Source organism: Sus scrofa, chromosome 2, assembly GCF_054392235.1.
Source record: "Sus scrofa isolate SSC_HxYL_T2T_F1_AM1 chromosome 2, Sscrofa_HxYL_maternal_Yorkshire_Landrace_v2.0, whole genome shotgun sequence".
NCBI lineage: Eukaryota > Metazoa > Chordata > Mammalia > Artiodactyla > Suidae > Sus > Sus scrofa.
This window is the reverse complement of record NC_139384.1, coordinates 153,796,284-153,912,716: the sequence shown is the minus strand read 5'-3', so window position 1 is coordinate 153,912,716 and position 116,433 is coordinate 153,796,284. Positions and strand designations below refer to the sequence as shown.

Below are 116,433 nucleotides of genomic sequence, written 5' to 3'. Positions count from 1 at the left end.
ACCCCGCGTCCCCTGCGCCACTGTTGGAGACGAGCGGTTGGATCTGTTGTGCAGAAGAAGGAGGGCGGGGGGGGCGGGCAGGATGAAGACACCGCCAAGATCAGGCCTGGATCCGTCGCGGGAGAGCTAGCCTGGCATCGGGGTGGGGGTGGGCAGCCCGAAAGGAAGGGCAGAGGGGCCCTGGCAGCCTCTGAATCCATAAGGTGTAGGTTCAGCTGCCCGGCTCAGTGTACAAGCCCGGCGCCCACCACCAACCCTCCAGCTGCAGAATCCCGAACCCTCCCTCTGCCAGTGGCCAGGGTGACCTATCCCTAACCTTGAAGCCTCACCTCCTCAATCAACAGGAGGGCCCCATGTCCTGTCCGCCCCTGACTTGGCCAGCGAGGGATGAGGAGCTCCTCCTGCTGAGGCCCAAGCCCTGGAAACGATGTCAGGGTTCAAGGGACTTGGGTACTAGAATCCCATCTCTGGTTGGTTCATTCACTCTGCAGACATTTCCCGAGCCTCTCCCTCCTGCCAGCCCAGCACAGAGGGACACCCTCAGAATGACACACGGTCTCCATGGGAGAGGCAGACAGATAAACAATGACCACGTCATGCGTTCACCTCTGCCCTGAGCTGTAAATTCAGGATAGGGAGCCAAAGGAGGTGTCTCCCCAGCACTATCCAGCAGGCTTCCTGGAAGAGGTGGTCCAGAGCTGTGTTTTAAAGGCCAGATGAGGAAGAGCCCACTGAGGAAGGGGTGAGCGCCCAGGCTGCTGGATTAGCGTGTGCAAGGGCCTGGGGTACAGGAGGAGAAGATGAGGGGGTTCCGGAGGACAGGAAATTGGTGAGGAAGGCAGGGGCCAGAGCCAGCAGGGCCTGCTGGTCAACCTAAGGAGGGAACACGGGAGCCACAGAGGGATTCTAAGCTTCTGAAAGAAAAGGTCAGGTTTATGTCCTTTACAGATTCTAACTGTCCTCCTCCCTTCTCTGCCCAGGTTTCTCTGGCGATGCCTGGGTAGGGGGTAGAGGCACACAGCCACAGATAGACAGGAAGAGGAACCAGGGCAGAGTAAGTTAGGCTTTGGTCCCCATGTGCATCCTTCCATCACACCTGGCGTCAGAGAGACCTACGGTAGAAGTCTGTCTACAGCACTTGCTGGTGGTATGAGCTGGGGCAGGTGATCGAGTCTTGGTCTCTTCATCTGCAAAATGGGGATAAGATGCTTTACCATCACCGAGGATTGTTGCGGGGCTTCAGGGAAATCATGCGTCCGCTCTTTTATTTAACACATACTTAGCACCTACTGTGGAGCAGGCGCCGTGTCAGCTGCTGGCATTAGGGCACCGAATTAGACAGGCATGGTCCCTTACTGTCTCTTAGAACTTCCCTTCCAGTGGAGAAGACAGACAATAAACAAACAAACAAATGAGATAATTATAGATTGTGTTCAAGTACCGTGAAGAAACCAAACAGTGGGACAGGGAGGAGGAGAACTGGGGGTGTGGGAGAGGCGGGGGCTCCCTTGCTCAGTGGAGCCCAGGAACCTTCTCTAAGGGAGCCTGAAGCTTTCAAACCCACAACAGAGTATTCCAGGTACGGAAAATTGCAGCTGCAGCTGCCAACGCCCCCAAGATGGGCGACAATATTGAAGAAGTTAGCCCGATTCCTCTAAGATGCTAAGCTTCCTGAGGGCAGGAACCTAAGTCTTTCACTTCTCCCAACCTCCTGGAGAAAGAGTGGGTGAAGCAAATAGAAGTGGAGGGGAATTCCAGCTTACTGGGCTGCTGTTCCCCCCCCCCCCATTCCCTGGAGTGTGGTGGTGGTGGTGGTGGGTCCTGGCCTCTTATCGGCCCGCCCATCTGCACAGCTTAATCTTCCCTCCAGCTGTTCTATACAGGAAAGATCTCTGCCCACTCCTGTTCCATTCCTGGGGTTCCCAATCCTCTCCTCAGGCAGGAGGGGCACGTTGAGGCCCCTCCAGAATCTGCCAATCAAGAGCCAGGATTGGGCATAATTGACTCTCTGACCTGCGGGGCTTGAGGGTCTCCAGGCCCCTCTGGGGTCTCCCCCTTGGCTGGGGTCTCACACCGGGGAGACCTTGAGGAAAGCGCCTCGCACACGGGTATGTTTCCCGCACAGCCACCCGTGCTGCAGAGCACACAGCTCCTCTCACTCGCTCACCATCCAGCTGCACATCGTGTCTCCATGGCAACCAGTAGGCCTGGTCCATGGATGTTAGAAATAAGTGCCAGAGGAAGAGGGAAGAGAAGAGCAACGTCAGACATAAAGAGACTCAGAAAGATAGTCTCCCAAGGAGGCCCCTCTCCCCTTGCACCCCTGCCCGGAAGACCTGAATGGGCCTAAGCAGTGGGCTGAGGGCTGTCTGGAGGCAATGGGGGCCCCCTGGCCGTGAGGGAGGAGCAGGAGTACGAGAACCTGAGTTTGGGGCTAAGAATGCTTGGTCTGGGTAAAAGGCCGATGGGAGAGTTGGGGGGGGCGCCTTTCCTTTCTCCCAGGCCTAATTGGCCGTTCAGGCTGAAACCACCTCTTAGGCACTTAGTCTAATTAGAATTGTTCTGGAGAAGCCAGTGGGGGAGGGGAGGCAGGTGGAGCGGGGTGTGAAGTGGGAAGGGGGTGGGGTGGGGAGCAGGAGCTCCTCTACCACCTTGCATCTCTTCTGTCAGCGTCCAGGGGCTGGGCTGGCCTCTCACAGTCGAGGCTGTGGGTCCGGAACCCCCTGCTGAGCCGTGACTGGCGCTCCCTCACACACACCTGCTTTCTGCCCAGCGTCTGTCTGTCTGTGCCTTCCTCTGACCCGCTCTCTCCTGCTCTCCTTCATCTCCTCCTCTTCCTTCTCCCTCTTCCTCAGTCTCGGGCCGTAATGTTTGCCTCACGCACAGGCGAAGGGTTAGGAGCGCTGGCTGGGGCTGATCCACTTTGGAGTGGAGGCGGGTGGGGTGGGGTGGGGTGGGGGGACAGGATGATATTGAGAGCAGCCTCCTCTTTGGGGAGTAAGAGGGAATGGGGTGACTCCACGCTGGCATGACTCCCCCTACAGAGACACACGGGGGAGCGCCCCCTCTGTCCCCGCCTCCCACCCCTAACCAAGTCTTTTCACAGCTCAGGAGTATGTGGAGTTTGGCCTCTGCAGCTGGACTGTCTGGGCTGTTCGGGACAGTAGCTTGAGCTCTCTGAGCATCAGTTTCTCTAGCTTTGAGATGGGATGATAGATCCTAACTTCGTGGACGTAAAGGGATAATGCATGCGAAGTGCTTTGGATGGAAAGATATAAAGCGCTCAATAAACGCGGATTTTATTGTGTCTCTGGCTCCTTTCCTTTCCCCAGGGCCCTTCAGGAACCAGGATATGCGCGTCTTCCTCTTGTCCTTGCTCTGCTTCCCGTTCTGATGGCCCCCAAATCGCCTCTCAGTTCCTCCACTCAGCCCCGCGGCCTCGCTCTCAAAGCCTCTCTAAGGCAGGGGTCCCCTTGGGGGCGGTGGTGGAGGGGGAGATTAGCCCTTGCCCACAATTGGTGGCTGGGGAGGTTGGGACATACCCTGCTCTGGTCTGGGGACTAGTTTTCCTTCTGCAGACGCCTGAAGAGGAGGAAAGGGGACAGCCATAAATGATGCAGGGAAGTGCTCTTGCTGAGGGGACAAGTAGGGACGAGCTGCGTCCGGAAGCCTGAATATTTCATGGGGCTGCAGCACTGGGAAGGGCACAGTCCCCGAGCCGTGTGTGTGTGTGTGTGTGTGTGTGTGTGTGTGTGTGTGTGTGTGTGTGTGTGTGTGTTCCACCTGCTCAGTGCCTCTGCACCCACGGAACGCTGCCCGCAGTGAGCCTTTTCCTGGCCCTGAGCCCTCCAAATCCTCTCAGCACGTGCATACTTTATCTCTTACAGCTGTGGCATTCAGCTCTGAGGCTGAATTGTGACATGGTCACGTTTTTCTTGCCCGTGTGCTCGGTCCCCCCGCCCCCATACCCCAGGACCGCCACCCTTGTCCCTCATCTCAGTGTTATCAGGAGAGCCCTGTAGTGGGCAGGAGCTGGTGGGCTGCGGTGGGGTGAGGGTGGCCGGGAGGAGGTCGCCCTGATTTTAGGTCTCATTCCGGGCAGGTGGGGAAGGGGCGGACAGCAGCAGGTACGGTGCCTTCCTTGTCTGTGCTTCCAGATGAGCCGGGGCAGCCTCTGCCCAATCCCGGCCTCGGGGTGGCCGGTGGCAGCTGCTCTCCATGGTCCTTTTCCTGACTCCATATCTAGGTGGGGGATTAGATAGTGCCCTTGTGATCCCTGTCATGGGTCCCCTGTATCCTTTTCCTTGACCCTGGCCAATCTATCATTATTTCATTTGTTGGTTTACTTGCTCAATTTCTGTCTCCTCCCACTAGAATAAAAGCCCGCAGGAGGCAAGAATCTGGTTTAACTTATTCACTAGCCCTCAAGAATATTTGCTGAATGCATCAATGAACGAATGGGAGGAAATCTGCTTGGGGAGTCTGCAGCCAGAACCAGACAAGGGAGGCAGAGGAGAGAGGGGCTGCGGGAGCAGTGGGGAGGGCTGTGGTGGAGAGCGGGGGTTGGGGGGGAGAAGGTGTGGGGGGGGGGGTCAGGAGGCGAGGGGGGGGCCGGGACCAGGGGGATGGGAGGAGGTAGGTAGATGGAGCTGGCGCGGTGAGGGCAGGGCTCTGGGGGAAGGCATCCAGACCCCCAGATGGGCAAGAGGTAGTGCTTTGGGCAGGAGATCCAGGCTGGAAGAGAAAGCCAAGGACAGCCGCTACCCTCTGCAAGGGCATACTGGGATCTGGGGTTGGGGCCATAATGGATGGAACACAGAAACCCATCAGGAAGAGCCGAGCCCTGGGAGTTTCCCAGGGCCTTCGGATGCCATCAATGTCCCTCCAAACACCCTCACCCCCAAATCTGGGCCAGATGCCCAGCCTGAGGTCCCCTCCCCTTGCCCTTCTAAGCCCATAAACAGGAAATGCCCGAGGCTGGGCTGACCAGTGCCACTCTCAGAGAAAGAGCCAGAGATGTCCCCAGGGCAGGAGGAGGTACACAAAGCCAGCAGGGTCTTCTGACTCTGTGATTACCCGTTTCAGAAGCTTCCATCTGCCCAAATCAAAGGTGACAGCAATATTAACTCATTAGCACGAAGCCCCCAGAGGAAGCTGGGATGGAAGGCAGAATTCTTTCCCAAGGCTCTTCCTTGTCCCTGGGCCCTCTCCTGAGCCCTGGGGCTTCCTGAGAAGGCAGGCAGGGACAGCAGTGGTAGCCTGCGGTGGGGATGGGGCAACTCCTGTCGGAGAGATGGCGACTCCCCCAGAATTGGCCAGAGGGGCTATGGAGGGAAAAGCAGAGGTGTGCACCTGCAGTGGTTGTCATGGCAACCTGACTTCCATCCCAAGAGAGTGGCCTTTCCCCCAAAGCCCTGCGAAGCCTGCAACACAAGCGCGCGCACACCCACACACACACACACACCCTGGCTTTGCAAAACTCTACCCCTGAGACAGCCCTACAGCTTATTCTCTCCTCTCCCCCCCAACTCCTTTGGTGAGGGTGAGACCAGGGATGAAGCCATGAGGAGCGGATGTAGAGGGTGGGGGTTTGGGAGGTGAAGGCCCTCGGCAAGGTGGGCTGTGCTTCCCAAGCGTGTGTGTGGGGGGGTGCACTGTGCCTGGGGTGGTGTCCCCAGCATGTGCAGAGGGTAAGTGTCTACTCAGCTCTCCCACCCTGAGTCCTGCAGTCAGACCACACAGGAGAGGGATTTGGGAGGGAGGGATTATTAACAAAGACAACAGCAATCACAGTTAACCTTAATCGAGGGCTTATTAAATCCCAGCTCTGTGATTGTGGCGAGCAATTTACAGGCAGTGTCTTATTTGATCCTCACAACAACTGTACAAGGCAGGACTTATTAGCCCCATTTACAGATATGAAAACTGAGATTTTAGGAGGTGAGGTAACTTGCTCCAGGCCCAGGAGCTGGAAAGAAGCAGAGCAAGACTGTGCAGAAGGGGAGGAGACAGAGGACAGGGGTACCAGCCCCTGAGGCCACTTGTCCCGTCCCCAGGCCCCCCCAGGCCCCTCCTGCCCAGGTGCCCCCAGCCCCTCACAGGGCTGGCCTGGCACCACGCCAAGGGGGGCGGGCTGGGGACCTCTGAGCGAGGTGCCTGCCTGGGCTGGGCCGGGCTGGACCAGCTGAGGGCACCTGTGAGGGTGTGAGGACACTGAGCAGCGGGCATCATGATTGGCACGAGCCAGGGGAGCGGCTGGCAGCCTTGCTCCTGGTAAACATGAGGAGAGGTTACTTCACAAGGAAACAGTAATTAACTTTAATTAGCACCTTGCATCTCGGAATATTATTAACATCTCAATTTCTCTAATCAAGGCAGCGGGAGAGAGGCGGCGTCTACTCCTTCCTGGCCTTCCTGGCCATGCCCCTGGCTCCTGGCGTGGTTCCTGCCTGGTCCCCACCCCAGGACGGCACCCAGGGACCCCTCCTCAGAGGCGGGTTGCCAAGGGGAGTCAGGGAGTGAGGGGACCTGGACCCACAAGGCACACAGAGAGCGGGTCCAGCGCTCGGACGCAGGAGCCAGCAACAGGGCATGAGGCCGGGGCCACCTTATCTTTTCAAGTTGACCAGAAGCACCGAAGGAGGGCCAGGCTGGGTTCCCCCACAGAGACCCACGGGGAGGCCTGGCCGTCCCCTCCCCGCTCTGCTGGCGCCTCTCTCTCTCCCTTCTCTCCAACTTCCTTCTCTGCTGGCGCCTCTCTCTCTCCCTTCTCTCCAACTTCCTTCTCCTCCTCGCCCTAATGTTCCCTTTCGACATGGGTTTATTAAGCATCGGTTACAGGCTAGAGGCTGGCTTTCACCACTGGGGATGCTGCAGTGGACACAGAATAAATCCTGCCCTGGGGAGTTTAGAATCCCTGGGAGGAGATAAGGCCTGAGTATAAAGAACTCTAATTGGGCTCCACCCTGCTAGGCATCATCAGTGCTGTGGTTCCAGGAGGGAGGCAGGAATGGGAGAAGCAGGGGCCCCAGGGGCAGGGCGCCCGGGGAAGCACCACCAAGGCAGGGGACCCGGAGGCAGTGAGGGCGCCTTCTTCAGAAGGCCATCTGGGGGGAGGCCCTGAGGGCACAGAGGGGCCTCTCCATTACAGCCGCTCTCAGGGGCTGTGAACCCTGCCGCTGGTCGCCAGTCTGGCCTTAACAGCCGAGCATCCTCCTTGGCCTGGCCTCGGCGGCCTGCCGAGGCGCCACGTGTGGTTTCTGCGGCAGTGTCCTGCTGACTGTCTCTCAGTCCAGCCACGGGATTTCCTGAGCACCCACTACGTCTTGAAGGCCGAGTCTGCCCCGGAGAAGGCTCCAGATGCCGGCCAGAGGGGTCACGGCCGTGGTTGGCCAAGCTGCCTAAGGCCTGACCTCTCAGCCAGACAAAAGCAGGGAGCACAGGGACACCCAGCAGAGGCGGTTCCACCTTGAGGCCACCGGCGCCGCAGCTGTCCTTGTGCTTGTACCGCCTCTGTGCCAACGGAGGACAGTGTCAAAGGCTAAGGTCCAGCTTCGATCTTGTCCAACATTAACCCCGAAGGCAGGTAACAGCTCCGTGCAGACCCCGGATCTCCACGGGCGGCCGGCCGGGTGCATGCGGGACGGGTTTGGTCTGCACGCCTCCTATGGGCCACAAGGCGGGGATGGGCCTTTGCTCTCCCTTTGCTGTCACTCACGCTCCCCGCCAGTTGTGATCACCGTTGGGCGAGGCCTCCAGCATCGCACTCAGTTCTCATGGGAACTCAGAGAAGCAGAGGCCCAGGTAATAGCTGAGCGGAAGTCACAGGGCTGGTCAGAAAGGGGCAGCGGAGCCGGACAAGCGCGGCTGGCGCAGGCGTGGGCCGGCTTTCTGAATCTGTCTCCCCGCCCGACCCGGAGCCGGCGGGGCCTGTGCCCGCAGGGAGAGGCGGGGAGAGGCCTGAGCAAGGTCCCTGCCCGTCAAGGACAGCGAGCTGCAAACCCAGGCCTCCCGGTGCCCCGCCTCGGCTGCTGCCCGTGCCCACGCGGCTCCCCGGCCGGGCTGAGCCTGTCTAATTGCAGAGGAGCCGCGCGGGGCGGGCCCGTCTGAAGTTTCCAAAGGCCTTTTTGATGCCGGCGATTAGGGCGCTGAGGAGGCTGTCCAGCTCCCCCCGAGACGGGGCCTTTCTTTGTTTCTCTCTCAACCGGGTCTCTGCTCTCTCGGCCCCGAGGACGGGGTTGTCAGAGGAGCCACCCCGGCTCCTCTCCAGGCGGGAGGGACGGGAGGGACGGGAGGGACGGGGCCGAAGTGAAACCTAGGGAATCAGCCCAGCCTTCACCTTCCCCACCGCTCTGGGCTGTGCTGACGTGATCATTAGCATAACATTTGCATAAGGAACAATTGAGGAGATTGGAGCCTTGCCTCAGAGGAAACACCTGCAAGGAACTGTGAATGAAAGCCTCTCCCGCCCCCACCCTGCGATCCCTCCCCCGGTCCCCCAGGATGGGGGAGTGACGGAAGGGCCTGCCTCAGGGTGGTGACAAGGCCAGTTAGCATCCCAGAGTCCCTGCGTGGCGCCGCCTTCTGTGTCCTGTCTTCACAACCAGCCGAGGTGGCCCATCGCGTGCCTCGCTAATACAGTTTAGGGAGAAGTTGAGGCTCAAGCGCCCCGAGGTCACCTAGATGATGTCAGCGGCAGAGCTGAGTTCTGGAGTAGGCGCTTGTGCCCTTGGGCCCTCAGGCACTCCCGGCGGTTGGCAGGCTCTAGGCTCACCTCAGGCACCAAGATGCAGTCGCCCAGGGGGCCAGGGGATCCCTAGCGGATTGGAACAAGGGGTCCAGGACAGGCTCCCGCTCGCTTGCTCGCTCACGCGCGCACGCCCCCCCCCCACCATGCACACGCTCACACTCACGCATGCACAGACACTCTGCCCTGCCCCCACCCATGCTTCTGGAGGCTGAGGAGCTGGGCTGACTTGGCCCATAACCAGGTTAGCCAAGATCCAATTAGCTAGTTAGCGCAGGCAGAGCTGGGGGCAGGCAGGGCGCGCAGGAGAGCGGGACGGATGGGCTGGGTAATGTGCAGAGACAGCCAGAGACAGCGGCTCCACGCTAACCTGATAAGCAGCTCCCAACATCGATGAGGCCCAGCCTGGCAGGCAGAGTGGCCTCGATCCCGGGCGGCTGGTGTGGGTGCAGGGCCAGCCTCTGGCCTCCCTCCCCCAGCCCTGCCTGCCTGCCTGCCACACAGCCCTTCACGCTGCCCTCAGCAACACTCACTCCTGCCCACCCCCGACCCCCACCCCGGTGAGGGCTGTGGGAAGGCAGCCTCTGGGCTGGGATACATTTTCTCCAAGTAAGGCTGCGAATGCCTGCCTCAGGCAAGGAGGATATTGGGTGAGACGGCCTGACCGTCTCCTCCAGGTGCGGGGCCAGGGGAGGGGGGTGGGGGGGAAAGAGCCGTCGGGAGAATTAATGGGGGGGTTAAAATAATAACAGCCACTATTGGCGAGTCTGCTGCGCACCAGGCACGGCGCAGGCTACTAATGTGTAGGTCCTCTTATCCCGGCAACCCTCGCTGCAGGCGCTGTTAGAATTTCCATTGCACAGATGAGAAAATATAGTTAAGAAACTTGCTCAAAGTCACAGGTGTCCCCAGGCTCAAAACCACCGCACTGTGCACTATCCCCGAACTGGGCCTAGGATTAGCAATGACATAACTGATAGTCAGGCTTCTTGCTTTCTTGCATATAATACTTTTTTGCTATAGAACTAACAAAGCCTCTTTGCATTGATCCTGCTTAATCCATAAGAGATACCTTATTTCTAACCCTACTGCGCAGCGCAAAGAAACCAAGGCTTGGAAGGGCTATGAGACTCGCCCAAAGCCTCACAGCTGGTGAGTAACCCTTGGAACCTGAACCCAGGCCAAGTCCTTCCGAGTCCTAGTCCAGCGCTCTTGAGGGACAGTAAGAGAAAAAGACATCCCTCTCTGTGTCCGAGCAGGTGGTTCATCTTTATGCAGGGCCACGGGCTCGTGGGAAGGGTCGTGTAGCACCTTGCTGGGCCGCTTGTGCAGCAGCGGAGGAAGCACGTGTTTTCCCGTCGCCGCCGAGGACCCGGTGGGGGTTTGTGTTGGGACGTGGGGCTGTGTTGACCAGAGGACTCCAGGAAAGGAAGGGCCAAGAGAAGGGTCTGCCCACCGTGGCCTCAGATCATCTCTGGTCTGACTTCCTCCTGTTTTTCAGAGGCTACAAGGAATTAAGTAACTCCCCGAGGTCCATCGGGCCGGCATGCACACCAGGGCTCCCGACTCTAAACCAGGGCTCCCCTCAGCCGGGCCTCCCGTTCACCGCAGGCTGGGGCCTTCCTAAGCTTCTGAGCTCTGTTCCGTCTGACATCCCCGCACACCTGCCTGTGAAGGGGCAGAGGGATGTGCTCCCCCCGCCCCCGCGGGAAGGCGCCCCATTGCCCTCTCTCTGGGCTCTGGGAGAGGAGAACCAGCTGAATTCTTGCCACTTCAGGCAATCCGGGGCTTTGGGGTTGGGACTCGGGGCTGTGTATCAGGCAGGACAGCATGAGGAAGGCACACACCGGTGTGGGACAGAGCATTTGGGCCACGCCCAGGCCACGAGAACATGTGTGCACTACTGTGTTACACTCTGCTTGCCCTGACTCTGGCACCAGAAGGGTTAAGTCGTCCCCAGCCCAGGCACGGGCGCTGTCTGTGCAGGAAGCCGCTCTCCCAGTCCCAAAGGCCTCAGGGAAGGGGGGGCGATGCTCAGTCTCTTTCCCAGGCTCCTCAGCCTCCCTGGGGATGCAGCTACATGCCAGAGAGGTGACCCTTGACCCCTCCCCCTCCACCCACCCGCCCTCACAGCCCAGCCAGGGAGAGCCCTGACCCTGCTCAGGGTGCTGGGAGCCTGGGATCACCCCTCTTCCTCACCTCATTTTTCCCACCATCTCACTTATTCTCCTAGTGCCTCGCTGTGCTCCGCTCCTGGTGCAGAGTCGCTGCACTCAGGGCCCTGAATTTCCTCCCCCATCCCAGCTCCAGGCCCCCAGGCCTCTCCTCCCAGCCCCTGCATTTGTAATTTTCTAAAAATAGGAGCCTGTGTTTCTTGTAGGCAACGCCGGAAATATACAATCCAGCCCAGGCATCCGCCGGGTGGGGACAAGGAAGGGCTCCTGCTCAGAGACCCCAACGATGCAGCAGCCCCCACCCGCCAGGTAAACATAGGAACGCAGCCTGGCAGGGGGCCAGGGGGGTGGAGGCAGGAGTGGAGGTTGGCTGGGGCTCCTGAGCTAAGGTCCCTACACAGAGGGTCTCCTGGTGGCCCCCCACCTGTCGTCATGAACAACGCCCCCCTCCTACTTTCTCAGCAACTGCCTGGCCGAAGTGGGGGGCTGGCTGCCCTACGGTCAGCCGGGTACATCTGGAGGCAGGACTGAAGTCCAGGGACATGCCAGCAGATTTGGGCCCTGTCCCCTGCTCTGTTTCCCAGGAATGGGTAACGCTGTTCAGAGACACCTGTTTCCCACCCTTCTGCCTCCTCCTGGACCCCGGCCACGACGCAGAGGCCAAAGGGGTCCAGGAGTGGCATCAGCTAAGATCCCCTTGTCTTTCCCAGCTGGGAGAGCAGATGGCCAGGCTGCTTCCACAGGGTGGCAGAAGAACTGGGACCACATCGTGCTGACCTTTGATAAGATTTGCTCCTACACTGGGCCTTCCCATTGTCCGGGCTGGCATTTGTGTAACTGCCAATCGTAGTACCTCTGGGAACTTCACAAACAGTAGGAATAATTAACTGGAAGACGAAGACCTGACATTTTTTAAGCGCTTGCCGTAGTCAGACCCGGGCTACATACCACGCAGGCTTCGTTCTCGCTGAATCCTGGCAGGAGCCCGTTTTTACCACCCTTAACCTGACGGTGAGGAACAAGCGCGGCAGACTGCCCACAGAGCTGGCCCTAGGTGACACTAGCAGATGACATCCCTGACGGCAGGCACAGAGGCCCCAGCCGGGCAGGATCCCGCAGCAGCCCCACGGGCTGGCCTTCCCGGTTCCTTGCAGGAGGCTGGGCGGGGCCGCAGCCGCAGCAGGGCCTGCCCACAGCAGCACAGGGAGGAATGAAGACTGGCCTGAGAAGCCCTCTGGGGTCAGCACTGGGGGGCCCCTTCACCCGCTGCAGCCTGCTGCCTGGTCCTGGTACTCTCCCCACACCTGGCTTTGGCACCCTAAAAAGCATCAGACCCTCCTCTCAGGCCCAAAGGGGGAGCTGTCCTGCTCTTCCCCACCGAGAGCAGGTCTTTGGACGTGCAGCCTCTGGGGTTACAACAAATGTATTAGTCCGACAGGAATTCCCTGGGGTGCCTGCGCCTGGGAGAATCCCCCCGTTAAAGCTGGTGACGCAGGTAAGCGCTTGGGCCGGCATCCAGCATAACTACAGTGAGTAGATTAGGGGGTCATTCAAGGGACCCCGAGACACATCACCCATGATAATAAAAATGCTGGTGTTCCCAGCTTACCAGCTACCCGTCCTTATCAGTTACAAGCCCGGCACTGTTCTGAGCGCCTCGTGGACATTTCGTATTTGCAGTGACCTGTACGGTAGGTGCTGCTCATCCTTGTCCACAGATGAGAAAACTGAGGTCAGAGTCTCAGAGTTAGTAAATGAACAAGCTGGGATTTGAACCCAGGCCTGTACATAAGGGGCTTTCTTTTTTCTTTTTATTTATTTTTTCTTTTTATGTCTTTTCTAGGGCCGCACCCGCGGCATATGGAGGTTCCCAGGCTAGGGGTCGAATCAGAGCTGTAGCCACTAGTACACCACAGCCCCAGCAACGCGGGATCTGAGTGGTGTCTTCGACCTACGCCACAGCTCATGGCAACACTGGATCCTTAACCCCCTGAGTGAGACCAGAGATGGGACCTGTGTCCTCCTGGATCCTAGTCAGATTCGTTAACCCCTGAGCCACTATGGGAACTCCAAGGGGCTTTCTTAAAGTTGCTCTCTCTGGGCTGATTGGTACTTGTGCGTGTCCCACAAATACACAGACCTCTTGGGTAAAATCGGCAGTTTCTCGAAATTCCAAGACTGCTCCAAGCAGTTCTGATGGGATATAATGCCCTACAACTTGGGTCAGGCTTTGCTCTGGTCCTTTCGTTGGCTGCTGGTCAGCACGCACCTTCCTGTAGCAAAATCTCCTGAGCAATAACTAGTAGCTGCTTTTATGTTCAGAAAACACCCATTAAAAGCCCATCTCATTATTGCAATTCTTTTTTTTTTTTTTTTTGGCTGTGCTTATGGCATACAAAATTTCCTGGGCCAGGGATCGAACATGCACCACAGCAATGACGTGAGTCACTGCAGTAAGAGCACTGCACCCTTAACCCACTTGAGCCACTAGGGAACTCCCTCATTGCAATTCTTTTTTTTTTTTTTTTTTTTTTTGCTTTTTAGGGCCGCACTTGAGGCACATGGAAGTTCCCAGACAAGGGGTCGAATCTGAGCTACAGCTGCTGGCCTACACCACAGCCACAGCCATGCGGGATCCAAGCCACATCTGCAACCTACCCCACAGCTCACAGCACCGCTGGATCCCTGACCCACTGGGTGAGGCCAGGGATCGAACCCACATCCTCATGGATACTAATCGGGTTCCTTTCTGCTGCACCACCACGGGAACTCCGTTATGGTAACTGATGGTGGTCCCTCCCCACCAAAGAACCCCCTTTCCCTTTCCTGTTTGTCAGCTGAGCTACTAATTTGTATGATCCTTTTCTCCTTTGCTTTTACCTGGTCCTTCCACCGTGACCCTGGGGGTCCAGGATAAATTCCATTCAAACCTCCCCACCCCATCCCTGCGGGCATAGCCTGGAGACTGGATCTGAACTCTGGTCCTCTGTCTGCCTATCCTGTTATCTCTCCCTTAATATTCCTCTGGTCACGTCACTCCTCCCCTTCTGTCGCTGGTGTCTCTATTACCGCCTCCCTCCCCTGAGCCCACACCACGGAACCGCCCAACATGTGTACGTGTGACTGCCTGGAACATGTATCTTTCAAGGAGCCCGAAGTTGAGTGACAGTAAACAGAACCTTGGAGACCCAGACATCATCGAGGGTATATGTGGACTTAGCTGCGGGAACTTAGACATGAGGCAAGATGGGAGGGCGCGAGGGATGGGATGATCAAAGAATGAGCTGGAGGGAGAAATGGGAAGTGGGGGGAGTGATATTGATTCAACCAGGCAAAGAATCCTTGACTGTCAGTGCTGGAAAGGCCCTTAGAGATCAAGCAGTCCAGGAGTAGCAAAGGAGTTTCAAGTCACGAGCTACAGCTGAATAATGAATAGCAGCTGCCTAGACTGTGTCCCAAGAAGAGAGTGCCGATATTGATTAGCAATGTCTGCCATGGGCATTGGATTAGACATGGTGGCATGTGTGCCAGAATTGACATCCCTGATCTAGTTCTAACTTCTTCATTCTGCAGCAACCCAGAAGCCCAGAGGGGAAGAGACTTGCCCAGAGTTTGTGCAGTGAATTGGAGACAAATCTCAGGGTGCTTGCTATCTCCCTAAAACCCGAGTAAAAATTACACAGCATCTCCTAGGCAAAGACAAGGGACCCAGGGAAAGTGGGTCCTTGGCATGGGATAACCAGTAAAGGAGCAGCCACCTTGGAGCCGTGGAGGAATCTGTGTCGCAGGCCTCAGACACTAGACACTGGGTTACTGCTCGGTTCTCACTGGGTGATCAGTGACCGGGTACCCAGCACCCTGGTGGCACCTCCTCTAACCTCTGCCCTCTTCCACTTGTGTTGGCCCAGGGAGGACAAGGAGGTTCCCTGGAGCCAAGGCTGTGGCTCTCTCTGAACAAAGAGTAGAGAACACAGGCAGAGGGAGGCCGGAGGAGGGGGTGTGGTCTTCGGGCAGGGATGGCACCCTCAGGATGCCCAGTGGAGAGGGCCTTGGACACGACGGCCATTAGGAGGCAAGCCCAGAGATACCTGCGCAGGTGTGGTGTGTGAGCCAGAGGAGAAGAAAGAACCTCCAGGTGACAAGAGCTGCAGGATGGGGATGATGATACCCTGACAAAGCCGTGGGGGCTTGGAGCCCAGCCCAGCCAGGCTGCTGGCACAGCCAAGCTGTGACGCACCACTGTCAGGCAGGGGCGGGGGAGGGGAGGTGGGTCAAGGTGCCCACCAGCAGCACGGCCTTGGAGGTTGGCTATTGAACTGCTGCCTCCCTCCCTGTCTCTGTCATTTTCCCTTCTCTTCCTTTCCCAACCCTCTTAGGGGTTAAGCTCTAACGATGCAAGGATCCCTCCCTTCCTCTTTTTTCCCTCCTTATCTTGCTCTGTGACAGAGACTCCACCAGGAGCAGACAGGGAGAAGGGAGTGATGCAAATAGTGGTGACACCAAAAGATCTGGGAGCTGCTTTCACGCTTTCACCTACCCAGGGCTATGAAGAGAACCCAGGCTGTGCGAGTCCAAGGGCAGAGGATCAGATCTCACCGGGCTTTTCACAAAAGGAAACTAGGAACCAGAGGAGGGATGACCTCCCCCAAGTCCGCGTCACACCGATCTGCATCCGGCTCTCCGTCCCGCTTCTGCTGTGGAGCTCTCCCAGATGCTCCTTAGGGAACCACCGCCTCCCTTCCTCTGTCCATGTGGCTTACCTTTTTTAATTGCTTTTTTTTTTTTTTTTTTTTTTTGGTCTTTTGTCTTTTTTAGGGCCGCACCCCTGGCATATGGAGGTTCCCAGGCTAAGGGTCCAATTGGATCTGGAGCCACCGGCCTACACCACAACCACAGCAACGTGGGATCTGAGCCACGTCTGCGACCCGCACCACAGCTCATGGTGACCCCAGATCCTTAACCCACTGAGCGAGGCCAGGGATCGAAAAGGCAACCTCATGGTTCCTAGTGGGATTCGTTAACCACTGAGCCACAATGGGAACTACCCGCCCCCTTACTTTTTAATTGGCCATGCCTGCAGCATGCAGGAGTGCCTGGGCCAGGGATTGAACCCACGCCACAGCAGTCACCCGAGCCACAGCAGTCACAATGGCAGATCCTTAACCAATAGGTCACCAGGGCACTCCTGTCCATGTGGTTTAGAAAGGGCTGACTTAACCTGATTTATCCAAGATCTCAGGGTAGGCCCATGACTGGCGCTGGCCTGTCTGTGCCTTCCATCCCTGGGCCACAGGTTCTAGCAATAATTTACCCAGTAAGTCCGCACTGGGTCTTTTGTGGAACTATGAGAAAAGGAGTGCTTTCTTTCCATTAGGCTTGTTGGTGGGTTTAACCCTGGAGCTGCTTAAAACACTTGGGGAGTGGCTACTGGAAAGTGAAGCCAACACAAAGGAGAGGAGAGCCAAGAATTAGAGAGAGACAGATGCCAGATGACATCGTTGGAGTACCTGGATACAGCAATTCCTGAAGTCTAACCTTAGAATTTTCAGGTATATGAGCAAAAAAACTTGAGCCAATTTGCATTGGATTTGCACCCAAGAGACTCTAAGGCAGCTGAGAGAGAGAGAAGGCCAGACTGCCCAGAGATGGGGACAACTGCAGGGATAAGGACCAGGTCTGACGAGAAAGCAGGGGTGTGCGGAGAGGCGGAAGGCTAGTCCGTTGGGATCACTGAACTGACACTCAAGAGTGAAACGGGAATGCTAGAGTTTATCAGAGGGAACACACGGATGATTCTCCAGGTGGCTTAATCTGAAAGAGGGTGAAAGCTTCTTGACTGCTACACAGGCTGTCGATCTGTATAATGACAGAAGTGCACCTGAGCCCCCAGCCTGTGCAGGATGTGGGTGGACAGAGGGTGGAGAGGAAGCCACGGCCAGTTGGAGTTTATCCTGACAGTTAGCAGCCAGTTGCAACGGATGTCCCTACTAATAGCTCTTATGATGCAAGCCGCATTCCAAGACAGATCTTAAAAGACAAATGAAAACATTCGCCCAATCCCTGCTTATCACGTACGCTCAGCGTTGCCCTCCCAACCCCTTCCTTATCAGATGGCCCCAGACTGCATCTGATTTACAGGATACTAAACTTAGTGATAAACAAGAGAGACAGAAGGAGGAACTAAATCATAAGCTTGACTCATCCACAGTCCAGGTTGCATGGTTCCGACGCATCCCCAGATGCAGCCCAGGAAGGGTGACCACAACTTTCCTTGCTGTGGCAGCAAAAGACATACTGAAGCCCCATGGCTTATAACCTAAGGTGATGAGCTCCTGAGGGCCACCAATCTTGAGCCTCGTCTGTGCTGCTTGCAGGAGGTGCCAAGGGGGGACGGGCACGGTGGGAGGAAGTCATGCCCTGGGCTGATAAGACGCTCCCGTCCCTTGTCCCAGGCTCCCTGTGACTACCCTCCGTCTCTGGGGTGAGAGGCAGGACATGGCCCTAAAGAAAGCCAGAGAGGGCCTGGGGCCTGGGAGTTATTTCACTTTACGTTTCCCGCCTCGCCCACTTGGCCTCACTGGGAAACCATCGATTCTTTTCTTCTTCCTCATCGTTGTCTTTTTAGGGCCGCACCTGCGGCATATGGAGGTTCCCAGGCTAGGGATCAAATTGGAGCCACAGCCACCAGCCTACATCAGAGCCACCACAACGCAGGATCCGAGCCACATCTGCGACCTACCCTGAAGCTGGGGACTACACCAGATCCTTAACCCAATGAGTGGGGCCAGGGATCGAACCTGTGTCCTCATGGATACTAGTCAGGTTCTTAACCTGCTGAGTCACAACAGAAACTTCACAAGTGATGCTTTAAAAAAAAACAACAGAGGGAGTTCCCATCGTGGCTCAGTGGTTAATGAATCTGACTAGGGACCGTGGGGTTGTGGGTTCAATCCCTGGCCTCACTCAGTGGGTTAAGGATCCGGCATTGCCATGAGCTGTGTGTAGGTTGAAGATGTGGCTCAGATCTGGCATTGCTGTGGCTGTGGCGTAGGCCAGCGGCTACAGCTCTGATTGGACCCCTGGCCTGGGAACCTCCATATGCCGTGAATGCGGCCCTAAAAAGGCAGAAAGACAAAAGACAAAATAACAAAAAAAAACAAACCCGACATAGGAGTTCCTGTCGTGGCTCAGGGGAAACGAATCTGACTAGTATCCACAAGGACGCAGGTTCAATCCCTGGCCTCCCTCAGTGGGTTAAGGATTCGGTATTGTGGTATAGGTTGCAGACACGGCTCGGATCCCATGTTGCTGTGGCTGTGGTGTAGGCCGGCAGCTACAGTGCGGATTTGACCCCTAACCTGGGAACTGCCAAAGGCTGTGGGTGTGGCCCTAAAAAGACAAAAAAAATAAATAAATTTAAAACATTAAAAAAAAAAATACCTGCTGTATAGCACTGGGAACTCTATCTAGTCGCCTGTGACAGAGCATGATGGAAGATAATGTGAGAAAAAGAATGCATATGTGTACATGTGACTGGGTCATTTTGCTATGCAGTAGAAAATTGGCAGAACACTGTAAACCAACTATAATGGAAAAAATAAAAGTCATTTAAAAATACCTAGGCATGGACAAACTACAAAAAAATAAAAATAAAAATAAAAAAGACATAAAATATATATAGGTAGTATATATGCACCTATAATATTCAATATACACACATATGCACAATATTCAAGGGGCTGCCCTGCCCGGGCGCTCTGCTTTAGAGGGAGCCTGCGGGGCCAGCCAGCGTCTGCCCTGCCCATCCGTGCAGCCGCTCGTGCCAGTCCTGTTTATCCATTCCCCCCTCATGGATGGACATTCAGGGTGCGTCTGGCTTTTCACGGTTGCAAAACAACAACGCCAAATACATTTTGTGCAGCGAACACCTAATACACCTTTTGCACACGCGGGAGGGTTTCTGGAGGATTCAGTCCTAGAAGAGAGATTGCTGGCTCAAAGCACGTAGGAATTTTTCATTTTGAAAGACACTGCCAAGCTGGAGTGGAGATCTTTTTCCCGTAAGGAGCCCTCCCTGGGGCTGGACCAGAGATAAAAGACACCTGGGGTGGAAAGAGCAAGAGCTTTCAAGTCAGACGTGTTCAGGTTCAAATCCTGGCTCTGCCACCTCCTTCCTATGTGACCCTGGGTGAGGCATTTAATCTATCCGAGCTTCTGTTTCCTTCACTGCAAAGTGGGGGATCAAAAGCGCTGCCTCACAAGCTGTGGCAAGGATCAAATGGCATCCTGTAGGTCAAGCCTCGCGTACAGGCCTGGCACACAGCAGGCTCTTGGCCAAGGTCAACACCCTGTGGCCGCCCCGAGCCCCTTGTGCATTCATCATGGGAAGCCAGCTCTGGGGAGAAGCTGCGGAAGGGGACTGATCAGGGAATGTCAGGACAGGGTCAGGATCCACCGTGCCTCCTTCTAATGGTCACCCCAGCGATTCTTGGAGCGAGGGAGCATTTCGCGTAAAGTGTGAGGATCTGCTTTGGAGAGCACAGCCCGGGGCCGTCTGCCGGAGCAGCTTTCGCCGAGGGGTCCCTTCACCCAGGCGCTGCCATCCGTGTTCTCGTGGAAGAAAGAGAGCGGGCTGGATTTCATCGCCGGCAGCGGCAGGATTGCTCCGGCACCCACAGAGCACAGAACAAGGACACGCACAGCTGATGGGCCTGAGGCTGGGCAGCAGGGCGGCACCTCTTGGGGAGCCGACAGGTGGGTGAGGGAAAGCTGCCAGGCTGCCCTGGCGGAGACCCTGGCCCAGGAGCTGGCCTGTCAACCTCGGTTCAGTGCCAGGGTGGGTCCAGGGAGGGGTCTAGAGAGCTGGTTGGCCATGGCCGTCCTTTGAGGCTGATGGCCTGATGGCGGCCACCTTCCCAGTCGGATCCCTGGCGAGGCTCAGACCAGAGCCCCTCAGCCACAGGCTCCTGTGCTCCCTCCCTCGAGCTGCGGGGCTATGGTTTCTTCTTCCTGGAGACCACATGGGACGTGAGAAGCTAAGGTGGGCTGCCCTTCCTGGAAGAGGAAGAGCGTGGCAGCCCAGAGGCTGTCACAGCAGGGACCAGGGTGGTGACCGTCCCAAAAGAGGCAGAGCTGAGCAGCGTGGCAACCCTAACAGCGGGGGTGACGAGGCCTCCACAGACACAGTCGGGATGAGACGGCTTGGTCGGGGAGGCCGTGGGGGCCAGGTGAGACAGTTCTGTAACTGGAGTCTGAACACTTGGTTTGCAGTCCCACATTCGCCTATGGCAAGCTGTGTGGTCTGGAGGAAATATCTGGCCTTTTCTGACCTCAATTTCTGCGTCAGTAAAATGGAGGGAGCTCCCTTCATGGCTCAGCAGTTAACAAACCCAACTAGTATCCATGAGAATGGGGCTTCAATCCCTGGCCTCCCTCTGTGGGTTGGGGATGTGGTGTTGCCATGAGCTGCGGTGTAGGTCGCAGATGCGGCTTGAATCCCACGTTGCTGTGGCTGTGGTGTTGGGTGGTGGCTACAGCTTTAGTTTGACCCTTGGCCTGGGAACCTCCATATGCCGTAGGTGCATCCCTAAACACACACACACACACACACACACACACACACACACACACACACACACACATATCAGTAAAATGGAGACGCTAATACCCCATCTCCCTTCAATGTCTTCACCAGCACGGGTTTTTGTGTCAAAGGGTGAGAGAGAATTCAGGCAGAGCTACTTTGCTGAAAACAGCCTGGGAGGAGATGACTATGCGGGACCAGTCACATTATCCCCAGAAGGACGGCTTGGGTCCCCTGGAGACTCCTGCTACGGTGACTCTACTTCCTGGTTCCCAATTCCTGGACTCCGCAGTAGCTGAGATCCCTGGCTCTTGCCTCACTTAGCATCTGGCTTCCTGCCCAGACCCCACTCGCCAGTGCTGATGCTGCCCCTGAAGCCTCTGGCTCCCGCCGCCCGGCCCAGAGACCCAACCCCAGCTTGTTGGAAGAGCTAACAGGAGGCTTGCATGAGGACCCAGGGCTCTGCATGATAGGAGCTGCCTCTGGTGGCTGGGAGCTGGGCTGGCACAGCCTCTCCCAAGGGCCCCCTCGAAGGGGCGGGGGTTTGGGCTCTACACCCCAGCAGAAGGGGCGAGAGGAAAGGCGGGGGGGGTGTGTGTTGGTGGGGAAGCAGGTCTGTCGGATGGCTGTGCAGGTGTCTGGGTGGCTTCCACACGGGGCCTGCGCCTTACTCATGCTCTAGGGAGGTGGGCAAGGGACAGAGTGGTCCCTACACCCAGGAAAACCAACTCTCCTCACTGAAATGGGAGAGGAAGGCCAGTCCCCACCTCTGCAAAGAGAGTCAGCGAGGAGAAAGACTGACCAGGGCTTGTACATAAATGGGGCGGGGCCCCTCAGCCGGCGGGTGGGGCGGGGGGAACACGGGACCAGGAGGGAATCCTCCCTCACCGGGCACCTAGGAGAGGCCGGGTACTGTGCCTGCATGATTTCGTTTATCCTCACGACACCCTGAGGGGTAGGGGCTATCTCTGTGGCCCCATTTAGCAGATGAGGAAACGGAGGCTCTGCAGGGTAAATCGCCACACTGCAAGGAAGAGGCTGACCTGGGATCTCCACCCAGTGGGCCCGCCTGCTGTGGCGTGGCTGCTCCGTGCCCCCCCCGCCGAGCTTCCCGGGTCCGGGCCGCCCTCCCGCCCGCACATCCGCCTCTCCCAGGCCTTGCCTCCCAGCCCCAGCCTCCTTCAACCGCTCTGCCTCCCGAGAGCCCCTTGAATCTCCTCGCACACCCCTCACTCGGCTTCGTCTTTGGAAACCAGCCCTGGGCTTTTTTCTTTCATCCGAGGGAGAGAAAATGGTCTCATCCCCACCCCCGGGTCCTTGGCTCCTCTCATCCATCCAACCCGAAGCATCTCTCTCTCCTCCCCATCCCCCGCACTTTTGTTTCTTCCTTCTGTTTATCCATCACTAGAAGCCACCCGCCCCCCTCCTCTCGCCTGTAGGTTCTGTGGCTATAATCAAATCATAACTTTTATTAAATTTAAGATTACTTTTTAATGGAATCAATTTCTTGTGTGGTGCTTCTCTGCCTGCCCGCGGGCTCTGCCGGCTCTGCGCTCAGCATCCCCACCCGCACAATTGTCTCTGCCGCTGGCATTTCTGGCTTAGCTGCCTGAGAAGGAGGGGCGGGTCTGCCATCCTAAACACACACAGAAACACACGTGCAGGAACACACACACACACACACACACACACACACACACACACACACACCAAGATGCACCTTCCTGCAAAGCCCCAGACATACAGCCCCCACACCCCAGGCACCCAGGCTGCGTGGTGGGGGTGGGGGAGCCGGATCAAGGTGGCAGGGGCAGGAGGAGGGAGCTTCGGAGAGAAAGACAGAGGGTGCAAAACAAACACGAACCCAGCAGACATTTCTCAGCCTGTTAATTTCCTACAGTTCTGTTTTCCAGCCTCAGCAACAAGCTGGTTTCTGCCAGTCCACCCCTTCCTCAGCCTGCTTTGTGCGGCTGGTTAGCCGGGAGAAGTGGCGGGGGGAGGGGTCCAGAGGGGGAGCAGGGGCCTCGGGTCCTCATGTCATCTACAGAAGGACAGGCAAGAAACAGAGGTGCCTCAGCAGCTGCGCCCCTAAGAGAAGCCCAACTGGGAGATTAGCAGGCTGGACCCATCGAACCAGACAGGTCTGGGGCTGCAGGGAATATTCTGGAGGTAGGGGGTGAAACAAGGCAAGGGGACGGAGGGTCAGGCTGCTGGGCAGAGGCTGGGGAGAGGTATCGGGGGAGGTCTCGAGGCGAGGGCCCGTAGAGGGGGGTTTGCTGATTCAGCAGAGACGTGCTGGCCTCCTTAAGCCCTCTGGGCATCCTGGGGCCCTGCTCCAGCGTTCCCGGGAGGCTCCCTGGACAGTCTCAGATGGAAAAGATCACGGGTAGGCAGGTGGGACTGAGACATAAGAGTGCCCCCCCCCCCCGCCTCTTCGCACTGTCCTCAGTACACACCGGCGACTGGGCGTGGGGGCTGAGGGGGACCTCACGTCTCCCCATGCGGGTGGTGCACAGCTTAGTGAGGAAGATCGCAGCTTGAGCTTCGGGGGTCTGTGAATCCAGATGCTGATGCTTTCTGTGTGACCTTGCACAAGTGACCTAACCTCTCCGAATCTGTTTCCTCATCTGTCACCGAGGATTCAGTGAGACGACGCACGTGGAACACCCAGCATAAAGTCTGGCACTTCGAGCTCAATAGGTGGATTGTTAATATTGGTATTTTATCTTCCAGGCGCCTCCCAAATGCACACACACACGCAGCCCAGAGGCCACGGAGCAGAGGCAGGTTGGGATCTGCGCCAAGGGGTGGGAGAGAGAGAGTCTCCACCACGCAGGCCTGGCTCCTGGATGCAAATCACGGCAGGACCACAGACCACAGCCCAGGATGTGCGTGATGGCGTAGGGACCGACCGGTGGCAGGAAGCTGGGGGCTGATGGGGGAGCTCACAGCCCCTTGTCAGGAGGAGAGGGAGGGCCTGACAAAGGCTCCTGGACACTGAAGGCCAAGCCCACTCCCCCAGCCCTGACTGTCCGGGACCAACGACCCCCCCATGGGGGCTCCCTCTGGGGCAGGAAGGAGAGAGAACTTCCTGCTGCCGATTCTCCCCTGCAGCCTTTGAGAGGCACCTGTGGGTTCGGGGACTCCGACCTCCTGAGGGAAGACCCAACAAGAGGAGTCTGTAAAGATTTAATTAGGTGCTGTGCATGAGTGACCTTTGCTTCCCATTTCTGTCCTCCGGCCCCAGGGGGAAGGAAGAGAGGGTGGGAAACGCGAACAGGGGCAGAGCCGGGAAGGGCTGCTCCTGCTCGGGAAACCTCGTGTGCATCCAGACGAGGAGCAGAGGCCGACCTGGCGCCGCCGATCACGGGATAAGCGAGACCAGCAGCGGGGCCCCAGCAGGGCCGGGCTTGGGGCCTGGCAGCTGCCGTGGAGCAGAGGGGGGAGGCTGGCGCTCCCTCCCCCACCCCAGGCAGGAGCTGACCCCTCACCTCTCCTTCCCCCTAAAAGGAGGCTCGTCCAACCTGCCCGCCCTCTGTCTCTGTTTGACCTCAGGGCCAAGCACGCCTGCTGAGTCTACACCTGGACCTACAGGCCTGCAGGGTCTTGTCTGGGCCTGGGAGTTCCCATGTGTGGGTCACACAAGAAAAGCTTCACTGCTCCAGGGGACTTCTGAGGTCTGAATACTAATCACTCAATTCTTTCACTCACAAGGCCACCACAGGGAGAGTCACTTAAAGGAAGTAAGTGGTAGAGCCCAACCGAGATCTCCCGAACCTTCCAAGGCTTCCCACGGCTCCCGCGGCACCCTGCCCCTGACCATGGACATGGCTGTAACCCCGTCTAAGCCTCATGGGCACAGCCCTGCACAGTGTTTACCGGGAGCTGACACTTTATATGGAGTTCCAGCCCCTCCAGGACGGGTCTGCTAGGAGCCCCGTTTGACAGATGAGGAAGCTGAGGCTGAGCAAGGCTGATAACTAATTTACACGAGAAGGGCTGGAGCTGGAATTCGAAGCCAGAACATCGGGCCTGGAGTCTGGGCTTTTCCCCTCGCCCTGCGGCGGTGCCCCCGCCTGGAGCTTCAGCTGCTCTCGCCCTGCGCCCCCTGTCTCTGCTCCCCGCTTTGGCCAGCGTGGCTGCCATCGCTGCCCCGTCCCAGTTCCCACTGTCTCCTTTCAGTCCAAGCCAGATCATGGCCCGAGACCCAGGGCGGGCTCCGCAGCGCTGTCGCCCTCCGCTTTCTCTCGATGGTCCCCATCATGCTGCCGACACCACCCTCAGCGACGTGATCCCATTCAGCGCCAGCATCGCCCTTCGCCAAGTAGAAACCCCAACCACCGCCGACTGTGCCCTCAGAGACCAGCGCAGCTCGAACTCCGGCCCTGAGATGATTCGGGATGGGAGGAGGGGGCTTACTGTCCCTTCCAGCCATGCCTACTCCCCCAAGGAAAGACACGGAGCCAGAAGGTGGAAAGGCAGTCTCCTTCTTAGAGACTTTTCTGGAAATAAGAGGTAGGGGAGAGAAGTTGCAAAGAGCCAGAGTGTCTGTTGAGGGAGATGAATCAATGGCCAAGGAGATTGCTTGTCATCTTTCAATATCTATAGAAATAACAAGCCTCCAGGGAGGGGGGTCGGTGCTCCAAGGGAACAGAAGATCAGAGAATGTTCTGCTCAGCCCGTGCCGCTAATGAGCTACAAGGGAAAGATGGAAACAGAGGCAGCCTCCACCCACGTTGGCCAATAGCCCATCTTCCCGGGCACACAGCTCTCACAGGCCCTGGACGGCAGCAGCGAGCAACACTGCCCAGGAGTTTTAAAAATTGATTATTCCTTTGGGTCCAAATTCCACCCACTTGCCGGCCCAAAGAGCTTGCTGCTTAGCTCCCCACCAGCGCTAGCTGCCAGGGGTGCCATCGTCCTACCCAGGATCAAGGAAGGAAGGCGATGGCTTCCTGGACCAGAACCTCCACCCGCAGTTCCAGCCAAAGCCCCGGAGCTCCCAGGACCTAGAGGAGTTTTCCCCCTGGTTGTGTGTGGAACTGGCTGGTTTTCTGGGCACCAGGCCCAGCTCAGTTTAATTTTTGTTTATTTTTATGTACAGATTCTCTTCTGTTTGGGGAAGAGCTTTGTGTAAATTATTATTATTTATATGATAAAGAATAAATCACACCAAATAAAAAACCCCACAATCTCTTTTTCTCAAAAGAATTACTAAATTAGGGGCTGAAAGGAACAGCCGATATGCTGGGGTTTGGTTTCAGGAAGCTTTGGACATGGATTCTCACAAAATCTCTTCGTAAATGGGCTCTGTTATCCTGAATTTGATGCCACTCACAGGCAGCAGAGGCTTATGGGGCCTCCCAGGAGGACCTCGGTAGTTTGGGCCTAAGGGTGCTGGCTTGCCGGTCCTCCACATGTGCCATCCCTTGGGGGATGAGGGGGGCATTTTAAAGTGATTTGCGAATTCAGAATGGGAAAAGGGGGAGCAGAGGAGTTGGTGATTCTTGCCAGAGACATGGTCAAAAGCCCTGAATTGAGGTGGGGGTAGGGTACATAGGAGTTACTTGAATAGTGGCATTATTACATCAGGGGAAAATGAGCCAATCATTTCTTTGCCTATTCATTAAATTTGCATGCTAAGAATCTATTGGTTGGAATGAAATGAGTCAGGAGGCAGGGATGCAGATGGGCAGAGGACCAGCTTGGCCTCGAGAGTGTCCCCAAGTGGCCCCCATCACCAGCCAGGGTAGGGAGATCAGTTCACCAGCAGCACCATCCACCAACGGCCATGTCCACACTTGCATCGAATTCTGTTTGGGAACTAGAGTAAAGACACACCCGAGGACAGGAGTCCATATTGAAGGCCAGGGAGAGGAAAAGAGTGACCAACAGCTAGCTTTTATTTATTTATTATTTTCTTAATCTCCTAAGATCTTAGGCTACCTGAGATTTAAAAACAAACAACAACAACAGAAAGCCCAGACAAATCGAGCAGCACTGCCTCCCAGCTTTTGCTCAAGCTGGGTCCCTTTCCTAGAACGGACTTCTCGCTGCCCATCTGTGTCCTACCTCGGCTTTCAGACAAAGCTAAGATCCTCCTCCTGAGCTTGAAGAAATCTACTCTGCTACTTAATGGCTGTTAAAAAGTGGGACAAGTTGCCGACACCTCCGAACCTTAGTCTCCCCTTCTGTAAATGGGATAGTAATAGCAATTGTATACACTCGCACAGGCTTATAGTGAGAAAACCCATATAAAAGAGGACCTGACATATTCAGCGCGCAATCAATGTAGTCATTCTTTTAAATAATACTTCCCTGAGCTTTTCCGGAACTCCCTACCCAAGACTTAACTGCGCCTGCCCCTCTACCCTCAGCCCCCCTCGCCCTGGCCCAGCCTACGTGCACTCTGGGAGCACAAGGCTTCTACTTCTAAGGTTTCCACCTGAGTCATTCTCCACCATGTGCCCTGAATCAGCTTTACGTATGCATGTGGCAGTCCCTAGCCATGCTTTGCGCTTGGTGGATACTCACTAAGTTGATAAATGCTTTTTTAAAAAGTTGCCCAATGAATCAAATTCCCAAGCCCTGTAAATCCCACTCAATTCCAACTCCTCTCTCCCAGCATCCGCACAAGGCCTGGTTCAGCCACTGCCAGCAGAACAGCACCAGGGGAACCACAGGAGGTGGCGGGGCAGCCGGGGAGGAGGGGGTGGGAAGGGATGGAGCCGCGAGGAGCTCCGCCGCTTCCAGGCCTCGCAGACCATGCTCTTTCCAGCCCCTTCCGCAGGGCACTTAAAATTCCACCTCATCTTCGATTAAGGAACAGCTGGCCCGATTCAGGCGAGTCTGTACAGGCCTTTAGCCAGCCAGAGCGGGTGGGTGCTGATCAGCTGGCCTCGGGCAATGAACTGTGCAGGCCCTGCCCCTGGACTGTCCAAGAGGCCCCTTGAGGGGTGGTCCATGCAGGCGAGGGAGGTTAAAATATCTATACCCTTCTACATGGTCTTTGTGGGTAAATACTGATCCACTTTTATCTTGGAGTACATGTAGGAACTCATTCCTTCGTTCACGTACTATCTACTGAGGGCCTACTATGTGCCAGTACTGTCAGAGGCTACAGTGCCATAGTGACAAGTCAGACAAAATTCCTGCCCACACAGAGCTTACTTTCCAGCGAGAGGACAGAGCAGGAGCAAACATGCAAAGAAATAATTCCATTTCAGAATGTGCTATTAAAAAGAAGCTAAGTCGGGCTAAAAGAATAGAGTGAAAGGGCATGAGAGGCGAACTCCTTTAGGCTGGATGGGTTGGGCAAGCTCTGAAACCTCAGGAAAATCTGGGAACAGAGCATCCCAGGCAGAGGGGACAGTAAGTGCAAAAGCTCAGAAGAACTGCTTTGGGATCAGCCACTCTCAGGATCTGTGTCTTTTTTTTTTTTTTTTTTTTTTTGGCCTTTTTGTCTTTTGAGGGCCGCACCTGTGGCATATGGAGGTTCCCAGGCTAGGGGTCCAATTGGAGCTGTAGCCACCGGCCTACGCCAGAGCCACAGCAACTCGGGATCCGAGCCGTGTCTGCACCCTATATACCACAACTCATCCAGATCCTTAACCCACCGAGGAAGGCCAGAGATAGAACCTGAAACCTCATGGTTCCTAGTCAGATTCGTTAACCACTGAGCCACAACGGGAACTCCAGATCTGTGCTTTTTGAGGCAAATTTCAACCAGCCCCTACTGCATATAGACTTTTATGTCTTTCTGCTGCATTTTTGTCCAACTCCTCCCTGAGGCCTACCGCGCCTGCCCACCGCTCAGTAGCCTCTAATCCCATTGGCTTTCTCTCCACAGGGCCTTTGCACAATCTGTTCCCACCACTTTAAATGCTGTTCCCTGTCTACTTTCTCTAATTAAAGCCTAGATCCTTTAGATGTCAGGAAGCCTAGGGTGGTCCACCCCTGTCCTTCCACACTAAATCAAGTTCCTTTGTTACTTTCATATGATCAGTTTCCTTTAGTCTGATCCCTTATCGCACTTGGTAATTATGCATTCATTCCTGTGTTTATCTGATATTAGCATCTGAGTTTAGTCAGAATTACAAACCTCGGGAAAGCCGGGATCTCGTTTGTATTTCCAGCTGTTAGCGCAGTGCCTGGTACCTGGAAGGCACTTAACAAATACTTATGGGGCCAGCGCTGGGTCCTACCACTGTGAGTCCTCAGTGATAGCAGCGCGGCACAGGCGAGGAAAATAGGTTGGGGGAGGGCCTCAAAACCATGGACACAGGGGGTCTGGGGGAAAGGGAGGAGTTGTTCAGCCCAGGAGAAAGAGAGCCTTAGGGGCTGCAGAGGCCGCCGTCCGGTCCCGGGAGGCCTGTCCCTTGCCGGAGGAAGACCACAGGACGCGGGAGCCAGGGAGTGGAGGACGGGGCTGTCACCAGGACGCGGTGAGGCCTCTTCAAGGAAGGTCTAACAAGAAGGAGGAATTTCGGGAGTGGAACAGGTGCCTTCTTTTGTCCTCAGAGGTTTCCTGCAAGCAGGCAGCAGAAGAGAGGGGGCCCTGAGGTCTCCTGTGAAGCCGAGGCACTGTGACTGGGAACCACAGGAGCAGGTCCCTCAAGCCCACTGCTAATCAGTCCTCACAGCTGTAAAATGGGGCTGCCAGGTGCCCAGGGGGACTGCGGGGGGCCAGTGTGGCCTCCAGCTCCCTTCCCGGCGGTTGCCCTTCCCCCGCTCCCTGTCTGGATCTGAAGGCGGGGGAAGGACGGGAAGGGAGTGGGGGTGGGGGAGGCTCTTCCAAGGTCTTAAGCGGCTCCCCAGCTGGAGCGAAGGTGCATATTTTAAGTGGAGTTTACTGACAATGGATCTCTCTGGGGCTTGGAGGGGAAGGAAGCTGAAATAGGACCATTCTGTGAATTCCCAAGTTCTTTGTATCCATTGTACTGGGAACAATGCTGTTTGTTCAGCAGGTTCACTCAAGGTGGGGGGTGGGGAGGGGTGATTAGGCTCCAGTGTTCAGAGGTTTTTCGGGGGGCAGGCTGCTCAGGAATGGGGGACTCTTTCAGGAAAGGATAGAAACTGGAGGAGCTGGGGTGGCCCACAGGGGATGTGGGCAAGCTGCAAGGCTGGCTGGGTGGGTCTGAGTTCCAGGGCACTTCCCCAAAGGCAAAGAATTGCTTCCTTCCACCTTCTCCACCCTTCCTGAGGATTCTAAGCCTCTGCGGCTTCTGACCTTGACCTTAACGTGCTGACCCAAGGCTGCAAGGGATTGAGGGGGGAGTGGCAGGGCTGTCCTCGGACAAGTGACCTTGGGCAAGTCCCTTCCTTCTTGACACTTCACAGTCCCGCTGCCTCCGTGATCGAGGGATTGGCCGAGGGACGGTCTCACGGCTCTGCCAGCTGAGATGCTCCTTGGAACAAAGCTCATCTCCCTTCCTGCTCCCACCAGAACCCCAACCTCTCCAAACCTGGCCTCCCTGACGCCAGGTCTCGCTCGCTCAGCGGTGCACAGTTTGGCTTGCAGAGGACTCTGCACCCTCGAGTGAAAGAAGAGATGCGGTCCCCGGTTCAGTGGTGGACCCTCACGAGTAAGAACACCCCTATTACTGCAGATGTTGGCTCCCGCCGCCGCCTGGATGCAAAGCCCTGCGCTCCCGCTGCCTGATTCACCGTCACCTCTCTCAGCCTCGGTCTCCTCTCTGTGGAGGACACACAGCAACAGTGCTATCTGTGTCGCTGGGCTGCTATGAAAATTAAGTGAGATACTGCCCCTAAAGCACTCTGCGAGGCAGGTCGGGCTCCTAGATATCAGCCACATACCCTCAGCCCTCCCCATCCGTGGGTTTCGCAGCCGCCGACGTGGAGGGCCGACTGCATAGGCTGTACCGCGCAGCTGAGCTTGAAGGACTTGAGCGTCTTTGGATTGGGCATCTGCAGGGGCTCCTGGCCTAAGTCCCCCTGGATCCCGAGGCATGACTGTGCTTGTATGTAATTACTCCTCCTTTTTTAGGTAAGGAACGCAAGCTCAGAGAAGGTAAGCATCAAGCAGTGAATAAACTAGGGCGTTATAATTCAAACCCAGGCGGGTGGATTCTGAAGCTGAGTGGCTGAGCATGCTCAGGGCCTCCTGCGGGGATGGGACTGATGCCTGCTCTGAGCAGGCCTTGCCTGACCTTCCAACAGCACCTGCCAAAGCTTGAGAGCCAACGAGCCGTGTTATTTACCCAGGGCTGGGGCCTGAGACTCCCCTCTAGTCCTTCCCATAATCCTGCTGTCAATTTGAATCCCCCCCCCCCACCCTGCAACAGCCTCTGCAAGGCCTTGTCTGACCCGGGGAGGCACCAGGGCCACCACCAGGAGCAGCCTCAGTGCTCCTGGGTGAGCTCCAGGACTGAACCCCTGCATTTGGAGTCTGAGCTACGGTTTGGCTGGACCTGAGACCTGGCCCTGGTTGCTCTGTGGCCTGGGGCCGTCAGAGAAAGTATCTGGCTCTGGACCTTCACAGAGCCAGAGCCGAGGGAGATGCGGGTCCGTCAACAGAGCTGGAAACAGGAGGAGCAGAGACCCAAGCCTTGGGGGCCCACAGGTTGGGAGCTGAGCCAGGGCTCCTTCCCCTTCCTCTCCTACCCCTGCAGGCACACTAGTCCAGCCTCTCTCCCACCCCTACTCGCACTCTTTCAACCGTTTCTCGCCCTGGTCCATGGATCTCCATCGAATGAGGGGAGAGAGAGGGAGGGAGAGTGGTGTCCACGCTGGTGATGTTGAGCAGTTTTCATTCCATGAATGAAGGTGCTGTGGGTTCAGGGAGGAGGGAGGCGGGGGAGGGAAGCCCTGGGTAGGGCAGCCGGGGATGGGGTTGCCATGGGAACAGTAGCCTGTCAGGAGCCCTGCCTTCAAAGCTGAGGTGCCAGGGTTGCAGGTTCCTGGTGGAGGCGGAGGGCGGAAGCATGTCTGGGGCGGGGAACAGTTCCGATCTGAGCCCCCTGGGACTCCAGCTCCTGGATTCCAGATCAAAACCCTAACCTGGGAGGGGAGCGGCATCACATCATGCTCCCCGGCAGACAGCCTCAAACCCTCTCTAGCTGAGGGTAAGGCAGCCGCGGGTGGGAGCTACACCGTGGGGGAGGCTGTGATGGAAGCCCTCTGCTGGCACTACCCCCTCGGGGCAGGAGGGAGAGGGGCTCTTCCTCTGGGGCTGGCAGTGGGGCTTTGCTTTGTCCTCCAGGCGGGAGTCGGGGCAGGTTCCACAAGGACATGGTCACTTCCCCGAGGGGGGCCTTGGGAAGGGGGCTCAGAGAGCTGCCGGGCTGGGCGGCAGGGGGGCTCTCCAACCGCGCACGCTCGCTGCCTCCCTCCGCCACCGTGACCCTCTGCCCACTAGGGGGCGCCATGGCGCGGCTTCCCCGGGAATTGCGCAACAGGTCAGTTCCGAGACCCCAGGTGGCCGAGCGAGGCAGTGTGGCTGGGATGCGGCCTCAGGACATTTGCCTTTCGTGGGCTTGATGCAGAGATTTCAGGCCAGACTGAGCCCTGAGGGCCTTGAGGAGGCACGCAGCAGCCTGCACTGCCATTCTGCCCCAGCCCCTTCCAGCCGGAAGCCACTCAGCCCTGGCCAGAGACCACCAACCCACCCAAGCAGCCCTCAAGCACCTACCGCAGGCGGGTACTGTGTGGGCATCGCCAGCAGGACCGAATGTAAGAAGGGAGCGGGGGAGATGGACATTGGCACAGCACCCAGTAGCGGGAAGTGCCGGCCCCGGAGTCCCGGAAACCGGGGTTAGAGTCCCCACTTTGCTTTTCCTACTTGGGTGACCTTCAGCAAGTTACTTCGCTTGAGCCTCAGTTTCCACCTCTGTAAGATGGTGATAGTAACAGTACTCAGCCAGGGAGCTGTGGGGGGAAAAACGTGCTTCGAGCCCTTCCTGCAGCATGTGGCGCATGAGAAACCCTCAATAAAGGCAATTCTTATGATCAGGATGAACCGTGGGGAGCAGCAACACGGAGATGGAAGCAAAGTGGCAAGGAGTCCTGGAGAAAGGAACACCCGTCTGATGAGAGAGTCGGGGAGGGCCTCTTGGACGTGGTACTCACAGAAGCCCGCAGGAAGCAGAGGGTTTCTGTGGCGGGGAAGGCGGGAGAGGCTGGACCCGCAGGAAGACCTTCCCAGGGGAAAGGCATTCAGCACTGTTCCTGGGTTTTATTTAATCCCGCCAATGCCAGGTGGCAGCCCTGGGCAGCTCCCTCCTGCCCCCGCCCAGTCCAGAGGCTCTCCTCCTGCCCTGGGCACCCTCCTCCGCTCCGTTCTCTCTCAGTCCCACGCTTGATTCCGTCTTCCTCCTCCTTGCTTCTTCCCTCTGGGAAGTCCGCTCAGAGGGAGCCCTGGCATAATGGTGACCACTGCCCTCTGAGGGCCTAGGCCAGCGGCTCTCAACCACCCGTGAGCTTGCCCCTCATGGGGCCTTTGGCCGTGTCTGCAGCCATGCCTGATTGTCACAACGGGGTGGTGAGAGTACCTTCTTGTGGGTAGAAGCCAGGGACAGGGCCCCTTACAACAGAGATGTACCTGGTCCCAAATGCCAGTAGTGCCAAGGTCACTTCTCAGCTTTAGACCAAGCCTTAGACCAAGACCTGCAGCCGCCCCGGGCTTCTGATTTCCTGTCCCAACCCCGCCCCCCAACCGACCTAGGGGACTCGGATCCCCTCCCCACGTCTCCCCTTCTCCAGCCTCCTTGGGCCTCATGGGCCCACGGCTCCCTGGCCTGTGCCTCTTCCCCCGGGTCGCGGCCCCCGCTTCCTCCTCTCCCTCAGCTGGGGCTGCGAGGGCCTGTCAGGCAGGAGTCCGCCTGCAGGCTGCACGAGGCTTCCGAGACCGAGCTGCCTGCTGCCCTCGGTGCTGCCGGCCCGCTGATTGGCTGAGGCTGCTGTTTCCATGGTGATGCCCAGCAAAGCCCAAGGCCCCCCTTGCCAGCCCCCCCATAGGCCCTATTCAGTGGCGAGAGCAGCGACAGGCAGGTTAATAAAACAGGAGCCGAGTGAGGAGCTGGGCTGCGGGCCGAGGTCCCAGCGTGGTGGCCCGCCCAGAGGAGAGAGGGAAGGACGGGATGCAAGGGAGGCACGGGCACGCTGCCCAGTCAGCGCCCTTCCCACTCCAGCCAGCTGAGGGGACTCGACCCGCACCATGTTCTGGGCTGTACTAGCCCTGGGGGGTCAGGGGTTCGGCCCTTCGAGTGCCCCTTCCTGCAGTGGCCTCTGGGGCCACTGTCCCCTCCCCCATCAGGACCGCTGGTCCCATAACTGGAATGGGAGGAGTCCTGGGCTGGGGTGGGAAAGGCGAATGATGCGGATGGGGGAAAAGAGAGAAGTGGCAGCGAACGAACGGCTGGAAGGGCCCTCGGGAGGGAGGTTGGGTGAGGGGAGCTTGAGGTGGGAGGGCCGTCAAGGTTGGGGATGGAGACAAGGAAGAAGAGGAGGAGGAAGGAGGTGGGGGTGAGGCTCAGGGGAAGAAGGCAGGGGCTGGCGGAAAGGGAGGTGGACTATGATGGATACGGGCAAAAGAGGTGAGGCCAGAACAGAGGAAAGAAGGGGAGCTGGTGGAGGGTGCCAGGCAGAGAGGGGGATGGGCTTGAGGCCAGCAGGTGGCCATGAGAGGCTGGGATGGGGGCTGAGATCAAGGAAAAGGCAGGAGATGGAGCGGGCAGTGAAGGGCGGGATGGGGAGCGTGTCGGGCACGCCCTCTGGCTTGTTCACCACTTGTCCCCGGCACACAGTCTGGTCAGAGTAGGATGCACGTGTGACCTAGTCGGTGCTCAAAGCACATGTGTGGAATGAGTGAATGCACTGGGAACTGGCGGGCTGTGGATGCTGGGAGCATGCTTGCTCTGGAATCAGTGACAGTGACAACAATGCCACTCTTACCACCTAATATCAACACTGAACGCTTCTCATTTACTACTTTCAATAATCCTTTGAGGCAGGCACTATTGCCATTCGACAAAGGTTCAGAGAGGTTAAGTAACTTGCCCAAGGTCACAGAGCTCCGATCCCAGCCTCAGATGTGGTGGACACAAGGTCAGCATCTGTGTCTGGACATGGTACTTCTGGCCAGAAACCCAATCCACACAGACTGGTAGCAGAGCAAGGCAGGGAGTCCGTGTCACAGAGGCTCCAGGATGGAGTCTGGCCATGACACCGAGTTGGATGTCCGGCTCTGGGATTGCCGTCCCTGACTCAGTCACGCACTGGCTCCATGGGTCCCTTCTCCCCGCTGGTGGAGGAGATGCTGGCTTTGCTATGGCGTGGGGTATCACTGCAGCCACCGCTCCGTCGCTGTGACAGGTCCTAGATCAGCTCTTGCAGTGCTGCTCCTGAGGTCACCCATTTTCAGACAAGAGGGGAGACCAGTACTGACGCCCTAGCTCTGGAGTGGAAACGGCTTTGGAATAAAATGCAATAGCTTGGCTTTGTTATCTCTGGTGTGCCCTTGGGCGGCCCCAAGCCTCAGTTTTCCCATCTATAAAATGGGTGGTGATGTGACACAATGAGATGATGTCTGAGAAATGACTGGCGCGAAGGGAGTTCTCAGGAAATATTTCCTGCTCCTGAGTTCCTGCTGCCTCTGCAGGTGCCTCTGTTTCTCTTTGTGCAAGTGTGTGACCCCTTCCTCCAGGCCCTAGGGGGGAGAAGGGGGAAGGGACCTCCTGCCTTCCTACTGTCTGTGCTGTCACCACTTCCAGAGGACTCCGTGTGGGAGGCTGAAGTTGAATTTCATAGGCCTAGAAAAAGAGGAGGCGTAAGACGGGGCGCAAGCCCCACCCCCTGCCACGAGCGTATGTTTGTGTCTCCCCAGAAGGGTGAAGGGGATTCGGGACAAAGGCATGATGGGATGGCCCCCTTCCTGTGTCCCTCTGCTCTGCTCTCCCCATCCCATGCCCAGCGGAGCCAGGAAAGCCAGCAGAGAGGCCAAGCCTGAGCACCAGAGCCTTCCAGGACCATGCCGATGGGCTGCAGTCCCTCCCGCCTGCCCAGAGCCAGCTGCGCTCGGGGGCACAGCCGAGTGGCCGAGCCGGCGGCTGGGAGCCCGGGCCTGGGAGGGCAGAGGAGGCTGCGGCAACCCGAGCTCTCGATAAACCATTAATTCTTAATAAACGGCAGGCTGTGCATTATTTAACAATAATGATACTTTCTGTTCCATTATAGATTAAAACACCGGCCTCTTCTTATTAATCCTGCATTTCAAAAGCTTGTAAATCCTGTGCAGCCGGAGGAGATAAAAGCCAGCTCAGCCCCAACCTGGGGCTGACACGCTTGCACCGACACGGTGGCTCCACGGCAGGGCCTGTGTGCACACACGTGTGTGCCCTGGGCCCCCCGCCCGGCTCACGGACAGGAGCCCGGGTGTGGCTGCGGGTGTGGACCTGCTCCCCTCTCCGGCGCCTGCGGGCTCTGTCTGCACCTCCCTCCCAGCATTTTGCTCTTTTTCTGCACCGAGTTCTCTCCTGCCTGGCTTCTCCCCTCTCTTCCGGTGTCTCTCTTTGTTTTCTGTCTCTGCTTCTTCCTCTTTCTTTCCCCTTCCCTCCTTCTCCCTCTCTTCCTCTCTCTCTCTCTCTCTCTCACACACACACACACACACACACACACACACACGTCCGTCACCTGCTTCTCGCTCCTTTACCTTCACACCAAATAGCCCCACGAGGCGCACAGACTCTAGTTCCACGCGGTCCCTGCTTGTCTTAAGGTTCTCTAAGTGGCCGGGGGAGGAGGGAAGAGAACCTCAGAGCACAGACAGGAGGCGCAGAAACCCCCCGAGACGCTGCAGCCTGGGGGGGGGGGGGGTCCAGCCTCGGACCTTCTTATCGTCCCCTGAGGGCAGCCCAGCGACTGCCCAGCGCTGTCCTGGGGGATGCTTGGTGCCCCTCTCTTACCCCCAGGCTTTGCTCACACCCCCTCAGGGAAACTGCCACCACTGTTAATCCAGAGCACTTGGGCTGGAGCCCATCACCACGCCGGGCCCCTCCGGCAGGGACAGGTCCCTGGGAGCCCGAGGGCTGCCAATCCAGCCCCCTGAGGCCTCCAGGCGTCCCAGCCGGACGTTCCTCCAGGCCTCCTGTGCCACTGAGTTGAGTTCCCTCTTCATCCTGGTTCCCCTGCTTGCTGCCGCCAGGGTGGGCCAGAGAACTCTGCAGAGCCACCCCGAAGCTGACCACAGTCCTTGCTGCAGTGCGGCCAGGAGAGGTCACCGAGACCCTCCCCCCACCTGAAGATCACAAACCACACCTGAGGGCTTGGGGAGAAAATTCACGCTGACCTTGAGTGTCTCTCCCAAGGTCAGTGTGAAAAGTCTTCATTTATTGAAGCTTTACGTCATGCGAAGCATGCCCGTCCTACCCGTATCTCATTCAATCCTGTGAGATCCAGTCTACACTCATTTCCATTTTGCAGAGGAAAAGGCAGATCCGGAGGGACCAGGTTCACTTGGCCACGGCCACACAACCAGCAAGCAGCGAAGCCGGAATATGACCCAGTGCTGCCTGACTCCGAAGCATTTAAATTCAGCAGAAGACCGCAGCCACAGAGGGCTAACCTTGGATCATCTCCCCAGGGATTTGGAACTAAACGTGTCCTCTTGGCCCCCAGGGTCCCCAAAGTCTGAAAGGCGAAACTGCCCTTCCAGTGTTGGACTAATGGTGTCCCTCGGGGAAGGGCAGATCCGGCGGGGGCTCGGGCGGCTCTGTTTGCACCTGCTGGACATTCCATCGGGTCTGGGAAGAAGAGATGGTTTCTAGCATTTGCTGAGCCCCCGCAAAGGCAGGGCTCTCTCATCTGCTTTAATCCCCACTACGACTCTGTGCAGGAGGTGTTAACCCCATTTTGAAGAGTGGCAAACTGAGGCTCAGGGAGGTTAAGTTCAAAGGTATCCATGTCTACCCCTTGCTCAGGAGTCTGGGAGCTTGATTAGGCCACTTCTTTAGAGTGTGTGTGTAGGGTAAGTGGAAGAGGAACAGGGGTCCCCTTCAAAAAACAGAGTTGGAGAGGCATGGTGTGCAGCTTTCTTCTTTCAAGATGCACGAATAGGAAATTTAGCTTGATCCCTCGTGGTTTCTGGGCCAACCCCTGAGTGAAGTCGGATGGCTTTTGCGAAGGAAAATTTTATCCGTTTTCTGGTTTTTATGGGGCTTCCTCAATGAGCAAAACCTCTCCTGTTGGTGCTTAGAGAGGATTTCTCTGCGTGGCCCACAGTGACGCTGTGTAATCTCCCAAAAAATATGGTACTAATATTCGCCGGGTTAGGGTTAGTTATTTTTATGTCTTTGTCATTTTGTTTCTCGGCAGCTCTTCTGCTGCCTGGAAAGGACGCGGTGGACACTTTATTTCCAGAGTCATATTTTTTAATTTGATCAAAGCAAATTTCACTCGTTCTCTGTATAAATTATTTAACTCATTTCTTTTAGGTTAAATGTCTCCATAGGAAGACAGAAAGTCTTTCCATCACTTTTCTTGCAGGATTTTAATCAGCTCCTCTGGATGCTGTGAAATTCTTGCTCGGGCCCCCATCCTTCTCTGTCTCTATGCCTCCCTCCCGCCTCTGCCCCCACTTCCTTCTGGGTCCCTCAGGCTGGTCCTGGCATCAGTCCCTGATGACCCAGAGTGGAAAGAAGTGGGGGGACCCTGAACACACAGGGCCCCAAGAGCGCACCCTGAACCCCTGCAGTTGGACGAATTACCAAGAGCACCCTTCTTCTGAGCTGACAGGGCCCTGCCAGGCCCACAGCTCACGCCCTTTGCAGAGCGAGGGCTGGGTGTCAGGCCCCACCTGCCCCTCGGCGGGGTCTCTGCTAGCAACCTGCCGCTTCCTAGGGCTGTGCTCCCCCCACCTCCATGCTTCCTCTTAGGGCTGCAGCTGCCTTCTGAATTTAAATGCGAGAGCCTTTCCCCAAATTCCAGCCCTGTTTCCTAATGAAAACGCCATCCTACTCAATCGCCTCTTGTCACCTGCCCTGGTTGGTTTCCTCAGCCAGTGGCTTATTTCACTCTGGCCTGGTTCCCTCAGCCCCGGGGCCACCGCCTCCCCCTGGGCCTGGCGCCTCACTCTGATGATAGTGCAGGGCTGGGGACGGCTAGGGTAGAGGTTTGGGGGCTGAGAGGTGGCGCCACAGAGGAGCGCAGGCCTTGCCTCTGCCTTGTCTCTGGCCCCAGGCCCCGTTCAGAGGAGCAGGAACCAGCACAGCGGGCCCATTACCTCTGCACACTCTCGCCTCCCTTTCATCGCAGGGCTGCAGCCAAGAACCCGTCTCCAGTGGGAATTGCCTTTCCTCTTACTTTTAAAATATACAGTAATTAACAAACGAAGGCTATTAACTGCGACAACGAGGAAATTACAATAAAGTCACTGCAGAGTCCACAAGCCCTCGGCCTGGTGGTCGGCGAGCCTAGCTCAGGCGGAAGCGGAGGGACCCAGGCTGGGCCCAGGGGTCATTCTCTCCGTCCCCGAGGAGTCTTCGGCCGGAGCTTTGGGTCCCCAGCAGGCCCAGCCAGGGCTCGAGCACAGCTGCTGCACTTCCTGTGCAGGAAGAGTCAAGATCCCGGCCATTCTTCCAGGCCCGGAGGTTTGCTCTTTTATAAAACCCTTAAATAATAGAGTTGTGGCCTGGTGCTGACCTGGGCCTGTCTGTGAGGACATGGCCCCTGCCTGGAGCAGACCCAGTGACTTCCTTTTAAGGACCCAAGAGGTTCCAACAGGACAGGCCTCCAGAGGATGCAGCTCAAAGGGAGCCTGGGGGAGGGCCTGCTGGACCACTGCACACACCGCCCCCCCCTCAGCCCTACGGAGGCACCTCGGGGTCGCCCTGCCCATCCCTCCACGTTCCTCCAGCATGGTCAGGCTGGGCCTTTCCTCTCCGGGGAGGTTTTCACAGGCCCAGCCAAGGGCCCCGGGATGCAGGAGGCTTGCTGTTGCCTGACTGCCTGGAAGTCGGCTGACAGTCTGACTTCAGTCCTCCAGGCCGCAGGCCTGTGGAACTTCCTCTGGGGGGTTCCAGGAGCCCTCCCCGCACGCCGCCCCACTCCCGCTTCACGGTCTCCCCGGCGCTTCCCTGCAGCCCCTTCCGCTGTCAGGTGGCCATGGCAACCGGAAGGGCGTCTTTCTCATCCTTCCTCCCTAGACTTTGACTCCACCCGCCAGGAACTTTTAGAAATTCTACTCAGAAACCCACAGAGAAGTTGTACGGTATCCCTATTTTACGGATGAGGAAACCAAGGCTCAGAGAGGTTAAGTGACTTGGTGGAGGTTACACAGCCGTCAAGATGCTGCGTGAGGACTTGAACAGAGCGCGCCGTGTTCCCACGTGACTCTGTCTTCCTCGACCGCTCTTTGTGGGGAACAAATGCTCCAGACGAGAGGCCAGAAACTCACCTTTCTTTGCTCTCCATGGCCATGCTGGGCTTGCAGAGAGAAATACAAACTAAAAACGTAGCTCATCTCATTTCCTGACAAGAGCATCACGAATTGGGGGCTGTCACCATGTGGATTTTACACGTGGGAGAACTGAGGCTGGGGCAGTGCCGCGCTCTGCCCAAGGGCACAGCGTGGGTGGTGTCAGAGCCAGAACGTAAACCCAGTCCTGTCTGACTCCAGAGCCCACTCCGCCTTTAGCCACTTGCTTGAGAAGTGAGACAGACTGACTTGAAGTCAGCGACAAGGAGTCCAGCCAGGGCGCATGGTGAGTCCGAGAACCTCATTAGGAGCAAAGCTGCCACACATGTCAAAAACCTGGCTGCCCAGCCACCCGACTCTGGCTTGTGGTGCGCAGTGTAAACATCCCCGCTAATTCACCAAACTCAATCACGTTACAGGGATGGATTTTCCCATCATTACTCCTGAGTGAGTGACAGCCTGCTCAGACACTTGCCTTCCCTGCTGTCTTGGGAGAGTCTCAGAAATCAGAATGCTTTGCTCCCTAAGTTGATTTCAACTTGTCCTAAAGTCATTTTAATTGGTGAAGCATCAGAGGCAATTTGGGTAACTTTCTGAGAGCCCCTTCCAGCCAGCACTGAGCTCCTGGCGGGGGAGGGGTGTCTTGATCGCCACCCAGGCCCCTGGGAGGCCGCTTCCCCTCCTCAGATTGGTCGGGCCAGCTCACTCCACGCTTTCTCTTCTCGTGGCTTGCTGAGGTTCCTGCCGCTGGTTCCCGAGGATAACAAGATTCATTTTCTCAATGGCTCTGACAGGCAGGATCGTTACTGTTATTATACTCATATACCACCTTTCCTCCGAGGAGCTTAAGGCGCTTCCCAAATCTGAAAATTATCTAATAATCTTCCAGCAACCCTGAGAGAGGGGGAGGAGCGGCAACTGGAAGCACCGCACTGCAGCCAGAGAAGCCCCACACCCCGCACGCCTGCCACCAGGGCAGGCAGGTGGCCCCTGCTGGCCTGGGGACCCCTGGGGCCGGCGGCCTCTGAGGGTCCCGCTCCCCCTGCAGGAAGATGCCCAGGGGGGGAGAAGGGAGCGAGGAAGGCAGAGAGGGAGGGAGACAGCTCCAAAGGACAAGAGCCAACGGGCGGGCGGGGGTTCGGGCGAGCAGAGTTGTCTTTAAAGACACGGGAAGCGAGAGAAAGCCGAGGCTCCCAGGGCCTTGTGGGTAAGAGAGCTGAAATTCAAAAGGGAAATCTACCAAGGCGGCAACGAGGCCGCTGCGAAAGACCGGGCTCCAGTGAGAGGACCTGGGCAGGGGGATGGAGAGAAGCCACACGGCCCCTTGAGATGGCTGCTCTTTGGGGGGCGGGCGGCCTCGGCAGACCTCTTTCTGCTGTTCACCAGGGAGCTGAGAGGTGTGCCATCAGGTCTCTCACATCCTATGATTCCATCTTCCTTTCGATTCCCTCTTGCCAGAGGTGGCCACGGTAATTGCAGCACCTTCCCTGGACGGGAAGGGCCCTCTGCTATCAGAATGACAGAAGGCTCAATGGGAGCGCCACTTACTTGAGCAGAAGGCGGGCAGACCCCACCCTGTAGGAGGCTGTCCTTTGGGGATTGGTGATGGGTCTAGACTATAACTAAGCATAGTATTGTGGTTAAGAGCTGGGCTCTGCGATCAGACAATGTGGTGACCTTGGGCAAATTACATAACTGCCACCACCCTGAGAGGATGTGTGTAAAGTGCCTGGCACAGTCAGCCACGAGGATGGTGAAGATGAGGAGGAGGTGGCACAGATGCTGGTGACATGACGTGGTATGTGATTTATAATAGGAAATATATATGTGAGAGCACTGGTGCGGCTCAGTGGGTTAAGGATCCAGCATTGTCACTGCAAGGGGCTCAGGTCACTGCTGTGTTGCCGGTTTCGCCCCTGGCCCAAGAAACTTCTGCATGCCAAGAGTGAGGCCAAGAAAGAAAAAAAAAGAAAAGAAAAAGGAAAAGAAATATATATTTGGTCTTTGTTTTGTTTCTGGCACAGAGCTCCCAAAACCCTTGGTAAGAGTCCAAAGATATTTTTGTGATATTAACAAGGTGACTTGTGGAAAGACCCCAGGTCACCTGAGGATGAGGCTGGTTACCAAGGGACCTACCCATGTGATTAGAAGGCCAAAACTTTCAGTCCCACCCCCTGAACACTGCCCCCCCTCCCATGGCCTCCACCGAGGGGAGACGGCTAGAAATTGAGTTTGATCATCAGTGACCAGTAATTTAATCATGCCTATGCAAAGAAGCCTCCAGATCAACTCCGAAGGAAGGGTGCAGAGAGCTTTCCAGGTTGGGGGATGCGGGGAGATCTGGGGAGAGCGCCGGCTTGGAGAGGGCAGGGCGGCTCCACGCTTTGCCTCCTTCCTTTACCCCACGCATCTCTGCACCGGACAGCCCCTGGGGTGTATCATTTTACTTTTAAAAAATGGTAATTTAGCAAGTAAAATGTTTCTCTGTGTTTTGTGAGCCACTCGAGCAAATTAATTGAACTGGAAGAAGTGGGCATTGGAACTTTCAATCTACAGCACAGGGATTTTTGACTGGTGGCTGAAGTGGGGTTGGGGGGCGTGTCAGTCTTGGTGGCTGAGTCTTTAACCTGTGGAATCTGATGCTCTTTCCTGATAGAGTCAGAACTGAATGGACCAGTCAGAATGGCCATCATTCATAAATCCACAAATAACAAGTGCTGGAGGGGCTGTGGAGAAAAGGGAACCCTCCTGCACTGGTGGTGGGAATGTCAACTGGTACAGTCACTATGGAGAACAGTTTGGAGATACCTTAGAAATCTATACATAGAACTTCCATATGACCCCGCAATCCCACTCTTGGGCATCTATCCGGACAAAACTCTACTTAAAAGAGACACGTGCACCCGCATGTTCATTGCAGCACTATTCACAATAGCCAGGATGTGGAAACAACCCAAATGTCCATCGACAGATGATTGGATTCGGAAGAGGTGGTATATATACACAATGGAATACTACTCAGCCATAAAAAAGAATGACATAATGCCATTTGCAGCAACATGGATGGAGCTAGAGACTCTCATACTGAGTGAAATGAGCCAGAAAGACAAAGACAAATACCATATGATATCACTTATAACTGGAATCTAATATCCAGCACAAATGAACATCTCCTCAGAAAAGAAAATCATGGACTTGGAGAAGAGACTTGTGGCTGCCTGATGGGAGGGGGAGGGAGTGGGAGGGATCGGGAGCTTGGGCTTATCAGACACAACTTAGAATAGATTTACAAGGAGATCCTGCTGAAAAGCACTGAGAACTTTGTCTAGATACTCATGTTGCAACAGAAGAAAGGGTGGGGGAAAAAATGTAATTGTAATGTATACACGTAAGGATAACCTGACCCCCTTGCTGTACAGTGGGAAAATAAAAAAAATTAAAAAAAAAAAAAAAGAACTGAATGGAATTGTAGGACACCCAGCTGGTGTTTGGGGATTGTTGCTGGTGTCGGGAATGTCCCTGCCCCAAACTTTGGAACTGGGGCATCAGAACCCTTTATATGGCTGCCCTTCCCTTGAGCTTCTTCTAAAGGTCTGTCCTCTCAAGGACTGGGACAGCCTAGACGGGACTCAGGGGCAGGTGGCAGGCTGGGCCTTGGGTGGGAAGGGGAAGGCATGGTCTAGAGACTGGGCCTGATGGTCTTTGGGCATCTACTCTGCGCTCTTCCCCACCGCAGCCCCAACAGACCACGGCTGGCGTCCAAATCGCCTTCACGGCTTGGATCGTCCCCAAAGCCTTATCTGAAGCTGGAGGTGCCAACCACCTGAATCCCCCTCCAGCTCCCCTTGGTGCAGCCAGCCTTAGACGAGGCCCGGCCCCCCTCCGCTGTGCCTGGGGGCAGGGGGTTTCCCCTGCTGAAGACCCCAGAGGAGGACCCCAGGGGGTGGAAGCAATGCTGCACACAGACCCGAGAGGCAGGTTGGGACAGTACCATGCAGAACAGGGAGCTGGGGAGGGCACAGAAGCTCTGAGGGTGAGGAGGGAACATGAGGCGGGGAGGCTCCTGCAGTTCTCCCTGGGGTCCACCTGCTGCATGAGGCATCGCAGTGCACCCCCGACGTGAGAGCTGGTAATACACAGACATATTTCTTATGTAATTAAGAAATTCCCAAACACCCCGCCCTCCAAGGTGCTGTGGAGCTGGTATCATCCATCCACCATGAGTTCATTCAATGCGTATTTACCCAGCACAGACTCTGTGCCAGCCCCTACGCAAGGCGCTGTGCTGCAACGACAAACAAAAACACACGCGGACCCCGCTGTCACCGAGCCCAGAGTCTAGAGCGGGAGACAGGCTTTAAACTGGCAAACACGCAAAGGAAGAAATGATCGTAGCCGTGCCCCGAGCATTGCATCCTGCATTTAACATTCTCCAAGAGAGCAGAACTAAGAGCCAAGGCTGGCAGGCCGGCCAGGGACACCTGTTTGTGGAACTGCGGGGAAGATAAGCTCTCAGGGAGCGGGGACTGGCCGAGAGCAGAGCGGGGCGACAGGGCTCCGAGGGGACTGCAGACTGACCACCCACCCACGGGTCAAGAGGCCCTGGGCACGCTGGGCCTTGGAAGGTGCGGGATTTTTTTTTTGTCTTTCTTTCTTTTCTTTTTCTTTTTTTTTTTAACTACTTACTGAATTTTTTTTTTGTCTTTTCTAGGGCTGCACCCGTGGCATATGGAGGTTTCCAGGCTAGGGGTCTAATCAGAGCTGTAGCCTCTGGCCTACACCACAGCCACAGCAACGGGGGATCCGAGCCACGACTATAACCTACACCACAGCTCACGGCAACACCGGATCCTTAACCCACTGAGCGAGGCCAGGGATTGAACCCACAACCTCATGGTTCCTAGTCAGATTCGTTAACCACTGAGCCAAGACGGGAACTCCAACTTAATGAATTTTATTACATTTATAGGTGTATAACAGTCATCACAACCCAATTTTATAGCATTTCCATCCCAAACCCCCAGGGCATCCCCCCACCCCCACCCTGTCTCGTTTGGAAACCGTCAGTTTGTCAAAGTCTGTGAGTCAGTGTCTGTTCTGCAAAGAAGTTCGTTGTGTCCTCTTTTTAGATTCCACATGTCAGTGAGAGCACTGGATGTTGGTATCTCATTGTCTGACTGACTTCACGTAGCATAATTTCTAGGTCTATCCATGGTGCTAAATATGCCGTTATTTCTTTCCTTTTTAATGGCTGAGTAATATTCCATCGTGTATATGTACCACATCTTCTTGATCCACTCCTCTGTCGATGGACATTTAGGTTGTTTCCAACTCTTGGCTACTGCAAATAGTGCTGCAATTTCTTTCTTTCTTTCTTTTCTTTCTTTCTTCTTCTTCTTCTTCTTTTTTTTTTTTTTTTCATTTTTAAGAGCAATGGAAAATTACTGAAGGGGAGTGATCTAAGTTTTCGATGATCTCTCTGGCACCTGAGTGACCAATGGCTTACAGAGGGAGATGAAAGGAGAAGCAGCAAGACCAGTGAGTGGGCTCTTTCAGGAGCTAGCAGGGTGGGGGCCCTCCTCAAGTCCCCCCTCTACCCACTGGGTCTAGAACACAGCCTCTTCGGGCCTCATTTTGTGTCGTGTAAACGTCATAGAGGTGTCAGGAGAGTTGAGGGAGGGAGGTTTGCCCACATCTGGGACATAGTAAGAGTTCAATATGTTATAACCATTCTTTTTTTCTTTTTCTTTTTTTTTTTTTTGTCTTTTTTGCCTTTTCTAGGGCCGCTCCTGTGGCATATGGAGGTTCCCAGGCTAGGGGTCCAATCAGAGCTGCAGCCCCTGGCCTATGCCAGAGCCACAGCAACGCCAGATCCGACGCCAGATCTTTGACCTACACCACAGTTCACGGCAACACCAGATCCCAGCCGCGTCTGCAGCCTACACCACAGTTCACGGCAATGCCGGATCCTTAACCCACTGAGCGAGGCCGGGGATCAAACTCGCAACCTCATGGTTCCTAGTCGGATTCGTTAACCAGTGAGCCACGATGGGAACTCCTGTTATAACCATTCTCAGTGGAGCCCAGGGCACCAGAGTCAGGAAGAAGCACAAGTGGCACGTGAGCTGCTGACCTGTCCCATCTCCTGCAGCCCAGGGACCTGGGCCGAGGGAGGAGGCTGGATTCTGGGCAACCACCCCCACCCCCGCACCTCCAATCAGCTGCATCCACACGGAGTTCCAGCAGGCCTGCCCGCCACCCGGTGAAAGAGGGGGTGGGACTTAATTTCCCTGTTCAGACATGGAGACGTGGCTTTGCCCCAAAGCTTGGAGACAGAGCTAGGAGTGGCCCGTGGCCCCCATCTCCCCGCCACAGACCTCCTCCCCCAGCGCGGGCAGTGGAGGGAAGCGGAGGCTTGACTCCCTGCCTAGAGCTAGTGCTGGGCTGCCAAGATGTGTGGGTGGTCTGAGGTTGCCTGGGCCCAAGGGCTCAACTCCTGGGGTCCTGTGCCGGTGGGTCCCTTGGCTGACTCTAGTGGGCCCAGCACCATGAGGGCCCCCACTGCCACCCCTCTTCTCTGAGAGAGTCCCCAGATGGAGCCCAGAGGTTTTCTGGGTCTAACCCTGGCCATGCCGGGGAACTCGTGTGTTCCCTGAGCCATGTTAGAGCAGCGTGAACCCAGACTCTGAAGTCAGGTAGACTTACATTTCAACCCCAGCCCTGCCTCTTTTGAGCTTGTAATACCTTAGACAAGTTTAGCTTATCCAGGCCTCAGTTTCCTCATCTGCAAAATGAAGAGAAGTGGCAAAAACAATGTAGAGCACATCGACGGAGAAGGAAGGAGCTCCAGGACGTTTTATTGATTAGCAGCAAAAATGCAGAACAGAAGAAAACCAAGATGCAGACGAGTTTAGTACAGTATGCACAAAGTTGAATTTTTAACAAGGGCTCTCTCCTGCGTGTGTGTGCGCGTGTGCGTGCGCGAACGTGCTGGATGTGCAGAGACCGACTCAGAAAGCCCACGGGGCAGTCCTCTGGGGAGTGGAGCCGGGGCGGGAGGAGGGAGAAGAGTTACTTTTCACTGAGTAGAGCTGGTCCTGTTTGAACTGTTTACTTTGTGTAGGTCTTTTTTTTTTTTTTTTTTTAATGGGGTTAATAATATTTACAGGGTTGACTCAAGGATTAAATAAATTTACTCATATAAAGTGCTTAGCACAATGCTTAGCCAGACCAGTACTCAACTCCACACACCACAGTATTTCTTTTCTTTTCTTTTCTTTTTTGCTGGGCTACACCACAGCCAGAGCAACACCAGATCCAAGTCAAGTCTGCAACCTACACCACAGCTCATGGCAACGCCGGATCCTTAACCCACTGGGCGAGGCCAGGGATCGAACCTGCATCTTCATGGAGCATGTTCGGGTTCCCTAACCACCGCTGAGCCACGAAGGAACCTGACACCACAGTATTTCTGGATCCCAGTTCTTCCCTCCCTGGAACCACCCCCGCCTCAGGACGTTCTTTGGCCAAGGGGGCTCTCTTGCATTCCTGCCTTTTGCAGAAGATCAAGCCTAGGGAGCAGCCAGTCCAACAAGGATGAAAGATGCACAGAGCAGACCCACAGCCAATCCACTGTTTAGAGCCAAGCTCAGCAGAGACTAGTCCAGATGAATCAAAACCCAGTAAGTTGGCAGGAAATACTTTCTGCTGCAGGATCCTAAATTTTTAGCGCGCTTGTTACACATCATCATAATGGCAAAAGCTGACTATATGGCAGGCCTTGTGTTAAGTGCAAGGGACACAGGGCTGAGCAAATCAGATGCCATTCCTACTCTCATGGAGCTTATACGTGAATGATGAAAGGAACAGGAGAGCATTAAATGGCAGGGAGGCTTATCCAGGCAGAGGGTCAAAGAAGCTTCCTCGAGGAAGTGACTTGAACTGCAACCTGAGGGATGAATAGGAGTTAACTAGGTAAACCCCTCCAGACAAAGGAACCGAATGTGCAAAGGCCCTGAGGCTCCTCCTAGGGGGCTGACAGTGGTTGAAGAACAGAGGGACAGTGGGAGATGAGTGGTGCAGATCAGCCAAGGGTTTTGTGAAGGAGTGGGTAACTGGGAAGCGGTTTGGAAAGAGGCTTTGGTAGAAGGGACAGGTGACACAATCACATTTCTTTGGTCAGACATCATTTGCACTCAGGTGATACGCACACTGGAAGTTAGATTCGCCATGGTGGTATTGGGACTATTACAGCATCTGCACCCACGTCTATATCTCAGCCTCGTTTGTGTATCTTTCCCTGTTGGTGTCCTTCCTTTTGTGTCTGGCCTAAGAAGCGCCAGGGCCCCCAGCACCTTCCCAGATTATTGGGGTTCTTAAAATCTTCGGGTCCTGTTCAGCCACACCCCAGGGTATACCCATGGATTTCTAAAGCTCTTGCCCGAGGTACCTCTGGACTCTCCAGCTGGGCTGCGGGTGCCAGTCCCGGGCTGGGGTCCCTGGACCAGCAGAAACTGACGACTTGCCCCCAGGGCTCCTCCCAGATGGGCTGGGGAGGGACGGGGAGGAACAGGAGGCAAAAGCGCCCTGGCATCTGCAAACTCCCATCAGGGCAAATCAACGCAAGATTAAAATTCATGATGGTTCCGGGGCACAACTGCAAACAATTTGTTCAGTAAACTTTGCTCTAATTGGCATTCGTAGAATTTCCTGTTAATCAGGCCCCTTGGGCTCTGGGGGACTGGGATGCTCTGTCTCCCCATGACAGGACGGAGCAAGCGTGGGTGGGCGTGAGAGGAAGGGGCGTGTGGACATGGGTCTCTGTAATCATGTGCCTGGGTCCGTCTCACTGTGTGGACCCAAGAACCACAGATGACTTTGCCCAGGAGAACCTCTGAGCCACTCCAGGTGGGTCTTTGTGTTTTGGGGGTGCATCTCCGTGAATTAGCGTCTAGGGGCCATCTGGTGGGGAGTGTGTGTACCTGGGTGTGTGGATGAGGCCCAGTTGCTATGGTATGTGTGCAGTGGTGAGGGCGTGCTCCTGCCTGTGCGTGTGTTGGGACCTGTATCTAAGCGCTCTTTCGTGTTGGGTGTGCGCGCACGCACGCACGCACACACAGCTGTCTGGGCGTGGTCTGGGTCTCAGCGCAAGGTGCTGGGTCCAGAGACCCCCCTTAGCCATCCCTTGGCTCCAAGAGACAGGGACTGAAGACCAAGTTGGGTCCTGAGCTCAGAGGGTCTCCCGTCCGTAAGTCCCTGGTCTAGCCATGTGGGCCATCAATTTGCAAACAATTGCAAATTGCCCAATGGCACTACTCCGCCTATACCGCAGCCACCACCCCTTGCCCCAGGCCCTGTTTCCCATCTTGCACTAGAGGCCTGAGACCCAGGGCCCTAAGGCTTCTGAGGGTTCTGCTGAAAAATACCCGTTCCTCGCAGACGAGCAGAACTCGCGTGAAGACCTCCCAAGTAATGAGAGCTTAATATGTCCTCGAAATGGGACATCGTGCCAACTGCCAAGCCGCTCGACTCATGTGGTGATACACAAATCACATGTAACGTGGGATCTGGCTGCATTTTATTGTGTTTGATATTGTGGGAGGTGGCGCCTCCGGGGGTAGGAGGAGCCAGGAAGGGGTAGCAATGGGCCTGAGCTCGGGCAGGAGTGCCCAGCTCTCTGCTCACTCTCCGGGGAGCCCTCCTCCGTCCTCCAACAGTGACGGGGTCCCCTTGGCCTGCTGTCAGCTCTGCCACACAGAGGCTGGAAATGCATGGCCATGTGTGTGTGCGCGTGTCATGGCCTCCGAGCACAGTGCCCAGATAGTCGTGTGCAAGAGACAGGGACTGACGCACAGATGACTGGAATGCTCCCCTCCGGGTGTGCGCGTGAGCACGTGTGCATGCCCAAACAGACAACTTGCCTGAGCGCTTGCGGGGGGTTGGGGGGTGCTGGCTGGGAAGGGGGTGCGGGTGCCCCCCCAGCATCCCTCACAATCATTATCTCAGCAGGAGCAGCTCCTGCCCCGCGGCCCGCCCTCGCTGTTTCCAGCAGCTGCTGCTTTTCCCCAAATTAACCCCTCTGATCCAGCTTCTCATTTTCCTGCTAGGGGGCCGTGGGCGGGCTGGGGAGGGGTCTCCGGAGGACAGTGCCCCCAGCAGGCAAGCTGATCTTCCACAGACCCCCCCCACCCCGACTCCTGCCTTGTCCACAGGGGGCCTGTGCCTGTGGACAGCAGCGGCTATGTGACTGGGTATCAGAGTGCTGGTTGTGTGACTGTGTGTGTGTCAGAGAGAGAGAGACTGGAGCTGGGTCTAGAATGCTAAAACGTGAACGGTTCAGGAACAGACAAAGCCCTGGCTGCCCGGGGGGTGGGGTGCTGCACTCTTGGGCCCAGCATAGGGGTCCTGAGCCCCTCTGGCATCAGGGAAGGGCCAGAAGACCCTGGATTCCAGGTGGCAGGGACATGGCTTTGCCCAGCTGGGGCTGTCGCGGGCCTAACCTAGGCTTAGGCAGGAGCACCCAGGGAGGCTCAGCTGAGGCAGAGGCTGTGCAGCCTCCTCCACCCGCCCCGAGGGCCTGATCCAGGGGAGGAGACAGATGGCAGGGAAACAGGTGACAGAAGGGCGCAGGGGGAGCTAAGACCAGAGGAACTTGGTCTGGTACCCGCCTGAGTCCAGGGAGGAAGGAGGGGGTTCAGAGGCCACGTGAGAGCCAGACGAGGGGCAGACGAGGGAGCCAGACCTGCGGGAGTTGGACGGACAGCCGTCTGCATGCTGGGCCCTCTGAGCTGCAGTGGCTGAGTGGAGGGACCCAGGCCCTGTCACATCTTCACACCACGGTAGGGGAGCAGGACGTCAGCCTCCAGTGCCTTGGCTCTGACTCTGACATCCAAGTTCCACACAGGGCCTGGCACAGAGTCACGAACAAGACCCCCAGCAGCCCCGAACCAGCCGCAGGCTCCCGGGAGGGGCAGGGAGTGTCCTGTGCGGGGTGGCGGAAGCTCAGGGCTGGGGCTGCCCAGAGGGGGCACATGACCCAGCCTCAGGATGAGCGAACATTTTTGGGGGGGTGGCATCTCGGTCCAGGCCCGACTCTAACAACACAAACTATTATTTGTAATAATAGTACCAAACCAGAGCCACACTGAGCAACGTCCGGCATAACCAGCTGTTTATCTAAGCTTCCTGACTGCGCTGTGGCCGAGGCGCTGGAATCCCCGTACAGATGGGGCATCTGAGGCTCAGAAACGTGAAGGGCTCTGTCTAAGAAAGTTCTGACAACCGGGATTTCAAGTGCACCCAAACCTGCACGGTGTTCTGCTATTGAGACCCAGCCTCCTGCACGCCTGCGTCGCTTTTCCTAATTTCAGCAGCGGCCCCGCAGCCTCAGAAATTAGGCAAAGGCCTAATTCAGCGGACCAGACGCAGGAGCCGGTGAAGGGCAGCCGCCATCCGCGGACGGACACTTCCCGGGCCTTGTTTTCAGTTGCTTTTTGCTTGAAAAGGGACAAGGCCCACGTTTTTATGACACCAGCTTGTGATTCTATTTTCTGTTTAAATTCTGGGTGAGGGAAAAATAAGAGACATCAGAGAAAGCTTCAGAATCTCATTTCGAGAGTCTGAGCTGCAGATAAATGAGCCTCCTGCAGAAACGCTACATCAAAGCGAATTTTCTCGGCTGTATTTTCTTTCTTTTAATAGGGCCATTTACTACATTAATATTCCAGGAAGTCATTTTAATTTTGTGTTTATCATCCATTGGGAAAGTTCAGCAGGATCACTATGTAACCAGTGGTGAATTGGGGGCTCTTGGGGGAGAACGGGCGTAACTGGAGGCCCCCCCACGATGCCACCACCAGGAGTCCTTGGGAGCAGGAGGCGGCGGGGAGGGACGAGGACAAGAGGTGGGAGGCGTGGGGGAGGAGCTGCGGTGGGACATGCGGGGGTTGGGGGGTCACTCTCTGAACACGCCCTGGACTCAGGACGTGAGGACTCAAAGTCCCATCCTCACATATGGGGAAACTGAGGCTCAGAAAAGTTGTCACATGGCCAAGTCTTGGAGGAGAGCTCCCATTCACAGACTGCTTCCTTCCCTCCTTCCATAAGCATGTGTCAAGCACCCGCTGGGTGCCAGGCGTTTACCTGGCAGCCCGAGGCTTTAGGGCAATAAAAGCTCCTTTACCAGAAGCCTAAGGGTCCATGTCAAACCCACTGCAAGTCTCTTTCGGCGAATTGCATTTCTGGGGAAAGAGGCGGGCCCTGCCCTTGTGGAGGCTGCAGTCAGGGGGGTGGACAGGCTTTCATAAACAAGCACATAGGGCACCGTGAACTTGCCCCCATGGTCGGGGCTTGGGGCTGGGGTGGGGCTTCATCCAGACAGCACGTCAGGGAAGGATTTCCGGCTGAGGGGAGCGAGGGAGGCGGCTGCGTGAGAGGCAAGAGCTGACTGGTGCGTGTGGCAGGGGGCGAGGCCAGGTCCAGGGAGCAAGAGGGGGAGCACCGAGGTTGGAGGGAGGCAGGGACCTGGCCGGGCTGCGGGGACAGCAGAGGTGACCGGAGCTCCCGAGCCACGTGAGGACGTAGGAGGCCCAGAAGGCCAGGGGGCAGACGTGCGCTCTGCGTCAGGCTGCTGGCACTGCTGGCACTGAGCGCCCCCCCAGGCTCCGCAAGGCCAAGCCGGGCAGTGGAAGGAGACGGGGCGGGAAGGAGTGGATCTTGAATAAGATCCTGAACAAGCCCTGTGCGCTGAGGGGTCTCGGAGGAGGTCGGGGAGGATGGGGGTCGGGTCTGCAGGGAACTGACGGATCGGATGGAGAAGACCACCCCTCGGCATGGTTGGGGATCGCCCTCCCCCCACACCGCCCGCCTGTTACCCTTCGGCTCATCCTGCGGCCTTCACCGCACGGCGCCCAGAGGCAGACCTCTTAGCTCGACCTCCACTGCTGCCTCGCGGAACGAAGCCACCGGCCACGCTCACCTGGGTTACCGCGAGAGCCTCCTAACGCTCCTCTCTGCTCCGGTCCTTGACCCTAACCGTCTATTCTGGGCACCGCGGTCAGAGTGATACTTTGAAAACCTAGATCCGATCATGACGAAAACCCTCCGGCGGCTACTCATCTCATTCAGATAGAAGCTAGTCCCCGCAAAGGCCAACAAAGCCCCCGTGACCTGCGCTTCTCCGGTTCCTTTGCGACTCCACTTCCTAGGACTCCACCTTTGCTAATGCAGCAGCTTGCAGCCCGTCTGGCCTGCTTGCTCTTCCTGGATCACACCAGGTATGGTCCCACCTCAGAGCCTTTGCACTTTGCAGTGGCTGTTCCCTCTCCCTGGAATGCTTTTCCCCCAGATGGCTGCTTGCTCGCTCCTGCACTTGAGGTCACATCCTCAGGGGAGCAAGACCTTCTTGGACCACCCACGCCCACCCCATTTCAGTCCCAGTTCCGCATCCTCACTCCCTCGCTTCCTCTTACTGCTTGGTTTTGTTCCATTGCGTTTCTTGTCTCTACCACGCACTGTAACTGACTTATCCATCTCGTCCATGGTTTGCCTCCTGTCACTAAATGGACACTCCACGGGGGTGGGCTATTTTTGTCCATTTTGTTCACTGTCACATCCCCTGTGCCTGGAACGTTGCCTCCATGTCATGGGGCTCAGCCAGCCAGGTAAGAAAAAGACACCTACCCACTTTGGGAGGCAGAGAGCAAAGCTCCAAAGAGAATACTATTTCTGTGCTGAGTTGTTTTTTTCATTTAATTTTTTATTTCATTAACTCCTAACAACAGCCCTTTGTGGTAACAACGATTATCGGCCCGTGTTACCGGTGGGGCAGCTGAGGCTCAGAGAGTGGGTGAAGGAGTGGTAGGGCTGGGCACCCATCAGGTCTCAAAGGACTGGTGGTGGTGCCAGGCTGCATGGGCTGGGGCCGGGGGCCTCCACTCCCTGTCTCCAGGTCCCTGGACAAGCCTCTGTCTGCTCTGTGCCTCATCTGCAGAACGGGAGCGACCACAGCACCTAGCTCCAGGGGCTGCGGGCATGGTTCGTGGTTAGGATACACGCGCATTCCTCAGGGTGGCGTGTGAAAGGCACCCAATAATGCCAGCTGTGTGACCCTTGGAGCTGCACCCCGCTGCCTACGTCAGGCTGCCGGACCCCTCCCCACCCAGGACTCTCCATCCCGTTTCCACAATGGACCTTGGGCTCTGCCTCCAAATGGCAGTGGCCACGCTTGTCCTGTCCCATTTGTTTAGGCAGAATTTAATTTCTCCCTAAGCTGAGAGTCCTCTGCCCCCTCCTGCCCTCTCTCTTGCTCTCATCAACGGGAAAATGAGCTCCGGGAGCTTTCCCCCAGTCCAGAAATCCAAGGTGAAGAATTTCATTAACAATCAGAAGGACATAATCAACAGTCTAATAATTCCAGATCCCTACTCCCCCTTTGGCAGCCCCCCCAAAGTGCCCCATCCCCCCCTCCACCCCACTCCCAGCTCCTCCCAGACACACTCACCTTGACAAAGACATCTCATCTCCTCTGCAACCAAATTTGCTTTGCTCTTAAATGCAGCGCCTTACCTTCTGCCCAGATGATGCGGGGCCGGAGCAGGGACCTGCCGGATTTTCCGCTTCTGCAAGAGACATGAATGGCAAGGATGGGTCACGATGGACTCACTCCCCTTACCGCTCCCGGAAGGTTCCAGGGTGGGGAGACTCTCTCTCCACGAGGTCCTCTCTACCCCACTGCCAGAAAAGCAGAACTTCTCGTGCGGGAGAGGAAGGGGGCTCTGGTCCTCTCTTCCCCAGGACTGCAGAAGGATCTGGAGCTGGTCAAAGGCCTTTTCGGGTTCATTTGCATTTTACACAATGCAAGGCCCCCACCTCGAACCCTCTAGGCAGCACTTGGGATGACCGAGCCGTGCCGCCTCTGGCTCTTGGACCTTGGGTAAATGACTCTTGCTGAGCCTCAGGTTCCTCATCTGTAAAACAGGCCTGAGAGCAGTAATGTCCCTTCCTGAAGGTCCCTGGGGGAGGGAGAGGAGACCCACTTAGCGCAGTGGAGCGGGCACGCAGCGGGTGTGGCGGGAGTCATGGTGTCTTTGGCTCTTGCGTCCCAAGACGTGGTCGTCGCCTTCCTTTCGCTTCACTTCGCTCACACCTTCGCGCACTCAGAGCACGCGGCGTTCTCAGCGATACGGTTCAGTGTATTTACAGTTGCAGTGACAGGTGAAGGGCGGGCGGCTTTAGGAACCCAAAGGGGGTGCCTATGCTGTGCCGGGAGCCAAGACCTGGCAGGAGGAGGACTGGGAGACGATGCAGGAGAGGGGCTGGGCTCCTGGGGCCTGTCACGCAGAGTGCCCGAGGGGGGAGCCCCCAGACTGGAGAGGAGGCTTTCTTGTGTTCCTTATGCAATGGGGCTGGGGAGGGTGGCACTTGGGGGCCGAGGCCAGCGTGGTGAGTCCCGCCTGGGAAGCCACGAGGCGAGTTTGGCTTTTATCCTCAGGGCATGAGGAGCCTGTGGTGAAGGACAGCAGTGAGGAGACGGTGGCCTGTCTCTTCTCCTAAAAACACCTGTCTGGCCGCAGCTCGGGAGGGAGGGAGATGGGGGAGGGTGGGTTGCGCCTGCGGAGCTAGTGCCGAGAGGGATGGGGCCTGGGCCGTGAAGGCTGTGGAGGTGGAGAGACGCGGAGGCTTTGCTGGTGGAGGGTCAGGAGCGGAGCGCTCGCTGCAGTCGGGCTTCAGCACCCGCACCCACGGGGGGCGCCTGGGAGAGGCACGGGGTGGGGGGCTGAGGGGAAAAGGGCACCCTGCCTGCCTGGGCGCTGGGGTGGGCGCTTCACCTGACGTAAGTGCCCGTCTGGGAAGGTGTCTGAGGCAGCCTTGGGGTGCCGGCGACAGGGAGGAGGGGGGCCCAGAGCCCACGGTGAGCCTGGCCTGGCCCGTGCCCTGGGCAGCTGGGGCCCAGGATTTCAGGCTCAGCAGAGGCTGTGGCAGGAACTTTAATTCTCTCATCTCTGAAGCCTCCTGAAATCCTTTTTGAGCCTTGAGCGGCCCTGGGGCTCACTTTCCTGTGGCGGCTCCATGGCAGGGCTGATGGCACCTTCCTTGTGCTCCCACACACACCACACAGCCACACTGCCAGACACACACACACACACACTGAGCCTTCCGGGCTCCATGATGGGTGGGGGAAGAGGGAGGGGAGGAAGAAGAGGAAGCTCCATGCTCTGTGGCTCAGGCAGAGATTAGCGCCCCCCAGGGCACGAGGAGGGCTATGGCTGTGCTCCTCCCGACGGCAGCATCAGCTGGGCATCCAGCCCCTTCCTTCTGGCCCCTTCCTAGGGCGCAGGGCTCTGGGTCACCGCCCAACCTCTCCCCTATCCTCTAAGAGGATCTGCAGCCGGTTTGGCTGAGAGAGAGAGAGAGAGAGAGAGAGAGAGAGAGAGAGAGAGAGAGTGTGTGTGTGTGTGTGTGTGTGTGTGTCTGGGGAGATGGAAAGGGGGGACCGTCTGGGCACAGGTAAGAAGAAGAGGCAAGTGTTGCCTCTTTTCCGATGGGGACAGGAGGCTGTTCCCAGGTAGGAGGTGAGACAGAGCGTGAGAAGCTCCTGGAAGGCCTCCCACCCCCACCCTCTGGCCCCCAATCCTTCCCCGTACGGCAGCCGCTTTCCTCTCCTTCTCGACATCCTCCCATAGCTGCATGGTGCCCTCCGAGTCGAGTCCCAATGCTCCAGCAAGGCCCACACGGCCTCCTTGCGAGTCCAGCCCGTATGTTAACAGCCCTGCCCCAAGCCCCGAGTCTCTCTTCCCATCGCTGTTCCCTCTGCTGGTCCAGGGCCACACCCTTGCCCTTCTCACTCACTCTTGAGGCTTCAGAAAGCCCAAAGCCAGTTTCTCAGAGCCTCCCTCCTCTTCTGAGGCTAGAAAAGTCTCCTCCTGTGGGCGCTCCTGGCACCACTGGCCTGTGCATTCTCTCTGTGATCTGTCTGTGTCAGACTGGCCTGGCCCCTGCCGTCTCGAGGCTGTGAGGGCAGGAACCTGCGTTTCTAGAATCCTCAATGCCTGGCACCAGACCTAGCATTCCCTAGACTTTGGTGGAAGGAAAACCCTAGGAATACCCAAATGGTACCGTCTCTCAGGCCAGACGCTGCTGGGCGATCACCAGGCGGACGGACCTCCTATTTTCGAGATCCCGAGTGTGGAGTGAACTTGCCCACAGTCCCGAGGGAGGGTGGGTTGAGCCAGGACAACAACTCAGCGGTCCTAACCTCTGGCCTCTCGCCCCTGCCCCCAACCGTGCGATCCAGGCAGGAAGTGGAGGCAGCGGGCGGGAGGCAGACTGGGGCACCCCCTGGGAAGGGCCTCCGTCTGAGGGTCCTGCAGCACCAGCAGCACCCATGGCATTCGCACAGGTGGGTGTGTCTGCACTTGACTGGCTGGGCAGTCCCTCCTGCCGCCCCACAGGGAGGGGACCCAGCTCCCTGGGAAGAGCCCAGCCAGGACTGGGTGCTGGGGTGCTGAGGAGGCCAGGCCTTCCAAGTGGCTTGGGGATTTACATCACCTCAACCCCCTGTAGAAGCTGAGAGCAGGTCCCCAGAGGGAGAGGCAGCCCCGGGGAGGCAATCACAGGCTAATAGCCTCCCAGCCTGAGATGCAATTAGGGGGGAGTTCCCCAAGGGCTGGGAGGCAGCAGGGATGGGCAGTTAGGTGTTCGGAGCTGACAGCAGGGGCCCACTTCTGCCAGGCCTGGCCCAGGGGCCCAGGGGCCCAGGGGCCGAGAGGCCGAGGTGAGGACACAGGTGGGGTAAGGAGCTCTCCAAATAGAAGGCGGGGGAGGGCCAGGGCCCTGCGGTGAGCAGAGGAGCTCCTGGAGGTGAAGCACTGTTATGGAAGATTCACGGGGGCTGTGTCCCCAGGACCCAGTGTGACGGTGAAGGAGCCAAGCTAACCGGCTCAGACCCTCTGCCTGAGGGGCTCTTTGCTGCCCTCTAAGATAGGAAGAGCAGTAACAGAATCTCTCTGGGCGAGCTGTTGTCAAAGTGAAGTGAGAAAAAGCAGACAGAGTGCTTAGCTCAGAACGTGGCGCTTCGCAAGCGCTTGGTAAATGGTCATGGTGATGGGCCAGAGCTAAGGTGGGGATGGCACGTGCCGAGCGTACCACAAACTCTGGAGTCATGCGGACCTGGGTTTGAATCCCAGTGCCTCCCCTTAGGAGCTCAATGACTTGAGGCCAAGACTGAGCCCCTGCCCTGCCGTCTGTAAACAGAACGAAGAGCTGGACTTACCCTCGCCAGGGGTGAGAGGCTGTTCAATGGGGAATACACGCTGCCTACAAAGCAGGGGCTCCCTGGATGGTAGCTCCCAGCCTGGAGTTGGGGTTACTCCCCGTGCCCCAGATCACAGTGGCAAATCTCCTGCCCCCGAGACCACCAGGCAGCTCTCTCTGACCCCGGGATCCTCCCATCCCAGTCTGTCCAAGACAAAGGTCTGCAGAGGCGGCTTCCCGCTGGAGCTTCGAGAGGGGCCCACAGGGTCACGTGACTGTGGTTTGGGAGGCTGAGTTCTGCTTACAAACTGCCACGAGATTCACAGAGATGCAGAGAGCCTGCTGGACGAGTTCTCCGAGAATGGCGGCCCCAGGCCCAGCCTCACCTGGTGGGGGGGCGCACAGTTGATGGGCAGTAGCAATGGGGGGAAGGCAGTTAACAGTGAGGGAGGGGCAGTAGCGAAGGGGAGGGCAGTAACGGGGGCAGTATCGGTGGGGGAGGGGCAGTGGGGGCAGTTAACGGTGGGGGAGGGGCAGTTGGCGGTGGGGGAGGGGCAGTGGAGGGCAGTTAACAGTGGGGGAGGGGCGGTAGCGAGGGGGGAGGGCAGTAACGGGGCAGTATCCGTGGGGGAGGGGCAGTTGGTGGCGGGGGAGGGGCAGTGGAGGGCAGTTAACAGTGGGGGAGGGGCCGTAGCGAGGGGGGAGGGCAGTAACGGGGCAGTATCCGTGGGGGAGGGGCAGTTGGTGGCGGGGGAGGGGCAGTTGGTGGCGGGGGAGGGGCAGTTAACGGTGGGGGAGGGGCAGTAGCCATGGGGAGGGCAGTAACGGGCAGTATCGGTGGGGGAGGGGCAGTTGGTGGCGGGGAGGGGCAGTTGGTGGCGGGGAGGGGCAGTGGGGGGCATTTAACGGTGGGGGAGGGGCAGTGGAGGGCAGTTAACAGTGGGGGAGGGGTAGTAGCGAGGGGGGAGGGCAGTAACGGGCCGTATCGGTGGGGGAGGGGCAGTTGGTGGCGGGGGAGGGGCAGTAGCCATGGGGGTTGCCACACTCCTCCTATCGGCCGTTACAGAGCCCTTTCTCTACATCACCTGGCATCATCCTCATAACAAGCCCGTGAAGAGGTTACCCATAGGGAAAGTGAGCTCAGAGAGAGGGTGGGCCTGGCCCAAGCCTGCCTACCTAGGGGCCGCCGCAGGATTCTTGCTCCCCTGAGCCCAGGCTTTTCAGCCCAACCGTTCTGAGCCTCGGGAAGAAGCCTGGTGAACAACGTGTGTCACACATACACCTGCAGGAGCCCCTTGCGGGAGGCCTGGAGGAACCCGCCGGCTGGCAGGGTGAACGAGACCCCAGATTCAGATGCCAGGGGCCGGGCGATTTAGGGATCCCTGGCAGCAGGCCCAGGCTGACGTCAGGCGGGGTTGAGGTAGAGACCAGTGTCCGGCCCACAAAGCCATTGACTGGGCCGGAGGAGGGGTGCCCAGCCACGACGGTTCAGCCTGGTGGCCTGGCCTTACCTCCTGCCTGGCCGGGGACTGAGTCGGGTGCTCGGGGATCAGGAGCAAGTAAAGCCGTGAACCTGTAGTGGTGGCTGCTTGAGGGTGAATATAAACCTGGATTCCTGGGCCCTGGATGACTCAGCACAGCCGGCCGGGGCCGGGGGGCGGGGGGGGGGCGGTTTCCCCTCCTGTGCTGGTGGAGAAGCTAGAAACCAGCAGCATCCAACTCCCTGGGAGGCTTTTCAGCGGAGACGTCCCGCTCCCACCCCCCAGCTCCAACGCGGGCTTTGCCCGTGGAAGCCACACTCCAACCTCAGGGCCCGTCAGAGGCTGGGGGTACAGCCTGGTGTCACAGCGAGAGCCTGGGCCAGCGAGGCCCTGAACACGAATCCCAGCGCTGCTACTTACCGCCTGTGTGGCCTGAGTCTCAGTTTCCTCGTCTGTGAAACGGGAATAATCCGTATCTACGTCTGCAGAGCTTAATAAAGAGCACGTGCGAGGAGAGCACGCGCGTGTTGGGCACAGGGTCGTGCCCTTGCCTCCCCAGCCCCAAGCCTCAGTGGCAACTGCGATTCACCCCGAGCTGCGAGCCGTCCGCAGACTCAGCTTTAAAATGCGCCGCGGGGAAGTGAGGGCCGGTCAGCAGTGCACCTGAGCGGGAGCGCGAGGGGCACCTGCGGGGCTTCACAGCTGTGGCGTGGAGAGGATGATGAGGGCCCTGATTGAGTTACCGACACCTGAGAAAAGCGGGCCTGGCCAGGCCTTCGAAAGCAGATTCTGGCCCCGCTCCCCCCTTGGAAGACGGACAAAGGCGGGGTGCCGGGGGGCAAGCTGCGGGCCAAGGTCACCCCGCGAACCAGGAGCTGTGGCGGCAGGCTCCCATCCAGCTCTCCCAGATCCTGCGTCCCTCGCGTCAGGTGAGACGGGTCCTGGGAGGGAGGGGAGGCCCCGCTGCACTGGGCCACTTCCCTGGCACGCGGTGGGCGTGCCAAAAGGATTTGGTGAGGGGGTGAACGGGGAGCAGGAAGGCCACGTGCCCCTCCAGGAGAGGAGGGTGTCTCTGTGAGACTGTGGTCACCTTGACAGGGGCCCTCGGGGCCTCCCCTGGGCTCCGGCCACATGTCCCCTCTGCCTCCTCCAGATGGCAGCTCTGGGAAGGGGGCAGGGCTTCCTCAGGGGCAGGGACTGCAAGTTAGACCGCAGGACAGTTCCTTGAAGGAGGCAGGGAGGCCGGGGCCCCTGGTCGGGTGAGGGAGAAGTGCTTTGAGTCTAGGGCAGGGGGGCACTGGAGGGTTTAGCGAGGTTGGAAGGGGTGCCCGGGACTGGGCGGGTGGTGGGGGACGCTGAGTCACACTTGCTCAAAGCCTAGGACACCTGGGAGGCTCTGCTGGGTCGGGGGGGCGCCAAGGCGACCTCTGCTCCTCAGAGGTAGACCAGGCTCAGCTCTGGCTGCTCAGGATCCTGTTGCCACGGAGACCCCAAGGCTCCTGCGAGAGCAGGAGAGGTATTGGGCGTGTCCTGCCCTCAGCGTGGTTGAAAGCCTGGGGTTTAGGGGGTGCAGGTGGGGTAGCAAAGAGTTTTGCTGGGCACAACGCCCACAGACATCAGCAACGTGGCAGCTGCTGGCTTTAGCCTTCCCAGCCCTGGGCCAGAATCCCGGTTATTAACTGGTGGCCTTGGATGAGCCTCAGTTCCAGCATCCGTAAGATGGGGTTGCTAAGAGTCCTCACACAGCGGCAGTTGTGCCGTGTGTGGAAAGCGCAGTGCCTGGACCGCGGGCCTCAGTAAGCGGTAACTATTAGTTCTATAATTGGCGCTAGGACTGGGCTCCGCAGGAGTCTGCCCTGAAGGCAGCAGCTCCCTGCCCTCAGCCTGCTCTTCGGGGCTCCTGGGGGAGGCGGGAGAGGGGCCTGACTCGTTCTCCACAGACGCAGGCCAACAAGAGGCAGGACTTATGTCATCCTTTGAACATGGGCCTGGAGGCTCTGCCGCAGGCGCATCTGAAAAATAAATAATAACAACTTGAATAATTCACAGAATCCGTGTGAATAATTCACCACGGCCTCCCAAGCACCAGCCGATTAGTCACCGCAGTCCGGGGCTCCGGGCCTGGCTTCTTCTGGCTGCCCCACCGGCCCTGGGGAATGCGGCCTGGCCCAGGGGCATGTGGCGGAGGTCAGGCAGGGCCACTTGAGTGGGGACCCCTCCCAGGGCTGCGGGGGCCTGGGGGGCAGTTGAGGAGGTAGCATCCATGGCCTCACTGGCTTCTGCAGAGACCCAAGGGCTGGGGCAATCCCCAAAGGGCACTGTCCTCGGGTCCCTTGGTGGAGGGGTCCTGCAGTGGCCATCACAGCTTTCCCTCCCTGGGCTGCACCTTGGAGTCTTGGAGCTGCGACAGCCCTTCTCGGTGTATTTCAGCAGCGAGCCCACTGTAGCCTCATCTCCACAGGGACCCCAGGCTGTGAGGTCTCTCCGCCCTGAAATCAATCCCACAAAGCCCACACAGACCTCTCATGCTTCTCCTGGGAGCTAGGCTGGGGGCGGTTAAATGCCTCTGCCCAGGACTCAGGCTTCAGTTCCAACAGCCGCTTCCTGACTCTGTGGGACTGGACCAAGTGGCCCAGAGCTCCAGGTCTCCACTTCCTGGTCTGTAAAAGGGGATTCAAGACACCTTCTTGATAACGTTGTTTCTGTTCTGCGATGACATGATGTAATGACCGTAAGCCGCTCAGCGCAATGCCAGGCACGCAGTAAGTGCGAAAAACCAGCAGCTGTGATAGACTCATTATCTTTCCAAAGATAGCATGTTGGGCACTTGGGGTAGGAAGAGGGCTGCTCAGATGCCCCATAAAACATGAGCTGCAGGCCGGGGAGACAAGCAGAGCCTGCCAGCCGGCCCAAGGCAGGCCCGTCCTTTGACGTGTGGGGGACCCTTCCAAGATCCTCCAAGTGGGTCCTTCACTCAGAACCCTCAGTGCCCGGTCCGTTTGCTCCTGAGCATTTGCACAACTTGTGATGAGGTTCTTGGCTCCTTAGTCACATTCCGATTGACGTGCCTTCGCTGCTTGACGCTGGGCTCCAGGAGGACAGGGACACCCTCTGTCTTTTTGACCAGAAGTATCTCGCCAGGCCCTAGAATACTGTCTGGCACATAGTAGGTGCTCAGTAAAACTTGTCTCTTGGCTGAATAGATTCCTCCGCTGGGCAAGGTTTTAGAAGGAATGAGCTCAAGAAAAGCGGCCGGAATAGAGCCTCCGCTGTGGGTGGGTCAAGAGGGGTTCTGGGCACAGCAGCTGGGCGTGCAGCTCAGAGGGGGAAGGTGGTACTGGGGCCCCTGCCAGACCGGCTGCTGTTGATGGCAATACCTGGTTCCCCATCTTACCGCCCAGGTAAGCTTCTCCTAGGCCAGCAGCACAAGGGAGGCTTAATGGTGGCACGGGCTCACTGCACCTTCCCCAGTAATGATTTAATCGCTTGTTTAGAATTTCCTGTGGCATTAGTGATTATCCCCCAGCACAGGGGGAATAATTGGCTGTGTTCTCGCAATGAGCCAGCTCCCTGTTAGTGGGGAGCCGAGCCTGTTCTCCTGCAATCTTCTTCCCTCACCTGCCTGCCACTCGCTCACAGGATGATGGAGATGGATGAGCTGCCATGTGCAGAGTCGCTGGGAAGCCACCTGGAGCTGCAGGACCTCGCCGGGGCTAGGAGGCTGCAGGAAGGGCAGGAGACTGAAAAAGAAATGCAGAGAAACACAGAGAGCACGGAGAAACAGCAAGAGGCAGAGCCGGTAAGACAGAACGATACTGGGAATCTGTGTTCTTGGGCCAGGCGATCCCCACACTCAGCTCACAGCTTCTGGTTTTCCCAAGCCGCCAACTCTGGCTGACAAAACCGTCTGTGCGAGGGCAGGTCCTCCCGTGGCTGGCCGTCTCTGGGGCTGACGTGCTCTAAGGGTGGTGCCTGGAGCTGGCCGGTTAGCTCAGTTGGTCAGAGCGTGGTGCTAATAATAAGAGCGGTACCAGGACCAGCACCATCAGCAGCAGCTGGCATTTGCTAGAAATGCACATTCTCAGGCTCCATCTCAGCTACTGAATTAGAAACCCAAAGGCAGGCAGGGGCCAGTACCCTGATAGGCTTTCGAGGTGATGCGGGCGCACCTAAGGGCGAGAGGCCCTGCCCTCCCATACAGCGTGGGTAGAGTCCTATGAGGAGACGTGGGTGCTGTCGCGTGGGTACGGCCACGTGTACACACCACGAGGGTGCCGGTGTGAGCCTTTGGGCCCTTGAGCCCAGCCAGGCAGCTGCTGCAGCAGAGGCCAGAAAGACCCAGGCGGAAATCCTGTCCGGGGCTGCTACTTGTGGAGAGGGGACAACCGTCCAGCTGTCCATCAACTGCCCCAACATAGCCACCTGCCCCTGGGTGGCCACGGGACCCCCTGCCAGGGGAGTCTAAGGGGCTAAGAGGGGACCCCCATCCCTGCCAGGGCCTCCGTAACGTAGGCCTGGGAGCAGGATCTGCTGAGGGTTGCTGGCATCAGCCCTGACTCCCTAAAGTGGTTCACAAGGGGCACTGGACCAGAGACAGGAATCCTAGGGACGGGCCCCCACCTGCCCCTCCGTGAGCCACTGCTGCTGAGCTTTGAGGAAGTGAGTTTTTGTGGATTGAGCAGTTTGAGAAGGGCAGGGGGAAATGAGTGATAAATCAAGACCCCCTAAGAGCCAAGAGCCACAGGCCCACCTGCCAGAGCCTCCAGCCCAATTTGGGCCTGTGGGTGCTATGTCGGGAAGGGGGCGTGGGAGGCTGGGTTGGGTGAGAGTGACCCTGGGAGTGAGGGTGGCTTCAGGAGAGTATTGCAGGGACGGGAGGGAAGGAGGGGGAGGGGAGGGTGAGGATGGGGGAGGGGAGGAGGAGAGAAGATGCCTGGGGGAGAGGGGAGGGCCGGGAGGTGGGGGAGGTCAGGACAGCAGGATATTGAGGGTAGTGTCCCCAAGGGAGGGAGGGACAGAGGGCAGTCTCTGGGGGATGGGGCTGCCCGAGGCTCAGGGAGGAGGGGGCGGGTCTGAAGGAAGGGGTGTGGGCCTGCCATTCACTAGGAATCTGCAACAAATAAGAAAGTGAGCTGCTTGTTGAGTTTTGTAGTTAACAAGACAAATACAGGGAAGGAGTATGAATAATTAGGACGTAATGAAGACCTTGCAAAAATAGCTTTTTCTTAAAGAAAAAAATAATAAGGGAGCCAAGAAAATAGGTACTCAGAAAACCAGAACATATGCAAATTGCCCATCTTGGGCAGGTGAGTGAGTCAGCAAGCCAGGCCGGGGCCCTCACTGCCCGCCGGGTGGGATGGGGAGCGGGAGCTGGTCGGGCAGCTGAGGCCCGCCCCGGCCCGCTGGGAAGCTGAGAGCCCGCCTGGCTTTCAGCTCTTCCCAGCCCCTGCTCTCTGCTGGAGCTCCCAGGACCCACCTGGGGGAGACCGTGGGCGGCCCCAGCAGCGATGCTGACCTCAGATGTCTCAGCCCAAACCCCCAGCAGCTCTGGCTTCCTTTAATTACCACTGGGGACCCAGCATCCATTAATTTCGTGCAACCCTTTCTGAACTCCTTTCTATTTTCAGCTTGTACAGACCCCTTGGGGGTAACAAATTCCAGAAGCTGGACAGCAGCTGTGCAAAGCAGGGCTTCCCTTTAGATATCCTGAACGGAGTAGCTCCAGCTTGAGGAGGAACCTCCCAGCTGGGCTAAGGTTCCCCTATCAGCAACGCTCCCCAGCTCCCAGAGTTGCCAACAGCCCCTTGTGCCCACATTCCAAATATTCGGAGCTCTGAGGTCAGACTGGGGTCCAAATGGGGGCTCTGCCACTTGCTAGCTGTGTGACCTTTGAGTAAGTCACACGTCTTTCCGTCCTTAGTGTTGCCATCTGAAAAAGAAATAATTATATTGCCAATTACAGCACGTGGTGAAATGATGTCTGTAAATCACCTAAAAGAGTTCCTAGTGGAGGTCCCGTCGTGGTGCAATGGTTCACGAATCCGACTAGGAACCATGAGGTTGCGGTTCAGTCCCTGCCCTTGCTCAGTGGGTTAAGGACCCGTCGTTGCTGTGAGCTGTGGTGTAGGTTGCAGACGCGGTTTGGATCCTGCTTTGCTGTGGCTCTGGCATAGGCTGGCGGCTCCGGCTCCGATTGGACCCCTAGCCTGGGAACCTCCATGTACCACGGGAGCGGCCCAAGAAATGGCAAAAAGACAAAAAAAAAAAAAAAAAAAAAAAAGAGTTTCTAGCACCCTAAGTGGTGTGTGTGCCAGGTGCTGCTCTAGGCCCCAGGGGGAGAGCCCTGCCGTCAGGCAGCTTCCATCCCGGGAGAATGTGGGGAGAGGACCACTAGCCAGGACGTGCATCTGTACGGTGACCCCAGAGAGCGCCGGAGCTCTGAGGACAACGGAAGGGGGACGGGAAGGTGGCGGACAGATGGCGGGTCTGGGAAGGCCTCTCTGCTGAAGTGACATGTGAGCTGAGAAGCAGCCAGCTTCGTGGGTCTGGGGCAGGCCTTTTTGGAACTGGTCTCTAGGTTTGGGAGCAGCTCAGGACCACATTTCCCGGCCCCTCCGCGGTTTCAGAGCAGTTGACCCCTCTTCCCCCGCATCTCATTCTCCTTCTCAGCTTTAGCGCCCTCGGGCCCCGGCCTGAGAAGCTGCTGGAGCCGCCCAGGGCTGAGCGCGCCGCCGCCTCCTGGGCTCCCGCGCTGTCGGTGCCCGGCTCTCTCCCCTCGCCGTCCGCCCGCCGCGGGGAGGGCTGCCTCCTTCCCAGGGCTGAGTCCGGGGCTGCCTCCGTCAGGCTCCGGGCGGGCGGGGGCTCGGCCGCCGCTCCGCTCCCCGCGGCCCCCGCGGCGGCGGGCAGGTGCACAGGGGCGCGTGCGGGGACAGCCGCGAGCAGCGCCGCTTCTCTCCGGCCGCTGCGGCGGTGGCGGGCCGCTGTCTCCGGGGCACAGCGGGCACCCGCGGCAGGAAGGCTGGCTTGTGCCGCCAGCCAGCAGAGGCGCAGCAGGGACTTGAGGCCCGATCTCCAGGCTCGCTCCCGCGCTCTTTTCCTGGCACGCCTGGCTGCTCGCCGGCATTCAGGGCTCTGGGGGGTCTCGCTCTTCGAGGGCCGGAGCTGGGTGTGCGCCGCGCCCTCGGAGGAGCCCTCAGCCTGGCGCGCGGGGCAGTGGGCCTCGCCGTGGCGCCGGCACGGACCGCGAGGGACCGCGTAGAGCGCGTGCTGAGGGGGTTTTGGCTGCTGCGGGGAGCTTGGTAGGAAAGAGTGTTTTATAGTTCAGTGCTTCTCAAGTTTCAGCCTGCAGCGGAATCACCTGGAGGGCTTATTAAAACAGATTGCTGGCTTCCACCCCCAGAGTTTCCCATTCAAGGGGTCTGGTGTGAGGTCTGATCATTTGCATTTCTAACTAATTCCCGGGCGATGCTGACGCTGCTGGTCTGAGAAGCGCTGCTGTAATTGACTAGCGCTGTCTGCTCTGGGTGTGAGAATGGGGAATTGTGACAAGTATGGCATACATTTGCCATCCCTCTTCTAGTGTGACTTGTGAATCTTTTTGTCATAACTTGCAAACCTTTATTTTATAGGCAGCCAGAGTAATCTTTTCAAAAGGCAGATCTGATCATGTGACTTAAAGCCCTTTGAGGACCTTTGCGATAAAGAGAAAAGGCCATATTGTGACCACTGCCCACTCCTCCATCCTCATCTCACATCCTAGGGCCTCGTGTGTCTCCCCACAGTCCCTCCCATGTGCTAGCACAGGACATTTGCACATGCTGTTCGCTCTACCTGGAATACTCCGACCACCAGTCAGGCTCCTTGCCTAGTAAACTCCAGCTTAGTCCCCAGATCTCAGCTCAGCCGTTGTTTCTTCAGGAAAGCTGTCCCCCACCTCCCTGCCCTGGTCATATTCTCCCATTACGTGTTTTCATAGCCCAGCACGCCTCTTCTTTGAAGCAGCTAACACAATTGCAGGGCCATAGGAGTGATTGTCTGATTAACACCTGTCTAGCCCACCAGACCAGGACCCCGGGAAGGCAGGGGCCATGTATTCTTGTCATTTAGCCTTGACCCCTGGAGAAGAGCACAAGGCCTGTTACACAGGAGGGGCTCAGTTAACACCTGTAGAAATGGAGCAAGAGCGGGAGCTGTGGTCGAGTCCAGACGGATTTCGGTTTCAGGTTTTTTTCTGGAGGAGGAAGAGGCTGCAGCCTCAGTCTGTCAGTAACTAACTAACCAATGGTTATTGAGCACCTGCTGTGTTAACAGATTTGTAGGCCTCAGCGCTGTGACTTTCCTGTCCCCTGGACAAGAGCAAGCTCTGAGGTGGCCAGTGAAAAGGGGCAAAAGAAACTTGAACCCCCTCTGAGGGCTGGTCCTGTGCTGTTATATACTCTCTCTCACTTCATTTTGCGGAATAGATTAGCATTATAATTCCCATTTTCCAGATGAAGAAACGGAGGCTCCCAGAGGCCAAATGAGTTGTGCGTGAGGCCTGTATAGGAATCCTCTTCTTTCTTCAAACCTCAGCAGAGTTTAGGGGGCCCAATAAGAGAGAACACGGGGAGTCATGGCGCAGTGGTTAACGAATCCGACTAGGAACCATGAGGTTGCGGGTTCGATCCCTGGCCTTGCTCAGTGGGTTAACGATCCGTCGTTGCCGTGAGCTGTGGTGTAGGTTGCAGACGCAGCTCGGATTCCACGTTGCTGTGGCTGTGGTGTAGGCCGGTGGCTACAGCTCCGATTGGACCCCTAGCCTGGGAACCTCCATATGCCGCAGGAGTGGCCCGAGAAAAGACAAAAAACAAAAAACAAAACAAAAAAAACAAAAACAAAAACAAAAAAACAAAAAAAATAAAAAATAAAAAAAAAAGAGAACATAGGTGTTAGGGCAGCTGAGAGAAGGGGCTCTGGTCAGGCAATTCACGTCTGTTCATGCGCCCATTCTCAGACCTCGATGCTGGAGGCACTGGGGATGGAGCAGGGGAAAGATGAAGTCCCTGCCCTCAAGGCGCTTACATTCTAGCTATTGGAAACAGATCCAAGTGCAGCAGATGTTGTCGGATGGTTGTAAATTAAACGGAGGAAGTACATCAGGGCAGTGAGCCAGTGTGTGGGTGTGGAGGGGACAGTCACCTGGAGAGCTCGAGGAAGGCCTGTGGCGGAAAGGACATTTAAACTGAGGCCTGGGAGTTCCTGTCGTGGCTCAGCAGTAGCAAACCCAAGTAGCAAACAGGAGGACACGGGTTCAATCCCCGACCCCGCTCAGTGGGTTAAGGATCCAGCATTGCCATGAGCTGTGGTGTAGGTCGCAGACTCGACCCAGATCTGGTGTGGCTGTGGCTGTGGCGTAGGCCGGCAGCTCCAGCTCCAGTTCAACCCTGAGCCTGAGAACTTCTGTATGTCGCAGATGTGGCCCTAAAAAGACAAATAAATAAATAAATAAACCGAGGCCTGACTTGTGAGACATCGCCAAGCAGGGCCATCTGCTCCATCAGGGACAGTAGCCCAGTACGACCTGGGCTCCAGAATACCTTTAGGGGCCCATGAACATGTTTTCATTTCTTTTAAAGTCAGAAGAAACCAATGACCTTTCAGGTTGAAGAAAATATTTTAATACATAATATTAATATTATTCGTGCTCATACCAATGCAATTATAAAGTATAATTTGTATATCTTTTAAGACAGAAAGAACCCACAAAAGCCACAGTGCCTACGGCCCATAAAAATCTTAATGTGGCCCTGGCTCCAATGGGAAAAGCCACAGCAGAGCATCTGGGCAGAGGGAAGACAGCCACAAAGGCCCCAGGGTGACAATGGGCTGGGCAAGCTGGGGGGCAGAAGGAAGGTCCCTTGGCTGAAGCGAGGGGGTGGATGGAGCACGGTGATGGGGGTAAGGTCGTGGGGTCAGGTCACCAAGGTTTTCACGCAGTCAGATCAAGGCCAAGACGAGGAGGCGAGCTGCTGACCGTGGGAGGGGCCCCTGGCTGCTCTTAAGGAGGAGGTGGGCTGCTTCCCAGAGTCAGAGGGGCCGGGGCCACACCTGGACCAAAGCATCCCCTTGAAGGGAGAGTCTGCCTGAAGACCTGCCTGCTGCGTCCTTGCAGCCAAGACACAGGCTCAGGCAGTGCCTGCCTCCTGAGGACTCGGTCCCTTGGCAGATGCCTGGCCCCCCACCCAAGAAAAAAGCGGGCTCTGCCTCTTAGGTACAGCGATGAACAGGTGTTCTCTGGCAGGTGTTTCCATGACTGGAGGGTGTTTAGGGAGGGAGGGGACTGAGTCCCTCTGTCTTGGCCTCATTTCTGGGGCTCATGCAGCCCCTCCCTGGGACAGCCAGACTTGGGGGGGCGGGGCCTCGCCAGCAAGATACAGCAAGGAGCTATTTAAAGCTGCCGGCAGCTCGCCCCTTCTGTTCACGGCTCTGCCGGGTGGGAGCTGCCATCGTCACGCACCCACCGGCGCCACAGGAACACAGCAGCCCAGTGCACCCACACAGAGACGTGGGGGAAGGGTCTTTCTGAACCTCCACAGCCTGGCAGGGGTCCTGCTGCTTGTAGGGGAGGGCGGATAAGGCAGGAGAGGACCCCGGAGAGCCCCTCACTCCCAGCCCAGGTTCCCATCCACAGCCCACCCAGGAAAGTCGCCTAAATTTAGGTCACCCCCACACCCACTGGCTGCAAGTGTGACCAATTAACGGCTTTCCCAGGGTGTTGGCGGAGGCGGAGGCCGGGGCTGGGGGGATCTTCGGCCCACGCCGGCCTGGAGGTGCTTCTTTGGCTCTGGAAGCTGGTCCCAGGCCTCCGAGGAGGAGCTGCGAGCCCCCCCCCACCCCAGCCACAACCCCCAGTGAGAAGACCCTCTCCCGCTGCTGACTCACACCCTCAGGGGCCCCGAGGGAGTCATCTGTGGGGGCTGCACAGGGTCTACAGGGCTCCTGGGCCCTGGCATGAATCCAAGCAGGCGACCTAACCTCTCAGCCTGTTTCTTTCTCTGGGAAGTGGGGGTAAAAATAATGACCCCTCGTAGGTCTGAGGATTTTATTCGAATTAAAGATGACATGGCTGGCCCCCAGTAAGCTCAGAATGAGGCGTGGCTTTTGCCAATTTTACTGCAATTATCATGAGATGTTTTGAAACTGGCTCCAAACTGAAGGCTGTAGTGGCCCCCTCCAGGCCCCCATGGGTGTGGCCTGAAAGTCCCGAGGGGCAGAGGGAGGCAGTGAGGGAGTCTGCCCTTGACTGTCGGTGCGGTCTGGACACACGCTGGCCCTGGGCCCACATTCGGGTCCAGCGCGCACACCGCGCTGGGCTGGGGGTTCTCTCCCTGCTCCTGTCCTCCGCAGCCGCACGTCCAGCTCACACACCCCAATCCTGGAAGCCATACCACTGGCTCCTTCTCCAGTGACAACTGCTGCTTCCTCCCGACCCCAGCAAGTGGGAATGGGGGCTCTTCTTTCTGGACCAGACAGACAGGCAGACAAGTAGACAGACAGCTCTCTGCAGGCTCAGCCCTGAAATACAGCCCTGTAGGACCAGCCCACCCCTCACAGCGGCGGGGAGCCACAGCAACCGTGTCCTGAATCGGAGGCCCGGTCAGCAGCTCAGCGCTGCACAGGGGAGAGGCGGGCAGTCCTGGGAACTGAGAGCCGAAGGCCCGAAGCAGCCAGGAGAGTCAGGGGAGAGGGGCCCATCTGAGCTCGGGGTGGGGCTCCTGCTTCTTTTAACCTCCTTCTGACCCCGCCCCAGGCCCCTCCACCTCCAGTCCCATCTGTCTGCTTCTCCTCACGCTGCCCGGGCATGGACGTGCCCCGGTTAGGGATCCACTCTGCGCCACAGCAGCACCCTGAGCCACAGCAATGACAAGGGCAGATCCTCAACCCATCAAGGGAATGCCCACTCACCATCTCTTGAATCTGCACATGTGTCTCATCCTCCCCCACCCAGGCGCCCCTTCCTCACCCATCACAGCTCTCCACCGAACCTCTTCACTTTCACCCCATCGAGGCCACACCGTGGCAACCCGTGCGGCCGTGACCCCTGCTCAGGCCCTCGCTTATCCCACCCAGAGTCCACTCTAGAAAGTCCCAGGGGCTCCATCTCCAGCCTGGCTCCCTCGTCGAGGTCCCTGTCACCCGCATCCGTCATCGTGTTCCACAGCCAGCCGCCCGGGAGCTGAATCAGAGCCATGGAGCTAACATTTCGCACACACGTCTCTCCAGATGACAGGCAAGATGGGCCTTCTGCCCTCAGCCCACACACACCCGTGCTCAGGAAGTACAGAAACCAGGGCTGCACCCCACACGGGGAACAGGGCTGGGGGCGGCCCCTCTTCCTTCTGGAATGCCGGCCTCACCCCGGCCCGTCGGGCTTTTGCTCAAAGCTGAGACTTTCCTTCTGGGAGCAGAAAAAACACAATGCGAGATGGAGAAAGACATAGAAACTGGTAGACAGAGGCTGCAGGAGAGTTCACATCAGCGGTGGGGACAGGCCAGCAAGACGGAAGGAGAGGCAGGGTGGAGCCTGGAGAGACGCAGACATCAGACAGGGACAAGGAGGGACAGAAACAGGAAGAGAGGAGGAGAGGGGCCGAGCTGGGAGTGCAGAGAAGAGAGCGGATATGAGCAGAAGGAAGGCCCTTGTGGGAGGGGGAGAGAGAGGAAGGGGCCCGAGCGGGGCGCAGGACCCATCAGCCCAGAGCCAGAGCTCAGGTGGGAAGCGCTGCCAGGAGCCTGGGCAGACCTGGGGGGGAGGCCTCGGAGATGCTCAGGAAAATCAGAACCTAGAGCTTCCCCAGGAGGGTCCAGAACTTCACCCTGAGGGGGCAAGCGTGGAGGCCGTTCCCAGGCCACCCAGGACCAGAGGGGGGCTGCTGGCAGGTGCGTCTGAAGAGATAGCAAGAACCATGCACCCCCGGCCTGGCCCAGCCCAGGCCCAGGCTCCTGCTAGGAGGACTTGGGCTGAGCCTAGGGGATGCCAGTCCAATGCTCTCTTGCTGCCAGCATGGCTTCTGCCCCATCATATTCACAAGAGCCAGCGTTTATCTAAGCCCCTTCTCAGTGCCTCTCACACCCATTACCTCTTCAATCCTTTCACACAAAATGTTTGCAAGGCCAACACCTCTCTTACCCCCATTTTACAGGTGGGGAAGCCGAGACTCAGAAACATGAAGGGCCTTGCTGAGATCCGTCCAACTCCCCCATGTGATCCATGAGCCTCTGCTTGTCTCACGGTATCGTGAAGGCCCATCTCTGCTCTAACATTCTGTGACTCTGCAGTTTTCCCAACACATACACGGGGGTGGATTCCAGGAAACACACGCGCACACATACCCATGTCCCCAGAGGGGACTTGGTATCCGTCCTTCCTTTGCTCCTGGCTTCCCCACCCCCAGCCCCAGCGTCTCGTGCTTCCCCATCCACAGCATCTCAGCTCACCTCCCTCCGCTCAGCGGCTAAGCACGGGATGACATCATTCTTTTTATTTAAAGAAAAGGGCTGAGCTGGAGCTTCAGGATGGGAGTCCACGTGTGAGCGGAAGCCAAGTGACTGGCCATCTCAGGTCCAGGCCCCGGGCCCTTCTGTCCCCTCAGCTGCCATCTGCTGAGCTGCCTCAGGACCCCTGTCCTATCCCCCGAGAAGCCCCCTGCAGGTCCCAGCTCAGCTCAGGCGCGGTATGGGCCAGATCAGCAGCACAGGGGAAGGAGAGGTGGTGCCGGCCGTCTGCGCTGCCGAGTGTGCTCGTTAAGGGCTCCCTGGGCTCCGGGCACGTGTGCCGTTAGCCATGCAGCCCCGCTGGGGAGATTGAGGCTGCGGGACAGAGGCGGTCACCCCAGGTGGTTTTCTGCAGAGGGCACCCTGGAAGGAGGGTGGTGGGAGGAGGCCTGAAAGGGGAGCCTCCTCCCAGGTGGCCGACTGCTCTTCCCCCTCCATCTTCTCACGATGGATCGCAGCCTACTCACCCGAGAGGGGGCATCAGTGCGGCAGAGTCTGCTCAGCTTCCCCCTGGGTTCCAGTTCCCTTCCAGGGCCTGTCCTCCATCCTCGGAAGCCCTCCTGGCAGTAACTCTACCCCTTTCCCGCTCAGCCTGCTCCCTCGGCAAAGCCTCTTCTGTGAGGGGCGTGGAGCATGCATGACCTCCTGTAAATCCAGCAGCCTTGCTACCATCATCCCCATTTTACAGCCAAGGCAAGCGAGGCCTGGAGAGGATGAGCAGCCTGCCCGGGTCAGCTGGTCAGTGGCAGAGCAGGGTGCAAATCCAGGTTCGTCATGTTCCAAAGCCACTCTCCTCTGCCTCTCACTATTCTGCAGGACGTGCCCTCAGACCCGAGACCCCCACAGCTTCCCTGCACCCCCCAGGCCTCTAACAAGCTGCAGGGGTTACGAGGAGAACACGGCGCCCATCCTCTTCACCCGCATCCCAGCCCGCGAGAATGGGACCACCACTCCCTTCCCAGGGTCCCTAACCCAGGCAGCATTCAGTGAGTCCCTGCCAGGGCCAGGCAGAGATGCTTGTTCTATATTTTATTTAGCCACTAATTGCCTGCATTTAGAGGCATCGCAGTGCCACAGTTGTCCTCTGTTTCATGCCCTGATGCGTGTTTCTGCACGAAGGGACGCTGGGGCAGGGGAGCCAGTGAGCGCGGGCCCACGGTCTCCCCAGTGACAGCTTTAAAAGCCTGACCCCAGCGCTGAGTGTCGGAGGAGGTCAGGTTGTCACCCTGAGAAGCAAGATGGGGCGTGCAGGGGCCGGGGCCTCTGCAGAAAGGAGGAGAGAGGTCAGGGCCCTGGCAAGGGCCAGGCGGGGTGGGAGAAGGTGTCCTGCCTCACCCCTAGGATGAGGGCGCAGCTGAGAGAGCCCTGCCTGGAATGCCTGGAGGACTCTGCCGTAAACAGCTGCCTGGAAGCAAGCAGGGCACAGGCCTCAGTCACATGTGCTGTGACCAGGAAGGAGCCTCACCTGTGCCAAGACAGGAGACGAAGGTGAGGGTGGGAAGGTGGGGGGAAGTGGCTGAGACAGGTGGTTGAGGGCGGGCACCTTTTGGGACAGCCCCGGGAGCCCGCTTTGGGTCTTCCACCTGCTCAGAAAGGGCACCCCCCCGTAGGTAAGGAAGGAACTTGTTTGCCGACCTTTCTCAGTCACTTCCAGGCCTAGTTCAGAGCCAGGTATCATCTCACGCTGACCCCACCTCAGCCTCACACGCATGTCACAGCTCCACGTCAGCCTCAGCCCTCGCCTCACCGCCGAGCCTCCTCCCAACTATGACTTCACCCAGTCCTGTCCCTGATACTCAGTCAAGCCCAAGTCCCCCCCACATTCTTACCCTAAAAGCCATGACAGCACTCATCCCACTTCCAAGCCCAACCCCAGCCCGTGGCTGCCATCACCCGGCCTCCGCCCCTCCCTGCCCCTCACCCGCCTGTCCTCCAGCTCCCACTGCCGCAGGGGGTCCAGCCCACCTTCTTTCCCAGTCCTTCTTCCCCCGACCTGACCCTTCCTCCGGCTCAAGGTGGCTTCCTGGGTGCGGCTGGTGCCCGTCCCTCTCCCTGGCACTAGCCCAGACTTTGACCTGGTCCCCTGGTACCTGGGTGAGGCGGAATGTGGGTCAGAGGGCTGCCACTCTGAGCCAAGCTACCAAGCTGTGGGACCTTGGGTGCAGTGCCTCCGCCTTCTCAGAATGCGTGCGGTCCCAGCTCTGGATGCGGGAGTGTGGGCCCCTTCTGCTGTGCTCAGCTCTTGGCAACTGGCTGATGATACCAGGACATAGGCTGGTTTCAAACCCAGCTGAGGAGCCATGCTTCTCGGAAGGAGTGGCGAGGTTGGCACTCTGCAGAGCAGCCCACCTCTGCCACTCGTCACCCCTCACTGGGTAATTTCTACACGGCCAGGACCGAGCCTGAAGGGCTGCCTGTGTCCGACCAGCTGGACCGTCAGGGAGGGCAGCCCCCAGGGTCTCCCAGGGACCGAGGGGCTCTGCGCTCTGCTAAAGGATAACGTTTTCATCCTACATCTGTCACGAGAGAAGGGCACTCTGGAATGGGAATCCTGCAGCCCCTGGGGGAGAACGAGATAGTCAGAGTGCACGGCTGAGCCCTCAGAAGCAGGAGAACAATAAAAAAAAAAAAAAAAAAAAAAAAAAAAAGAAGCCAGAGAACTTCCTCTGGGAGGGGGCGGGGGGGGGCGGGGCAGGGGACGGGCAGGGAAGTCAGCCCTCGTAGCGGCTTGAGTGCCAAGGAGCCACCATCTGAGCTCGGCAAATGCCGAGTGATTAAGCTTCCAGCATGCCAGGCCTTCCAGCAGCCCCTCTAAGAGCAGCGCAGTGTACCCGTGCCCTGCCCCTGGGGCCCACTGTCCGCCTCGAGCCATCCGGTGACAAACGTCAGCCGTTGCCACCGCACGGGCAGGCACCCCTCACCCTGACATCACCCACCCCTCTTCCTGGGGTCTGTCTGTTCGCTCAGATGGGGAGCCGATGGCCAGGCTGGCCACCAGTTCCGCGTTTCCTGCCAGGCCTGGTGCACCGCCGCCGTCGCTCACTAAACACCAACTGAGCGTTTGGTCTAAACTTTCTCCAGCTTCGTTCCTGGCAACTTCCACCTCCTGGGAGGTGGCCTGAGGCCTTCCGCTCCATCCTGCAGGGAGGCAAGCTGACCCCGCAGTTGAGCGCTGCAGCACCAACCACACTTGCAGGCCTCCCACGTGCTGGCATGTGACCTTGGGCAGGGTGTCTTCTTTGTACAATGAAGGTACTTATGGCGCCTGCCTCACAGAGCTGCTTTAAAAACTGAATGAGGTAGTGCACAGTAAGTGTGTGTGTGTGTGTGTGTGTGTGTGTGTGAGAGAGAGCATTGAGCACCGTGGCTGAAACACAGTAGGATCTCAGCAGGTCCTCCACAGACGGTGCAGCTACAGGGGCTGGTGGCCTAACTTCAAGACAGGGTCCTGAGAGAGGGGGCAGCGTGGGTCCTTCTCCTGGGGAGAGAGTGTTGGGTACGGCGGGCCCCCCCATCCCTTCCTCTCTGTCCCACTGGACACGCCCCTTTCCCCGCCCCCAGCCTGGGCTGGGCATCTAGTGATTCATTCCGTTGCTCATTCACACCTCTTCCTCCTCCATCAAATACCTATAGATTGACTGTTCTTGGTAGCGCCTGGGCCTGGGGCTGGGACCCAAGTAAACAGGTGGAGGTGGCTGCGTGGAGCCTGCGGTCTGGGGGGTTCGCCTGCACACGCGTGGGGCGCGCGCAGGAGGAGCCCCAGTCTAAGCGCAGGGAGGCGGGATGCGCGGCGGACGGTAGGAGGTAGCGGGCGAAGGCGGAGGGATCAGCCTCAGCAAAGCCTGGCTGGGAGAGAACAGCAAGGTTTCGGCCCCCGGGTCCAGAGGGGCCGCGGAGCCGCCCACGGTGGCAACGTGTGTTCACACAGGCTGGAGTTTGCGCTGCGTCCTAAGGCCTCTTCATCTGGAGACTGGCCGTGGCCTCACGCGAGCGTTCCCCTCTCTCTGCACACAGCCCGTCTCAACAATGGGGTGTTGCTGTGGGGGAAGGAGGGGAGGGCGGCACCCAGGAGAGGAGCTCACTGCTGGGAGGGCCTGGGCTGGCCGGAGAGAAGACCTTCGAGAGCCAGTGCCACCAAAGCGATCGCTCCACCTTCTCTCTCGGTCTGTCTGACGCACGAGAAGATGCCCTTAGCAATTCCGTTTCAAACGACGAAACCGAGGCACTGAGATTTTCACTAATATGAATGTGGCCCTGGTGTCCGTCTCCAGAGCCCATGTGCTGAGGCGCCGGGTCTTCCTGGAGGTGGGACAGTGCTGGGGGAGGGGACCGAATGGCGCCCTCTGCAGGGGGACTCCCCGTGGCCTCTCGGCCAGCCGGGCTCCCAGACGCAGACCCCGGGAGCCAGCGCCTGCCCGTGCCCCGGAGGGACAAAGCCCCCCATTCAGGGCCCTGACCGTCTCCCGTCCCAGCTGCTCAGCTCCTTGCAAAGCATTTTCCCTTAATAGCCTCCCATTCAGCAGGACGCCTGCAGCCCACATCTGCGGAAACCAGGCCACGGCAACTCCTCCTACCAGGCGGGCAAGGCTGCCCGTGGCCGTGGTCACCATGTCCCAAGTGTCTCTTCCTCCTCCAAGTCAGGGACCTTCCAGCCTCCTTCCACTCTACCTGCTCTTTCTGGGGCTCTGCCTGTAGAGGGGGCTAGAGCCAAGATTCTGTCCTTGGGGCCAGCCTGTCCTTAGCTTTTCTCTACAAAATGTGTCTGAAGGCTGGGGATGGGGAGCAAGAGGAAGAGAGGATCCCCTGGGTTCTAATCCCTCCTCTGCCTCCAATTTGCTGTGTGACCTTGAGGAAGTTACTTCACCTCTCTGGGCTTCCTGGTTTTTTTCAACTGTAGAATGAAAAGGTAGCCCAGGCGTGGATTCAGACTACCCGGGTTTGAATCCAGGATCCACCCCTAATGAGCCGTGTGACCTTTGGCATTCCTCTCTGCCCCTGGGTTTCCTCCTCTGGATGACCTACCTCACCAGCCGCCGAGGAGAGTAAGCGAGATGATCCAGGTGAAGCCCTTGGCGTCGCGCCTGGCTCTCAGCAAACAATCAATGAATGTTTGCTGTAATGATTGTTATTACCATAGTGGATATTTTTCAAAACAGCTGTGGAATTTCTTCTTCTTGAACACAGTTTTTAAGCAGAATCCTGATACTTGGTGTGGAAGGTCAAGTGGTGGCAGGAGGGCTTGTCCAGAATCAGCCCCAGTAGTTTTTGGGTGGTTTTTTTTGTTTTTGTTTTTGGGTTTTTTTTTTTCGTCTTTTTAGGGCTGCACCTGCGGCATGTGGAGGTTCCTAGGCTAGGGTCTAATTGGAGCGGTAGCCGCCGGCCTACACCACAGCCACAGCAACGCCAGACCCGAGCCACGTCTGTGACCTACACCACAGCTCATGGCAACGCCGGATCCTTGACCCACTGAGTGAGGCCAGGGATCGAACCTGCATCCTCTTGGATACTAGTCAGATTCGTTTCCGCTGAGCCACGACAGGAGCTCCCCCGGTAGTTCTAATGATTTTCCAGGTTCAGGCTGCCCTAGGATCCCTTCTGGCCCTTAGGTGACATCAAGACTTTGAGGATGGGGGCCTCCTTCCCTGTCACCCACACGGGGCCAGTGGGTTTCAGTTGTTCCCAGGCCTTTGCTCAGCTCCTAGCCTGTCCCCTGCCCGCATCAGGGTCCCTTCCGTGAGTTCTCTCTTTGGGGCCTTTACCCACCTCCAGGCAGGACGCCCCGCCCTCCCTTCCAGGCCCGTCTCTCTTGCTAATCACGCTCTAATCCCCTGCGAGGGTTTACCATGGGCCGGGCACTGTGCTAAGCGCCTCATACTTATCATCATGTTAAATCCTTACAAAGCCCTTCGAGGTTCGATTATCCCCACCGACAGATGAGAAAACCAAAGCAGAGAGAGAGAGGTTAAGCGACCTGGTCGTCGTCACACAGCTGCAAAGAACCTCGCAGCTGGGTCTGCCCGAGCCCGCAGCTCATGCTCTTAGCCACTCTGCTGACGTCCTCTCCTCAGTGCCCCACTCTGAACCCTGCTGGATTCACCTCCACTCCCTGCCTCCCCCGTCCCCAGGGCCCCGCTGAAGCTTCTCTCAAGACCATGGTGCTGGCCGCAGCTCCAAGGGCAAGCGAGAAGCAAGCCTGAGAACACGCCTAACCTTGGGGTAGAGAGGCCAGCCACTCCCTTGGGAGATCACAGATGCCCCGATGAACCCAGTCACCCAGCAGCTCCTCCTAAGCAGCCTCCCGTCGGCCCTTCCCTCTGCCATGTGATGGTCAGCATCCATCCCTCCGGCCGTCAGGGCAGCCTGCATTCACCAGCCCTGGTCCTCTGTCCATTTTCCTTCTGACATCAGAGGCTGCCAGATGGCCCTTCCATCAGTCGGTCAGCCCCTCTCTATCGACCAAGGGCCTTGATTTGTGAGTCTTCAGGGTGGAAATCCCTGACTCGGGGTCAGTGGGAACAGACCTAGCTGCTGTCCCCGGAGACCTTACACTCGGACACCCACAGAGCCAGCCCTCACCCGGGAGCCCCCTGGGTCATGATGCCCCCCAGAGCTCCGTTGCTGCCCCTTCCACCACCTCCTCTCCCTTGGGCCCCGTGGCCCCACTGTGGGGACCTTGCCCTCGGGGACCTGTCTAGGTAATTTGGAAGGTGATTAACAGCAATCACGCTTGAGTTTGACATCCAGGCACGGCCGCTAAATTGAGGCTCACAAAGCCTCCTTGACATCCAATATGTTATATGCTTTTCCCCTTAATTAGGAGCTAAAGTGGATAAATATGAAGTTGCCATAGCAACAGCCTCCCAGGTTGGTGGAGGGATGCAGCTCAGTTTCTGTCGGCTGGCTGGCTGACACACTGGCTGATGGACCGAGTCGGCTCCTGGGAAGGGGTAGGAGAGGGCCCCCTCCCACGTTCCTGGGAACCTGTCTCCCAGCCTGGTTCTGGTTATTCTCTCTGTCACTGCTCACGCGACTTCACAGTGCCCTGGAATGCCCCACCTGGACCACAGACCTCAGCTGGTCTGACCCTCTCGCGGAGCAGGTGGGAAAGGAGGAGGCGTGAAAGGAGAGGATCTCCTGACTTCGGGAGAGGCCCACAGTGGTTCCTAAAACCTCGGGGTCCTGGATCCTTTGGAGAACCTGCTGGAGGCTCTGGATTACCTATCGGAACGTACTTTCAGGAGGTTCCGACCCTGAAGCTTGTCTGTATACCACGCCCAGCTCCTCCAAAGTTTGCACCGCCTGTAGAAACTCCTAAAATGTATTTGTGTAGTAAGCCCTCAGTTTTCCGTCTGCCTTCTCTCCAGGATAGTCTTGTCTGAGCTGCTCCACCCCACCCTTGGCAAGATGCCCAAGCTACTCCTGCTCCAGGCTTCTATGTGTGTACCCAGCAGGGGCCAGGGGCATGGATGGGATGATGGGGGTGGGGCGTCGGGGGCTGGAGGGACAGCTTTTCCAGCTCTGCAGCCAGAGGGTGGGCTGCACATTTGCTTTTTGCCTGAGAATGAGAGGCTTGGGGCTGTGGGGGCAGAAAAGGAGTGATCAAAGTCGGTCGGATTGGAGGAGAAAGCTCAGCAACTCGGGCTTGAGATCAGCCGCACAAGGGGCTTCAGGCCCAGAACGGGGGTCTGAGTTTAAATGTTCATTAACTAACGGTGTGCATTTGCTCGTACTAACTCTCTTCATCTTCAGCAGTTCTGCAGGGCAGATCCTATAATTTCCCGTGTTTTACAGAGGAGGAAACAGAGGTGCAGAGAAGTTTAGCCACTTCCCCAATGTCACGCAGCTAGTAGACGGAGGAGTCAGGATTCGAACCCAGGTGTTTCTGACTGCAGAGCCCAAACTCTAACCGCCACACTCTACCGCACCTGAACTGCCTTTCCCAACCTGGGCAGCCGTGGGCTTTGAGCCAGGGAGCCCTTCTGTCAGGGGCGTAGAGACACTAAAAACTCCTCCCTCTCTGCGCTCAGCTCTGCTCTTGGGCCAGCGCAGGAGAGTCTTATGCCTCGTGCCCATTCTCCTGCCCGGGAAGAGCCAGCCCGGAACACCTTCTGATCGAGTCCAGATGTTTAAACCTTGAAGGAGGAAGCAAGGGCCCCCTTCAAAGAGCCCACAAAGGAAGCACCTCGAGTGACCTGAGGCCCATTTCGGGAGGTCACGCCGGGTCTTTCTCCTTTTCCTCCTCCTCCCTCTGTGCCAGAGACCGGGTGCAGCGGGTGCGGCGTGTTCAGGCGGGGAGAGGAGGCAGCTCTCCCTCCCCAGCCCCTCCGTCCCCTGCTCCCCTCCACCAGGCCTGTGCCCTTCTCTCCTCCGTCAGGCTGACACGCTTGCAGGTGGAGGGAGCACAGTCCGTCTCCTGGAGGAGCTGGGACTCGGGGCTCCCACGCGCCCCCGCCCCGCATGCTGTGGGTGCCGGCAGCAGAGCTGGGGCGGGTGGCTTGGCCCCCGAACTTCCTTTCCTTCCAGTTCTGCCTAAAAATAGCGCCGGCAAGGACGCAGCTCATTCTGTCAGACAGTGTTGGGGGGGACGCCTGTGCAGACGCAGCTCCCCCCTTCTCAGCACGTGAGACTCAGCCCCCAGTTTCCCCCGCAAACACCTCCTGCCTCCCACAGCCTCTCTCTGCCGTGGCATCCAGGGCCCAGGAGCCAGGGATGCGGGGCTTTGCTGCCTTCCCCAAAGCCTCAGGGAACATTCTCTTTGGTCTCTGACTTGGGAGGGGCCCGGGTCAGGGCTACAGCCTAGAGAGAGGAAGGCCTGACTTCAGGGGTGTCCTCCCTCTTCCCTCAAGCCAGGTGAGGTCGGGGGACAAGGCTGTCAGGATGGGGGCCACCTTGTACCTTTCAATCCTGGAGGGAGACCCAGAAGCCCAGGCAGCCGAGTGGAGGAGGCTCAGTGGTGGCGGTGGCGGTGGCAGAGGGGAGCGTGTACTCCCAGACGGCCTGGCATTTCCCAGGAGGATGCCTCGAGCCCTCTGCCTCTTGGCCTTCCTGCAGGGCCCCCCTTCAGCTGACTGAGAGCAGCCTCGGTCAGGTTCGTCTCCTGGTCAGCAGCTGGCTTTCTGTGGGCAGCCCCAGGCAGCAGAGCGGCCGGAGGGGTCTGCTGGGGGGGAGCGAGGCGCCTGGCCGCCTCTCCTCTCTGCTCCTCCCCGCTCCCAGCCCCGCTGCCCGGTCCGCAGCTCTGCTCAGGGAGAAACGCAACCCCTCGCCACCCCCCACCGTCCTGGACACAGAGGGAATTTACAAGTCGGCTACAGGTCCTCAGGGCAGGAAAAGCTGGTGCTGGGCTAAGAACAGGCACCCAAAAGGCCACCTCTACCACAGCTCCTTGTCACTCAGAGGTGGTTTTCTCCTGGGGACAGAGAAGTCAGAAACCCCTTCCGATCGCCACCCCCACCCCAGTCCACCTGAGGCACCCCCAGAGTTCCGGGCCGGTGCAGTGGGTGAGAAGAAGCCGTTTGCTGCTGTATCTCCAGTGCCTGGAACAGGGCCTGGCACGCAGTAGGTGTTTAGAAACATCTGTTCAGTGAGTGACTGAAAGAAGAAAGGAACAGGATGCAGGCACGGCTCGAGACAAGCAGAGAACCACAAAGGCCATCACCCCGGTACTTTGGTACCAGGGCGGGACTGGAAAATGAGTGCCAAGGGCAGACCGCTAACTGGGTGCCTTTTCAACCCCCCCCCAATATTTGTTCACTGTTGGTTTGGAGGAGAAGCCACCCAGAGACCGATTGGGAAGGCACCCCCCTTACCGCAGCCCCACCGCCCATGATTCAGCTCTGGCCTAACCTCAGCAGGACCCAGGCCCAGACCTTTCCTCCGAAAGGAGGTTAATGAGCAGCTGCTGGAGCTGGAGCTCCCCGAGGGATCTCACCTCGGCCCTGCAGCTTCCCAAGGCCTTCCTACACCCCCAGCCACCCCCAGGCCTGCACCTGGGAAAGCCTCTTTTCTCCCAGTCGTGAAGTGGCCAGTGAAGCTTTAGCGCCCCTTAGAGACGGGTGCCTGGCCAGCTGCCTGTGGGCGGCCCTCCCTGCATCTCTTCCCTGGTGACTGGGGAGGGGAGAGGCCTGGGGTCGATGCGGCGCCTCCGCCTTCAGCTCCTCGTCGTCTCCACCCCCGTACCCAGGAGGGCAGGAGCGTGTGAAGGAGGCCCAACCACACGGCTTCTAGCTCTGAGCAGGCGAGAGGGGAGCGGTCAGCAGCCAGAAGAGACTCCCACGCCCTGCGGGGAGCTCCAGGGGCGGACCTGCTGCTCACGGGCCCCCATTCTGCAGGGTAGGGACCTGAGCCCTGAGATCCAGCAAGTGCAGTCGAGCCCCGGATGGATGGCGGTGGAGCTGCCGAAGTGATTCGGTCTGACTTCCGCCCCGGGGAGGCTGCAAAAACCGGATGTCTGGCCAACGGGGCGATCGGCGATCGCCGGAGCAAAATCCTCAAGTGCATATCGAGTCAGTCACTTCCGCTTCCTCTCCTCCGCTTTCTGATTCCAGCCCGCACGTCCCCTGCCCCACACCCTCCGTGCAGCTGCCTCCCCGGCCCCACCGCCCCGAGGGCCTCTCCATCTCTCCCAAGCCCCCTGCCACCCGAGTAGCATACAGCGAAACCTCCGAGCACCTGTGCAGGTGCGTAAACACTAGCAACATAACGCTGACCTGTCCCAGAGCACCCGCTGGGCGCCAGGCCCTGGGTTACGCTGTTCCTCGACGTCACCCCGCATTTCCTCCTCACGTCACCCTGAGAAGTAGGTACCACACGTCCTTCGGGGTAAGACTCCGCGGTCAGACAGAGTCCTAGTTTTGTCACTTGCCAGCTGTGTGACTCTAGGAAAATCACGTCACTTCTCTGAGCCTCTGTCCCCAGCATCTCCCTTACCCGGCTGTGTGAGGCCAGCAAGCCGCACGGAGCTTAGTGCCGCGCCTGGCACTTAGCCAGGCTGGCCCGTGGTGCCATTATCATCTTCTTTTCAGATGAGGAAACCAGGGAGGCTGAGTCCAGTGCCAAGGTTGTGAGGGCTGAGAAGACGACTGGATCAGGGTTCTGCCCAAGGCCTCCTGGTCCTGTCTGAGGGGCTGCAGGCTGGGGTCAGGGCAAATGTCTGGCCCAGGCCCTGACTCTGCCCGCCCCCAGGCTCCCGGCGGCCTTTCTCCCGTGAAAAGGTCAGAGGAGCAGAGCAGGCCGGAGTGAGCCTGTGGGTGCCCAGCGGCCTCCCGCACCCTGCCGCGCTCTGGGGAGTGTGCACACGCCCCGCTGCTGGGCCGCGGGGAATCCAGGCTTTCGACTTGAAGGGAAATTCAGTCCCCGCCCTTCCTACCCTCTCGCCAGTGCTGGGTGTTCATGGCAGCAGCACGGACCCAGTTCCAGAGCCACCGGCCCAGAGGGCGCGCGCTCGCGAGCTCGCCTGGCTCAGAGCCTCTCACACCTCCTCATCCAGCCTTACCTCAGATCCCCATGACTCGGCTCCTTGCCCGTCCCTCACCCGTCCCTGGAGAAGCTCCGTCTCCCTGCCTGGCCCTCCTCCTCTGCCCCAGGCCCCAGACCCTGGCCCCTTCTCAGTGGTGTGGCCACCTGATGACTGTCCCCATGCGTCCCCCTCCGCTCCACCCTCCACCTCTTTCTCTCGGCCCAGTGGTCCAGCTCAGCCCGGGCCCTGAGCCTGGCACTGGAGCAGGAAGAAGCTTGGAGCCGCTAGAGCTGTGTTTAGCGCAATCAGTAATGAGCGGCCTATGCTTAGGGGCTGAGGGCGGGAGGCGTGCGCCATGGACCCTGCGCTGGGGTGGGGGCGGGGGCTGGAGCCCCGGCACACTTGCCTCACGTGGCCCGGACCCCGTCTCTGGCCAGATGCCCCTCTCACCCCCCTCCCACTTCACGGTGGGTCCCATGCCCAGACCTCTGATGGTGGCCCCCGTTCGTTCAGCCCTCAGGTCCTTCCTTACTGAAGCCTGTCCTGGCTTCTTGTGCCCAGCCTGACCACCAAGCAGAAAGCGCCCGTTCCCTGCCATCACAGGGATCCCCACCTCTCCTGGCCTCCCAGCTCTGTGAGGAGCCAGGCCTCCAGTGCTTGCGGCAAGAAGTCCCCCAAAGGAGCCACCGCAAGTCAAGCCCCCACCTCCCCTGCTCCCCCGCATGGCTTCTGTACTGTCCCCCTCCAGGGGCATTTGCTCTATTCTCCCCACCCACCCGGCAGGGGACCAGTGATGCTCTCCAAGGACCTTTCCCATCCCAGCCAGTCCCCTGTCCTCTTCTCCTCCAACTCCTGTGACAGGTCTTGGGGGATGGGGGGCAGCCACCCCCAACCCTGTCCCTGCAGGGGCGGCGGCCAGCAGTGGCCAAGGGAGGAAACGGTGTCCAGGCTCCTTGGACTGTCAGGTCCCATCCATCCGGGGCGGGAGCTGGAGAGGAGCAGTCCTGCCCGTGAGTAGGCACCTTTAAGGCCACGTGATGCCCTCACTAGGGTCCCGTGGGCCTGCTTGAGCCATCGGGTTCACCGCTGACCCCTCCCCCAGAATATTTTCTGGTGCTTTCACCAGCTCATCAAATCTAGCACTTACTCTACCCGCAGCCCCCCACCCAGCACTGTCCAGCACAGGGCCTGGCAAGAGGTATCAATTAAACACAGAAGGACAGGCCAGACCTCTGCTCCCTGCGTGCCAGGCAAGGGCTTTGCGAGCCCTGGCCACTCGTCAGTCCGCACAGCCGCCCCCGAGGTGAGGGCGCTGTCAACCCCCGTGTACGGCTGAGGCAACCGAGTCTCAGGGAAACTAGGTGATCTTCTGGCTCCCGCAGCCGGGAGGGGCCGAGGGAGGAGTCTGAGCTATTTGGCCTTCGTGGCCATTGCTGAAGGGCTGCTCCGGGTGAGACTGCGCTACGTAGGGGTGTGAGGAGCGAAGTGGCCGTGGAGAGTGTCCGGAGCCAGAGAGGGTTCCAGAACGTGCTGCCAGGAGGGAGTGTGTGGGTGATCCGGGGTTGAGAAGTGGAGGGAGAGTGTGAGGGTACAGGGCTGAGCCGGCAGGGGGTGGGGGGGTGGCCAGAGGGTACCAGGCCAGGGTTGGAGAAGGAGGAGGAGGAGGAGGTGAGGGCAGAGAGGGCGGGAGAGTGTCAGGTGCCTGCGAGGTGGAGGGCGGAGGCGGCAGCCAGAGGGCTGAAAGGGCGGGGAGGGCGAGTCGGAGGCGGGGGTGTCAGGTGTGGGGGTGTCAGAGGCATGAAGTGGCCAAGAAGCGAGAAGGGTATGCAAAGGCGCCAGGGCTGTGAAGGTCCCCGAGGAGCCAGAGGACCTGCGTGGGGGGAGAGTGGAGGGGGGCGTGGGGGGCGGGCGGGGCGCGGGGCTCTGAGGGGCTTCCGCAGTTTGGCCTTTGTCCCCGTCCATGTCCCCAGCTGCCACAGCCCCACCAGACCTGGCCTCACGGCCAGGCTCATTTCAGGGATGGGTGGAAATTTCCGTTTCAGCAAAATCCATTTGTAAAGCCCTGGAGCTTTGAGCCTCATTCTGCTCTGCCCGCCCGGCTCTGCCCGCCCAGCCAGCCCCACTCTCTACCCCAGCCCTCGCTCTGCTCTCCCCGCCCTGCAGGCAGAGCTTGGGCACAGGAATCGCTACCCCCAGACTCCACCCCAACCAACCCCATCACTAGAGCCTGCAGAGGAGCCCACCGCCGCTGAGCATCTTGATACCCCTGATACCCGGGGGGCTGGCGGGTGTGGGAGGCCGGCGGCCACGTGGCCCTCGGCGAGGGTCCCATCAGGACACAGCCCGTCCCCACTGCCCCCTTTCCCGGTGCTGAGGGTGGCTGTGACATCTCAGGATAGCAGAATGGGACAGGAGGCTCTTTTAGGAGAAGCCTCTTGAGAGCTTTTCACTTTATAAATGGAGAAAGAGAGGTCCAGGGGGAAGAGGGTGCCTACCTGGCCAGGGCCACACAGCTGGCCGCTGTGCAGAGCCAGCACCACCTCCTTACCTAGAGGGTGAACGCTAGAGAGGTGGGCACACAGGTTCAAACCCAGGCTCTGTTGGAGAGATGTGCCTTCAACAAGCGATTCTATTTCTCTTCCGGTTGCTCCTCTACCGAATGGGGCTCGTGACTGCGCTCCCAGGCTGGCGTGAGGACGCTGAGTTGGCGGCCCTGGCCAGAGGCAGCAAGCGGGGTAGGTGACAAAAGCCGGTGGGCCCTGGTGTCCAAGGGGCAGGCGGGAGCAGACACTAGTTTTCAGTGCTGGCCCTTTCCTTGTTCCACGCCTTTGCGGGGACCACAGAAACTGCAGAGGGACCAGCAAGGCTGGTGTGGCCATGGACTGCGCTCTGGGTGGGCAGATGAACTCTGGGCTCCCCGGGGAGGAAGTGAGGGGATGCTGGGGGGTTCTCACTCCAGCCTCTGAGCAGGACTTTCTTCCCCCGGCTCCATAAGGAGTGGCCACTCTGGACTAAGGGAGGGGGGATGGGTGTCCTGCGTCCAAGCCAAAGCCCTCCACTGGGACAAAGACCCAGGTTCCTGATCCGTCTTGCTCCCTTCCACATTCTCTTGTGTTGTGACAGACAGGGTACAACGCCACAGGCCTTGCCACAGCTGGAGGGAGCTTAGGACGACAGCTCTTAGCAGACAGTCCCCAGGAAGTACCCAGAGCCATCTGACCTAGCCTGCTCTCTGCCCCAAGACCCATGTCCTAGGCACACCCCGGGCACACGTCCCAGCACCCACTGGAGCCAAGTGCGGCTCTAGCGCATGCCCCACGCATCCTCCAGCTGCTGCCCTCCTCCTCCAGCCCCACAGGAATCCTAGGCCCCATCTGCTCCACTTCCCTGAATCTCCCCTGAACATCTGGACTGCTCCTGAAATCTGGCTTCTGGCTCCATCCAGAGGGAGCTGCTGGAGGAGAGGGGAGAGACTCTGGGGTCCCCTTAGTCCCGAGCTGAAGCCGAAGCCGGGGACGTCTGTGCCTGCTGCCCACTTCTGGCCTCTGCCACCAGCATGAACAGGCCTGATGAGACCCTGGTCCCTAGCCCCATCCCGGACCCTCAGGCCCCCCTCACCTGTAGGGTTGCAACTATCCTTTTTTCTCATACACACATAACAAACCCAACTCAGTCTCCCCAACATCCCAAGGGTCCCTCCATTTTCTTAAAGAAAATTCATAATCGGAATGCATTTAATTTCACTGGACTCCCCACTTCAAAAATCGTTAAGATGGCCATTTTTTATGTTCTGTGTACTTTACCAAAAAGAAAAGAAAAAAAAGCCCAACCCCAAATCGTAATCTCTCATGGGTTTAGCTTTGCACTCTACACTCAAAGCTTCCTGGAGCTTCCCAGCAAGAGCTGCACTCCATCCAGCACCCCTGGCACCACCGTCCTGGGCACGGGCGGCTCCTCCCCCTCCCCCTCGCCTTGATGGAGGTGGGGGCGGGGAGGCTTCCGGTTCGGAGTCAGAGAGCCTGGGAGGGCCAGGCTGGGAACGACCCTCACCTGTGTCCATGCTGGTCCCCCTCCGCCCCCTCGCCCCTGCCTGTCGAAGCCCTCTTACCTTCTACAGGGAGGCCCGGTCCTGCTTTGTTTGGGGAGAGGGCCTGTCCCTGGCAGCACATGCTCTCTGTGGTCCTGCAGCCCCCGAGTCTGGGCAGGATTCACTTTCCTTTGACTTTGAGACGTGGGTCCCTCCTGCCACTGTCTCCACTGACCCCGGTACGGAAGGAGCTGATGGTGAAGGAGGGCAGCGGGGGGCACAGCGACAGAGCGCGGACGCGGGGACACAGAGAAAGGGGTCGACCTAAGATGGCCTGAGGGAAGAAACGGTGGTTTGTGTTCCTTCCTGGAAAGGGAGTCTTGCCTCTGGGTTCTCGGCTGTGGGTCAAGACCTCCTTCCCCTGCGGTACGCGTGCCCGCGCTTGCCCGTCCCTGCGGCATCCTGGCCCCGCTGTCCCACCTCCCAGCCGCTTCTCTTACTTTCTGTTCCTGCCCCACCCGGACTTGGAGGTCCCGCGTGTTGGGGACCATCCCAGCCCTGGTCCTAAGGCCTCAGCTGTTGCTGCCTCCTCCGTGAAAGCTGAGAGGAGACCCCCTCCAGACTTCTTGTGTCCTGAACCCCTTAAGAGCATATCGGGGGTGCAGAAGATCTGCTCAGTTGCCCTAAGAGTGGCGCCCCCCCCATCCTCAGTGTCCTCACGATTGGAGGAGTGGCGGGACCCCTGCTGTGGGAGGGAGGGAGGGCGGGCCTGTACAGCCGGACCAGCCAGCCCAGGGCGTCCTCGGCACTGAGCCTGGGAGGAAGGAGCTGGGGAAACAGAAAAGTGTGGAAAGCGGCTTCCTGTGCAGTCATAGCTGTTATTATTTATTTATTCATGTATATTTTATTAAGGAGGAGATGTTGGCCTAATGAGCAGGGAGCCCTGCCGCCTCTAAGGGGTGGAGCTGGGGGTGACGGGGCACTATCCACGGCTGCAGGGCTCCCTCTCCAGCCGCTGGGACGCCCTGGGTGACTCTGAGCCCGCGGCACACTCGGCGGCCTTTCCTCCCCTCTGGCTCGCTCTCCCTGCACTGTGCACCTGCGCCTGGCGGGGCGGGGGGGGGTGCACACTCACACACTCACACCCCACCCCTCGCCCCTGGGTGGGACGTGGCTCTCTTCCGCCTCCCTCCCGGGTGCTGTGGACAGTAGAGCCGGGGCTGGAGCCTCAGAAGGCACCCCTCCTTCTTCTCCCAGAGCCCCCTGCCCGCAGCCCCCTGGCAAGACCATCCTCTCCCAGGCTCCTTCTCTGACCACAGAGCCTGCTCCCAGGCCCTGCCACCCCACTTTTACCCCCAGTCAAGGGCCACCCTGGCCTGCATCAAGGACAAGATTTACCTTCAGCTTCAGCTTTCAGTCAGCAGTAGGCTTCGGACCCAGGTCTTAAACCCAGCTCCTAACGGGGGGCCAGCCTCAGCCCTGGACTGAGGCCTCAGGCCTGCGAGTGAAGACGGCTGCAGCGAGTCCCAGGCGCGAGGCTCTCTCTGGGAAACGGGGCCCAGACCCAGATCAAGAACCTGCTCCTATGGCAGCCCTGGCCTCCGTCACAAACGGCCTCAGACTCACCCTCTAGGCACAAGCCCAACTCCAGGGTTTAGGGCAGTGAGGGAGGTGGAACTCGCAGAGCCAATGCCAGGGACCGCGGCTTGGCTTGAGGACTGTGGCTCGGGGGAGGGCAGGGCAACTGGTCGTTCCCTGTGGATCAGAGCACTGCACACTCACCCCCCTGGCAAAGGGGTAAGGACCTCACTGAGAACACACCCTGGGAGTTTATGGAGGGGAGGGGCCCCCCGAGAGACGGAGACCTACACAGGTCCAAGTCCATAATCTCCGTCAGGCTCCCCCAGGGGTCCCCAAAAGCCAGACCGGGGAAGTGATTTGCACAGCAAAGCTCGGCCCTGCCCCGCTGTGTGCCAGGATCTAGGGACAGCGAGCACATCCCCAGTGAGCCAGGCGTGTCTACAGGTGGGCAGGGCGGACCAGCCTCAGCTCCTCAGCAGCACCCACTGCTGAGCATGTGCTGACGCCGAGCCCTGGCTTCCACGGCGTCCGCTGACTGCGTCATTACAGCCCCACACAGTACACACTGCGATCGCTCTCATTTTATTAAATAACATTTCATTAGTACAGGAGCAGTACCTGTGCCTTGCAGAACATTTAAAAACACAGAAAGCAAAAAGAAGAAAAACATCACACTCCTTCCTAGTCGCACCTTAATGCACGTGTCTCCAGATCTTTCCCTACATGCGTCTTCTTACCAGATGTGACCACGTTGTGTATACATCCTGCTTCATGATCAATTTCTTCCCGTCAACAATCTCCGCCTTTGCATTCATTTCGGTACAATTTCATCCCTTTTAATATCCAGACCAGATACAAATGTGCCCAAGTGCCCCTCCCCCTAGGTCCCCGATGGTTGGCTTGTCAGAATCCGGTACTGGGCCACACTCGGCGTCTGATCATGATGTACATTAAATTGCATTAACCTGCTTAAGCGGCTGCATTCCCCCATTTTGGGGGTCCCCTGACCCATGAAACATCCCAGTCAGTTTTCCTACACGCTGTCCCCCGTTTCACATGTGTGCTTGTTTCCTGTGCGGCTGCTCCCAGTGTTTCCCGTGAACAAGAAGCTAGATCTAAAGGCCGGAATGATTCAAGTTCAGTGTCTTTGGCCACCACACACGCGAGGTGATGTGCACTTCGCCTCGTGCCCCACTGGAAGACACAGCGTTAGGAGCGCTCCGAGGAACAGCACCCAACTTCCCTCTGCAGCCTGCTTCTCGAACATAGTGTTTTGGGTGACTCAGTGTCCCCATGAACCATTCCCCTCATGCTTCCTAATCCAAGCCCCAGCGCCTGTCTGATTACTCCCACTTTTAAAGATGGGACTTGGAGCGGGGAAGAGCGCCAGGCACGCGCACGCCCTCGGCTGACGAGGGCCCTGACGAGAAATCTGGCCTTCGTCCTCTTCCCGCCAAACTGAGCTGCGTGCACAGCAGGAGCAGGGTCCACCTCACAGTGTCTGGAAACCGGCAGGCCAGGGGTCACCCCTCTTTCTAGATGAGACCAACCAGAGGTAGAGGAGGCTCTCGGGGAGGCCCAGCCCGGGTCTGAGAGCTGCTGCCCCTGCAGATGGTGCTGGCAGAAGAGGCAGCCCGTGCGACCGGCTTCACCGGCGTGAGCATCTTTGATCCTCTCAACAACCACAAGTTATCTGCACTACATTTTACAGATGAGGAACAGGAGGCTCAGAAAGGCCCCATGCCTGCCTAAGGCCACACAGCTAATGATCCAGAGAGCCACGACGAGTTCTTCTGACTCCAAAACCCGGGCACTTTACCAGACCCTGCCCTGGCCTCTCACACCAGGCTCCCGCCCAGGTCTGAGCCTGAAGAGGAAAATTAGAGGCGGGGGGGCTTTGGGCCTCTTCCTTGCCTGAGCTGGTCCTGCCCCCCCCGCCCAGGCCCCTGTGGCTGTAGGTGGAAATCAGCTGGGTCTCCTCTGCGGCCTCGCCCACTGGGTAGCCCCTGCACCCGTGAAAGTGCCAGGATGCAGCTGGGTTCCTGCAGCCTCTGCACCCAGTTATGCCTCCTGAGCTCCGCTCTAGGGCCGTGGGCCCCGGTCAGAGCCCTGCACCTTTGCACGACAACCCGGATGTCATGAGACACTTCCTGTTTCTCACATTGATGGAGTCAGACCCCACAGTCATCTTTTGAGGGGGGCAGGATCGGCGGCTGCGCTGTTCCGGCGTTGAGGTGCGTCGAGGATGAGTCCAACCCCAGAGCCGCCTCGCTCGCTCCCTCTTCCCCAGTTGCGCGTTTTCAAGGCCTGGGCCCCTGCGCCAGTTCAGGACCAGCCAGGAGGTGGAACTTCACTGCCATTTGGACCGCAAAGCTCGTCCCTGGGAGGGGCCTGTGGCCTGAGCCGGTCAAAGCCTGGAGCAGGGGCTGTGTGGTCAGCCTCGCGTTCTCCAGCCCTGTCAGGGAGCAAGCCTCTGAAATGTCACCAGCACTGAGGGCATCCTGGGAAATGTCAACAAATGCTGCTTTGGGTCCCTTGGCAGAGGGCGGAGTCCGCCTCTCTGCTGAGCCGGTTCCGACAGCAGCAGGAGCAGCCACGAGGCACACTTAGGGCTGGGCCAGCCCCAGGCTTTAGGCTTTAGAGCTGGGGGAACGGAGGCCCAGGCTCGCAGAGCCAGCTGCTGAGTTTTTCTTTGGAAACATCAAGGATTAGTGATAAATCTCCAGCCGCCTCCCCGCTCCCTCTTATTTCCGATCTTTGTCAGGCCCTGGAAACTGCACCCCCTGAAGTCCAGACACCATGATTTCCAGCAGCCCGAGGAGCGGGTCAGGGCCGCGGGCCGCCCCCACCCCCTGAACTGCCAGCGCGACCAGGCTCTTCCTGCCGCCCCCGGAAGAGAGACTCGAAGGTCCTGCTGAATGGTGGCGGGGTGTGGGCTGAGGCGGCGACACAGTAGCCTCCGAGGACTCTGGGACGTCACCATGCTTCCCGGTCCCCGTGCAGCTAGTGCTGGGTGGCTCACCTTCTCTCTGCGGAAGCCCCATCACCACCCCCCCGCCGCGACCCCCAACCAGGGAAGGCTGCTTCTTGCCCCAACCCAGGCAGTCCTAGGAGGCTCTGTCCATCCGTTTTCACCTCTACTGGCTACAAGGGACCCTGCGCCGCTGTCTCAGGGAATCATGCTGGGGCCCCAGGACGTCTGGACTCTGTTTTCAGTGGCAGAGCCCGCATCCCCCCACCAGCCCTCTCCCAGCCACGGGGCACAGTAAGCCTCAGTCCCCTCTGCATCTGTCTATTTGCCCTGAGAACTGGAAGCCCAGGGGACAGGGCCTGGCCGTGTCCTGGGGCGGGGCGGGGGCGCCGTGCACAGCAAATAGTCCCCGAGGAAATAAATACTGAGCTCCCAGATCAGTCCACACTTCCGCCTCGAAACACTTGACCTTGCTCTTCCTCCCAGACTGTACGCTCCCTGCAGGCAGGGACTGTGTCTTTCTGACCCATTTCTGTATCTTTAGCGATAACTCAGTAGCTGGCCCACAGCGGGCACTTAATAAATCTTCATGAAAGGGAATGTGTAAGTGGGTGGATGGCTGGATGCATAAGTGAGTCAATGATCTACGCAGGTGACGTGTATCCTGTCACTAGGATGGGGAGCCGAGACGCAGAATGGAGGGACTCGTGGAAAAGCCTTCCCAGGTGTTAAGTGGTAGAGTCAGGATTTGCATGCAGGAAAATCTGGCCCGGGAGGCTTGGAGCTGCTGACCAGGGGTGGTGATAGGAGTGGGGCGAGCCGAATGGAGAAGCCTCAGGGCAGTGACCCAGGCAGCCGAGCCTCTGCCCAGGAGGAAGGACTTTGCTGGAATGATCCTGCCTCCAGGTGGAGAAGCAGGGAAGCCTAATTGGCTTTTCAGCTCTTGGAGCTTGGTCCATAAATCACGGCTCCATTTAAGACACAGGCGCGTCCTCTCTGGAGACCCCGATGTGACTTGATACCCATTCCCAGTGACATGGAGGGGCTTGCAGCCGTCACGCGCAGGGGCCTGTGCCACCCTTACCCAGAATAGAAGGCGCCGCTCAGTAGGGCCTGCCAGTCCACTGTGGCATGTGGGCTCTGTGGGCCCGGGGGAGGAGCGAGCAGGGAGGGGACCCAGGAAAGGCAGCGAGCCCTGAGAGCGGGGGCGGGGGGGGGGGTGGTGGCCACGGCGCAAATAGCCTTCCTTTGCTGCAGTCAATCCCTTCACTGCTTATCGAGTGCCTGCCTTGTGCCAGACACTGTGCTGGGCACCAGGGTCCCCTGGATGGCTCAGATGCCAGAGAGAGGGAGCGGCAGCTACAGAGACAGTAATCACAGCACGGGGACTAAGTGCTCTAGGGGTGCACAAAGTGCTCTGGGAGCTCAGAGCACAGGCCAGTGACTCTTCCCCTGGTGGAGAAGGATGTGGGAGGCTTCGTCCAGGAGGAGGTGTTTCAGCCAGGCTTGGCGGGCTCGGAGGTGGGCAGAGGGAGGGCATCTCGGGCAGAGGGGGCATGTGCATAGGCAGGGGTATGAAGGGGACGAGGACAACTTCTGTGTGGCCAGAGCAGAGGGGAGGCAGGAGGAGAAGCCGGACAAGGAGCCTCGTGCCAGAATTTTCAAGGCGGTGAATGGTCCTACTAGAGAGGTTGGACTTGATCCAGTCGTGGGCAAAGGGGAGCCATTGAAGAATTTTAAGCAGGGGTGTGACAGGACCAGATTTGTGTTTTAGAAAGCCTTCCTGGGGGGAGGCAGAACGCACCAGGACTGTGGCTGAGGGCCAGAGAGGAAGGAATGGATTCTGGGTACATTTCGGGAGGAAAATGCATGGGACTTTCCTCCTTAAGTAATTATTTTGGACCTTCTTGCCTTTCTGCCCAGGCTCCCGGTTCCCCTGGGGAGAGGGGCTGCTCCCTCTTTTCTCTGTCTGACGCGGGCTTCTGCATTCGCAGAGCTGAATTACAAGGTCTGATTAACTGACAAGAACAGAGCAGCAGCACTGGCTCCCAGTGGTCGGGGAGTCCGGTTCTGAGGATGAACCGGTGACTTCTCTCCAGCTCAGACCACAAGCCCCAGAGCAGGGCAGAGCTCAGCCCCAAGCCCGTGGGGAAGGCCCCCCTCCCCTCCTGCCCTTTCCTTCTTTCCCTCTCCTCCCTCCCCCTCCTCCCCGGAGCCCAAGCTTTCTTGCTGGGAGGCTCTCAGAGCCAGCAGAGCTGTGGATGAAATGGTTCGATGGCTCCAGCCCAGCTGCTACCATGGCAACCAGGCTGCCTGCCAGACCCTCAGTCAGGAGCAGACCCAGCTTTCCTGCTCCAGAACTACAATTCCCAGAATGCAAAGCCTCCAGGGCTCTGAGAGAAATCCAGCTCCTAGGTGGGTGTCCAGCAAAGACTTCCAGCTTGGAAGAGGACACCTGTGGGCACCCCCAGGGGGACAGGGGACAGAATGGGAACCTGGGGGTGGGGCGGAGTGCAAGGAATACGTCTCAGGGAGGCCTATGAGCCCCTTCTGATGGTGGCCCAGGGGCCATCCCAGAAGGTCATTGGTTACAAGAAGGTGCAAAGGCTCAGGATCAGAGCTGGTCCTGGTTGTGCCACCAACCAGTGGTATGGCTTGAAAACTTTCTCTCAAGAACTGTCCGCTCTGCTCACTCTCCACCAGCCCCTTCCTGCCTGAGCCCAGATGGCTTATTGGTCTCTTGGCCACCACTGGAGCCCCTCCCTTTGTTCTTCAACCGAGGCCTGAGTGACCTTTTCAAAATGCAATTCTGATTATATCACTGCTGCCTGAGCCCGCCCCCCTGCTGTTTAAACTCTTCGGTATTTAAACCCGTTACTCTTAGATGAAGAAATAAATTCCTTACCTCACCTGACAAGGCGCTGCCTGGTCTGGCTTCTGTCTGCTTTCCAGCCTCCTCACTCACCCCACATGCTCTAGGCCCCCTGGACTTTGAGCCGTGTGTAGAGGCCATGCGCCTTCCCGCCGCAGGCCTTTGCACCCGCTGTTCGGTCTCATCAGAACACGGCTGCTCTGGGCAATCTCATCTCAGAGAAATGTCATCTTCGTAGGAAACGTCCCTGACCTACTGACCTTGACCAAATCCCCCATATGTGCTCTTGTTGGCATGATGAGCCTCTATAAACACTTGTCAGAGTTGCAATTTTATGGTAATTTGCATGATTTTTCTTGTCTTTTTAGGGCCATACCCGTAGCATATAGACGTTCCCAGGCTAGGGGTCGAATCAGAGCTGTAGCTGCCAGCCTACACCACAGCCACAGCCACACCGGATCCTTAACCCACTGAGCAAGGTCAGGGGGTGGACCACTGAGCCATGGCGGGCACTCCTGAGTGATTACTTGACACCTATCCCTCTCACGGGGGATCGCAGCCTCTGTGAGAGGAGGCAGAGTGCCTTTTTGCCTGCCTCTGCATCCTTGGGGCCCAGCACCTCGTGCGGTGCTCAGTGACTCTGACCAAGCCACAGTCTCCCTGCCGGAGTGCCCACCATGTGCCAGGCACATGGATGGTGACGCCAGAGACCCAGCCGTGGACAAGGAGCCCGGGTGTGGTCCCTCCTGCCACAGAGCTCAGTCTAACGAGGACGATAGACCCTGGGGAAGACAGACCGGCGTGCTGAGTGTGGCCAACAGGAAGGAATGCAGAGGCGTGCAGGGCAGAGCTGGGGGTCTGGAAAGACCCCCAGAGAAGAGAAGTCGGACTGCCCAGATAAAGAGGGCGGATGACTGTGAAAGGGCACTGCGGGCAGAAGGGCACCGTGAGGCAGGGAGCCGCCGGGCGGAAGAGGGGGTACGGGGTCTGAGGCCTGAGGAAAGGCAGAGGTGCTGGAGCGTTGAGTAACTGGAAGGTGGTTTTAGTTTTACGTATGGGCTTCGATTTCACTGGGCACAAGTGGCATCGCTTGAGCTCTCTTTTCAAACCAGCTGGCTCTGGTCTTCCACGCTCCTCCGCCCTGTTTCAGGCGCAGACGGAGGTCCAGCATGAGCACGCCCAGGCTCTTCCACTGCTCAGGCACCCTGTCCTTCACCTCTGAGCACCCACTGCTGTATTTCAGCAGGTCCTGCCTGTGTGTGTTGTGATGAGGCTCTGGCATTTGGAGGGTGTGTGTGGCAGGGCTGGGGTGGGGGGACACAGGCTGCAGGAGCAGCCAGTCAGTCCTGGAGCATGCATTGCTGACAAGTCTCAGGAGGAGGGTGCCTGAAGAGACAGGGAGGCTGGCCTGGGGCTTGGGGGTGGGTGCACAGCTTGCCTGAGAAATGAGGCGTGACTCACCAGCTGCAGAGCCTTCCATGGGTGGGGAGCAGAGCCCCCTGGGCACAGGACAGGGAGGGCTCCTTCTCCTCCTCACATCTGTTGCTGTCCTCCTCTTCCTTTAGGGTCCCAGGTCAGGTGAAGGAACTGTCCCCAGCTGGCTGGGCCCTTCTTTTCCTTCCTTGGCATTTGAGCTCACAAGTAGCTCCCAGTGTGTGTGTACAATGAGGTGGCACCTGACTGGAGTGTTAGCTTCTGCATTCCACAGTAGGTATTCCAATCACTACCCTTCTAACACACACACACACACACACACACACACACACACACACACACACCTGGGTGTGCATATGCACGCACCTGCTCTAAGAAGCCCAGATCCCCAGTTCTGTTGAGATCTCCCTGTAGCAAGAGCCCCCAGCTCACCCCTTCCCCAGAAGAGTGTTTCTCGACAATGTGACCCTCAGACCCAGGGCATCAGATAGAGTGCCTGTGAAAATGCAGGTTGCCTGGGTACTTCGATGCGGTGGTTCGCAAACCACATTTTGAAAAGCTTTGTCCTGGAGGATACCTAATTCTGTCCAAATAACTACTGAAGCCTTCCTTTCCCCAGAAATGTCTCTCCAAATGTAGCCAGTGTTGATCTCCTTGGCGATCAGACCCTGGACCCAGGGCCCTCCCCTCCCCGTCAGACCTCTGCCAGAAGGCAAGCCAGCCCTGCCCCTTTAGACCTACCATGTCAGGCAATCAATAAAAATTCACCAATGTCCTATTAGGTCCCAGGTGCTGAAGTCCCAGCGAGAGCGTGGTGGCCATGACCCTGGCCCTCAGGGGTCTTCTAATTTAGGAGTGAGGACAAATATTATAGAAGCAAATCAATAAATAAGCAAACTAACAGCGGCAAGTGCTATGAAGATGATAAAACAGAGTTTTCTGAAAAAATACCCCCCCCCCCCGGAGCAACCTGTTTAATTCTGGGTTCAGGAATGGTGCTACCTTGGAGCTTATGGAGAATAAGATTCTGGGAATGAAAGAAAAAAAAACCCTTCCTCTCCCTTTGCTCCTGTTTCTGCCTCTCTTCTTTCTTTCTTTCTTTCCTGTACCTTGGCTTGGCTCTCTGTTATTCTGGTTAAACTCCCTCTTTGTCTTACTGCTTCTCTCCTCCTCTGCTTCCCTCCCTCCCTCTCCCATGGCCTCCCTCTTCTTCACACCCCCTCCCTCTCTTCTGCTGCCTCTAGATAAACAGAAGAAACCGTATTCTCTGCCTCTCAGGCTGGCCAGCTATAATTGAGCTGTGGGCTTGCTCAGCAGCTGGACTTGAGAGCAGGGCTGGAGGAGAGGAGCGGGGAGGTCAGAGGGGAGCTGGGGGGTGGTGAGGACCCTCCGAGGGGCTGGAGGGGGCTGCCGAGCCAGGCAATCTAGTTGGGCGTGAGGCATAAAGACCGCTGACTCCTGTGCACTGGCCTGGCCCAGGAAGTCACGTCCATTTGAAGAGGGCGAATCCTCCACTGCGAAGCCCCCTCTCCACCACACACACGAAGATCAACTGTCTTCAGCTTCCAGGATGATCTTACAACAGCTTGTCAGTGACAAAACAGCCTCAAATCCTCCCATTTATCAAACGGCCAATCCTGTTAGCAGCTTAAAAGAGACATAATTACCTGCGGCCTTTTGTGTGATTCTTTATACCAACGCCGCTTCCTCCTTCCTGGCAGAGTTCCAGAACGTGAGCTCAGAATTCGTTCTGGTGACGGGGGAGATCATGAGAGATGGTAACGCTGCAGACCAGAAGGGGTGGCGAGGGGTCCTGCACTGCAGACCCGTCTACCCCCCGCCCCGGTGCGGGGGTCAGCACCATGGACAGGGACACGCTTGCGCCAGGGCCTGACCGCGTGGATGCTGGGGTGAGGCGGCTGGTGACGTGGGCAGAACTGTCCACCCTCGGCCAGAGCCAGCAGTCCCTGCTCTTGACTCGAGAATGGCTGACACACTTGGCGTTTCCGTGACTTCAGAATCTGCCAGGCCGCCGCCATGGAGAATCACACTGCTGGCTAGTAAAAGCTAACGTGTACCGAACGCTTGCGAGGGGCCAAGCTCTGGTCTAAGGTCTCCGGAGATATAATCTTAATTAATCTGAACCTCATGAAAATCTCTTCTATGATCCCATTTTATAGATGAAAACATGAGTGAGGCTCAGTCCTGTGTCTGAGGTCAGCCAGAACTGATTTAGACTTAGGGTCTCTGAGCAGGGCCGCCTCCTCGGCAGCTCTGGCCATGATGAGAAATCAGTTCCGCAGCCCTGAGTTGGTCTCGTTCCCTCTCTGCGCTTCTTGCTATATTCCTCAGGGAGCCCAAGAAAGGCAGCTCTCCGCTGTGACAGCTGCAGGGGGAAGGACAGGAGAATCACGTGACAGGACCTCTTGCTCCGTGAGAAATAAGAGGCCCTGGGAACTGGTGTCTCTTCAGCCAGGTCCGCTCTACACACATACCTTCATCGCCCCAGCCCCCCTTCTCTCTGCTGACCCAGGTCCCTCAGCTCCAGCCATTCCAAGAGGCCTCCTCACCCTCTCCCCCGACGTCCCATTGTCAGTGTTCCCCACACCCTTCTCCATTTTCCATGGGATCCTCTCCTGGGAGGGAGCCGTCAGAGTCCATTTGGAAGCCAGATAAAGAGGTAGACAGTGAGACAGACAGCAAGAGACAGACGAAAGACAGACTGAAAATGAATTTTGAAGCTCTGTTGAGTGAATGATTGTGGTCAAATCCTGTTGAGAGACAAGCCCGGGATTAGCTATCTGGAAGGATCTCACAGAATTTCCAGAACTCAGCTTTAACTCTGCTGGCTCCCCCTGCCCACCGGCCTTCCGTTGTCACCCCTTTCCATCCCTGGGCCGCCTCCCAGACTAGCATCCTTGCTCCCACCCCACCCCGCCCCAGGGCATTCATCACCCGGGTTGGTGATTTATCAAAGTCTCCGACACTTGCTGCTTGGCAAAAATCAATCTGTGAAGAATGGGACCAACCCAGGGCCCCCCGTTCTCCAGAGCCCCCACCATCACTCTGCCCCAAGAAAGCCAACAGCTCCAACATCAGCACTCCCCACCCCCTGACCTCACCCTCACCCCAGCTTTGGGCGAGTCTCTGCTTCCCTTCCTGCTCTTAGAGAGAAGGGAGAGAGGGTGGGACGAGAGAGAGAGGGAGAGAGAGAGGGAGAGAGAGAGAAAGAGGTGAATTAATGCCTTCTCTTAGACGGTTATTTTGTTGTTTTTAAGTGAGAAAGTCCCAGCTCTATTAAATGCAATCAATACTTGGCCCAAGAGAAGCTTCCCTTCTCTAAGACATTTGAAATCTGGTCAAATCATTTTGCCCCAATACAGAGTAATTTATCAATTTCAAAACGCTTCTAATCAGGATGGGCTGTGGAGTCCTGGTTCCTGCCATCTTCTGCGGCAAGACACACACACACACACACACACACACACACACACACACACACACACGTGCGTGCACGCACACATGCACACGCACAGACTCCTCTATTCTCTCCACCAAAACTCCCTCCCTCCTTCCACCCCCAAGGGCTGCAGACTGTCTTCCTCTCAGCGGCCCTCAGGCTGGGCGCCCTCCTCGGGGTCCCCAGCCCGGCGTGTGTGCTCCCGGCACAGAGAGGCTACAGGGCCCCTGTGGGTCTGCAGCACTCAGTCCTGGGGAGGTGAAGGCGGTGCGGGCCCAGCTGCTATGCTCTGCCGAGTGTGCCCCTCTTCACCTGCTGAAAGTGGGGTGATTCTTGTTCACAGACAGAGCCCAGGACTGGAGTCAGGGCGCTGGAAGGGGCTCAGAGCCACCAAAGTCCTCCCCTAGGACCTTGGCCCTGGTCTCCAAGGGGCAAGCAGGATCAGTTGGCTGGAAAGGGGTTTGCTGGCTGAACCCAAGGATGATGTCACAATACTCTCCTGCCTCCGAAGCTGCTGCTTTTGCCCTCGAGGACCGCCTGCGTCTAAAGGGAGATTGTGACAGCAGTGAAATCACCTTGCAACTCACCCGCCCGCTCCCAGGAAGAGTCCTGGAGCCTTCACCACTCCATTAGATTGGATTCTCCGTGACCCTTTTGTGGCCACCGGCTGCAGTGGCCAGATGGGCCACTGACTGCAAGGAGGGGCCACGCACTGAAAGGCTGATTCACACGCTCCCCCGAAGTGGACTCTGCATCCTCTCCCTCGGAGAGTGGCTGAGGAAAGTGAGTCAGCAAGCCTGAGGCCAGCCCCACCAGGGAACTCAGGAACACGGGAGGAGCACAAGCTTTCTGAAACCTCCCGCCCCAGGACAGTCTATCCAGGGGCCCTGCCTGGGCCTCCAAGGCCCCTCCAAGGAGCCTAACCTAAATCCTCCAAGAGCCCCGTGAAAGCCTAGTGTCCACCGCAAATCTGTGCCGTCCGTGCGCGTGCGGATCCCTGTGCAGCTCTGCGCCAGCTTTGTGCCTTCTCTCCCCAAATCCATCACAGTTCCTCTGGGGCGAGGGCCAAGGACTCTGCCTGTCTCACAGCCCCTAGTTCCTCCCCCGGGGCTCTGCACAAGGACTGTGAAGCTAGAGCGAGCCCCATGCCGTACAGTTTACGAGGAATTTTACTATTAACTGTCAATTCTGCAGTAATGCTGAGAGGCAGGTATGACCCTGCTTTTTCCTGGGAGAAACCAAGGTTCTGAAAGGTGAAGTCACGTGTTCCAAATTGCACAGAACGTAAGCGCTAAACCTGGGTTGCCAAGCCAAGTTCCCTGAATCCAAATCCTAAAATCTTTCCACATTATTCACTCATTCATTTATCATGTAAATACTGAGCCACCTCCTTATGCCAGAAGTTAAGCTTCCTTCATGGCAATCTCAGTGTAGGTGACATTATCCCCCTCTATGGAGACTGGGACATGGAGAGTCCATGGTGAAACACTCGGCCCAGGTAGCACGGTGTAACGAAGCCACGCAAGGAGACTAAACCCGTGTCTTCTGCTCTTGGATCCGGAGTCTTTCCCACTGCACCACACAGAAGCTCCATGGCCACGCAGCACATCAAAGAGATGGATGCGAAGGGGCCCTGCCTCTCTCCTTGATAGTGTGGACAGCGTCAGGGAGCTGCTCCAGTCCTTGTCCTTGCTCCCACCACGTCCATTTGCACAGGGGGTTCTGCATGTCACTTCCCTGGGAATTCGAGAAGGGACTAGGGGTGTGGCACCAAGGGCCGCCCTAGCTAGAGGCAGTCCCTGGCGGCGGCGCTAAGTAGAGAGGCAAGTCCATCCAGGGCTGAACAAATGCTGCCGGGAGACAGGGGGACCCAGAATCACCGAGCAGGTGATTGGCAGAGCAGCTGACTTCTGCGAACTGCAGTGCCCATCACTTTCTCGGATTCCCCACCCCTCTAGAGCTGAGGAGCCCCAGCCTCCTCCAGGAGGGGACATACCCCCCCCAAAAGTGACTGCAGTACCAGTGGGCTTCAGATTCATCCCAACTGCTTCCCACTTTGATGGATGAAAGCACCTCTGCAAATTGGAAAAATAACTAATGTGCTACTCCCAGACCCTGCTGCCTGCAAGTGGAGGGGACGCTTCGGGGTTAACGCAAGAACAGGGAGGAATCAGTCCCCTGGATAACAACCCAAAGCAGCAGCAGGGAGAGGCTTCTAGTCCGGTGGGGGTGGAATTGCATTTCCTACAGGGTATTCTCAATGTCACCTCTCATCACCATAATATTTACATCAAATGCAAAAGGCCTCCTCGGAATAGAACCCCGAGGTTGTAAATGCCAAATCCAAGAATGTCAGCAAATGCAAAAGATCAGGTTCTCTGAGCAGCCGCCTCTCCCTCCGCCCGGCAATGCCTGCCACGCCCCCTGCGGGAGGCGGGTGGGCTCCTGAGCAACCCTGACCCTCATCTGAGACTGGGTATGGCAGGAAGGGATGCAGGGAGCCCAAGGGCACCCATCTCTGGTCCTGGGATGCCAGGCAGCCTTGTCTCTTCCCTGATTTACGCCAAGTCTGAGGAATTATGTCCACATACATTCCCCCTGCAGAAAGGGAGGCCCGGCCACCTCCTGGACAGAAAGACGGGCAAACTCTCCCCTGTGAATCCAAAGCCTGGGTGATCAGACCTCAACAGGGCCTGCATCCCAGTGTGCCCCTCCCCCCTCTAGCCCCACCCTGGGGCCCAGGGAAGCTATTCTGAGATAGTTTGTCCACTGAACATTTATTGAGCACTTACTAAGTAAGCACCGGTCCCTGGGAACGCAGTGGCGAACGTGCTGCACAGCATTGTTCTCAAGGGCAAGATCCAACGAGCAATAATCGTTCAATATCATTGGATAAATAACTTCAGATACTATTAAGGGCTGTGGAGGAGAGAAATTGGGGTGAAGGGGGAGGCCACTGTCGCCTGGTGGGGTCACAGGAGGCCTCTCCAGACAGGTGGCACTTCACCCGAAGAATGAGAAGGAGCCGCCCATGAAGATTTGGGGGGCAAGTGTTCCAAATGGGGGTGGGAGGGCAGCGGGTGGATGGGACAGCAAGCGCAGGAGCCTGACAATGAGTGTGTTTGTGAGGGGAACAGACAGAAGGCCAGGCATCTGGGCAGAGCGATGATGAGGGGCGGGAGGGGACAAGGTTTGAAGGGCAGGGTCTTCCCAGCCAGGAAAGGAGTGTCTCTCATGCTGGAAGCACTGGGAAGCTGTGGGGGTGATTTAGGCGGGGGGTATGTGTGTGTGACAATAATTTAATGTACATTTTGAAATTCTGCTCAGATTACAAAAGTCTTGTCCTAGTTCTGGCTTCCCACCTTATTCCCTGTGTGATCCTGGGCCAAGTTCCTGCATTATTAACCCTCAGTTTCCTTAAGAACTTCTTGGGGAGTCAGAAAGATGACTTGAGTTAACGTGCTTAGCATGTCCAGTTCAGGGCCTGGTGAACTTAGGTGCACGATTCATGCCCCACCCGCATGGTGTCTCTCCCAGTCTGTTCTCTGGCCCCAGTCTAAGCCTCATTGCTTCCAGCCGTCATGCACTAAGTACACCCAGGGCCTAGCCGTGGGTCCCAGAGCAGGGGAAGGGCCTTGCCTGCTGGCATCAAGACCAGCTGCAGGGGGCTCTGTGACCCCTTCACCAGCATTTGTGCCACCCCCCGCCCCCGCCCTTGGGCTGCAAGAGATAGACTGCACAGGACTCCCCAGGAGCCACCAGCGGAGCAGTCAGGCTGCTTGGGCACATTTGCCGGCAGACACTCTGCATTTCCATGCATTTCCATGTCATTTGCTGCCCCAGTAGGGCAGACACAGCATCCACAGGGAAAGTTATCCCTGCCACCCAAGGTCGTGCTCGTGGACACTCATTTGCATTCCTAACCCAAGTCCTTTGCACCAGAAGTTGCCCAGAGAGGCCTGAGGAAAGCGGTGGCAGCAGCTGGAGGGAGCAGATTATAAAGGCCATTGTCAGGTGTGTGGAGGCTTAACCGGGGCTGAGAGCAGCTGAGTGGCCCCGCTTCTCCCGGGAGCCGGCCTCACTCTGCGGCCAGCTGCAGCGCGGGGAGGGGGTGGCAGACGCAGAAAAGGAGTTTGGCAACAGAGGGAAGGGACGTGAGACCAGCCTCAGGAAGCCCCCACCCTTGGCATGTCTGAGGAGTCCTCAGGAAGAAGAGAGTCTGGCTGGGCAGGGCTGGCAAGGCCCATGTGGGCTCAGCCCAGGGCCTCAGGCCCGAGGACAAGGAACACACCCGCACCATAGGCACGTGCTCACCCTCCTCCTCCAGACGGGGTCTGAAGCCAGGTGCTCCCCCACTGTGCCCACATGCACCCCAGTCCCAAGCCCCGGGAGCTCCTCCTTCCTCATTCTTTTGGGGACCAGCACACCTAGTGACACACAAGGGGCCCTCCTTCTCCCCTTTCAACTGCTTTGAAACTTCTGTAGTCCCAGCGAGGCCCCCAACTCTCTCTCGAAGTTTACGTGTGGGGCCACCAGACCCCGAGGTGTCACCGTAGAGCAGCCTGGAAGTGAGCAGAGAGCTGGTGCTGCAGGGACCCGGAGGTGCTGACCAAGGTCCTGAACAGCTCCGCTTCCTTCTGCAGAGGCTTCTCAGTTCTCCCTGCGCCCTCTCTCCTCCCAGCCCCAACAGCACTTCGCCCCGACCGCACTTCCAAGGCTTCATCCTGAATGTGAACCACTGAAGGGCTGGCTGGTTAGTCAGGGAGCTGATCTCAAGGAGCTCGTCTAGGTTACAAACTTCCTCCCCAAAGCAGCAGCCTCCACCCCTCCCCTCTTGTCCTTAGCACTGGCTCCGTCTGTTCTAGCAGCCCTGTCAAGGACAGGCCCTTGTGTTCTGACCATGGCAGCAGCTGGCAGGGCCCCGGGCTGCACTTGACATCCTGATCCAACCATATTCTCGGAGAGGAAGCAGGTTGGGAGTTCCGCCTGCCTGCACACACCTGCACGTACCAGGCTCACACTCACCCTCAATGTCAGCCTAGACTAGAGAAATGGTTCTTCAGTTTCCCGGGTCAGAGACCCTTTCTCTGTGGTGAAAGCCAAGCACCCTCTCTCTGGAAAAATGCCCAGATACACAGCCTTTTGCCTGCCCTATCAGGAGGGCCTGGAATAGGGACGACCCTTCCCCCCATTCCTGCTCTCAGCAGTAACCTTTGTCCAGGGCTCGAGGGTCCTCGAAGAAGATGTTTTCCAGGAAGACGGGAATTTGGCCAAATCACAGGGTGCCCTGTCATGGGCTGTGTTTGGAGGAATCTCCGGAGCAGTGGGGCTGGGCTAAGGCGCAGGAGGAATCTGAAACATCTCCAATGCTACCTCCAGCTCTCAAACTCAAGGACTCAGTAGTTCTGTTCCACACATGCCTTTCGCTAAGTAACGAAGTCCAGGCACCCTAGTCCCTGCCTTTAGAGGCTCATGTTGCACCAGGACAGGAAAGCTCTGAGCTTCTGGTGTCTACCTGGGTCCTTTCACAGTTTGACCAGGTTTTTACCCATCTGCAGGGAGCATCAACCAAGTAGACAAGAAACCTGGGTTCTGCATGGCTTCAAAACTTGCTGTGACCAGGACTGGCCCCACTGCCTTTGTTTCCAATGCACATCCACACACAGGCACTGACACACACAGCAAGTGCACGTGTGCGCACACACACACACACACACACTGCGCAAGAGCATGGAGAAACACACACATTGCAAAAGCTAGAGGAGACATATAAAACTCCAAAACACACACACACGAACACACTAACTATTCATAGCACACAATCACAGTCATGCAGCGCATATGCACTCACGTACACACTCTAACACATGACCTCCCATCCCACCTCCTGGGGAACATTCCAGCCCAATGGAACTTTCTATTTCTCTGTGCCATGCTTCCATGTAGTCTGTTCTTTATGAAGGAATCACTCTTCCATCCTTTTCCTCACCTGCTAGATTCCTAGTCAGTCTAGTAAACCTTCCTATTAGGGCTTTCCTAGGGCTGCCGTGACACAGCATCACACAATGAGTGCCTTTTAACAACAGAAATATGTGATCTCACGGTTCCGGAGACTAGAGGTCCAAAACCAAGGTGTCAGCCGGGCTGGTCCCTCTTGGAACCATCCTCAGAGAGGATGTGTTTGTGCCTCTCTCCCAGCTTCTGGGGGGGAGGTCCTTGGCATCTACTGACTTGTAGACACACCACCCCAGTTTCTGCCTCTGGAACCATAGGGCGCTCTTCCCTGTGTCCAAATTTCCCTCTTCTTCTAAGGACACCAGTCATGGGATTAAGCACCCCCCCAACCCAGTGCTACCCCAGCTTAGCTTGATGACAGCAGCAGAGACTCAGTTTCCAAATTAGGTCACGTCCACAGGAACTGGAGGCAGGACTTGAGTATGTCTTTTGGGCACAATGCAATGCAACCCTCAACAGACTCTAAGTCTCAGCCAAACATTTCCTTCCTCCATAAATCCATCCTGACCATCTACCTAAACTGACTAAAGTAAGTGTCCCTGCCCCATGCTCCCCTATCTTGACACTTAGCTCACATTATTATTATTATTATTATTTTGCTTTTTTTATTTGGCTGCACCACGGCTCATGGAGTTCCCCGGCGGGGGATCTGATCTGAGCTGTGGTTGTGACTTATACTGCTGAGGCCACACTAGATCCTTTAACCCACCGTGCTGGGCCAGGGGTCGAACATGCATCCTAGTGCTGCAGAGACACTGCTGCTCCAGTTGCACTATGGCAGGAACTCCAGTTTTTGCTTTTTTGACAGTCTCTCTTCCCACTCTGTTTCTGTACTCGATGTTGTAACCCTAGGGCCTGGCACCGTGCCCATCTGTGACAGGGTCTCAGTCATGCTTGTTGAATGAGTTGAACCATTTATACATGTGGTACATATATATAAGTCGTATTTACATGCATGAACGCACACCCCACACATATGTACAACCATGTTAAGTCCAGCACACACATAGACACATGAGAACTATATACAAACGCAAATCCAGCAGGTTCCAATTAGCCAACCAGTAATGGCTGAGTTCCAAAAAAAGTCTAACCCTTCTCCAGAGCACTGGGAGAGGCAAAAAGGGGTCAACTATGGTCTCCCGTCCTCAAGAGACTGACGGGATAATTGGAAAAACAAGACTAATATGAGATGAGAGACACTGCAGACTTTAGTTCTATTGTGTGAGCTATGAGGACTCTGAGGAGGGAACTTCTGCTGTGGGCTGGAGTAGTCAAGGGAGGCTCCCTGGGGGAGGTGAAGGTTGAGCTGGCCCTTGGGTGTGGACAGGATGTAGAGAGCAGAGAGGGAGGAGAGGAAAGGAGAGAAGAGGAGCAGGGAGACAGCATGTGCCAAGGCCCAGGGGCCTGTTCCCGGGACCAGTCTGAGCGGAGGAACCCCTGCTGGCACTTGGAGTGTGAAGGGGAGACCTAGGTCTCAGAGGCCCCCCGTGCCAGGCCGAGACCTCCCGTTTGCTGTGGAACCAGTCTCTTCCTGCAGGTGCAGGGAGTGAGTGCTCTAGAGTCTTGTGGCCCCGGCCTCAGGGGCTGGGCGGGGGCAGGGATGTGCTGACTGTGTGCCCGAAGCTGTGGGGACATGGGGGCAGCCCCTGGCCGGGCCCTCTCCCCCCTCGGAAGCTGCGGGCAGCAGCGGCACCCGTGGGAAGGCGGGCTCCGGCTCAATCTCTCAGCCCTCTACCCACTCCTTCCCAGGCGAGGGAAGGGGCACGCTGGCAGAAAGCTTCAGTGACACCTTTGTTGGCAAAGCAGCCCCTGACAGCCACCAATGACAGGGTGGGGGCGGTGGCCAGGGGGAAAAAAGAAATGGTGCCTCTGGCTCGTAAAGCTCCATCCCAGCCTCCAAGGCCTGGCACCCAAGGTCCCCTAAGGATCCGGCCAGGCCGAGGGCAGGCTCAGCAAGGATAAGGGGAGCCACGCCTGTCCTCCCGGGAAGGTGGGGGCCTGGTGAGCTCTCCTGCGGACTAAGAGAAACGATCAATCGATCAATCGTTTGTTCTCCCACCCTGCAGGGACAGAGGAGGCCTCAGCGGGGGCTTGAGAAGCAGACAGGAGGCTCTCTCACTCGGGAGTTTGGCCTGAGCGCCTTGGTCTTCGGATAGCAGAGGCCCCGCCCCTGCTCCTTCGCGTGCTGCTCAGAGAGGCCCCCCGCCCCGCCGCACCGCCCAGTCTGAGGTCTGCGTTTGGAAGGTAGGGTGATTTTTTTTTTAACCTGCAGGATGGAGTTCTAGAACAGCATTCCCTGGGGCACGTGGATGAGTCACCAGAGAGCCGCTGGGCAAGCAGGTGGAGCTGGACAGGAGCTGGGCCGGGATGGACGCTCACAGGCTCCCGGGCAGCATCCAGAGCTGCTTGCTCGGCAGTGACTACGGGGCCGCCCTCCCACAGGAAGCAGAAGTGCGGGGATGGTCCAGCAAGGGTTGGGAGTGTGAGACTGGATGATCACCGCTGACAGAGGGTTGGCGACCCAGCAGCTCTTTGAGAGAGAAGGGTGGAGAAAGCCCAAAACAAGTCAAAAGGATGGACGGGGGAGGCAGCACCAAGGGGGCCAGAGGACAAGGGAGGGGCTGCGAGGGACCGGGCAGTCAAAAGAAAGCTGTGGCCAGGGACACGGGGTCATCTCTCCAACTACAAGGTCTCAGGGGTCCCTAAGCCACACCTCATGGGAGCCCAACGACAGCCTCATAAAGAGACAACCAGTCTTTCTCGGCAGCACCCCTGCCAAGCTCTCCACAAGGATTCAGTTTGCTACCTGATACCGTGCGCTCAAGTTCATTCACCACCAGCCACTGATCGCGGCCGACAGGGAGTCTGAGGCCAGGCATCTGGGCTTGCTCCACGGTGGAGCGGGGTTCCCAGGACCTGGAGAGCTGAGCTCCTGAAAGAACTCTTCTCAGAGCCCCCGGCCCAGTGCAGGAATGTCTTTGTCCCCCAGCCCCCTCTCAGCCAGCGCAGGGAGGTTGTGGGGGTGGGCACAGGCCCCTGCCTTCTCTCACTTCCTCTTGGGCCATGGCCTTGCCAGGGCCCCGGGGACCCACAGGCCTCTGTGAAACTCTGCTTCCTCTCCATTCAAGGGAACAGTCGCTCCCTCAGACTCTGACCTCAGGCCCACCTCCTGCGCATTTCTAGGCCAGAAGCCCAGGCCACCAGATCACAGGAGCCTGCTGGCCCTGCAGCTCCAAGCAGAGCGGAAGGCTAAGTGGCATTAACAGACCAGGCCAGTGGCTCACAAAAGAGTCTCTCTTCCTGACCAGAGCCACGCCTGGGGCGCAGCCAGCTGCTGGTGTCTGCAGGGGAGGGGGGCCCCTTGGGGTGGGAAAGACGGGGGACGACCCACGGGGACCCTCCTCCTGGGGCTCATGACCCTCGGCAAGGGGTCCCCTCGAGGGGACCGTGACCTCTTGAGGCCTGCCCTGTAGGCTCTTCACCTAATCTCACCTGGAACCAAAAGCTCTGGGGTCCGAGGGCCCGCAGGCATATTCCAGACCCCGCTTAATGTGTGTAACCTCAGACACAAACCAGAACGAAACTGTGCCTCTGTCTTCTCGCCTGTGAAAAGGGAATGACACTGGCTACCTCGCTGGGTTGTCGTGAAAATGACGCGCCATCCATAAAAGCTCCTGGCCTGGTCCCCAGCCTGAGGTGAGCACCCACTGCAGAAATGGCAGCGGGAGCTAGAGGACGGCGAGCAGGATTTCCGCCCCCTTTGCCGTGGGATGCTCCCGCCGCAGGGCTGCCCTCCGAGCCCGCAGAGTGGAATAGCGCAGCCACCCCGGGGAAGGTTGCAGAAGAGGCAGAAGGATGAGAAGGAAAAGGAAAGCGGATGTGTTATCACAGGCGAAAGCAGGCTCACAGGCCGACAAGAAAGCCCCCTCTTCATTAAGCCCCCTATAGATGGCCTGGCACTGCCTCAAGGGGCACCAGCGTCGACGCCTTCCTCCGAGGAAAGCTCTGCCCTTTTCCCACGGGTCCCCTTTAAGACGCAGACAATCCCGCTCTGGGCTGACTGGGGCAGAGACTGACCGATGCGAGGAGGCGGCTGGAGAGCAGTAGAGCCTCCTCCGCAGGAGAAAGGGACTCTGGACCCGAACAGTGCGGAAGGGCAGAGCGTCGAGCGGGAGGCTGGCTGTAAGGACACTGAACGCAGACACTGCAGTTGCCTTTAGCGACAGCAGAGATGCCACCGACCCTCGTATTCAAGACTGTCCTCCTCGCGTTTGTCCCAGACCCTTCAGGCCCCGGCGAGCGGGCCTCTGTTTCGCCTCGTTCCGGGCCCAGCTCAGAATGTACGACTGTGCTTGTTCCCGAAGATTTTCTTCCTCTCGTGCCAGGCTCTATCCATATGCAATCTCAGTCCTAAAGCGATTTTCATTTGCTGGGGAAATTTGAGGACTGTCTCTTGCCAGGCTGAGGTTAAACACAGAGGGAAATCTGAATGCAATTTTCCTGTTTGAGAAGCAGTTACAATATTTTTAAGCAATTGAAGCTTCAAAATTTCAAATTCAACATACAGTTAGGCCTCCACCACGGGAACTACAGATTTTGCAAAGTTTACAAAACAGTGGAATAGCTCCGTGGCTTTTCCCTGAGTGCTGAGTCCTTGAGTATTTCATAAATGAAGATGTGGCCGGGAGGCGTTTGGCTCTGGGCTGGGCCTTTCAAAGCAGACGTTACATGGGGGGAAAGTAAGAGGAAAGACGTTATAACAAAGTGTCAGAGCAATAGCACATTTTTAATAGCATTGTTTATCAACATTTATTGGCGTTTGGAGTTAATAAACACTCTGGTCCATCCCCATTGAGCGTTTGCAGTAAACTTAAAGGATTGCCTTGCCTTTGGCACAGTGGAGGTGACCCATCTAGGACTCTTGTGCCATTTCTCACAGACAGACTGTTGCATGGCAGGCTGGAGGGCAGAGATGCAGGGACCATAAGCAGGCCTACCTTTTCCCTGGTCCATTCCCCAGGCCTGAGGATCCAGTCTGCTTTGTGAGTTCCCGCACGGGCTTTCTCGTAAGCCCCACCCACTAGAGAAAGTGGACTGGGGGCTTTGAAGACACAGGATCGTGCCATCCTCTCCGCCCACCAAGGCTACCAAGGGGGCAGCCATAAGGGACCCATCTCTGCAGCCACGGCTGACTCCTCCTCTCCAGGATTCGGGCAGATGATCCCCAGACCAGGAAGCCCCGCTGGGCTCTGGCGGGGAGCCCCATCTGGTGGGTTCATCGGACTTTCTCTTCAAGGAGCCGCAACAGGCAAGCAGGAGGACCATGGTGAGCATGTGCTATTTTTACCTGCCCGGCCCTCGCTTCACAATTTTCTGCTGAGAGCACCTCTGTACTCCGTGGGAAGCAACTATTCCACCTCTTGCAGTCGCTAGAGTTTAGGTGGGCTGGTCCCACCCCTAGGTTCAGGGATAGAGCCCAACCCCAGGTCCAGCCATGCGGCAGATTTTTTCCCCTGAGCACAATGATGGGTTCAGGAGGGAAAGTGAATAAGTTAAGGTCTTGATCTGGCTACTGTGAAAAGAGACCCATATTGCCGTGGCTTAAACAAGACAAACGTGGGTTTCTTTTTCATCTGAAAGCCCAAGTGAGTGCCGCGGGTCTTCTCCATGGATGTCCTCGGGAGCCCAGGCCCCTTCTCTCTTGTTGCTCTGCCCCTCTGGGAGTTACCCTCCTCGCTGCCATACCACATGGCAGCCAGAAGGCAGGAAAAAGGAAGGGGACAGGTGACCTTGCCTTTTAAGGGAACAGCCCAAAAGTCGTACCATCACTGTTGCTTAAAGTCCATTAGCCAGAATGTAGCCCCATGCCATACCTAGATGCAAGGGAGGCTTTAGGGCCAGCTGAAAACTTCTGCAACGTTGGAAGAAGAAGAGAATGACAAGACAACAAGAGGCCCTGCCATAGTGGCCACCCTGTCACCACGGTGGGAGAATCTGTCCAAAGATGGAGCTAACACAGAGGGAAGAAGAGCTGGGAGCGGGCAAGAGGGTCGCTGAGGCCCACGGATCCGGCTGTGCTGACGGCAGTTCTACTCTGATTTTTCAGTTATGTGAGCCAGTAACTTCCTTTCTTTTTTTTATTCCTCTTTAAAAAAAAATTTAAAAAAATAAGTAAAACTAGTTTGATTTGAGTTCCTGGCACCAGAACCCAAAGAGCTCTAATTCATAGCTAGATTAGAAGGCAAATGGTCATAAGGAAGAAAGGACAGAGAGACCGTGGAGAGGGAGGCAGGAGGAAGCAGGGCCCTGGCACGACGTAGAAAAGGTGCCGGGAGTACGGAGGGGGTGCGCAGGCAGAGGGACGCTCGTGTTCCACCTCCTCCTGCAAACGTCCCTCCAGCCAAGCCACTCTGAGCTGCTAATTACCTTCTAGTTCAGTTACAGGGCAGGGAGCTTGTTTCCATGTTCAGAACGTTTGCCGGCCCTCCCCTGGGTGCCCTTTCCGAAGGAGGAATACACTTCCCATTGATGTCAAGTTTAGCCGCGTGATTTGCTTTGGCCAAGACAATGTAAAGGGAAGTTTAAGAGCCAGTGTGCTCCCCTGTCCACCTGGGCTCCAGGGTGAAGAAAACACGGAGCAGGGCTGCAGCTGACCCACGGCAGGCATACACCGTAAAGGAGAAAAAACTATTTGTCATAAGCCTCTGAGATCTGGGGATTGTTTGTCACTGCAGCATAACTTAATGTGAGCTGACTGATGCACATGCTTTAAGGCGTGTATTTCCTACAGTTCCTACTGATCTTGCAGCTTGATTGTTCATCCGTTCCTGGGTTCCCAGGCCCATATTTTCTTACAGCAGTCCCTCTCCGCTGCTTGTTACCAACAGGGAGGACTCCTTGAAGAATCATCCTGCTGTATAGTAATTCTGGAGAGTTCTGTCTGTTAAGCCAGGAATGACAGACCTATGTTTCATGAGCAAGTACTCCTCATTACCAAGTCCCTTTTCACTTCCTCCTCCCCAGTACTCCCTGTAAAGCCCCAAGAGGACATGGAATAGATCTGATTATTATAATATTGAATAATTACGTGATTTAAATAATTTCACAATGGAAAATTTTACAGAATTTCTGTAAAACAAAATCAGAAATGGATCATTTTACCCATGCTGACTTCTCCAACTTAAGGATGTTTCACGTCAGCACATGTGCTGCACTAGCAGCGATAATGATGGTGACAAATTCGTGCAGCACCTTTACATGTTCAAAGCATGTCACATATTCTCTTGCTTTAAATTCACAATAACCAGGAGTTCTCATCATGGCTCAGCAGTAACCTACCCGACTGGTATCCATGAGGACACAGGTTTGGCCCCTGGCCCCACTCAGTGGGTTAAGGATCTGGTGTTGCCATGAGCTGTGGTGTAGATCACAGATGTGGCTCAGATCTGGTGTTGTTGTGACTGTGGTGTAGACTGGCAGCTACAGCTCCAATTCAACCCCTAGCCTGGGAACTTCCATATGCCATGGGTGCAGCCCTAAAAAAGACCAAAAAAATTTTGTTTTTTAAATTCACAATAACTTGCAAATATTACCCCCATTTTTTGGGCAGTACCCACAACATACAAAAGTTCCAGAGCCAGGGATTGAACCTGTGCCACAGCAGCAACCCAAGCCATACAAGTGACAACACCAGATCCTTAACCCACTGAGCCACCAGGGAACTCCTATCACCATTTTCCATATAGGGAGACTGGAGATGAGAAAATTGGAGAGACCTTGCAAATTCTGGAGCTCTGGCTCTTTGTCCTGCTTCTTCTCCCTTTCCTGCAACCCGAGTCAATATGGGAAGAGAAGAACCCTTCCTCCATGACAGGATCTTGGGAAGAGTAGCCAGAGACACCCTGATTTGAATAAATGGTTGTGTGCATGAACGTATGACTAAGTGGATGGATGGATAGATGGGTGGATGGATGGGTAGATGGTGGATAACTGAACGAGAGGATTGATGGACAGATAAACATGGGCGGGTGGCCACATGATGGCTGGATGGATCCCTTTTGTACGGGTGGATGGGCAGATGGATTGGGGGGATTTCTGTGGTCTCAGGGAAAAGGCAGGGGTGTTGTCTCAGAGTCTGGAAAGCGTGCACAAACACGCCTAATACTTTACCGCCCAGAATTCTTGGACAATATATTAAGTCTACCTGCTCAAGTATTTTAATCCCCCCCCTTACCCCCAAGACAACAGGATGGGCCTGACCCACAAGGTGTCTGCTGTTCTCTACAGCGTACAAGCCATGTTCACCACCCTCTCCATGCCTCAGTTTCTCCATTTGTGAAATAGAACCAGCAGCTCCTTCATAGGGTTGTTGTGAGAATATATAATATAGAGAGAGATCCTTAAATAAAGGGCCCAAAGTGTCATAAGTTCTCCCTAAATAATGACTTGAAAATTATTGCTCCCTAAAGCTCAGGATGGTTGCCTTTGGAAATCAAGGTAAGTCCCGCAAGCATGTACCCAAGTGCGATTACGGTCTTTAGCCCTCTTTCATTAGTGGTGGAATCTGTAATAATACAATAACCTTTATTTTATTACACAGCCCTTGGAAATTGAGGGTTTCATCCATGTCAATTAATTCCTTCGCAGCCCACGTTGGCAGTGACAGTCAGAATGTCAAAATGTCTCAGAGGATTCCTAGGAAATCCGAGGCGCTTCCTGATGAGCCTGCCCGGGTGAGAGCCCGGCCGAGTGAATCGAGCGAGTGGGTAACAACGCACTTCCCGGGAAGGAGACTCTTCCGAAATGCTGATACAATCAACCCGAAAGGCAAACTTCTGGCCTCCTGCTCAGCGATCACAGAGGCGGCCCGGAGCTGGGGCGCCGTCTCCTGCGGAGGCCAGAGGCTCTGCTTGCTCGCCCAGCCTGCCCGGCAGCAGCTGCCCCCTCATGTGAGTCCCGCGGGCACTTCCCGTCCCAGCCAGTCAGGCAGCGCCCACTGACTGGAACCCCGACCCAGGTCTGCTCCAGGGAAACAGTTTCTGGAGGAGGCTTCGCCAAGAAACCCCCATGGAGTGAGAAAGGGAGCATCTGGATGAATGAGGAACTGCTGGCTCCCAGCGTTTGCATCCGGGACCCTGCTCATAGCCTCCCCTGGAGCCAGACTGCTTCGGTTCAAACCCCGGCTCCCCCGCGTCCCCGCCGTGGGGTCTCAGGTACAGGACCTAACCTCGCGCCCCTTCCTTGTTCATTTGTAAAGTGTATACAACAGCAACCGCCTCCTCCCAGGGTGGGGTGAGGATTTAATGATTTAAAAAATATACAGCAGGAGTTTCCCTCGTGGCGCAGTGGAAATGAATCCGACTAGGAACTATGAGGTTGCAGGTTCGATCCCTGGCCTTGCTCAGTGGGTTAAGGATC

The 116,433-nt window shown here is 57.5% G+C and overlaps 3 long non-coding RNA genes across 3 annotated transcripts; 2 read left to right on the top strand and 1 right to left on the bottom strand.

The window, feature by feature from the left end:
* Nucleotides 1-22,537: 22,537 nt before the first annotated feature.
* Nucleotides 22,538-25,687, top strand: LOC146405798 (uncharacterized). The gene is made up of 3 exons (XR_014836649.1): nucleotides 22,538-22,644; nucleotides 23,237-23,391; nucleotides 24,218-25,687. It is a non-coding gene; the product is annotated as an uncharacterized LOC146405798 (long non-coding RNA).
* A 21,503-nt stretch (nucleotides 25,688-47,190) lies between these two features.
* On the bottom strand, nucleotides 47,191-60,292 carry LOC110259521 (uncharacterized). Its single transcript, XR_014838936.1, has 3 exons — nucleotides 60,086-60,292; nucleotides 54,433-54,550; nucleotides 47,191-51,492 (listed from the first exon to the last, which is right to left on the bottom strand). It is a non-coding gene; the product is annotated as an uncharacterized LOC110259521 (long non-coding RNA).
* Nucleotides 60,293-60,443: 151 nt separating this feature from the next.
* On the top strand, nucleotides 60,444-116,228 carry LOC110259522 (uncharacterized). The gene is made up of 4 exons (XR_014838930.1): nucleotides 60,444-60,594; nucleotides 63,305-63,464; nucleotides 109,083-109,260; nucleotides 115,663-116,228. It is a non-coding gene; the product is annotated as an uncharacterized LOC110259522 (long non-coding RNA).
* Nucleotides 116,229-116,433: the final 205 nt, after the last annotated feature.